The following is a 144,179-nucleotide window of genomic DNA, read 5'->3' as shown; positions in this document are numbered from 1 at the left end:
ATATATATATATATACATATATCTTATATCCTTTATCAAAAACACGATTTGGAGATGCGGAATTTTCCCCCCCTTTTAGATTCCAGAAGCTTTGAGAAGACCGATCTGACAGACTTTCCCCACTCTTTTCCAATGGGGATATAACCGGAAAATTCCCCCTCCTTTCCCTTTAACCTGACTATCTATTATACTGCTATTAAAACTGCTATTAATTACATGGAATGTTCTTCCCTGTTTTTTCCTTTTATATACCTCTTGTTTGCAAATTATAATGCACTTATGCCTTGTACTGAATCCTTGCTTGAAAAATCTCCACATACTTTTAGCACACCCGGCACGGTAAGCCCCTGGGGGGATCTCTCACTGTTTTCCTTCCCAGGGGCTTTTTTCAGGCACAACGTAACAGCCAGCGACATCGGCGCCTCAGACTCTGCCAGTCTGTAACCTGTGTCCTCTCCGTGTCGGCGGCCGCGCCAGTGAGCAACAGCGGTGGAAACTGGAAGCGCACTCGTCCATAGGACGCAGGCGCACCAGAGACACACACCAGCTGTATGTGATCTGGTTTCAGACGTGCGGCGCTCACAGCGCATGCGCGAGTCTGATAAAAGGCCGGGGAACCACTGCCTCTCTCATTCCACAACCGAATGGGGATGAGAGAGGACTAAGAGCGGCGCACAGGAAAATGTAAGTTTTGAAACACCACCCTTACCACTTACTCCACCCTGAAAAGGAGATACATTACTGAAGGAGTCTTTTCTCCCTCTCTTTAAGTGTGACCCAGCTGGAAACCGCATGGGACCACATTTGTTGCAAAGTGATAATGAAGGTAAAAACAAACCCAAAATGTTATATACTGCATATACTGCATTATCGCATTACAGATAAAAATCTTCCTATACATGTACCTGTCTCATATAGAACTGCACCATTTAAAGGCACAAGGATATCCTTGCCCAGAACCGGTTTCATACGCACCGGAATCAAAACTAACCACCAGGGGAGATTCACATGATCTACCCCAGATATGAGACACGGCCCATGTAAGTTCAACAACATACCTGTAGAACCACTATCAACTTTGTAGCTGAATCTCATAAATATATATATACATATAATTTTTCAGGAAACCGCATGGTTCTCGCTGTGCTAAAGAGGGAGCCATTTCAACACAAAAAGGATTCAAAGAAAACAACATGTATGTACTACTTTTGAAAAATTCACCACTATTATTTAATTCAAAAAAAGTGGTGATACTTAAAAATATTTAATAAAAACCTGTATTTTATCAACAGAAATAGTGACAATCAACCTTGAAAAAGGCCCAATTAAAGGCCGAAACGCGTAGGATATAGGAGACACCTCTGATCTGAACCACCCAAGCTTAACAGCAGGAACAGACAGAGATATACCCTTAAAAGTCACTATTTCTCACATGTCACTAACCCTCCTCCTATTACACAACTTCACAAGGGTCTATAACCCTTTCACGCAACTGTACTTCACTGTACATATGTTTTAAGAATTAAACATTTATTATTATTATTATTATCATTATTATCATTTAGTTACTATTAGCAATTTTTGCTTGTACTTTCTCTTATACCCCATACCTGCCTTAAAAGTCCCACTTCTTATTGGCCTGAGGTACCAACAAACCGATACAACATCCAAGGCGTGTAACGCAAACTCCCGAGGATGACTGGGCTTAGGACACAGGGAAGGTAACACAATATCCTCATTCATGTGAAAGTCGGAAACCACCTTAGGAAGGATGGATTCGGATGAAGAACCACCTTATCCCTATGAACCACCAGATAGGGGGAACGACAGGACAACGCAGCCAGTTCCGACACCCTGCGTGCAGAAGTGATAGCCACCAAAAAGGCCACCTTCTGGGATAAGGTAAGCAAGGGAATCTCCCTAATATTTTCAAAGGGAGGTTTCTGGAGAACCGACAACACCAAATTAAGATCCCAGGGCGGCAAGGGCGCGCGCACCGGAGGAACCAGGTTCTCACGCCCTGGATGAAGTTCCGCACCAAAGAATGAGTAGCCAGTGGCCTCTGGAAGAAGATTGCCAATGGTGAAACCTGACCCTTCATAGTGCTCAAGGCCAGCTTCTGCTCAACCCCCCGTTGCAGGAAGGCCAATATCCGAGCCACCGAGTAAGAACGTGGAGGAACCCTGAGGGACTCACACCACGCGATATAAGACTTCCATGTGCGATGATAGATCTTTCTGCAAGTCGCTTTCCTCGCTTTAATCAGAGTAGGAATAACTGAAACAGACAAATCCCTGTCCTTCAGCACCTGGCTCTCAACAGCCAAGCCGTCAAAGCCAGCGATCGTAAGGCAGGATGGAAGATCGGTCCCTGAGACAGCAGATCTTCCCTGAGAGGAAGTCGCCAAGGAGCGTCCGCGACCAGCCTGACCAAGTCGGCGTACCAGGCCCGACGAGGCCAGTCCGGAGCCACAAGGATGACTGGAATTCGCTCCGCCTCTATCCTGTGAAGAAGTTTCGGCAGCAACTTGAGAGGAGGAAAGGCATACAGCAGCTGATACTGCCCCCACGGAGCAACCAGCGCGTCTGCGGCGTCCGCCCGAGGATCGCAGGAGCGGGCTGCAAACCTCTGCACCTTCCTGTTGAGCCGAGATGCCAACAGATCCACGTCCGGGGTGCCCCAATGAAGGCACAACTGGCGAAACACCTCTGGATGAAGAGACCATTCCCCTTGATCCAAGGTCTGATGGCTGAGAAAGTCCGCCTGCCAATTTTCCATGCCCGGAATGTGAACTGCGGAAAGAGCCGGAGAAAACCGTTCCGCCCAATGAAGAATGCCGGCCACTTCTACGGCCACCAGAACACTCTTGGTGCCCCCCTGGTGATGGACATAAGCCACGGCCGTGGCATTGTCCGACTGAATCCGAATCGGGTAGCCCCGAAGATGCTCGATCCAGTGAACTAGGCAAAACCTGATCGCTCTCAGTTCCAACACATTTATCGGCCACCTGGATTCTTCCAGGGACCAGAGCCCCTGAGCAGCCAGAGACTCCCTGGTCCGCTCGCTCAGCCGGATCCGATTGTCCAGGGAATCGGGATTCCGGTTCCATTTGAGAAGAATCTCCTTTTGGAGAGTCAGCGTATGAAACTGAGCCTGTGGAGACTCCGTACCAAGGAGGAGGTCGTCCAGGTAGCCCAGGACTGATATGCCCCGCAGCCGCAACAGCACTAGAACTGGGGCCAAAACCTTTGTGAAAACCCAGGAAAGAAGCGAGCCCAAAGGGTAACGCCACAAACTGATAATGGTCCTCTCCCACAGCAAAGCGCAGAAACCGCTGGTGTCCTGCGTAAATGGGAACATGAAGATAGGCATCCTTGATGTCTATGGACGCCAGAAAATCCCCCTGATGCAGGGAGGCCACCACTGTGCGAATGGACTCCACTCCTTGTTGCATCAAGTCCTGCACTGCCCCCAACAGAGCTGCTAGGCGATTCGGGGACAGTCGCATATTGGAAGGGAAGAACTGCACCGGTGGAAGCGATCGAAACTCGATCTTGTATCCCGACCGCATGACCTTGTGAACCCATTTGTCTTGAATCCTGGAGAGCCACGGGTCCGGGAACCGGCGAAGACCCCCCCCCACCCCTGATATGGGTGGGGGCGCACCTTCAGGCTGAAGCGGTCTTATCCTCAGGTCTGGAAGGACCGTATTTTTGCTCACCAGGCCAGGGTCTCTTGAAACCCCCCGGGGGGGCTTTGGAGGGCTTCGCCTTGTCGCCCGCCCCGGAAGAGCGGAAAAACTTCTTGTGAGCTGAAAAGGAAGGTCCCTGTCTGCGACGAGGTTCCTTACCCTTATTAGCCTGTGGTAGAAAGGTGCTCTTGCCCCCAGTGAGATCCTTGATAATCTCATCCAAGGTAGCACCAAACAGGCGATCTCCCTGAAAAGGGAGATCAGTCAAGGCCTTTTTGGAAGCCTGATCCTCCGACCAGCACTTCAACCATAGCATGCGCCGGAGGACCACCGTCGAGATCGATACATGCCCTAGCAATGGAGCAGCATCCAGTGCGGCGTCACAAACAAACTGTAGCCCCTGCACCATTTGCTCCAGCAACTCCGCCACAGCAGGGGGGAGACTTCTCCCCTCCAGATCATAGCGTAACAGCTTGGCCCATTCCATCAACGTCTGTGAAACCAGAGCAATGGTAAACACTGGCCTCAAGGCCGACCCTGCCAGGGAAAATATGGAACGGGACACAGATTCTGCCCTACGATCAACTGGATCCCGAAAGGACGGGGAATCCTCCAACGGGATAACAGTAGCCTTATTTAGTCTGGAAACCGGCTGATCCACCGAAGGTGGCACCGTCCATTTTTTAAGGAGGGACTCTTCAAACGGGTAGCGCCTAGCAATCCGTTTGGGCATCCCTGGGGGTCGTTTTGGACGGACCCACTCCTTCTTAATGATATCGTCAAAGCATTTGGGAAAGGGAAACACCTTCGCCACCCTGGAGGGCTTGCGAGTGCCAAAGGCAACTTCCGTATGAGCTGCATCCGCAGGTGCAACCTCCAGTTTTAGGGTCTCCCGGACAGACACAATCAGTGCGTCCACTAGTGCCTTGTCTTGCGCTATGGCGGAGGCAGAGTGGTCATCCTCACTATCAGAGGAGACAGGGCACGAGACAGCAGCCCCAGAGGAGGAACCCGCAGCAGCAGCGACTGGCTCAGGATCAGAATCTGAGGCATCAGACAAGACAGGGGTAGGCGGGGGTCGCTTTTTAGCCCCCCGTCCCTGACAGGCCACCTCCACCCGGGACACAAAAGACTCCAGGACCGCCGAAGCGCATCAACGGTGAGCGGAGAATCAGAGGGCCCTGCAGACACCTCGAGGGGATCAGGTGGTGACACATGTGCAGCAGGGTATATGGCAACACCAGGGGAACCCGTCAGCAATGTATGAAAAAATTGAAAAAAAATAAAAAAAACTTTTTTTTTTTTAGAAATGTCACCCAGCGAGACAGCGTGCCCTGAGACCCCCAAAAGGCTCACCACACAATGCACCAGAGTCCAACAGGACTGCTCTCAGCGTTGTCTACATGACAAGGAAGTCCTGTGGAGCGATCTTCCCAGGTCTAGGGAGGGGCTCCGCCCCCTCACATGCCCTCAGTAATTCCCACAGCTGCCCAGCTCTGCAAACAAAACGAGCTGGGTGTACCAAGATGGCCGCCCCCATGAGCCACATGAGGGACTCCAAACAAATGGAAGCCCGCGCGCTGCGGTGGGAAGGGGGGTCCCCACATCTACTAACAGACGATCGATCGGGCAGGTAGGCCCTGGGAAGCCAGGGAGGAAGCCCCCCGCACAACAGCCATCCGCACTCTGGACCCCCCGGCCCCTTAGCAGCTTGCATGAACGGCTAGCCACCCCACACACACACACAAACACCCCCGTAGGGGGGAAGGGAGGGGGGAGAGGGACACCACAGGGGGAGGGTGCACAGGGGAACAGAGGAGAACCCAGATTAGTGTGGGTCCGACCATCCAAGGGAGGGGCCCGGGTCCACCCCAGAGTCAGCCATGAGGAGCAGGGGGGAAACATTTACTCACCGTACCGGATCAGAGCGGGCGCCACTCCAGACAAAACCCCTCGCCGCCCAGTGGGGGGGGGGGGGGTGTCGGCCAAAGGAGACGCTGCGACTCGGCCGTCGACCGGTCGTATGCGACTCGGCGGGACGTTTAACCCGTGGGCCAGTCCCCGTCCAGCGGGACTATGTCGCGGCCGACCCAGCGCGGAGCTAGGGCCTGCACGCGCTCGTAGGCCGGCTGGGGTGACCACTGGATCTCAACATCCAGCCCGTCGCCCAGATCCGGCATAATTGCTTGAAGATCTCACAGGAACAACTGGAGAAAAAAGCTAACTAAAAAAAGATTTATCTAAAAAAGCTTGCCAGGACCAGAGATCCCAGCAAGGAACTTAGGTCCTTACTCCTGACTAGGCAGAAAAAAACTGGCATCCTATGCAGGGAGAGAGAGAGGATATACCCCCTGGGACTGCCCATAGGTGTGGCCAGAACTTTTTTCCTGCCTAGTGTCCTACTCCTGTAGGGGGCAGTATAACCCTACGGATATCAAGATATCAGTCCTGCGTCTGTCAATGAGCGACAGAGAAATATATATCTCTTTCCTTCATATTACCAATAAGGCCGGCCATATATAGGTCATATTTTGAAAGAAGAATTCTAAGAATTTTCATTCGAATTTAACACAATTAATGGGCCGCAGCAACATCCAATTTGCGTCCATCGAATTTGAGTGATTGGGCATGTTGGAAATTTTGGGAAAAAATGAACGATTTTCTAATTAATGATGGGAGAATCGTGTGAGAAATATAATCAAAAAAGAAATGCGCATGAGTGCAAGAAAAGAACATTCCCGGAAAGAGAAGAAAATCCCTGGCCACAAAAATTATTTTCTGTAGCAACACGAGGTGAGATTGAAGGATTGGTTGGATGAAATTCTAAACCAATGGTGGCCCCATCGATTCACAAAACGCACAACATTTCTGATTTTCAAAGGAAAATTTGTTCAGAATTCGACCCATGTATGGCCTGAGTAACTCTCTCTGATCAATAGAACAGTGCAGCTCCACAACCAACCCTCACTTAGTTGTACTAACAGTCTGCATTAAAGCGGAGTTCCAGTATGTAAAAAAAAAAATTTAAAGCTAGCTGCCACAAATACTGTAGCTACTGACTTTTAATATAAGGACATTTACCTGTCCAGAGATCCCTCAATGTCAGCTCCCCAAGCCGATCCATCCATCTGCTCCGGGTGCAGGCGCCAGCATCTTTACTAAGGGAAACAGGAAGTGAAGCCTTGCAGCTTCACACCCTGTTTCCTACTGTGCATGTGCAGGGGTCAGAAATTTTGTAGATCACTGGACAACAATTGAGGCGATCTTACCTGAAAGTGGGAGCGGTTACCTGGTTTTGACATGTATCCGCTCCCCCCCTCAAAAGGTGGCAAATGTGGCAGTGGAGGGGGGAGGAAACAAACAAGTAGAGCTTCCTCTTTTGGGTGGAGCTCTGATTTAAAGCCGAACTTCACCCAAAAGGGGAAGTTCTGCTTTTTTACATTCTCCCCCCCTGCCACATTTAGCACTTTTTGTGGTGGAGGAGAGGGCAGGAACCTGGTTTTGACAGGCGATCTGAGCAAAAGTCTGGCACCCCCCCTTTCCCCGCAGCCTTCTGGGACACATCACAGGTCCCGGAAGACTGCGGGACCATTTATAAAGCGCAGCACAGAGCGCGCATGTGCATTGGGAAACCAGCAAGGCTTCACTACCAGTTTACCTTAATCAAGGTGCCGATGCCTAGACCCAAAGGCGATTAAAGAATCGGCACGGGTGAGAAGAACGCTGGATCCTTGGACATGTAAGTGTCCTTATATTTAAAGTTAGCAGCTTTAGTATTTGTTAGCAGCTAGCAGTATTTGTAGCTGCAGACTTATTTTTTTTTAGGGGGGGGGGGGGTAAGACTGGAGCTCCTCTTTAACTTGGTTCTTCTAGATCAATCTTTCTCATCCAGGGCTCCACCCAAGGTTGCTAGGGATTCCTTGAGCAATGAGCAATTTCTAATTGTCAGATATGTTACCACTGAGGCTCGGTTCACATCGGTGCGATGCGGGAACCGTGCAAATCCACTGCGGGTTCCAGTATTGCTCCCAACTCGCAGGCAGTTCACACTGCCATATGCAAACCACTGGGAGTGTCAACACAGTTATTGACACCCCCAGATCAATTTGCATATCGCAGTGCAAACTGTCAATTCGGACAGGAATCCGATTGCATGGGTGTGAACACCCATGCGATCCGATTCTGGTGCAGTCCAAAAAAAAGGGTCCTACATGAGTTTGGTCCGAATGCGATGCAAATTTAGCCATACAATCAGTATGGCTGAACTTGCATCGCACAGCAGTGCGGTGCACATCACATGCAATGTCTGGCATCGCTACAGTGTTAACCGGCCTTAACACTAATTATCTTTTCTGCTGTCAAGTGTGGCTTTCTCATTTCCCATGAACCATTAAATTAAGGGACATTCTTCTTACTGACCACCAGCCCAAGGGGGCCATTCTCCACAGATAACTAAGATAGCACTTCAATGACCACCAATATCAGAGGACACTTTTTCACTCACCCCCAATATAAGAGAGCAGTACAATTTTTATGGTCCTCATCTTTTTTCTGGCTATTGTTATTTGTTTCAATACTCCAAGTACACCATGTTCCTTGTACTTGTATTTATTCCTATGTTCACAATATATAGTTCACTCTAATGTACTGTGAGCTGTAGATATACAGTATCTCACAAAAGTGAGTACATCCCTTACATTTTTGTAAATATTTTATTACTAGTGTTGAGCGAACACGGACTGTATTATTCGTGTTCGTACCGAATAATTGGATTTTTGTTACCCGAACACGAACACGGACACTTTACTGTATATTCGGGTAAAAATCCGTGTTCGGTCGTTTTATTTCCGGGTTTTGCATGCTTTGGCGCTCTTTTCATGGCGGGCTTTCACCAGCCAATCAACAATCGTTTAACTGGTGTGCCTTAAGCCATCCCAGCCATGCCTGCAAATGTCTCAGTAGCTGTGATTGGCCGTCTGAAGCATGTGACCAAGTCTTTATAAGTTCGAGGCAGCCGCAGCGGCGTCATTATGCTGCTTAGATCAGGGACAGAGCACACATCAACGTGCTGGCTGCTGATTAGGGAAAGCTGGCAGGAAAAAACCATTTGTGTCCGGATAGAATTGAGGGACAGGTCGGAGTGTTTAGGCAGGGCGAGTTGTAGGCATTTTAGGGATAGAGTCTGCTGAATTATAGGGTCAGTGTGTTCTACAAACTACAATCGATATTGCTGTGTGGGGTGGGGTCTGCACTTAGTTCTCCTGATCTACGATCTCTTCTCAATCCTGTTAGGGACAGAGTCTGCTGAATTTTAGGGAAAGTGTGTTCTACAAACTACAATCGATATTGCTGTGTGGTGTGGGATAGGAGATAGGCAGGTGTCAGTGATCCACATCCATTTTTCTGTGTGTGGGCTGCAGTGAACACAATCTTTTTGGGGTGCAGTGAACACAATCCTTTTGGAGTGCAGTGAACAAAATCTTTGTGGGGTGCAGTGAACAAAACCTTTGTGGGGGTACAGTGAACAAAATCTTTGTGGGGTGCAGTGAAGACAATCCTTGTGGGGTGCAGTGAAGACAATCCTTGTGGGGTGCAGTGAACAAAATCTTTGGGGGGTACAGTGAACACAATCTTTGTGGGGTGCAGAGAAGACAATCCTTGTGGGGTGCAGTGAACAAAATCTTTGGGGGGGGGTACAGTGAACACAATCTTTGTGGGGTGCAGTGAACAAAACCTTTGTGGGGTACAGTGAACACAATCTTTGTGGGGTGCAGTGAAGACAATCCTTGTGGGGTGCAGTGAAGACAATCCTTGTGGGGTGCAGTGAACAAAATCTTTGGGGGGTACAGTGAACACAATCTTTGTGGGGTGCAAAGAACAAAACCTTTGTGGGGTACAGTGAACACAATCTTTGTGGGGTGCAGTGAAGACAATCCTTTTGGAGTGCAGTGAACACAATCTTTGTGGGGTACAGTGAACACAATCTTTGTGGGGTGCAGTGAACAAAACCTTTGTGGGGTACAGTGAACACAATCTTTGTGGGGTGCAGTGAACAAAACCTTTGTGGGGTGCAGTGAACACAACCTTTGTGGGGTACAGTGAACACAATCTTTGTGGGGTGCAGTGAACAAAACCTTTGTGGGGTACAGTGAACACAATCTTTGTGGGGTACAGTGAACACAATCTTTGTGGGGTGCAGTGAACAAAACCTTTGTGGGGTACAGTGAACACAATCTTTGTGGGGTGCAGTGAACAAAACCTTTGTGGGGTACAGTGAACACAATCTTTGTGGGGTGCAGTGAAGACAATCCTTTTGGAGTGCAGTGAACAAAATCTTTGTGGGGTACAGTGAACACAATCTTTGTGGGGTGCAGTGAACAAAATCTTTGTGGGGTACAGTGAACACAATCTTTGTGGGGTGCAGTGAAGACAATCCTTGTGGGGTGCAGTGAAGACAATCCTTGTGGGGTGCAGTGAACAAAATCTTTGGGGGGTACAGTGAACACAATCTTTGTGGGGTGCAGTGAACAAAACCTTTGTGGGGTACAGTTAACACAATCTTTGTGGGGTGCAGTGAACAAAACCTTTGTGGGGTACAGTGAACACAATCTTTGTGGGGTGCAGTGAAGACAATCCTTTTGGAGTGCAGTGAACACAATCTTTGTGGGGTACAGTGAACACAATCTTTGTGGGGTGCAGTGAACAAAACCTTTGTGGGGTACAGTGAACACAATCTTTGTGGGGTGCAGTGAACACAATCTTTGTGGGGTGCAGTGAACAAAACCTTTGTGGGGTGCAGTGAACACAACCTTTGTGGGGTACAGTGAACACAATCTTTGTGGGGTGCAGTGAACAAAACCTTTGTGGGGTACAGTGAACACAATCTTTGTGGGGTACAGTGAACACAATCTTTGTGGGGTGCAGTGAACAAAACCTTTGTGGGGTACAGTGAACACAATCTTTGTGGGGTGCAGTGAACAAAACCTTTGTGGGGTACAGTGAACACAATCTTTGTGGGGTGCAGTGAAGACAATCCTTTTGGAGTGCAGTGAACAAAATCTTTGTGGGGTACAGTGAACACAATCTTTGTGGGGTGCAGTGAACAAAATCTTTGTGGGGTACAGTGAACACAATCTTTGTGGGGTGCAGTGAAGACAATCCTTGTGGGGTGCAGTGAAGACAATCCTTGTGGGGTGCAGTGAACAAAATCTTTGGGGGGTACAGTGAACACAATCTTTGTGGGGTGCAGTGAACACAATCTTTGTGGGGTGCAGTGAAGACAATCCTTTTGGAGTGCAGTGAACACAATCTTTGTGGGGTACAGTGAACACAATCTTTGTGGGGTGCAGTGAAGACAATCCTTGTGGGGTGCAGTGAAGACAATCCTTGTGGGGTGCAGTGAACAAAATCTTTGGGGGGTACAGTGAACACAATCTTTGTGGGGTGCAGTGAACAAAACCTTTGTGGGGTACAGTGAACACAATCTTTGTGGGGTGCAGTGAAGACAATCCTTTTGGAGTGCAGTGAACACAATCTTTGTGGGGTACAGTGAACACAATCTTTGTGGGGTGCAGTGAACAAAACCTTTGTGGGGTACAGTGAACACAATCTTTGTGGGGTGCAGTGAACACAACCTTTGTGGGGTACAGTGAACACAATCTTTGTGGGGTGCAGTGAACAAAACCTTTGTGGGGTACAGTGAACACAATCTTTGTGGGGTACAGTGAACACAATCTTTGTGGGGTGCAGTGAACAAAACCTTTGTGGGGTACAGTGAACACAATCTTTGTGGGGTGCAGAGAAGACAATCCTTTTGGGGTGCAGTGAACACAATCTTTGTGGGGTACAGTGAACACAATCTTTGTGGGGTGCAGTGAACACAATCTTTGTGGGGTGCAGTGAACAAAACCTTTGTGGGGTGCAGTGAACACAATCTTTGTGGGGTGCAGTGAAGACAATCCTTGTGGGGTGCAGTGAAGACAATCCTTGTGGGGTGCAGTGAACAAAATCTTTGGGGGGTACAGTGAACACAATCTTTGTGGGGTGCAGTGAACACAATCTTTGTGGGTTTGTGGGGTGCAGTGAACACAATCTTTGTGGGGTGCAGTGAACACAATCTTTGTGGGGTGCAGTGAAGACAATCCTTTTGGAGTGCAGTGAACACAATCTTTGTGGGGTACAGTGAACAAAACCTTTGTGGGGTACAGTGAACACAATCTTTGTGGGGTGCAGAGAAGACAATCCTTTTGGGGTGCAGTGAACACAATCTTTGTGGGGTACAGTGAACACAATCTTTGTGGGGTGCAGTGAACAAAACCTTTGTGGGGTACAGTGAACACAATCTTTGTGGGGTGCAGTGAACACAACCTTTGTGGGGTACAGTGAACACAATCTTTGTGGGGTACAGTGAACACAATCTTTGTGGGGTACAGTGAACACAATCTCATACTTCTGAAGCTTTGAGGGTGCTGCCTGTTCTATACTCCTCCTCCTCCTCCTCATCCATCCTTTTAGGTGTACAAACAATAGTAATTGGGGCCTAGTGTGCTTCTGTACGTGTGAAAAACATACACTTTTTTTGATCATATTTCCTATTCCGCTATTCAATAAAAACCTTTGGGGCTCAATTAAATTGCGGAATAGTCTGTGTCGGTACGTGTGAGATCCACCTTTCCAAGTTTTTGGGGTTCATCTCATACTTCTGAAGCTTTGAGGGTGCTGCCTGTTCTATACTCCTCCTCCTCCTCTTCCTCATCCATCCTTTTAGGTGTACAAACAATAGTAATTGGGGCCTAGTGTGCTTCTGTACGTGTGAAAAACATACACTTTTTTTTGATCATATTTCCTATTCCGCTATTCAATAAAAACCTTTGGGGCTCAATTAAATTGCGGAATAGTCTGTGTCGGTACGTGTGAGATCCACCTTTCCAAGTTTTTGGGGTTCATCTCATACTTCTGAAGCTTTGAGGGTGCTGCCTGTTCTATACTCCTCCTCCTCCTCATCCATCCTTTTAGGTGTACAAACAATAGTAATTGGGGCCTAGTGTGTTTCTGTACGTGTGAAAAACATACACTTTTTTTGATCATATTTCCTATTCCGTTATTCAATAAAAACCTTTGGGGCTCAATTAAATTGCGGAATAGTCTGTGTCGGTACGTGTGAGATCCACCTTTCCAAGTTTTTGGGGTTCATCTCATACTTCTGAAGCTTTGAGGGTGCTGCCTGTTCTATACTCCTCCTCCTCCTCCTCCTCATCCATCCTTTTAGGTGTACAAACAATAGTAATTGGGGCCTAGTGTGCTTCTGTACGTGTGAAAAACATACACTTTTTTTGATCATATTTCCTATTCCGTTATTCAATAAAAACCTTTGGGGCTCAATTAAATTGCGGAATAGTCTGTGTCGGTACGTGTGAGATCCACCTTTCCAAGTTTTTGGGGTTCATCTCATACTTCTGAAGCTTTGAGGGTGCTGCCTGTTCTATACTCCTCCTCCTCCTCTTCCTCATCCATCCTTTTAGATGTACAAACAATAGTAATTGGGGCCTAGTGTGCTTCTGTACGTGTGAAAAACATACACTTTTTTTTGATCATATTTCCTATTCCGCTATTCAATAAAAACCTTTGGGGCTCAATTAAATTGCGGAATTGTCTGTGTCGGTACGTGTGAGATCCACCTTTCCAAGTTTTTGGGGTTCATCTCATACTTCTGAAGCTTTGAGGGTGCTGCCTGTTCTATACTCCTCCTCCTCCTCTTCCTCATCCATCCTTTTAGGTGTACAAACAATAGTAATTGGGGCCTAGTGTGCTTCTGTACGTGTGAAAAACATACACTTTTTTTTGATCATATTTCCTATTCCGCTATTCAATAAAAACCTTTGGGGCTCAATTAAATTGCGGAATAGTCTGTGTCGGTACGTGTGAGATCCACCTTTCCAAGTTTTTGGGGTTCACCTCATACTTCTGAAGCTTTGAGGGTGCTGCCTGTTCTATACTCCTCCTCCTCCTCCTCCTCATCCATCCTTTTAGGTGTACAAACAATAGTAATTGGGGCCTAGTGTGCTTCTGTACGTGTGAAAAACATACACTTTTTTTTGATCATATTTCCTATTCCGCTATTCAATAAAAACCTTTGGGGCTCAATTAAATTGCGGAATAGTCTGTGTCTGTACGTGTGAGATCCACCTTTCCAAGTTTTTGGGGTTCATCTCATACTTCTGAAGCTTTGAGGGTGCTGCCTGTTCTATACTCCTCCTCCTCCTCCTCCTCCTCATCCATCCTTTTAGGTGTACAAACAATAGTAATTGGGGCCTAGTGTGCTTCTGTACGTGTGAAAAACATACACTTTTTTTTGATCATATTTCCTATTCCGCTATTCAATAGAAACCTTTGTGGCTCAATTAAATTGCGGAATAGTCTGTGTCGGTACGTGTGAGATCCACCTTTCCAAGTTTTTGGGGTTCATCTCATACTTCTGAAGATTTGAGGGTGCTGCCTGTTCCATACTCCTCTTCCTCATCCTCCCTTTAGGGTAGGAAAAAATTTAATCGGGCCTAGTCTGTGTTTGTACGTGTGAGATACACAGTTTTTTATCCTATTCCGCTATTCAATACACACCCTTTTGGTGTAAAAAACATTAAATTGCGGCATAGTTTGCATATTTGACTGTGAGATACACCCGTGCGATACTGTTGTTCTTTTGTTCCGCTATTCAATAAAGACCTTTCTAGGGCAAGATCTTAAATTTCAGAAATATGAGGAGAGCGTCAAATAGGGGCCGTGGCCTGGGTCGTGGTGGTGCTGCTGCTAGAGCTCCTGTTGCAAGGAGAGGACGTGGTCGATCTGTGCCAGCTACACGCACAAGTGAAACACCTTCCTCAAGTGTGAGTAGGCGACAGAACCTGCATCAGTATTTGGTAGGGCATCATACGCCTCTAGAAGTGATGAGGCCAGAACACAGAGAGGCGATAGTAGATTGGTTTGCTGCTGACAGTGCCTCCAGTTCCTTCACATTGTCTCCCACCCAGTCTACTGCAGAAAGGTCAGAGTTGGCACCTGCAGCCAATGTCCAACCGTCTTTCACCTCACCCCCTTGCAAATCAGGCAAGCAGTCTGAGCCCCAAGCCATAGAGCAGTCTCTTATTCTTTTTGAGGACTCTGTCAGCAGGGTTTCCCAGGGCCATCCACCTAGCCCTGCCCCAGAAGTGGAAGAGATTGAGTGCAGCGATGCCCAACCACTTATTTCTCAAGATGAGTACATGGAAGGACCATCACAGCACGTCTCCGATGATGACGAAACGCAGGTGCCAACTGCTGCGGCGTTCAGCATTGTGGAGACCGACAGGGAGGGCAGGGGTGAAGACTGGGTGGAAGATGATGTGGAGGACGATGAGGTCCTCGACCCCACATGGAATGAAGGTCATGCAGGTGACCTGAGTAGTTTGGAGGAAGAGGCGGTGGTCGCACAGAGCCACCAGCACAGCAGAAGAGGGAGCAGGGTGCAGAAGCGGAGCGGCCGTGCCCTAGACACTACGCCTGCTACTGCCCAACGCAGCAAGGGAACGAGCGCACCAAAGTCAGCTCAAAAGAGTTCTCTAGCGTGGAAGTTCTTTAGAAAATGTGCTGATGACAGGACACGAGTGGTTTGCACCCTGTGCAATCAGAGCCTGAAGCGAGGCATAAACCTTCTCAACCTGAGCACAACCTGCATGATCAGGCATCTAAGTGCAAAGCACGAGCTGCAGTGGAGTACACACCTTCAAAACCAAGAAACGTCTCTGGCTCATCCTGCTTCCTCTTCTGCTGCAGTCTCGGCCGCTCCAGCCACCTCTGTAGTCATACCGGCACCTGCCACCCCGCAAACAGACGATCTGTCAGCAACACCACCACCTGGGTCACCAACAACCATCTCCACAATGTCCCGTGGAAGCGTTCAGCTTTCCATCTCCCAAACACTTGAGAGGAAGAGGAAGTACCCCCCTACCCACCCGCGATCCCTGGCCCTGAATGCCAGCATTTCACAATTATTGGCCTTTGAAATGCTGTCATTCCGTCTGGTGGAGACGCCCAGTTTTAAAAAGCTTATCTCGGTGGCTGTCCCACAGTACGTCGTGCCCAGCCGCCACTACTTTTCCAGGCAAGCCATCCCTTCCCTGCACAACCAAGTGGGGGAAAAAAATCAGGTGTGCACTGCGCAACGCCATCTGTGCCAAGGTCCACCTAACTACCGATACGTGGACCAGTAAGCAGGGTCAGGGGCGTTATATCTCCCTAACGGCACACTGGGTAAATGCAGTGGCGGATGGGCCTGAGGCGGATAGCAATTTGGCACATGTCCTTCCACCATCGAGGATTGCAGGGCGCTTCAGTTTGCCTCCTGTTCCTAACTCATCCTACTCCGCTACCTCATCCTCTACCGCCTCCTCATCCGGACAGCGTAGTACCTTCACCACCAACTTCAGCACGGCCAGGGCTAAACGACAGCAGGCAGTTTTACAACTTGCCTGTTTGGGGGACAAACCACACACCGCGCAGGAGTTGTGGAGGAGCATGGAACAGCAGACAAATGAGTGGTTGCTGCCAGCGAGCCTCAAGCCCGGCCTGGTGGTGTGCGATAACGGGCGAAATCTCATAGCAGCTCTGGGCCTAGCCGGTTTGACGCACATCCCTTGCCTGGCGCATGTGCTGAATTTGGTGGTGCAGAGGTTCCTTAAAAACTACCCCGATATGTCAGAGCTGCTGCAGAAAGTGCGGGCCGTTTGTGCGCACTTTCGGCGTTCTCACCCTGCTGCTGCTCGCCTGGCAGGGCTGCAGCGTAACTTCGGCCTTCCCGCTCACCGCCTCATATGTGACGTGCCCACAAGGTGGAACTCCACCTTGCACATGCTGCAAAGACTGTGCGAGCAGCAGCAGGCCATAGTGGAGTTTCAGCTGCAGCACGCACGCGTGAGTCGCTCTGCGGAACAGCACCACTTCACCACCAATAACTGGGCCTCCATGCGAGACCTGTGTGCCTTGTTGCGCTGTTTTGAGTACTCCACCAACATGGCCAGTGGCAATGACGCCGTTCTCAGCTTAACTATCCCACTTCTATGCCTCCTTGAAAAACCAATTCGGGCGATGATGGAAGAGGATGTGGCACAGGATGAGGAGGAGGAGGAGGAGGATGAAGAGGTAACATTTCAAAGGCTTTCAGGGCAGTCATTCGCAAGGGGCTCCGAGGGTGGGTTCCTGCACACACAAACGCCAGGGACACAATTGTCCAGCAGGGGCACAGTTCTGGAGGATGAGGAGGATGAGGAGGAGGAGGAGCTGGAGGAGGAGATGGAACCATGTTCACAGCAGGGTGGCACCCAGGCCAGCTCATGGCCATCACTGGTGCGTGGCTGGGGGGATACAGAGGACACGGACGATACACCTCCCACAGAGGACAGCCTTTCGTCGCCTCTGGGCAGCCTGGCACACATGAGCAATTACATGCTGCAGTGTCTCCACAACGACCGCCGAGTTGCCCACATTCTAACTTGTGCTGATTACTGGGTGGCCACGCAGCTGGATCCCCGTTACAAGGACAACGTACCGTCCTTAATTCACTCACTGGAGCGCGATCGCAAGATGCGCGAGTACAAGCGCACGCTGGTAGACGCGATGCTGCTGGCATTCCCATCTGACAGCGGGGCCACAGTGGAAGCACAAGGCAGAGGAGGAGGAGGAGGAGGTCGCCAACTCAACCAGGGCACCGCCAGCACCTCAGAAGGCAGGGTTAGCATGGCCGAAATGTGGAAAAGCTTTGTCAGCACGCCACAACAAACAGCAGCACCAGCAGCTCAGATGGAACGTCTTAGCAGGAGGCAGCATTTTACCAACATGGTGGAGCAGTATGGGTGCACACGCCTACATGTAGTGAATGAGGGGTCTGCCCCCTTCAACTTCTGGGTCTCCAAATTGGGCACATGGCCTGAGCTTGCTCTTTACGCCTTGGGAGGTGCTGGCGTGCCCTGCAGCCAGTGTATTATCTGAACGGGTATTTAGCACGGCTGGGGGTGTTATAACAGACAAGCGCAGCCGCCTGTCCAGAGACAATGTGGACAAGCTCACGTTCATTAAAATGAACCAGGCATGGATCCCACGGGACTTTTCCGTACCTTGTGCAGAATAGCAATGGATACCGACCTTACCCAGCCATTGTTCCATTTTTGCTCTTTCTCACTCTTTTGGGGTGTACCCTCATTTAAAATTTGTGAAAAGAAGCAGTGTTGGCTACCTCGTCCTCCTCCTCAGGGCCAGATTAACGTAGGGGCTATTGGAGCTGCAGCTCCATGCAGGCCCCTACCTTTTATATAGGCCCCGGGTTGGCCATATTCACTGTGACCGCTCTTCTGTCACTTGTAAACACAGAAGTCTGGCTTCTATGCTCGCTTCCCCAGGCAGCACCCTCAGAACCTCCCCACACAGCGCGAAGGCCAGACAAGGAGGGACAGTTGCCGATGCATGGATGTGTTTATGGGCTTCAGAGACAGCATCCCATGTTGAATTAGGCATGCATGGCTGCACCCTTCCTCCTCTGGGTGCATGCCAAGGCACGGCCCTTAAGGCCCTTCAAAATCCTCAGCACCAAGACCATGATGCTCTTAATCCGGCCCTGGTCCTCCTCCACCGCCGCTTCCACCTACACTGCCCATAGGTGTGCGCAGCCTATTGCATTAGGGTGTGCACCCCAAAGTTGAAATACACATGCATGTGTTTGCCTACATGTACATGGCCCCGATACATTACTCTCCCTGCTGGCAAAGAGAAATAGAGCAGAGCAGGTGCGAGAGAGATCTTTCCCATCTCCTCACTGGCAGAGCGATAATGCTATGTGCCCTAGGTGATTAGGGTGTGCCCAGGTACACCAGGCACACCCTGTGCGCACGCCTATGACACCGCCACATCCACCACCACCTCAACCTCCCTCCTACTCCATATGGGCCTCGTCCTTCAGAGATGAAGAACATTGTTTTATTTTTCTGTTTTTTTTTTTTGTTGTTTTAAGTTATTTCCCTATCCACATTTGTTTGCAGAGCACTTGCCATGCTCTTAACTACGTTTTTCTGCCATTTGCAGCACTCTAGCCCTTTCCATTGGTGTTTTAGAGCCATTTTAGTGCCTTAAAGTTCGGGTCCCCATTGACGTCAATGGGGTTCGGTGTCCGGGAAAAGTTCGGTAAAAGTCCGGGACCCGGACTTTTTTTTAAAGTTCGGCCGAACCCGTCGAACACGGACATCTAGGTGTCCGCTCAACCCTATTTATTACCTCTTTTCATGTGACAACACTGAAGAAATGACACTTTGCTACAATGTAAAGTAGTGAGTGTACAGCTTGTATAACAGTGTAAATTTGCTGTCCCCTCAAAATAACTCAACACACAACCATTAATGTCTAAACTGCTGGCAAAAATAGCGAGTACACCCCTAAGTGGAAATGTCCAAACTGGGCCCAAGGTGTCAATATTTTGTGTGGCCACTATTATTTTCCAGCACTGCCCTAGCCCTCTTGGGCATGGAGTTCACCAGAGCTTCACAGGTTGCCACTGGAGTCCTCTTCCTCTCCTCCATGACATCATGGAGCTGGTGGATGTTAGCGACATTGCGCTCCTCCACTTTCTGTTTGAGGAAGCCCCACAGATGCTCAATAGGGTTTAGGTCTTGAGACATGCTTGGCCAGTCCATCACCTTTACCCTCAGCTTCTTTAGCAAGGCATTGGTTGTCTCGGAGGTGTGTTTGGGACCGTTATAATGTTGGAATACTGCCCTGCGGCACAGTCTCTGAATGGAAGGGATCATGGCTTGCTTCAGTATGTCACAGTACATGTTGGCATTCGTGGTTCCCTCAATCAACTGTGGCTCCCCAGTGCCGGCAGCACTCATGCAGCCCCAGGCCATGACACTCCCGCCACCATGCTTGACTGTAGGCAAGACACACTTGTCTTTGTACTCCTCACCTGGTTGCTGCCACTCACGCTTGACACCATCTGAACCAAATAAGTTTATCTTGGTCTCTTCAGACCACAGGACATGGTTCCAGTAATCCATGTCCTTAGTCTGCTTGTCTTCAGCAAACTGTTTGCAGGCTTTCTTGTGCATCATCTTTAAAAGAGACTTCCTTCTGGGATGACAGCCATGAAAACCAATTTGGTGCAGTCTGCAGCGTATGGTCTGAGCACCGATAGGCTGACCCCCCCACCCCTTTAACCTCTGCAGCAATGCTGGCAGCACTCATACTCTATTTTCCAAAGACAACCTCTGGATATGACGCTGAACACGTGCACTCAACTGCTTTGGCTGACCATGGCGAGGGCTGTTCTGAGTGCAACCTGTCCTGTTAAACCACTGTATGGTCTTTGCCAAGACCCCGAAACTAAGCTGCAGCATGGTGGCCATCTTCTTATAGCCTAGGCCATCTTTCTGAAGAGCAACAAATCTTTTTTTCAGATCCTCAGAGAATTCATTGCCATGAGGTGCCTCATTGAACTGTTAGTGACCAGTGTGAGAGAGAGAGAGCGACAACACCAAATTTAACACACCTGCTCCCCATTCACACTTGAAACCTTTTTTGTTGCCGGCGGCTTAGACATTAATGGCTGTGTGTTGAGTTATTTTGTGGGGACAGCAAATTTACACTGTTATACACGCTGTACACTCACTACTTTACATTGTAGCAAAGTGTAATTTCTTCAGTGTTGTCACTTGAAAAGGTATAATAAAAAATTTACAAAAACGTAAGGGGTGTACTTTTGTGAGATACTGTATTAGTAATTGCAAAGGCTGCCCCAGACAAACTATAGTGGTCTAGTCTGCTTGGCACTCTCAGAGCCCTATGCACTCTTTGCCAACCAATGCCCTAAGGGGCAACCCTAAATAACATGTACATTCCATACAATGTTACCATTCCTTTCTTCACAGCTGCACTTTACAAAGCCCTTTGTATAGTATCCTCTTATAAACTTTTATGACAGCATCCTCCAAGCATATCTAGTTTTGTGAGACCACGGTATACAAGTCGATATGTCAAGGAAAGATTTCTACTTCAGGATGTGAACATCTCACCAGGTCATATATGTTATATGTGATACTCACATAAGTAAGCAGGGGGGTTGGGTAGATTTGATCAGAAGGGAAGAGTGCTAGGTGGGGTGGGCAAGTATACTTCGTCTGAAAGTGCAAATATTCTGTAAATTCTCATGTAGATCCTATAACTTACACTTGAAGCTTCTTGATGTAAAAAAAAAAACTGTACAATGTCCTGGGAAATTCAGTCTTATACGAGTCAAACCAGTGACCCACATCGACAATGGAAAAAGACAATGTTTGCATGCACAGATAACTGTTTTTACCTGCTGGTGCTGCCCACCCACCTAAACGTTAGGTATTTTCCCATTCTGGATGTGCATTGCTGGAAGTTGTTTTATAGCTCATTTTATTACTGGCTGTGTCCGCTTACCCCATAATGGTACTATACATGCACAATCTTAAGAGTATTCTATGCTAGCAAATAAGAGGTTGGCAATTTTGGAGATCGAGTAGGGACAGGCCAGAGAGGGATCACTTTGATGCAGCTGAAACCTGTATTGCAATATATGCAAACTAAGAATCTTTTTCATAATCCCCGATACACCCGATGATCATCCCCTTTTTTTTTTCATGCTAATCTCATATTGAAAATTAAGAGTTTACTAAAGTTCCGAAAATTCTCATACGACAGAATACAAATTTGGAAGTGATGTAATGTATTTTAGAGTCGGTCCACACTAGCGCGACTTGTCAGCCTGACAAGTCGCGCTCCCTCGCGGTCCATTGACCGCTACAGGACCCGTTCTAAAAGGAGCGACACAAGTGGCTCCGACTTAGAAAAAGGGTCCTGTACTACTGCGGGGCGACCTCGGAGCGACTTGCATAGACTTCCATTATGTGAAGTCCCTGCAAGTCGCTGGTGCATGGCAATGCACAAGTCGCCCCCGAAGTAGTACAGAGTCGTGTCGCCTTAGTGTGAACCGACTCTTAGTGTGTTTGTATTGTATTTTCAAAAACACTTGACTGATTAAACGAAAATCGTATGACCTGGTATGGTACAATAAAAATTTTAGTGCTTGTCCCATCTGATAATATCGGATGAACTGTCGTGATTGGCCGCGGCAAAGTGAGCCGGAAGTGGGAGCGGGTATCTGCAAAAACCAGGTACCCTCCCCCCCCCCCCTAAAAGGTGCCAAATGAGGCAGCGGATGGGGGGAGGAGGCAGATAAGCAGAGTTTCCCTTTTTGAGTGGAGCTCCACGTCAAGCAAGAGTTTGAGAGTGGTTATACCTCTTTATTGTCTCATATGTTGCATATTTGGAAACAATTTTAGGACTTGAGCACCTACAGTGCCTTGAAAAAGGATTCATACCCCCCCCCCCCCGAAAAAAAATACTAATGCTGTATTTTGATAAAAACACAATAAAATTATTAATTAGCAGGCACAAATCCAACATAACTCACATAATTCCTGCTAAATCTAAAGGATTAGTTGATAAATAAACCTCTGTGTGTGAATGAGGTGTTGGGGCTCATGCACATGGGTGCTGTGGTCTGTACAGTGTGAATCAGTGGTTCATTTATGTGGCCACCTGGAGCTGTACGAACACAGCTGAAGGTCCTAATTTGAAAGGTGTGGGCATGTAGGTGTACAGCCTGACCACAGACAGTGTGCATTTGGGGGCCACTCACCTTCACACCTGTCAAATTAGGGCCTGCTGCTGTGTTCATATAGGCGCTGCATCCCCATAGAATGACAGGTGGCTCTGGCCCAAACCCCTCCTTCACACAGCTAGAGTACTTTGTATGAATAAGCCCCTATTTATATTTTTCTAAAAACAAATTTAACAACCCTGTTGGAAAAAGGGGAGGGGGTTTAGGCGGGCTTTGGTCAAATATTATTATAACTGACCACTGAGAGGGATTCTATCTTCGTCTGGTCTTCTTTCTGGGTTCTTGGGCCTCAGAAGCTTGGCCAAACTGCGATGATGTATCACACGCTAACACACAAGCGCGTGGGAGTCATGGTCACAGCAGAGCTCTCTCAATGAATGGTATGCCGTCCATTGAGACCGCAGTGCACATGCATTGGTGCTCCTGCCAGATCAGTAAAGCCCCGTACACACGTACCGATTGTCGGCCGTAAATATTCGGCCGACGACCGATCGGCCGATTGTAGGCTTGTTAGTATGATGCTTCCGACAGCCGACAGCGCATTTTCGGCCGAACAGAATCTGTCGTGCAGACTGTAAAATTTTTGTTGTCCGTCACCAGAACGGCCGATTGTTCGCCAGTCAGTACAGATTTCGGCCGACAGACAGCAGATTAGCAAGACTGGGCATGCTCAGAAAAGAAAAAAGACAAGGAAAGTTAACCATCACATGACATCACTTCTGCAGTCGGCTGTTGTTGGCCGACAAAATTCGTGTGCAGTCTTTTGCAGTTTTCAACAGACACGACAGCCCTGGACAAAAGACGGCCGATCGTTCGGTACGTGTGTACGGGGCTTTAGTAAAGAATAGTAAATAAGGAAATAGAAGGGACTGACAGTATAGGGGAGAAGAAGCAAAGTTACATAGGTCAAGAAGCAGTCTGGGAGAGAGGGGTGGGAAGCCCAGCTACATAAAACACACTAAACTGCACTGGGACAAGATAACAGGCAGCTATGGAACCGGTGTAATAGTAAATTCTTCACCCCATGGGAATGCAGCTGATCAGCTGTAACTGTGTCAGAAAGACAGAGCAAAGGGGGAAAGAGGAAGAGCTGCAAGGAGAGAAGGTACAGAGATAAACTCGCTAGCAGTGCTACCAGAGCCAGCGCTGAGAGGGGGGGCCACACAGGGAGGGGGATTACTGACTGATGACATGTGTCTCTCTCTTCCTCTAGCAGCTGAAAGCTGGCTTTCAGCTGCTGGAAGAAGAGAGACAATTGCCCTCTGTCAGTAATCCCCCCTCCCTGTGTGGGTCCCCCGTGTGCTCGGGCCCCCTACAAGAGGACCAGCGGTCCTCCCCCAACAGCGGCCCAATGCACAGTAGTTAGTATATTACAACATTACACATTGGTATAAAAATTTCTAAACAAGCATTTAAAAACACAGCTCCAAAAAACTTCAGAGAACTACAGAACACAAAAGGAGAACAAAGTAGAGCTTAATTCAATAAAGCAAAGACATTAATACCCTCGTAATTGAGAAAAGTTATTGTAGGTCCTCAGAGGTATATGCTGAGTCTCCACAGTATTGTGACTACCCTCATACAACCCCTCTGGTGTTAGATGTTTTACGTGGATAAAACCTGGCTTCTAGGGATGCATTTTGGAGACCTGGCTGATGAAGGCGAACATCCCAGAAACGCATCCCTAGCAAACAAGTTATGTTCACGTTACATCAGAGGGGAAGGAAGCCATGTGATGCAGAGACATTCACAAGACTATGGCTTTCTGCATGTCATCCATTAGCCTGCCTGGCTTGTAAACTGGTGATCAAGAGCTACGATACTGAGGATATTGAGCATGTAACACTAAGTTCCATGCCATCATTTTTTTATGATTGTGGGTGCATTCCGGTTTTTTACTTTCTCTAATAAAGCATTACACTATGCTGGTGAATTTAATTTTCATTTTTTGTGCTGACTAGCTGGAAAGTGGTCGGAGGAATTTTTTTTTATATAGCAATGAAAACCTGACTGAGGTCATAAAGCTTTCCCATTCTACCCTAAAACAAAAAGGTTTGGGTAGCATTGTCTGTGAAAGGCCTCATTCATCCAGGTCATGGTTTAGCTGGTAAAATTTAATCACATTCAAATGGGCCTGTTTGTTAATGTTAAGGAACTTTTGCCGTTGATCCAAGAAGCTTCCTTAGCTCAAATGTTTGTCGAAATTATATATCCACATGCGCAATTCAGTCACCCAATCCAATCACCATGGAGGTTGTTCAAAAACAAGATGGGAGCTGTGAACTTTTGTGAAACCACCTTGATCTAATCAATATAAACCAATGGCCAATTTGGTTGGTGCTCCACATTCACGTCAGTAATGTCACTAAGAAGAAACCCATTGATCTGTCAAATCAGTAGAGCTGAGGAAGCTACTTACCAATGATCCCTTCCTCAGTTCTAACAATTGCCAGAAACATACCCCCAGAATTCATCCTCACATGCACATTTTAGTCACCTAATCCAATCACCATGGATTGTGTTAAGGAAGATGTTTAAAAACAAGAAAGGAGCAGTAAATGTTTGGGAAACCACCTTGACTCAATCTATATAATCCAATGACCAATATGGTTGGTGTTCCACTTTCATGACAATAATGCCACTAAGAAGAGGCCGTTGGCAATTTTAATGGCCCACTTGAGGTCCTTGTATGAAGACTGAAGACACTGAGAATGCTCCAGCTTGAGCTTGTGTCACTGTTTACTTTCTACGGTCATTACCTCTTCGGTGTGTAGCTGTGCTCACACATCTATTGCACAACAATGGAGGAACAGGTTTTTGTGCGCCCTCAAAGCACGAAGATGAAAGACGAAGTATAGTGACCTTAAAGGGCTGCTGTGTCACCCACGTAACTATGTGTACAGGAAAACAAAGCCTTGGAGCTTTTATTCAAACTTTGCACATGTTAGGGAGGGCTTTTCATTCTTCTTTACACATCAACAATAAATCACTTCAGTATAAAAGGCCAGTGCTCAGTGGCTTGTTCCTGCATACCAGTCAGCATTGCTCAGCTACAAACATTTTGTCACGGAGTATTACCTATCTATAAAGCTCATTGTCATCCTACAGCAACACAAATGCTTTGCTCCCAAGCTCTGCTTATTACCAAGCTGGTTGGGAGGCAGATATGGAGAGAACATGAGAAAAGAACCTCAGAATCTTATAACAACCTGCTTAATCTCGGCTTCAACAAGAAAATAGCAGCCGAAATTTCAATGGCTGGAACGGGCAAAAAGTTGCTCAGTTTTGAAATATGTTACCAGGCAAGGCTTGTTAATAAAAATGGTGCATACAGGAATACCTACAACGTGCTCCATTTACTTTCATAGTCAGAAATTTGCAACAATTTTGCTGGATACTAGAAATGAAAAATGTACTTATTGTAATTGTTCCTATGTGGCAGCTATCCATGGTAGAAAACTATCACATATATGCTGCAATGTTCTTGAGCAAATTGGGGGAAAGGGGAGTATGACTAAACCTTAATGAGGCTATCGGCAGGGTATTGTAGCATAATATATAAAATATGTGTGAATCGTTTCAACAACATAGTAATAATGAAGTACACAGAGCCAATGCCTAAGTCACCCTTGTGAAGTACACAGAGCCAATGCCTAAGTCACCCTTGGGTGACTTAGGCATTGGCTCTGTGTACTTCATTATTACTATGTTGTTGAAACGATTCACACATATTTTATATATTATGCTACAATACCCTGCCAATAGCCTCATTAAGGTTTAGTCATACTCCCCTTTCCCCCAATTTGCTCAAGAATAGGGATGGAGGTATTTAGCCCTAGCCAGGCGAAACCTCATTTAAAGTCCCAACTTTTTTCGTTGTTTGTGTCTGTAGTGATTTAGGGATGGAAGTGCCTACCTGGTTGGTCTCATGGCCTATATATTACCATAATACTTTTATTTTTATTCAGTGTTTCCACATCATGCGATTTAATTGATTACTATAAGTGTCATCATTTATCCTGTATCGTGGCCAATATTTTATTAACAATCTTTGGATCATTGCCTAATACCAAATTTTAAGTATTTTATACACTAGGGATTCTTCGGATTGTTCTCTGTGTGACAATTTGTTTGTTCCCCGGGAGTTGCGATGCGTGCTGCGTGTCCTCCCTCTCCTCCTCTGCTTCCTAGCGTTAGGGGACAGGGTGGGCGGTCTCATCACGCATCGGCGCCACGCCTCCCGCCGACGCATGACGTCTTTTTGGCGCCATCTCGCCGGCGAGGTTTTGTTCCACCAGTGTACATAAGCCAGCCCGCGGGACGGTAACGCCCTATGGCTGTTGCCTTTCCCGTGGTGCATTAGGCTTTCACACGATCGTGACGCTGGGCTCACCAAGGCGGCTTTTTGGGCTTACACGCAATACTCCACATGGTAATCTAGTTCTCACTGTTGCACTTCACCTCTGGTGTCATTCACTCATTCTTTTTCCAACTTTTTCCTCATCTGCCCTTCACTGGCTTATAATATCACCATTAGCTTGGCTTTTTTTCATAATTAGCTCCAAGGTTTTTTTTTCTACTCTTTACACGTGGCTTGGGACAATGGTATCACCAATTCCTCTCTCACCTATCACCTATCTATGGCATACCTGTCTGGTGTTTCTACGGTCCACTCGCTTACACCCCTGTCACATTCATTTATGGTTTCCTTCCTTTTTATCACACTCCGGCTATGAGTAATATGACGCCCTCTATCATATACAACTATCTTTATTGATGTTTACCATTATACCCATATGTATAGACAACATATATATTTCTCTCTACAGATATTGTCTACGTTCACCACTATGGGTTAGCCATATCTCATATCCTGACACGCTTTCACCATGTTCCACATATGTTCTTCCTGCCCGCCTGCCGGTGCGCCCTCAGCTCCCATGGGGGACATGCTATGTCCACATAGACTCATTACCAATCTAGTACCATTACGTAAGTGATTGGGGTAAAAATGGGGCTCATTTTCTTTCCCCCGTTCCCTCCTCCTACCTTTTTTCCTCATTCTAATTGGCATTCATTAACATGATCCTCTTTACTTATGCATATATATTATTTTTTAGAATTTCACAAAACATCTACTCCTGATGAAGTGGCAATGTGCGTCCACGAAACGCGTCGAGTCCATGATGTTTTCCATATATTCAGATACTTTACTACCTGGAATTACCACATTCTATGTTGTGTACATATGCAATACATATATTTTTTGAAATCTGCTCTGATGTCTGTCTATATTATGAATTTGGAGGTGCTATACCAAATTGTCATTACCTGTTTTACATATATTTATTGTATGTTGTTTACACTGCAATGTTCATCCAGTTCTATATGTATGTACCCATGCTCTATTGGATATTTGTATTTTATTGCTGATGACCTACATCATTAAATCAAGTTTTTCTTTTACTATGTTGTTGGATCCACTTTTACAATCATTTTTAGCCATATTACCTATCCCAACCATTGGTATGCACTTCATTTAAAGTCCCAACTGCCCCCTTCTTTTTACCCTTGCCCCTATATTTAGGGTGACTTAGGCATTGGCTCTGTGTACTTCATTATTACTATGTTGTTGAAACGATTCACACATATTTTATATATTATGCTACAATACCCTGCCGATAGCCTCATTAAGGTTTAGTCATACTCCCCTTTCCCCCAATTTGCTCAAGAATAGGGATGGAGGTATTTAGCCCTAGCCAGGCGAAACCTCATTTAAAGTCCCAACTTTTTTCGTTGTTTGTGTCTATGCTGCAATGTTGGTGCAAGAAAAATGAAAGATTGTATCAAATACTTACAGTAATTTTCCTTTTTCGGCGCGGGTTCATAGCAGCCTACTGCCACATGTATGCTACCATGTTGGCACCAGAAAAACATACATTTTATGAAATACTTACAGTAATTTTCCTTTACTGGTGCCAATTCCAGGCAGCATACACCTGGATAGTGTGCTGCCATGTTGGCACCAGGAAAACCCTTGTGAAAATGTACCGGTTTTCAATGACCACACCACCTTTCCCTCACCTGTTCTCTGAAAGTGAGAAAAGGCAACAGTATTTCTGAAACCGGTTCACTGCAGAAAGTCCTGTTCTGGGATTCCGCAATGGTCACATGACAAAAATGCCTAGGTATTTGGTCACATAATCTCTTCTAAAGGATGGGAGAGGAATTCAGATTTGGGCAATTTTCTCGAGCTCCAGAAAAAAAAACTTTTTAAAAAGTTTGATATGAAGTAGAAAATGGCTTATCAGTTTTTTTTTTCCATGGGCCCCCTGATCTTGTGTGGTTGACTAAACAGGAAAAGCAAGCAATCTCCCCAACAGGAGTTCAAACCGTTTACCCAAAAAAAAAAGAAAAGAATTTAGCTGAAGCAGTGCTTTTAACAGATACCCCAAACGTACATTAAGCCTGTAAGGTCTGCTGAAGAGGAAGATCAGAGTTCAGACTGCCCAATCCTTCCCTTAGCAGGGATCACTTGACCAAACATCTGGGCATTAGGTTATATGACTGAAAGCTGTGGTAACCTAGAGTGCTGGTTTGTGCAGCGAATAAGATAGGTTCTTTTTTAAAAGGGTTGTAAAGGCAGAATGTTTTTTTATCTTCATGCATTCTATGAATGAAGATAACAAAGCCTTCTGTGTGCAGCAGACTCCCCAGCACCCCCTAATACTTACCTGAGCCCCCTCTCTATCCAGCGATGTCTACAAATCCCTTGGCCATCTGGGACTCTCCCTCCTTATTGGCTGAGACACAGCAGCGGCGCCATTGGCTTCCCCTGCAGTCAAAGTCAGTTAGCCAAATTGGGAGAGAGAGGGGAGAATGGCAGCTCTGTGTCTGAATGGACACACGAAGCTGCAGCTCGGCTCAGGTGCCCCCATAGCAAGCTTCTTGCTGTGGGGCACTCGACAGGAGGGAGGGGCCAGGAGCAGCGAAGAGGCACCCGAGCAGAGGGCTGCTCTGTGCAAAACCACTGCACAGAGCAGATAAGTATATTGTGTTATTTAAAAAAACACAGGAGGAGACTTTACAATCACTTTAAGATAGCACAACATAAGTATGAGATGACAGACGGCCATATCTGGGCACCTCAGAAAAAGATTTCATGTCTAAAGGGGCTGGGAGATGCCTACAGGCCAGGAACTCTTGTGGAAGGAAAGTAAATCATCCATTGGACATGTTGGAAAACCTGTACTAATGGCTACTCTCCCCCTCCCAGGTAAGCAGGCCAGCTGGGTCAGTCTTCCGTGCTCTTCTGTTCCCACTGCTTCTTTAAATTAATTTAAACTTGTTTGGTCACTGGGTTAGTGAATTAGTTGCCCTGAGGGCTGTCGGACAGTGCATGCATGCCTGATCACTTTCTGCAGTGTTGTAGTTTCTCGTATGAAAATCTCCGCAGCCAACGTGCATGCCTTACAAACAACAAGGAGCTGGGGGGGGGGGGGGCACACCCTGAACATGCATTTCTAAAGCTGGTGCAGCTACTGTATGAACCAAGCAACATGCATACTTACAAAAAATAGCGCACACATGCAAAAGAAATGACTATCAAATATAAAGGCAATCAAATGAAAATGAGGATTTAGTCCCACCCTATGGCCATATCGTGCTCAAGCCCACCACTACATCAAAGTACCCCATTGTCAGTGGGTCCTACACTATCCATAAAAAGAAGGATGAATCCAGCCTCTCTAACCATTGGAGATACTTACTCCTTACTTGGAGAGATGTGCAACTGCACTATAAGGGACTCCTAACGTGCATGCCTGCTTCGTTGCCTTGGAACAGAATCAAGGGACGGGCTGCACCCAGAAGTAAAAAGGTTATCAAATATTAAAGAACAAAGGACTTTGTTATCTGGTGCACACCCAACAATGTGATCCTAATATAAATAAAGGACTGTTTCATTTACTCTCATTGTTTGGGTTGAGCTGTTTCCATGAAGTCTGAATGCTATTTTTATCAGTCCCTGCTCTGTAATTAGAAAGAATTTATAAAAAATGCAATGGGAAGGCTGCCGAGATTATAGAGCCCTGTATCAAGCCGGTTTCAAAAGAAAAGTTTAAAGTTTGCTTTAGACAAATATACATGATGGATTGGGGTGGATAGTACCATGGCCTACTCCATTCTGGATAACATTTTTAAAATATATGTGAAAAAAATTGAAATGGTTTAGGTTTCACATTTTTCCATGACTTCATAAAACTGTTAAAATGTGAATGTTAAATGTGCGCTACCAAAAAGCAAGGCAAGTCTGTCACCAGAAAACGTGAGTGAAACCTTTGTGTTAACCACTTGCCGACTGCCCCAAGTACATATACTGCGGCGGTCAGCCCCTCACAGGCAGAGTGACGTATCGGTACGTCACTAGCCTGTGAGGCTCTGGGGAGCGAGCGCGCGGTCATGGACCCCCCCCCCGCGCGTGTGACCGGCGGACCCGATGTCCGCCGGTCACTCAGCGATCGTCGGGGGGGAGAGGGAGAAAGTCAGGCGGCTAGTGTAAACAAGCCGCCTGTCATTCTCCCCTGTGTAGAAACAATGATCATACAGTTCTACTATGTAGGACCGTTGATCATTGTTCCTACAGCTCAAGCCACAGCCAATCACAGTTAGAATCACGCCCCTAGGGACACACACAGCCCCTCCCTCTCAAATAAAGTTAACCCCTTCACTGCCAGTGTAATTTTACAGTAACAGTGCATATATATAGCACTGATTATTGTAGAAATGTCACTGGTAACCCCAAAAGTGTCAAAAATGTTAGTCAAGGGTCCGATTTGTCCGCCCCAATGTCGCAGTACCGACCGCAAAAAAAAAAAAAAAATCGCAGATCGCCGCCATTACGCGTTAAAAAAAAACAACAAAAATGACAAAAATCTTTCCCTTTGTTAGTAAACGCAATAACTTTTGCGCAAACCAATCAAAATACGCTTTTTGCGATTTTTTTTTACCAAACATATGTAGCATAAAACAAATTGGCCGAAAATTTAAAAACATTTTGATTTTTAAATTTTTTTTGGGGGGAATTTCATATAAAAAAAAAATGTGAAAAATATTGTTATTTTTGCAAAATTGACGCTCTTTGTTTATAGCGCATGATCAAAAAAAAAAAAAAATCGCTCAGGTGATCAAATACCACCAAAAGAAAGCTCTGTTTGTGGGAAAAAAAGGACGTCCAATTCGTTTAGGTAGTGTCGCACGACCACGCAATTGTCCGTTAAAGTCACGCAGTGCCGAATCGCAAAATACCCCCTGGTCTTTTAGCAGCCAAATCCTCCAGGGCTTAAGTGGTTAAAGTGCAAGGTCAAAATCAAAATTAGATCTGTGTTGCAGTATTCCATTTAAAGGCCATTAAATTAGGATTTTTTTTTTTCAAATAGTGTCCACCTAGTCCCCCCAAAATTACTTCTGGTAATGCCAAAGTACTGCAAATTCCTGGCTGTACTGTAGCATGCTTTCTGAATGTTATCCAGAGGAATTTTTCATAGAAAATAAATTGATTTTAAATACACAACACAGCATCTTGTTAGATTGACAGACATTCTCTTTTTATATTAAAAACTATAGATCTACTTTAAAAGGGAGGTTAAAATGTTAGCAGTTGTATCTAAATACTGCAAAACAGTAAATTTAGTTCTCATCATGAAGGGAGTAATCTGTATTTCTGGCCAAATCCTTTGTTTTGAACAGAAAAGAAAACTAACATTTTAGCAGTCTGTCACTTTGCGACAGGGACAGGAAGTGAAGAGTAATCCTCTAACAAGTACATGGGGCAAACTTTGTTTGCGGTTTGCTCAACTATCCAAAATATAAAAAAAGCACTTTAAAGTATAAACTCAATCTCAAAAATCTCTACCATGTTCATGTCATTTCAGAAGTCCTTTACGTTTTAAACTCTTGAGCTTTTATTAAAGTAATACTTAGCAATTCTGCCATAAAAGTCCTTGTTCAGGCTTTTCATGTACCAGTCTCCAATTTGAGCTTCTGCATTGTCGGCTTGTCACATTGGTTCCCAATGGCTGCTACCATAAGGTTATCAGGTTTTCAAAATTAAATCTGGAGATGCCCTACTGTACACCCCATTTCTAGCCACACTAACACACACCCCTAACTGTAGCCACATCCACAAATCATGCGGAGTTTAACTATGCCCACAAAATCACACCCACATTTTTAAAGAAAAGGAATGGTCACAGGCTTTTGGAACAAGAGGCAGAAATTCAAGGCAGAAAGACACAATGTGTTGGGCATCATGGGCACAGAAATGATCTGGTGCACTGCAATAAATTGTGGATGTGGCCAAAGTGCTGTAAATAGAGAGGCTTAAAGGACTACAGTTAAATAAATCCTGAACCTACTCTAGGTCATGAGTGTGTAATGCAAAGGGTGCAGGGATAGAGTACATGGTTTAGGAGAAAGTAATGCACAGAGTTCAGGACTCAGGAGTCCTGAACTCCTGAGCAGGGGTTAGGAGTGTGTAGGAGTGTGTAACACACAAAGTACAGGGCTCAGGAGTAGGTAACGCCAGAAAGTAGTGTATTTGCAATTTTCTAGAGTATAGCATGCCTTCTTCACCATACCGGTCTTATCCAAGCTTCCTGGCTGGCTTTCTCTCAGGTATGCACTGCCAGGTAAAGGACTGGTTTCAGCAGGGCATGGTAGAGATTGCGGGGTGAGCGTCCAACAGAGCAGGAGCATCCACTGAGAATGCAGGAGGTTCCCCAGTTCTAGCTACAAATCTGGACTAGTTTGTTGCTCAACCTGGACGTCACGCCCAGACGACGTCTTTTGATGACGAAACGTTGGTGACTCCAGACGCAACGTCCACACGCCCCTTCTACGAGCCGGCTACTATTGTATGTGCTGACTAGGATACATGTGGGACGCCGCGATCGATTCCCTAGCCACTCTTTTATTCCTGCCTGTTTGTTTGCATCCATGTGAGTAGTTCTTTTAATAAATCTTACCATTGTTTTAAACGGAATTACGCTATGGTCCTGTGTGCTGCTTTCTTTCATACTCCCATCTGATCACTATGGAGCTGCATTGAGGAACCCTATCATCCTTTGGCACTACCTATTGTCTTGTGGAGGTCCTGAGATATATGCTCTGTTTGGTGAGGCTGTCTCATTCATTTGAGTAGCCATCGCTTTCTGGTAAGCTGCTACCCTTACTAGTACACTGTGGTGTCCCCATCTTGTACATTTCCCGGGTGTCACAGGAAGAAAGGATCATTGTTACATCCATTTCCCTGGATTGGTGTATATTGGACTTTTCTGTGGGTTCACATTTATCTTTCTGGATTTGCTTTATATTGGACTTTTTTTTTGGGTCACTCCCCTTTCTCTTCTTTCATGTTTTTACAATTTTTTAATTAATTCCCTTTCATGGTTTTCATTATTTATATTTAGCGATGCACTTTTTGATTGTTGTCTGTGGATCATGTGCTAGCTGCTATATACATATCATCACAATCTACTCATTATTTTCATTTTTTAGCGCAGAAATTATTCCCAAGTTGTTCCATTTGCTCAACCTGGACACCAGATGGTTCAGGTCCAGTGTCCCCTACCTGCATCAGCGAGCTCATACCATCCAGGTGGAGAGAACATTCTCTTGAATCCAGATATTGATGATTGAGGAAGTCTACCTGCCAATTTTCCAAGCCTGAGATGCCTGTGGCAGTAAGGGCCAGAACGTGAAGGTCTGACCACTCCAGAAACAGGGCCACTTCTCTTTGAGCATAACTTCTGGCACCTCCCTGATAGTTGGAGTAAGCCACTGCTATGGTTTTTTCTGACTGAATAGTTGTCAGGTGACCTTGCAGCCGAGGGGTTCAGCTTTGAAGAGATAACTGAATTGCAGGGCTTCCTCTGACAACAAAGTCCCCTGTACAAATAAGGTGTTCAGAACATCTCCCCAGCCTGACAGTACCATCCACACCTACAGGAAGGAGGATTTCCCTGATTTTAGTGTGGGACACACCAGGTCAAGCCTGGTTTTGCTGGTTAGGCATACAGGACAACCCAGAGATTGAGACTACTTGCCCAATACTATGTCAGAATGTTGATTTGCAATAATCTGGACTGAAATTGGGCATACAAGACTATCATTAGGCCCAAAACCATTTTCTTTTGCATGAGCATGAGTGGGGTGGGGGACAGGGCTGTATCCAAGAATAGGCCCAGAGACTCCAAGCAAAGAGTCACATCCAGCACTGACTTCAGGAGCTTTAGGATCCACCTGAATCTCTGAAGAATCCACACTGCCTATCAGACATAAATGGATTTTTGTAAGATCTTACCGTAAAATCCTTTTCTCTTAAGCTCATTGACAGACGTAGTCTTCTTGATTCTCAAGAGCTGGGTTATGTTGTCTCCGCAGGAGTAGGACTAGGCAGAAAGACAAAACGTTCTGGCTCCACCTTAGGGGCAGTCCCTGAGGGTATATCCTCCCTCTCTCTGCTACAGGGAATCAGTTCTGTTCTAAAGCAGTAATAGAGAATTTAACCCAACCCAACTCAATGATAGAGGGGCGGGTACTACGTCTGTCAATGAGCTTAAGAGAAAAGGATTTTACGGTAAGATCTTACAAAAATCCATTTTTCTCTATCGCTCATTGACAGACGTAGTCTTCTTGATTCTCAAGAGCTGGGACATCCAGAAGCAGTGCCACAAATAAGGGGTGGGATTGACAAAATCAAATCCAAACTAGAAGGCCCAACCGGTGCCAAACTAGAAGTTTTAAAGGCTCATTATAAACAAAGAATGAGACTAAAGAAAAATTTTCCAACGGAAAAAACCCTCGAGGTAGACCACTGGTCTCCTCAAATTGCGGCCTGCAAAACCTTGCGGCCAAACGAGGCATCAGACGATGCCATTACATCAACTTTATAATGTTTAGTAAAGGTATGCACCGACGACCAGGTAGCCGCCTTGCACACCTGGACCACTGACGCCTGATGGCGAAAGGCCCATGACGCACTAAGTGCCCGAGTGGAGTGCGCCTTAACAGGGAACGGGGGCTCCCGACCCTTAATAGAATAAGCCTGTACTACCGTCTGTCTGATCCATCTGGAAATGGTCGCGGCAGATGCAGGCAACCCCTTTTTGGGTCCATCTGGGATCACAAAAAGTGAATCCGTCTTGCGAAACGAGTCTGTCGTTTTCAAGTATACCCTGATCGCCCGGACCACATCCAAGGAGTGTAAAGCAAACTCTCGCGGATGACTGGGCTTAGGACACAGGGAAGGTAACACAATTTCTTCATTCAGATGAAATTCTGAAACCACTTTTGGTAGGAAGGATGGATTCGGACGAAGAACCACCTTATCTCTATGAACCACCAGATATGGTGAACGACAAGATAATGCGGCCAGTTCTGACACCCTGCGTGCAGAAGTGATAGCCACCAAGAAGGCCACCTTCTGGGACAACGTAGGTAGAGGAATCTCCCTAATATCTTCAAAGGGAGGTTTCTGAAGAACCGACAACACTAAATTAAGATCCCAGGGGGGTAACGGCGCGTGCACTGGCGGAGCCAGATGTCGCACCCCCTGGATGAAATTCCGCACCAAGGAATGAGTAGCCAAAGGCTTCTGAAAGAAGATAGCTAATGCTGAGACCTGACCCTTGATAGTACTCAAGGCCAGTTTCTGCTCAACCCCTTGTTGCAGAAAAGCCAATATTCGACTAATCGAATAAGACCGAGGACGGAACCCCAAAGGTTCACACCATGCAATGTAGGACTTCCATGTGCGATGATAAATCTTTCTGGAAGTCGCTTTCCTTGCTTCAACTAGAGTAGGAATAACTGAAGCTGACAAACCTTTGTCCTTCAGCACCTGGGTCTCAATAGCCAGGCCGTTAAAGCCAGCGATCGTAAAGCAGGATGGAAGATCGGTCCCTGAGACAGTAGATCCTCCCTGAGAGGAAGTCTCCACGGGACGTCCGCCACCAGTCTGACCACGTCGGCGTACCAAGCTCGACGAGGCCAGTCCGGAGCTACCAGAATTACTGGAATTCCTTCCTCCTCTATCCTGCGAAGAAGTCTTGGCAGTAACGCGAGAGGAGGGAAGGCATACATTAGCTGGTATTGCCCCCACGGGGCGATCAGTGCGTCTGCGGTTTCTGCTAGAGGATCGCGGGAGCGAGCCACGAATCTCTGAACTTTCCTGTTGAATCGTGATGCCAACAGATCCACATCCGGGGTGCCCCACCGTAGGCACAACTGGTGGAAAACGTCTGGATGGAGGGACCATTCCCCCTGATCCAGAGTCTGACGGCTGAGATAATCTGCCTGCCAATTCTCCACCCCCGGAATGAACACCGCAGAGATTGCTGGAACAAATCGTTCCGCCCAGCGAAGAATGCAAGCCACTTCTTTGGCCGCTCGGACACTCTTGGTGCCCCCCTGGTGATTGACATAAGCCACGGCCGTGGCATTGTCCGACTGGATCCGAACCGGGCTGCCCTGGAGCTGCTCGGTCCAGTGAATCAGACAAAGTCTGATCGCTCTCAGTTCCAATACATTTATCGGTAACCTGGATTCTTCCGGGGACCAAACTCCCTGGACAGATAACTGACCGAGAATTCCTCCCCATCCGGATAGACTGGCATCCGTGGTCACTATCGTCCAATATATTGGCAGAAATGACTTTCCCTGGCTGAGCATCGGAGACCGAAGCCACCAGACCAGAGACTCTCTGGTCTGTTTGCTCAATCGGATCTGATTGTCCAGGGATTCCGGATTCCGATTCCATCTGAGAAGAATCTCTTGCTGAAGAATTCGGGTATGGGACTGGGCAAATGGGACTGCTTCGAACGAAGCCACCATCAACCCCAGAACCCTCATGCAAGTCCGAAGGGAAGACCAGCTGTTGGACAGTAACAACTGGACTGCTGATTGAATCTTTCGGAGTTTCCCTACCGGAAGAAAAACTCTTGTCCTGACTGTGTCTAGAATTAGACCCAGATATTCGAGCCTCTGGGTGGGAACCAGAAATGACTTTTGCCGGTTCACCAGCCACCCGAATTCCTGTAAAGAAATCATAGTAATTTCTATGTTTTGTAGCAAGGAGGAGACTCTGCATGAAGCAGAAGATCTTCTAGGTAACCAAGGATCGATATGCCTCTTTGGCGCAGAAGTGCCAACATTGGGGCCAACACCTTTGTGAAGACCCGCGGAGCCGTGGCGAGACCGAAAGGTAACGCCACAAACTGATAGTGGTTCTCTTCTACAGAAAAGCGTAGAAACCGCTGATGTCCTGCGAAAATGGGAATGTGAAGATAGGCGTCCTTGATGTCTATGGACGCTAGGACATCCCCTGGATGCATGAAGGCTGCTACTGTGCGAATGGACTCCATTTTGAATCTTCTTATGTTGACAAAAGAATTGAGTGCTCTTAAGTCCAGAATTGGACGCACTTTGCCCTCTTTCCTGGGTATTGTAAATAGGTTTGAATAAAACCCTTGAAACCGTTCTGTCCAAGGAACGTGGACTACCACTCCTTGTTGTAGTAAATCTGTGACTGCTCTCCGCAGATCTTCTAAACGATCTGAGGATAGTCGGATATTGGAAGGGAAGAATCGCGCCGGTGGGAGAGATCGAAACTCGATCTTGTACCCTGACCTTATGACTTCGCAAACCCATTTGTCCAGGATTCTGGAAAGCCATGGATCCGGGAACCGGCGAAGACGTCCCCCCACCCCAGTTATGGGTGGGGGCGCACCTTCAGGCTTTGGACGGTTTATCTTCAGGTCTGGAGGGGGCGGGCTTTTGCTTGCCCGACCAACGACCCCTGACGCCTCCTGCAGGAGCTTTGGAGGACTTAGTTTTTTCACCCGCGGGACGAAAAAACCTCTTGTGAGCAGAAAAAGAAGGCCCTCGTCTTTGACGAGTTCCTTTACCTTTAAAATTTTGCGGTAAAAAGGTGCTCTTTCCACCCGTGAGATCCTTAATGATCTCATCTAAGTTGGCTCCAAATAGACGCTCTCCTGAAAAGGGGATATTAGCCAATGCTTTTTTGGAACCTTGGTCGGCTAACCAACCTTTTAGCCACAGTGTACGCCTGAGAACCACTGCTGAGACTGATGCTCGCGCCAATAATGGAGTGGCGTCTAACGCCGCATCACACACAAACTGTAACCCCTGTATCATTTGTTCCAACAAATCTGATACCGCCTGAGGGACCTCTTCTAAGTCCCGGCGTAACCACTTGGTCCATTCAGTTACAGCCTGCGAAACCAGACCAATAGCTATTATAGGTCTGAAAGCTGATCCAATCAAGGAAAACATGGTGCGAGACATAGCTTCTATCTTGCGATCCACTGGATCTTTAAAAGACGGAGCGTCTTCTAGAGGAATAACCGTGGCTTTATTCAATCTAGCAATTGGTGAATCCACCACAGGTGGTTCTGTCCATTTCTTAATGAGGGTTTCCTCAAACGGATAACGCCTGTCAATGCGTTTAGAGATAGTAAAAGTGCGTTTTGGCAGACGCCATTCTTCTTCGATTGGATTGCCAAAACATTTGGGCAATGGAAAAACCTTCGCCACTTTGATGCGTTTTTTTAGTCCCAAAAGGGATCTCAGTTTCAGCTATTTCCGATGGAATACCCTGTAACCTTAAGGTTTCTTGAACAGATACAATGAGTGCGTTTACCAACACTTCCTCTCGGGCTATGGCGGATGCCTAAACATCCTCCTCACTGTCTGAAGAGACAGGACCCGAGACACCAATCCCAGATGAAGTACCTGCAACTGCAGAAATAGGCTCAGAGTCTGAATCCGAGGTTTCAGATAATAAGGGGTTAGGCGGGGGTCGCTTTCTTGCGCCCTGTCCCTGACAAGCCACTTCCACCCGGGACACAAAAGTTTCCATAATAGCTGACAATGATTCAATTGTCAGTGGGGTGCTGGAGGATCCCGCAGACCCCTCGAGGGGATCCGGAGGAGATATATGAGTGGCAGGGTCCATGTTAATTCAGGACACCTTTGCCAGCAAAACAAAAAAACTTTTTCTTTTTTTTTTTTTTGTGTGTCTCCCCCTAGCGCAATAGCGCCCCTCAGAGTACCTGCTTCTCTATCCCACAGAGAGAGAGAGGGACCCCCAAGGCTCACCAACCGATGCAGTGCAGTTTCCAACCAACTGCAGTCAGCGTCTGTCTTACACAGACTGGAAGGAGCTGTTGCTTTTTCCCGGGTAGAAGGACGTGGCTCCGCCCCCTGTGTACGCCTTCCGGCGTTCCCAGCTCTCCACGAGGTAGCTGGGCTCACAAAACATGGCCGCCCCCATAGAAGAGACATAAGACTCCAAAAACATGGCGGCCGGCGTGACCTGAGGACATACATGCACTTGGTCTACGGCAAAATGGCGGCGGACCGCCGAAATCGTTTTCCCAGCACATCCACCTGCATCTCTGCTAAGAGGCGATATATGGATCTACAGGAGATACACTACAAATAAGGTAGGATTATACCTCCTATGTCTGCTGTAATGTTACAGTCTGCTGGGTAGAGTGTTAGCTCTCCAACCAAGTCCACTTCCCACAAACACATGCTGTATTACAAGGGGGACTTGTAAGTATCAGATATATACTGACCATATATGGAGGGGCCCATAATACATACTGCCTCATGAAGAGGAGAAAAAAAAAAAGGGAACGTTTGCTCACCATACCGAACCGACAGGCACCCTCTCTTCACAATACCCTCTCCACCGGGGTGGGGGTTTGTGGACCACTCCGGACGCCTCGACTCTCTGGTTCCTGGCGTCCAAGCGAGACTTTTAACTCGCAAGGTCAGTCCCTCCACTGGGACTCCGTCGCGGCCGACCCAGCGCGGAGCTCTGGTCTGCACGCGCTCGTAGGCAGAAAACCGGGGTGACCACTGGATCTCAACATCCAGCCCGTCGCCCGGCCCCGCATACTTACTTGAATGTGTCGCGGCCGACCAAGCGCAATGCCATGGTCTGCGCGCGCTCGTAGGCCGGCTGGGGTGACCACAAGTGTCGCCCAGTCCGGCATCTTTGCTTGAAGATCTCACAGGAAAAACACTGGAGAAAAACTACCTAAAAAAATGTCTTTTTCTTAAAGAAAAAAAGTCTTGCCAGGACCAAAAGATCCCAGCAAGGAACTTAGGTCCTTACTCCTGACTAGACAGAAAAAAACTGATTCCCTGTAGCAGAGAGAGGGAGGATATACCCTCAGGGACTGCACCTAAGGTGGAGCCAGAACGTTTTGTCTTTCTGCCTAGTCCTACTCCTGCGGAGACAACATAACCCAGCTCTTGAGAATCAAGAAGACTACGTCTGTCAATGAGCGATAGAGAAATATCTTTTCACACAGGTGCAGACTAGTTTTTCAGTATTTCTCCCTCAGTTTCTTAACCTCACGCCACGCAGCTATGAGACTCCAGTGCTGACGGAGAGGGGGGAGTGGAGGGGAAACGAAGGACACTGAGCAGTTGCCCAATGTGCTCCTTATCAACCAATGACATCACGGCTTATTAGGACACCGACGGATGGCCCTCATAATGCCCTAAGTTGTAGTGCTGCAAAATAAAAACCTGAATTCTTCGTGTAATAAAAAAGGCACTCTTGATCTACCCATGCCTTGTCAGTATTTCTGCATTTTGCCACAGCACCCCTAAAGAACGCTGATGGCACCCTGGTTGAAGCTGGTTGTGCTAACCTGCCCTGTTGACTTCTATGGACAAGGGCCTGCTAGGGGCATGAAGTGATGGACCACAGACATGACATCATAACCACTTCCAGGTAAAAGACCAGCTCATGAGGCAGTCATCTCATGTCTATTGTTAGCTTTACTCTCTGCAAACAAATCTGCTGCAAGTATTAGAGAGGGAAGTCCCTGTCAGTCTAAAATCTTTTTCTAATTTGACATTTGTACTTTAGCCCCTGAAAATGACCACATTGTACCACTTTTAAGAAAACTAGGAATTTATTTATTTTAAATATTTTCCAGTGTACAAACTACCAAAACAACCACAGCAGGACATGAAGCGCATAGGAGGTTAAGAACCTATCTAGTGGCACTTTTCCACTGCAAGTGCTGGCTCGGCTCTACTCGGCCCTGCTTGGCCCGGTTTGCTTTTCCACTGCTGGTACCGCATGGTACGGTGTTGGAACGGTTCGGTACGGTATGGTTTGCTTTTCCACTAAAGTAGTACTAAAGTTAAGTGGGTGGGATAACAATGGGATGGGTGGGATTCTCTGACCAATCAGTGTCTAGTAGTGACTGCATGCAAAGGATTGTGAGATATGGTACCGGGTATGGTACCTCTTGGAACCACAATCGAGGTGGTACTGTTTTTAAGGGCCGTACCATTCGGTTCCATGCAGTGGAAAAGCGCCGCCGTACCATACCGTTCCTACACTATACCATGCGGTACCAGCAGTGGAAAAGCACAAAAGCGAGCCGAACCGTTCGGTTCCATGCAGTGGAAAAAGCGCCATAGGAGTTGTATATGGATAGAACCCGTAGCTAGAGTAGATATTACATATCTACAGTCCCCTTTCTAATGTAGAAGCCAGTCCGGTCAATTCTACAACCTACTTATATACAATTACAGCTACGTAAATAAACGCATCTATTCTTTTTAGAATATCTGCCTTGTCTATTAAGGCAATCCTTAGATACAAAAAAAAAAAAAAATAAAGCTCTAATTTACAAAATGTAACATAAAAATTGTAACATGATATAAAAAAAAAAGCACATACTGTTTTTGTACCTATCATCTACATACAGAGGAGGGAACTATTTTGTTGCTTTAGTATATCACAAATCTTAGTGGACAGACAGGCTGCATATTTCTGAGCACCGCTTCAGCATAATAAATGGCCCCCTCCGCCAAATGTAGATGACAGGCACACGTTTAATGGTCAGTCCACCCAAAAGTTATATTTATAGGCAGATGCTGGAAGGCTAAATCACTCACTAATATGTCTCCAACTGTGAAAGTTCCCCACAAAGTCTGCTGCAAAAAACATAACTGTCACAATGAAATTCTAACTTAAAGCAGAACTCCAGGCATATATGAAAGCCAGTTAAATACAGGTCTGTATTCATGAACACATCAATACATTTATTTTTTTAAATGCAACTAGTACCTATTTCAGCACTGGAAGAGGGAGAAACAACAATGGGAACCAACCAGATGTGCGGATTGCAAATATGTAGAAAAAGAATAAACGGACAGAAGAAGAGAGCAAAGTGAGCACAGGAATGGCCTCATTGATCTCCTAACCCAGTGGTCCTCAACCCTGGCCTACAGGGCCCACTATATGGCCAGATTTGCAAGATAACTGAAATACATCCCAGGTGATATCATTTGCTGCTCAGTGATTGCAGTACTCTAGTCTGCATCTCCCCAAGGTAATACCTAAAATCTGGCCTGTTAGTGGGCCCTGTAGGCCACGGTTGAGGACCACTGTCCTAACCAACCTGAATCATAGGTCCATGCATCATATCTGAAGAGCCAGGAGGCTAATTAGAGAACCATTAAATTACATAGAAAACAAAGATCAAACTCCCTGTCTAAAACCAAGCTTGTAATATTTGTTCCTCCCTGATGATCCCCCCCCCCTCCTCATGACTTTAATATTGAGATCAATAGCACAATTATTGGTCCGTTCATATATGCCAGGGTGCTGGGTGTAATCCTAGACTCTGAGCTCTCCTTCGAGCCCTTCATTCAATCACTGGCTGAATCTTGCCACCTTAACCTCCATAACATTTCCAGAATTCATCCCTTCTAAAGGACTCACCAAACAACTTCTTCACTTCTTAGTTATCTCCCGCCTTGACTACCGCAACGCTCTTTATGCTGGCCAACCTTGACATAGGCTATCCCCCCTTCAGTCTATTATGAATGCTGCGGCTACATTTATACACCGGACTAACCGATCTGTGACTGCTGCCCCTCTCTGCCAATCCCTTCACTGGTTTCCACTACCCCACCGTATAAAACTCAAAATACTAAACCACAACATACAAAACCATCCATACCATTGCCCCGAGCTACATCACAAACCTCATCTCAAGATATCGCCCAAATCTTCCTCTCCACTCCTCCCAACACATCTTGCTCTCTACCTTACTCATCACCTCCTCCCATATTTGCCTTCAGGACCTCTCCAGAAGCTCTCACATCATCTGGAACTTACTACCTCAGTATATCCGATTAGCTCCTACCTGATCCAACTTTAGGTAATGTTTGAAAATGTGTTTGTTCAGGGAAGTTTACCCCTCCTCCACCTAAAAACTGTACTTTATCAGATCACCCCCTGCAGCTATTACCTTTTGTTGCCCCTCCCCCTCTCTCACAATTGTAAGTTTAATGAGCAGGGCCTATTCCTTCTGTATTGACTTGTATTAAATTGTACTGCCTCCCCTTATATTGTGAATGTGCAAACTGTCAGTGCAATTTAAACCCTGTGTAATAATGGTACGGGGGGGGGGGGGGGGGTAAGCACCTCCTGTGTCCAGATGGCAAAACACTCCCGAACCCAGAAGAGGAACCACATTAACTGTATGTAGCACATAATACAACAGTGAATTCCGTCATCCCTCCAGATGTGACACATGGACAATTACATGTAACCAAGCTGGCTCAAAGTAAGTTTATAAAATACGTAAATTCCTGGAGTTCTGCTTTATTCGTACAGCCCAAACACTGTCACGTGTGAGGTAGGGACATGCTTTGCCATATGCAAATTAAGGCATTCTGATCTTTGGAGAGCTGCAGAAACAAATCAAAGGAGAAAGCAGGAACATCAAACCGAAAGCCATTGTGACAGGTGGGGGTTAAAGAATATGCAGCTGCAGAGATCTCTCTACTAGAGCCGTACAGAGATGCAGGAGTGTGTCTGGCCACTACACTCTATGAGCTTCCTTCCAAACCAGAAATTTTCATTTTGAGTGGACTGACCCTTTAAACTGCTCTCAGTGGTATACAACTTTGGTTATTAAGTGCAAAAAAAGGCTTTACAAAAAAGTCCTGGCTTGCCGGTAATACTACCGGCTGCAATATTATTCATAAAGAAGTCCAACAAGGTTCTTTCATGCTGTCGGTCCATTTTGGCCAAGCTCTTCTTTGAGGAGGGGCTCCGGAAGATTGGAGAGACTGGTATTCTGAGCGGAGTGAGGAGATCCTCGGTCTGGTTCAGTAAAGTCTTTTTCAATGTGTGAACTAAAAAAGGAGAAGTAGGAGAAGTAGTTATTAGACTGTAAGCTACCACAGAGCCCAGCAACCAACCCTTGGTGAAAATTTACCAAAACAGGTATCAGAAACTTAACATTTATTTAGCACACTTAAAGGTTTAAGATATTCCAAGCAGCCCAATTTAAAAAATTGGATATTGAGATTGTTCAATATAACACCTAGCAGAAAATTAGCTTGCATATAGCTCATTATATTATATATATATATATATATATATATACACACACACACACACACACACATATACACACACACATACACACACACACACACACACAGTATCTCACAAAAGTGAGTACACCCCTCACATTTGTAAATATTTTATTATATATTTTCATGTGACAACACTGAAGAAATGACACTTTGTTACAATGTAAAGTAGTGAGTGCACAGCTTGTATAACAGTGTAAATTTGCGGTCCCCTCAAAATAACTCAACACACAGCCATTAATGTCTAATATTAGGAGTGAATCATTTACTTTACTCACTCCGGGCAAAGGGACAGTTTCTGTTGACAGGGCAGAGCCTCATCCATTGACACCTTCCACATGTTTCCCCCCTACTGTATTAGTTCAGGAAATATCCAGTGTTCGGGTCTCAGTGGCCATTCGCCTGACTTTGAACACACTGACATGTGGGAGGTGGAGAAGCTCAATACCCTGTGTAAGCTCTGAAACAAAACACTGGTAAAGGGGCAGATACTTGTTAAAGAATTGCTGCCCAGCCATGAGAATTATACTTTTGAGTTTCTTTTGATTGTTCGGCTGGAAATTACACAAATGGCAATCTTGATTTGTATTTGATCAAAATAATGCTGGGACAAAGGATGTCTTCAGCGAAAGTTTTCTAGTGCTGAAAAGGACAAATATTTGCTACATTTGATTGAAACGAAGTCCATCAACATACCGCCTTAAGATGGTCAAAAATATTTTTTTTCTGCTGAAAACATGGCATGACCTCATCAGTTTCTTTGGACGGGTCAGGCAGCCTGCACAGCTTTCTGGGTTGCAGACAGGAGTACAGATAGCAGCAGGGAGAAGGAGAATGCCAGGAGGAGGTGGGGGCTGTGCTCTCTCCCTCCTGTCTGTACACAGGCGTTAACACAGGATCTCCCCAGACTGCTCCTGTCCAAGCATAAAAAATGTGGGTAGGGGGGAGGTAAAGTCTGCAAAGTCTGATCTGAGTGTGTTCTACCTAATCCAGACAGATTAGGAGAGGAGCTAAGGGGGGGGGGGGGGTTAGAGCACAGACCACAGCTCCCTAAGGCTCTCTCCTCCACCTCTTTGCCACTGTCCATACTCCTGTAGTGATGAGGATAATAGCTTGGGGATTTTGGGGGGGGGGGGGATAACAATTTGTGCTAGAAGGGAAGATTTGGGAGGGGGGGGGGCAGATGATGATCCTACAGACCATTTAACTCTGCCCTGCAAACTACATCTTCGAGCATTCTTGCACCTCGAGGGAGCAGCTAAGTGCTGAAACCGGACTCAAAATCAGATTGATTTTTATCAGACCAGTCTTAAGCTGGCTATACAGAATTCAGGGGACTGGGCAAGGGAAAACCTTCTATTCCCCCATCCACACCAACCAGCATGAATAGAGGAATGTCAGCTGAGGGCTACTGTATTCAGCAGCTGCTCCTGATTAAATACAAGTACTGTTTGGCCAAAAAATTTGCAGACAGGCTTCTTCAACAAAAGTCGATTGAAAAACTGACTTTTGTTGAGCACAGGGGCAGAGATTGCCAACAGGACCATCCACAGCTTGAATTTTGTCACATTCAGTAGGAATTGGACAAAAATTGAGCAGAGTATGGCTAGTTTTACAAACTAAAACACAAAAATATTACAGTGGGAGTCTCACGGTTTGATATTGGTCACTTAGACTTTCCCTTCCTTCAGGTTTTTTTACTAACTGGTCTAACAAGATACAAATAAACTTCAAAGCCTGGAGATAAGAAGAACACGGAGCTGTTCACATCAGCAGGGGGTAAGAACAGACGCACCAAGTCTACTCCCTGGAGGGAAGTGTGACCCAGAAATATTGTTCTGCAACATTTTTGTGTGCCTGCGCTTTATTTAATGATCATCTCCTGTATGATAATTCTTTCGTTCATTTTAAACAATGCTGTTATCGCCAAAGGGCCACATATAATATTTATTATACGGAATGCTACATAGACCGTCAGAGATTAAAGATTTACTCAAGGAAATGGTCAGAGACTGTTTTACAGGAGTGGCTGGAGACTGAAGTTATGCTGCAGGAGACAAACCAGGGATACTGTACACAAAACTGCCCCTTTACTCAGATACCATTACTGACTGTTGTGGCCACATGTGGCCCTTGGACAATAGGTTAGGCACCAGGGATTTAGAGAATCCAATTTTGTCCTAGCTTTGCACCTGCCTGCATCTAGCCCTAGACGTGCCTTGCGAAAGTATTCGGCCCCCTTGAACTTTTCAAACTTTTGCCACGTTTCAGGCTTCAAACATAAAGATATAAAACTGTAATTTTTTGTGAAGAATCAACAAGTGGGACACAATCATGAAGTGGAACGAAATTTATTGGATATTTCAAACTTTAACAAATATAAAACTGAAAAATTGGGCGTGCAAAATTATTCAGCTCCCTTAAGTTAATACTTTGTAGCGCCACCTTTTGCACATCGAGAGACTGAAATTTTTGCCCATTCCTCCTTGCAAAACAGCTCGAGCTCAGTGAGGTTGGATGGAGAGCGTTTGTGAACAGCAGTTTTCAGTTCTTTCCACAGATTCTCGATTGGATTCAGGTCTGGACTTTGACTTGGCCATTTTAACACCTGGATATGTTTATTTGTGAACCATTCCATTGTAGATTTTGCTTTATGTTTTGGATCATTGTCTTGTTGGAAGACAATCTCCATCCCAGTCTCAGGTCTTTTGCAGACTCCATCAGGTTTTCTTCCAGAATAGTCCTGTATTTGGCTCAATCCATCTTCCCATCAATTTTAACCATCTTCCCTGTCCCTGCTGAAGAAAAGTAGGCCCAAACCATGATGCTGCCACCACGTATGACAGTGGGGATGGTGTGTTCAGGGTGATGAGCTGTGTTGCTTTTACGCCAAACATAAAGCTTTGCATTGTTGCCAAAAAACTGAATTTTTGTAAAATCTTACCGTAAAATTCCTTTCTCTGAGTCCTCCGACAGTCGCCGCCCCCTTCCAAGTCCTCACCAATGGGTATTGACCTTTGCTCCGTAGGAGTAGCTAGGCAACAAGAATTGTTAATACAAAAGCTTTTAGCATAGACACACCCCTAGGGGCTGTTCCCTCAGTCAATACCTCCCTGCACCAGCATTCCCAACTCAGTTTGGTAGCATAGCAGTAAGAGTACACAAAAACCCCAAAAGAGGGGCGGGGGGCGGCGACTGTCGGAGGACTCAGAGAAAGGAATTTTACGGTAAGATTTTACAAAAATTCCGTTTTCTCTTACGTCCTCCGACAGTCACCGCCCCCTTCCAAGTCCTCACCAATGGGACGTCCCAAAGCAGTGTAGACATGAGGGGTGGGAGACGCAACCGTAGAAAGGCAACGCAGTACCCACATCAGAGAAAGGAACCTTACTACAGTAAGAGAACCAACTGGGCAACAGGAAAACTTGCTCAACAGGAGCAACAACCCAGGAAAACAAGTAACCCAGGGGTAAAACACCCCAATAACCAAGGGCCCACAAAAAAAAAAGGGTCCCTAAGAAACCGCCGCACTGAGAACTTTACGGCCAAAGGAGGCATCAGCCGATGCCTGAACATCCACCTTATAGAACTTCGAGAAGGTGTGAACGGACGACCAAGTCGCCGCCTTACACACCTGGGCCACAGAAGCCTGATGACGGTAAGCCCAAGACGTACTCAAAGATCTGGTAGAGTGCGCCTTCACGGGGAAGGGAGGAACCTTCCCCTTTAAGGCATAGGCTTGTTCAATGATCTGGCAAAAAATTTGGGGGAGCATACCCATGTATTTCCAAAGCTGCTGCAGCTATGAACCAAAAGACATGTATATTAAAAAAGAATAGCGCGCAAATGCAAAAGAAATTACTACCAAATCTGAAGAGAGTCCATAAATAAAAATGGGGGTTTGGTCCCACCATATGGCCATATCGTGCTCAAGCCCACTACTGCGTCAAAGTACCCCATTATCAGTGGGTCCTACACTATCCATGAAAAAGAGATGAATCCAGCCCTTCTAACCCTTGGAGACAACACTCCTTGCTGGGAAAAATGTGCAAATGCACTACAGGGGACTCCTCCTATATCCATTTGATGGTGGACACTGATTGAGTACAGGTGTATGTGGGGGGTGGGGAGGGCTGCTCAACCTCGATAGTCTGGTCAGACCGAATACATAATAAACAGGCAAAAAATTTGGGGGAGCATACCCATGTATTTCCAAAGCTGCTGCAGCTATGAACCAAAAGACATGTATATTAAAAAAGAATAGCGCGCAAATGCAAAAGAAATTACTACCAAATCTGAAGAGAGTCCATAAATAAAAATGGGGGTTTGGTCCCACCATATGGCCATATCGTGCTCAAGCCCACTACTGCGTCAAAGTACCCCATTATCAGTGGGTCCTACACTATCCATGAAAAAGAGATGAATCCAGCCCTTCTAACCCTTGGAGACAACACTCCTTGCTGGGAAAAATGTGCAAATGCACTACAGGGGACTCCTCCTATATCCATTTGATGGTGGACACTGATTGAGTACAGGTGTATGTGGGGGGTGGGGAGGGCTGCTCAACCTCGATAGTCTGGTCAGACCGAATACATAATAAACAGGCAAAAAATTTGGGGGAGCATACCCATGTATTTCCAAAGCTGCTGCAGCTATGAACCAAAAGACATGTATATTAAAAAAGAATAGCGCGCAAATGCAAAAGAAATTACTACCAAATCTGAAGAGAGTCCATAAATAAAAATGGGGGTTTGGTCCCACCATATGGCCATATCGTGCTCAAGCCCACTACTGCGTCAAAGTACCCCATTATCAGTGGGTCCTACACTATCCATGAAAAAGAGATGAATCCAGCCCTTCTAACCCTTGGAGACAACACTCCTTGCTGGGAAAAATGTGCAAATGCACTACAGGGGACTCCTCCTATATCCATTTGATGGTGGACACTGATTGAGTACAGGTGTATGTGGGGGGTGGGGAGGGCTGCTCAACCTCGATAGTCTGGTCAGACCGAATACATAATAAACAGGCAAAAAATTTGGGGGAGCATACCCATGTATTTCCAAAGCTGCTGCAGCTATGAACCAAAAGACATGTATATTAAAAAAGAATAGCGCGCAAATGCAAAAGAAATTACTACCAAATCTGAAGAGAGTCCATAAATAAAAATGGGGGTTTGGTCCCACCATATGGCCATATCGTGCTCAAGCCCACTACTGCGTCAAAGTACCCCATTATCAGTGGGTCCTACACTATCCATGAAAAAGAGATGAATCCAGCCCTTCTAACCCTTGGAGACAACACTCCTTGCTGGGAAAAATGTGCAAATGCACTACAGGGGACTCCTCCTATATCCATTTGATGGTGGACACTGATTGAGTACAGGTGTATGTGGGGGGTGGGGAGGGCTGCTCAACCTCGATAGTCTGGTCAGACCGAATACATAATAAACAGGCAAAAAATTTGGGGGAGCATACCCATGTATTTCCAAAGCTGCTGCAGCTATGAACCAAAAGACATGTATATTAAAAAAGAATAGCGCGCAAATGCAAAAGAAATTACTACCAAATCTGAAGAGAGTCCATAAATAAAAATGGGGGTTTGGTCCCACCATATGGCCATATCGTGCTCAAGCCCACTACTGCGTCAAAGTACCCCATTATCAGTGGGTCCTACACTATCCATGAAAAAGAGATGAATCCAGCCCTTCTAACCCTTGGAGACAACACTCCTTGCTGGGAAAAATGTGCAAATGCACTACAGGGGACTCCTCCTATATCCATTTGATGGTGGACACTGATTGAGTACAGGTGTATGTGGGGGGTGGGGAGGGCTGCTCAACCTCGATAGTCTGGTCAGACCGAATACATAATAAACAGGCAAAAAATTTGGGGGAGCATACCCATGTATTTCCAAAGCTGCTGCAGCTATGAACCAAAAGACATGTATATTAAAAAAGAATAGCGCGCAAATGCAAAAGAAATTACTACCAAATCTGAAGAGAGTCCATAAATAAAAATGGGGGTTTGGTCCCACCATATGGCCATATCGTGCTCAAGCCCACTACTGCGTCAAAGTACCCCATTATCAGTGGGTCCTACACTATCCATGAAAAAGAGATGAATCCAGCCCTTCTAACCCTTGGAGACAACACTCCTTGCTGGGAAAAATGTGCAAATGCACTACAGGGGACTCCTCCTATATCCATTTGATGGTGGACACTGATTGAGTACAGGTGTATGTGGGGGGTGGGGAGGGCTGCTCAACCTCGATAGTCTGGTCAGACCGAATACATAATAAACAGGCAAAAAATTTGGGGGAGCATACCCATGTATTTCCAAAGCTGCTGCAGCTATGAACCAAAAGACATGTATATTAAAAAAGAATAGCGCGCAAATGCAAAAGAAATTACTACCAAATCTGAAGAGAGTCCATAAATAAAAATGGGGGTTTGGTCCCACCATATGGCCATATCGTGCTCAAGCCCACTACTGCGTCAAAGTACCCCATTATCAGTGGGTCCTACACTATCCATGAAAAAGAGATGAATCCAGCCCTTCTAACCCTTGGAGACAACACTCCTTGCTGGGAAATATGTGCAAATGCACTACAGGGGACTCCTCCTATATCCATTTGATGGTGGACACTGATTGAGTACAGGTGTATGTGGGGGGTGGGGAGGGCTGCTCAACCTCGATAGTCTGGTCAGACCGAATACATAATAAACAGGCAAAAAATTTGGGGGAGCATACCCATGTATTTCCAAAGCTGCTGCAGCTATGAACCAAAAGACATGTATATTAAAAAAGAATAGCGCGCAAATGCAAAAGAAATTACTACCAAATCTGAAGAGAGTCCATAAATAAAAATGGGGGTTTGGTCCCACCATATGGCCATATCGTGCTCAAGCCCACTACTGCGTCAAAGTACCCCATTATCAGTGGGTCCTACACTATCCATGAAAAAGAGATGAATCCAGCCCTTCTAACCCTTGGAGACAACACTCCTTGCTGGGAAAAATGTGCAAATGCACTACAGGGGACTCCTCCTATATCCATTTGATGGTGGACACTGATTGAGTACAGGTGTATGTGGGGGGTGGGGAGGGCTGCTCAACCTCGATAGTCTGGTCAGACCGAATACATAATAAACAGGCAAAAAATTTGGGGGAGCATACCCATGTATTTCCAAAGCTGCTGCAGCTATGAACCAAAAGACATGTATATTAAAAAAGAATAGCGCGCAAATGCAAAAGAAATTACTACCAAATCTGAAGAGAGTCCATAAATAAAAATGGGGGTTTGGTCCCACCATATGGCCATATCGTGCTCAAGCCCACTACTGCGTCAAAGTACCCCATTATCAGTGGGTCCTACACTATCCATGAAAAAGAGATGAATCCAGCCCTTCTAACCCTTGGAGACAACACTCCTTGCTGGGAAAAATGTGCAAATGCACTACAGGGGACTCCTCCTATATCCATTTGATGGTGGACACTGATTGAGTACAGGTGTATGTGGGGGGTGGGGAGGGCTGCTCAACCTCGATAGTCTGGTCAGACGGAATACATAATAAACAGGCAAAAAATTTGGGGGAGCATACCCATGTATTTCCAAAGCTGCTGCAGCTATGAACCAAAAGACATGTATCTCCAAGGGTTAGAATGGCTGGATTCATCTCTTTTTCATGGATAGTGTAGGACCCACTGATAATGGGGTACTTTGACGCAGTAGTGGGCTTGAGCACGATATGGCCATATGGTGGGACCAAACCCCCATTTTTATTTATGGATTGTCTTCAGATTTGGTAGTTATTTCTTTTGCATTTGCGCACTATTCTTTTTTAATATACATGTCTTTTGGTTCATAGCTGCAGCAGCTTTAGAAATACATGGGTATGCTCCCCCAAATTTTTTGCCTGTTTATTATGTATTCGGTCTGACCAGACCATCGAGGTTGAGCAACCCTCCCCACCCTCCCACACACACCTGTACTCAATCAGTGTCCACCATCAATTGGATATAGGAGGAGTCCCCTGTAGTGCATTTGCACATCCTTCCCAGCAAGGAGTATTATCTCCAAGGGTTAGAATGGCTGGATTCATCTCTTTTTCATGGATAGTGTAGGACCCACTGATAATGGGGTACTTTGACGCAGTAGTGGGCTTGAGCACGATATGGCCATATGGTGGGACCAAACCCCCATTTTTATTTATGGATTGTCTTCAGATTTGGTAGTTATTTCTTTTGCATTTGCGCACTATTCTTTTTTAATATACATGTCTTTTGGTTCATAGCTGCAGCAGCTTTAGAAATACATGGGTATGCTCCCCCAAATTTTTTGCCTGTTTATTATGTATTCGGTCTGACCAGACCATCGAGGTTGAGCAACCCTCCCCACCCTCCCACACACACCTTTACTCAATCAGTGTCCACCATCAATTGGATATAGGAGGAGTCCCCTGTAGTGCATTTGCACATCCTTCCCAGCAAGGAGTATTATCTCCAAGGGTTAGAATGGCTGGATTCATCTCTTTTTCATGGATAGTGTAGGACCCACTGATAATGGGGTACTTTGACGCAGTAGTGGGCTTGAGCACGATATGGCCATATGGTGGGACCAAACCCCCATTTTTATTTATGGATTGTCTTCAGATTTGGTAGTTATTTCTTTTGCATTTGCGCACTATTCTTTTTTAATATACATGTCTTTTGGTTCATAGCTGCAGCAGCTTTAGAAATACATGGGTATGCTCCCCCAAATTTTTTGCCTGTTTATTATGTATTCGGTCTGACCAGACCATCGAGGTTGAGCAACCCTCCCCACCCTCCCACACACACCTGTACTCAATCAGTGTCCACCATCAATTGGATATAGGAGGAGTCCCCTGTAGTGCATTTGCACATCCTTCCCAGCAAGGAGTATTATCTCCAAGGGTTAGAATGGCTGGATTCATCTCTTTTTCATGGATAGTGTAGGACCCACTGATAATGGGGTACTTTGACGCAGTAGTGGGCTTGAGCACGATATGGCCATATGGTGGGACCAAACCCCCATTTTTATTTATGGATTGTCTTCAGATTTGGTAGTTATTTCTTTTGCATTTGCGCACTATTCTTTTTTAATATACATGTCTTTTGGTTCATAGCTGCAGCAGCTTTAGAAATACATGGGTATGCTCCCCCAAATTTTTTGCCTGTTTATTATGTATTCGGTCTGACCAGACCATCGAGGTTGAGCAACCCTCCCCACCCTCCCACACACACCTTTACTCAATCAGTGTCCACCATCAATTGGATATAGGAGGAGTCCCCTGTAGTGCATTTGCACATCCTTCCCAGCAAGGAGTATTATCTCCAAGGGTTAGAATGGCTGGATTCATCTCTTTTTCATGGATAGTGTAGGACCCACTGATAATGGGGTACTTTGACGCAGTAGTGGGCTTGAGCACGATATGGCCATATGGTGGGACCAAACCCCCATTTTTATTTATGGATTGTCTTCAGATTTGGTAGTTATTTCTTTTGCATTTGCGCACTATTCTTTTTTAATATACATGTCTTTTGGTTCATAGCTGCAGCAGCTTTAGAAATACATGGGTATGCTCCCCCAAATTTTTTGCCTGTTTATTATGTATTCGGTCTGACCAGACCATCGAGGTTGAGCAACCCTCCCCACCCTCCCACACACACCTGTACTCAATCAGTGTCCACCATCAATTGGATATAGGAGGAGTCCCCTGTAGTGCATTTGCACATCCTTCCCAGCAAGGAGTATTATCTCCAAGGGTTAGAATGGCTGGATTCATCTCTTTTTCATGGATAGTGTAGGACCCACTGATAATGGGGTACTTTGACGCAGTAGTGGGCTTGAGCACGATATGGCCATATGGTGGGACCAAACCCCCATTTTTATTTATGGATTGTCTTCAGATTTGGTAGTTATTTCTTTTGCATTTGCGCACTATTCTTTTTTAATATACTTGTTCAATGATCTGTCTGATCCATTTGGCGATGGTCGCAGCCGACGCCGCCATACCCTTCCGAGTTCCCTCAGGAAGGACAAAGAGGGAATCCGACTTGCGAAAAGACTTAGTGGACGACAGGTAAACCCTGATCGCCCGGACAACATCCAAGGAATGTAAGGCAACCTCCTTCGGATGCTGAGGCTTCGCGCAAAGCGAAGGCAAGACAATGTCTTCATTCAGGTGAAATTCCGAGATCCTTTTCGGAAGAAAAGATGGGTTAGGCCGCAGGACCACCTTATCCTTGTGGACCACCAGGTAGGGAGAGTTGCAGGACAAAGCCGCCAGCTCCGACACCCTGCGAGCCGAAGTGATCGCCACCAAGAAGGCAACCTTCCTGGATAACAGAGACAACGAGATCTCCCTGATCTTTTCAAAGGGAGCCTGTTGCAACACGGACAGAACCAAGTTCAAGTCCCATGGAGGTAAAGGTTCCCTCCTAGGAGGGGCCAAATGGCGCACCCCTTGAACAAAGGTGCTAACCAATGAATTTGACGCCACAGGGCGTTGAAAAAGAACGGCCAGCGCAGAAATCTGACCCTTAATCGTGGCCAACGCCAAACGCTGGTCCACTCCCGTTTGAAGGAAAGCCAACACTCTCGACACCGAGTATGAGCGAGGGGAATACCCCCTGGACTTCCCCAGAAGGCACTGCAGTAGCCTTATTCAAAACGGCCACCGCGTGATCCACCTGAGGCGCCACACACCAACGCTCGTCGGTGGAGGGCGCAAACGGATAAAGCAGTTTAAACTTATTTGGCACAGTAAAGGGCTTCTTTAAATTGCGCCATTGTTTATTAACCGTATGGTGAAATTCAGCAGGGCAGGGAAAAACCTGCGCTGATTTGCGAGTCCTCTGTGTTCCAAACGGAGACACCCTAGCAGGAGGAGTAGGCTCATCCTCCAGGTGCAAGGTATCCTTTATGGAAGCAATTAGCTCATTCATGAGTGCAAGCTCTTCAGGCGAGCCAGGGGGAGAAACATCAACCCCCTCCACTTCTGCCTCCCCCTCGGACCCCATAAGGTCCAAAGATGAGCGGGACCCCGAGAAGGGTACGCCAGCCACATCGTCCTCTGAATCAGAGGAAATGGATAACCTGGCTCTTTTTGCGGATCGTTCAGCCATCAGCATCTGCACCTGAGACACTAAGGAAGCCACTACAGTGGTCAGATCGGCCTCCTCGGGGTGTGCAGCAGCCCCCTGGTCCCCCACCAGGGCGGGGGGAAACTTGCCATCCTGAGAATCCATGCGCCAGTACAGAAAAGTAATAAAGGTACTGGCCCTTTAATACCACGGCGAGCGCAGCCCACCGCACACCGCTGTATGCACTGACCCCGCAGGGATAGACAATACTGAGCCAGGAATGACAGGACAAGAAGGTAAAAACCTGGAGAGACAAACCAGACTGCTGCCACCGATCGCTGTTCCAAGAGAAAGAGGAAGTGATGCAATGCTGGCTGACTGATATAGCCTAATGAAGCTCGGCCGGGGGATAAGGCTACAATAAAATGGCGCCGCCATGTGCATGGATGAGTACCGCCCGCCAAAATAGCGGCAAATGGCGCCAAAACACGGCCCTGCATAGGGACAGGGCCGGTCACAGTATTGCAAAGAAAAAAATGGCGGATCGCCACAGCGACCGCCGCACACACACATGCCTGCACACAAAACTGCACCCAGAGCATAGTAAACAGCACAGCAGGATGGCGCCCCCCCCCCCCCCCCCCCGGCAGCCCACAAGCAGTGCAGCCACACAGGGATCTGACAGGGAGCCCGCAGTTAAACAGACATGGAGGGTACTACACAGCCACAGACTGACACCCATACAGAAGGCCCCCACACAGAAGGTGCTTACCGTACCAGATGGCGTGGGGAGCCGTCTCCAGCGGCAAATCGCTATCAAGGCAGACAGGGAGTGCCGCAGCCAGGACGCTTGTGGACCGCAGCCATGGCGTTCAGTGAGGTAGCCACCTCACAGGGAGCATCCCTGCAGCGAACAGGGATGGGTCGTTCAATGTGCCAGGGTAAAACCTAAGCTGAACGCTCAATGGCAGGCTGGGGATCCATCTGGCTCTCAGCCCTGGGATCCAGGGCAGCCAGTCCGAGACCCAGCTCCGCATGACGATTCATCATCAGAAGATCCCTAAACTAAGGCGGACAAAATAACAGCTAGCAAGGAAAAAAGAAAAATACTTGAAATAAAATCAAATAAAGGGTAGAAGGCTGAGACTGAGCCCCAGCACAGGAAAGCCAGCTACTCCTAAGCTAGGCAAGATCAAACTGAGTTGGGAATGCTGGTGCAGGGAGGTATTGACTGAGGGAACAGCCCCTAGGGGTGTGTCTATGCTAAAAGCTTTTGTATTAACAATTCTTGTTGCCTAGCTACTCCTACAGAGCAAAGGTCAATACCCATTGGTGAGGACTTGGAAGGGGGCGGCGACTGTCGGAGGACGTAAGAGAAAGTTTGATTTTGGTTTCATCTGACCAGAGCACCTTCTTCCACATGTTTGGTGTGTCTCCCAGGTGGCTTGTGGCAAACTTTAAACGACACTTTTTATGGATATCCTTAAGAAATGGCTTTCTTCTTGCCACTCCTCCATAAAGGCCAGATTTGTGCAGTATACGACTGATTGTTGTCCTATGGACAGAGTCTCCCACCTCAGCTGTAGATCTCTGCAGTTCATCCAGAGTGATCATGGGCCTCTTGGCTGCATCTCTGATCAGTCTTCTCCTTGTATGAGCTGAAAGTTTAGAGGGACGGCCAGGTCTTCGTAGATTTGCAGTGGTCTGATACTCCTTCCATTTCAATATTTTTGCTTGCACAGTGCTTCCTTGGGATGTTTAAAGCTTGGGAAATATTTTTGTATCCAAATCCAGCTTTAAACTTCTCTACAACAGTATCTCGGACCTGCCTGGTGTGTTCCTTGTTCTTCATGATGCTCTCTGCTCTTTAAATGGACCTCTGAGACTATCACAGTGCAGGTGCATTTATACGGAGACTTGATTACACACAGGTGGATTCTATTTATCATCATCCCGTCATTTATCCTTAAAATAGATCCTTTTCCCGGCCGGATTGCCCTATTCCGTGGACTGCTTCTTCTCAGGGGATCCCCCTGAGTCCATCGACGCCTTTTGCTCCCAGATGAGTACCTGCAATCCGGAGGTCCCAGGTCGTGGGTAGAGCTCCGCTCCGCTGGCTTCCAATCCCTTGCCATCCTGCCTCTGCCTGCAATCATCGGGCTCCAGCTCGCCTCCAGGAGGCTTGGTATCATCCCTGCATAGGAATCCTGCCTTTATTTTTTGCGGAGGACTGCACTTTGTGGAGATCCGGATTGAGGCCTAGTCGCTGGTGGAAGCCGCGGCCTTTCCTACCGCGGGCGGCCGATCGCGGAGGCGCCTGGGCGGACTTGGATCCGGTAAGCGGCTGCACTCCATCCCTTGCCCGCTGCTCTCCCTGGACTGTCCCTTGTCCTAGGCTCTTCCTGACACCCTGCATGTCCAGATCGGGCGCTGCTATGACCCGTGGGAGCAAGCAGAAGGACGGCTCTGTCCCTGGCTCGGCCGGTCAAGATGGCGCCGGGGGGACTCCGCAGCACTCATCCCGCGGCCCTGACAGGCAGAAAGATACAGGTACGAAGCCCAAAACAGTGCGTGCGGGGGGAAAAGACAGCGCTGGTGACATTCTGTTGTACGCAAAAAAGTTGTGTGACATCTCGGGACCCAGTGAAGTGGACTCTGTACCCCTGACAGGAGCACAGGCACTCGAGGCCATTCAGCAGGGCCTGGGGGATGTGGAACCATCTGTGCAGCCTGAGCTCAGTGAGGAGATGGAGGGAGACACACTGGAGGGGTCTCAGCCCACCCTGGGACACATTCTTCTAGCTGTACAGAAATGCACGGCATCAGTGAACACTGTGAAGGACAGATTGGGGGGTCTCACGGAGGAAGTGGCCCTTTTGCGCCAGGATTTACAAAAAATGCGGGAACGCACTACAGCAGCCGAAAGTCGCATCTGCGATTTGGAGGACCAGATACCCACACTAATTACGGAATCCAGGGAAACGGCCAGGCAGGCTCAGGCTAACAAGAATAAGACAGATGATATCGAGAATCGCCTGCGCAGGAATAATGTCCGTATAGTGGGGCTCCCAGAGAAGGTGGAGGGCAGGGACCCCACGGACTTTGTAGAAAAATGGCTTTGTGAGATCTTCGGGCGTGAGTCCTTCTCCCCTCTGTACGCGGTGGAACGTGCACACCGTGTCCCCACTAGGGCGCTACCTGGTAATGCTCCCAGACCCATGCTCGCCAAGATTTTACACTACAGGGACAGGGAGAAGGTGCTCCGCCTTGCACGTGAAAAAGCCGATATCAAATATAATGGAGCTAGAGTGTCCTTCTACCCGGACTTTTCGGCAGATGTCCAAAAACAAAGGGCCAAATTTATTGATGTAAAGAAGAGACTCCGTCGAGTTGGCCTGGTGTATGCCATGCTGTACCCTGCCCGTTTGAGAGTTACGGCGGAAGGCAGGGCGCATTTTTTTGACACTGCTGTAGACGCGGCGAATTGGCTGGATGTTCACGAGCCGGCTCTCGGCCGTAGAAACAGGGATGAGCACGGGGAGTGACCGGGACTTCTTCAGTAACCGGACTCTTCAACATGGGAGCTACTCTACATTTTGCACGTGCGCTAGCACGCTGTCTGTTTTTGACCCGGCCGGGTCGTTTACCGTTTGGAATCTACTGCTCCGAATATGGCAAGTGTTGACGAGCGAGGATGTGTTTCTACACGGCTCTGTTCTGGAGCCTACTTTTGTGTTTGCACCATTGTGCATGTTGGCCAGGTGGGTCCCTTCTAGACGGTAGGGCCGCAGCCGGGCCCGTCTGGAGTGGACCGCCTGTGTTCAGACAGTTCGTTGTCGGGGTGCCGTTGTGCCTTGACTTCTTGAGCTCTAGTTCTTCTGACATTTATTTTGTTTTTGGGAAGATTCACACCGCATGTTTTTCTGGACATTATCACGATGCCACGTCTTCACACCGGCAGCCCTCTGGTGATTTTTTTTGTTTGGGCCTTGGCCACTTTGGGGGGGGCCCCCGGTCTCCACCCATTTCCATCTATTATTTTTTCCTATGGCGGGGGTGCCGATAGTTTCTTGGAACGTCCGCGGCTTGGGCTGCCCGCTCAAGCGGGCTATGGTGGCCCAACAGCTACGAAAGTACCACCCAGCCATTATTGCTTTACAAGAGACTCACTTGGTGGCGGACTCTGTAGGGTGTCTTCGGTACTCATGGGTGGGTTGGGGATATCACTCCACCCACTCCGCATATTCCAGGGGGGTAAGTGTGCTGATACATGGGTCGCTGGCCTTCCGAGAACTGGGGGTCCGGGTGGACTCTGAGGGGAGGTATGTGTTCATACATTGTATGCTTTTTCAAACTGTGTGTGTTTTAGCAATAGTGTACATACCGCCTCCTTTTTCTTCTGGGGTGCTCAAGGAACTCCTCCAATTTACTATGGACAAAGTTGGTCTGCCACTGTTTATTATAGGGGACTTTAATGGGGTGCTAGACCCTGCAAGGGATAGACACCCTCCACCTTCTCCCGTGGGTGCGGCAAGGGGAACTGCACTTTCCCGCTTTCTGGCGGAGGTGGATTGGTCTGAGGTATGGCGCCTTAAAAACCCTGACACGGTGCAATTTTCATGTTTCTCAAAAACACACTCTGCATTGTCTCGTATTGATCTATGTGTGGGTAACAGGGAGGCTATTGCCATGGTGGAGGACATTGAGTATGCCCGCAGGGGAATCTCGGACCACTCCCCGTTGGTGGTCAGATTGCAGGTTCGCCCTCGGGTGGACTTGCGTAGGGCTCCCTGGCGTTTGAATGCATTCTGGCTGAAACTGTTTCCACCGGATAATGACATTCCAGCAGCCATTGCCAGCTTTTTTGAGGAGAATGACCACTTTGGGGATGTGCTCCTGAGGTGGGAGGCTTTTAAGAGCTTTCTCAGAGGGGTTCTCATAGCTAATGTTAAGAAGGTCCAGACTAGGTCTAAATGCTTTGAGGAACAACTATCCCAGTGCGCGCAGCGGCTGGAGCAGGAATACTTGCACAACCCCTCTGATGATACGAGGGCGGCATGGCTCTCGGCTCAGGCGGTATGGGTTGGGGAAGTTCGCTCCAAGGCGGACAAAAAGCGCTTTTTTGCCAAAACTGCCTTTTATGAAGAGGGGGAACGGACGGGCCGCATGCTGTCGAGAATGGTGGGGGCGCGCCCCTCAGTTCCTCCTATAGGGGCTCTCCGGCTGCCTGGGGGGGCTTTGGTTAATACGCAGGATAAAATTATGACTGAATTGGTGCGATTTTACAAGGACCTGTACTCCTCACGGGCTCATTACAGCCCGGAAGAGTTGCAGGAATATTTAAGTGCCACTCCTCTACCGCAGTTGACGGAGGAACAGCGGATGCAGCTCGAAGCCCCGATTACGGAACAGGATTTGCTGGAAGCAGTGGCTCTCTTTCCGGGATCTAAAGCTCCTGGGGATGACGGCCTTCCTGCTGAAATTTATCAAAACTTCTCTGGGTTGTTAATGCCAAAATTATTAGAGGTGTTCCGGAGGGCTAGGGAGCTGGGGACTCTTCCGGAGTCTATGACCAGGGCTAGCATCATATTATTGCTTAAACCAGATAAACCCCCCACAGACCCGGGATCCTACAGACCCATCTCGTTGCTCCAGGCGGACGTCAAGCTACTGGCTAAAGTTTTGGCGCGTAGAGTTAACAAGGTTATAACTCACATCATACATGAAGACCAGGCGGGATTTATGCCCAATAGATCAACGGCCCTTAACTTGCGTCGCCTGTTCGTTGCGATTCAGACACCGGCGGATAACCCGGGGGAGAGGGCATTGCTGTCATTGGATGCCAACAAGGCATTTGACAGTGTTGAGTGGGGATACCTCTGGGCGACCATGGAATCCTTTGGTTTTGGACCAGTGTTCCTGTCTTGGGTGAAGTTACTGTATTACCAACCGACGGCTTCTATTAGGGAGGGAGGTCGGGTCTCCGCGTGTTTTTCTCTGGGACGGGGAACGAGGCAGGGGTGCCCGCTGTCTCCCCTATTGTTTGCCATAGCGATAGAGCCCCTTGCGGCACGCATCAGAGCTCAGCGATCCATCGTGGGGTTTAGATACGGTCCCTATCAGGATAAGGTCCTGCTCTACGCGGACGATATGCTCCTGACGTTGGGAGATACTGGGGCTTCCTTGAGAACGGTTATGACAGTTATTACGGAGTTCGGTCAGTTCTCCGGACTCACTATAAACTGGTCCAAATCGGCCCTTCTGCAGTTGGACGGGGACGTCGCCCCTTCCCCGGGTCTCCATTGTCCGGTCCCTGTGGTCCAGCAGTTTAAATATTTGGGGGTCGTGGTTTCGGCGGATCCGACCCAATACAGCTTGCTTAATATTAGTCCCCTTCTCACCAGATTTCGCGATAAAATCAGGACTTGGAACAAACTCTGGCTGTCACTTGCCGGTAGGGTAAACCTTATAAAGATGGTGTTGATGCCACAATTATTGTATTTCCTCCATAATTCTCCTGTTGTCATTCCACTGAAAACCTTTCGTATAGTAAACACTCTATTCCGAACCCTCATGTGGAAGGGTAAGGCAGCTAGAGTACGTATGGAGCAATTACAGAAACCTCGCGAAGGGGGGGGCCTTGCCCTCCCTAACCCGTGGTTGTATTATCTGTCCTCCCAGTTGCAGCATCTGGTGGGGGCCATGTCCGGGACGCGTACTGGCGCGGCGCTGGAGGTTATGCAGTGGTTTGCTGGCGCGCGGGGGGTGCCGGAGGGGCTTGAGGCACAACTTTTTTCTAAACCTAACAAGCGTTTCCCGACATATAGATTACTACAAAAAATATGGGACAAAACTAAACAACTTCAACGAGCCTTGGGTTACACTAATTTTAGCCCAATCTGGGACAATAAGACTTATCCTGAATTGTGTAAGATGGACCAGGCAGACAGGTGGCGTGCATACGGGGTGACTCACCTTGCCCATATTATGCAGGAAGGGACACTTCTGACTTTTGAACAGCTTAAGGAGCGTTTCTCGCTTCCGGACAGTATGCGGTTTTACTATTTTCAATTACGGCATGCGATGCGGGTGCAGGCAGCCCGGGGACAGCTTTTCCTGTCCTCGACCCCTGTTTTCTTCCTTATGCAACAATATACGGATACCAAGGGCTTCATATCTGGTTGCTATGCCTCTCTTCTGGGTTCGTTCTTGGAAAAGTACCCAAGCTCGGCGTGTGATCGTTGGAGCGCGGATGTGGGGGAGATCCCGGGGGAGCTGTGGGAGGAGGCCTTGGAGGTAGTTCGCAGCTGCTCTCTCAATGTCTCCCACCAGGTGTCGCAGCTTTATATCCTACTAAGAGTGCATCATACCCCCCTGAAGCTTCATGCAATGGGTCTTCGCGACGATGATCTCTGTGGCCGCTGCCAGAGAGAGAAGGGGGACTTGGTTCACTTGGTGTGGAGATGTCCAAAGTTGCACAGATACTGGTCAGCGGTGTTATCTGCCATTAATGGGGCCCTGGGGGTGGATATCCCTAGGGATCCCAAACACTGTATTCTGGGGTTACTGGAGTCGATAGTGGAGGATAGGTTTCTGAGAGAGGCCGCAACTCGGGCACTCTTTCAGGCCCGTTTACTTATCCTGAGACACTGGATAGCACAGGAACCACCTACGTATAGGATGTGGCTGGAACAGATGGCTTCTACTTTGCGTATGGAGAAGGTTATCTACCAGCACAGGGGGGTGCCTCAGAAATTTGCTAAGGTTTGGGGTGTATGGTTGGACAGTCCGGGCATGGCCCCTGATGATCTAGTTCTGGACCGGTTGTTATTGTAACAAATTTTTTTTTTTTTTTTTTGGGAGGTACTCCTGCTAACTCTTGGTTTGCATGGGGGAGGGGGGGGGGAGTTTCTTGCATTTGCATATGTTATGTTCTTTTTAAAGTGCATCGAACTGTACTTATATGTGATAACCTTGGGGGGGATTGTGACATGGCATGGACTTTGTACTGTATGTGGCTTGATGTTGCCATCCGACAGTTTTTTCTTGTGTTTGTTTGTTTTTTTGTCTGCATGTAATGGTGTGAATTTTTCAATAAAGTTTTTTTTCTTGATTTAAAAAAAAAAAGAAAGTAAAGGGGCTGAATAATTTTGCACGCCCAATTTTTCAGTTTTTTATTTATTTGTTAAAAAAGTTTGAAATATCCAATAAATTTCGTACCACTTCAGGATTGTGTCCCACTTGTTGTTGATTCTTCACAAAAAATTACAGTTTTATATCTTTATGTTTGAAGCCTGAAATGTGGCAAAAGGTTGCAAAGTTCAAGGGGGCCGAATACTTTCGCAAGGCACTGTATAATGTGCAAAGTAGAAGTGTAGGGAAGAATCATCCTGACCTTGATTCATCAAACTGCAATCTTACCCAATGCAGACAAGAGGAGCTTTACACCTCATTTAGAAGTGGAAATAGACAAAGGGTTTTGTGCGGTTCTTGAACACCTACCTGCCCTCGATGAGTCGGTGTACACTTCCAGTTAAGCCATTGCCTCTCACTGTGGTAGGTACATCATTGTGCTCCTCAGACTGTGTTGGGGGATCACAGTTCTCTAGCAAAGTTAGTGCTGTCTCTTCTGCCGGGTGGTCCGACTTTCCTTTTAGGATAATGCTACCTAACTCTTTGTCCTCCCTTGGTGACAGGTCCCCTGTACTCCTGACATCCAATATTGTCTCTTTGTCGAGGAAATCATGGCTAGTGATGGTCATGGCAGACACGCCATGGTTGGTTTTGGCTCCAGTGCTGGTTCCCATGGATTTGGAGAAGACTTTCAAGTTGTGGGAGCTGGACCTGTGATGTTTCTTCTTGTGCTTCTGGTTGGAGTTCTGTTTGATAAAGAATTCACAGGACTCTTGCAGGACTCTTCTGCTCTCCGCGACCGGGCTACAATACAAGAAATCTACGTTTAGAACAGAGGGAACTAGGACAATATATAAAAAAAAAAAACAGACCAAAACCTGCTCATTTACATTGGGCTGAATAAGGAACTGGTCTTTAACACAGGGGCGTAACTACAGGGGTTGCAGGGGTTGCGATTGCAACCGGGCCCAGCATTGGATAGGAGGGGAGGCGGGGGAAGCATGTAGAGAAATCACTGTCCTCCTTTTTCCTCCTGTAGCTGCAGAAAGAAAATGGAGGAGATTGGTTCCTCTGTATGCTGCCCTCGCCACTCCTCCTATCCAGTTCATTTGTGTTCTGCTGTCTCTGGGCCCCTGTGCGCTCCCCTGGTCCCCCCCGCCCCCACTGTGATCCCTCCCCTTTCCTGTCGGCTGCTGCAGGGGATGTGTAACAATAGAGAACCAGGAAGGGGTCGGTAAATATGTAATTTACCAGCTCCTTGCTTCTCTAAATGGACAGAGTCATAGTCAGTGACATTGTAAAAAAATTAAATAAAATGATAAAAAATACTACAATTAAAATACCAAAAAATAAAAACTACTGACACCAGTGGGTGAACTTCCAGGATCGCAAAGGTCACACTTGCAACCAGGTCCTGGCATTCCACCACCGTGGGGAGGCCCCAAGATGGTAGGAAGGTGGCCCACTGCAAAACTTGTGAAAGGGACCCGCTGTGGGACCATAATAAAGGGGCCCGCAAGCGGAGTAAAGGGCCCCAGGATCAGTGGGAAGAGCCCTGGGCTTGAAGGGAAGGGGTCCGGGGGGGGCCCTTCATGGTTTCTTGCACCGGGGCCCTGAAGGTTCTAGTTACACCTCTGCTTTAACAGTCTTCAAAAGGGGGGTACGAGATTTTTCTTCTTAATGAAAAAGGTAAATATTAAGGTTTAATCCATAGGTCAACTTTTTTAGGTTCACATTTATATAAAGGCAGGTGAAATATAAAAGTAAAATAATAGATACTGGGTATATCTAATACCAGCGACTGCAATACCTTCCTAGCTTCAGACATTTGTAACTGTCTCAAGGAACAGTGCAAAGAGCAACATATAAACAATATATGTAAGAATTCTGCCACCACCTCCGGGTAGGAGGATTAAGTTTCAGTAGAACATGGAGAGATGTCAGAGAAAAACCAAATATGTGCTGATTAGACAGAGCGGGTGCACACAACTACATGAGGTTTATCATTCCTGCTCTAGGCAGACATGTCCCCTGCTGACACTGCCTGGAAACCCAAGCACATACCACAGAGGAGAGGAAGTGCTGCATGTCTCCATACAAACACCCATTCAAAGCTTGCAGGTCAGCACTAACCACAGATCTGCCTGTCTGCAGCCAGGGCTGACGCAGTCTGGCCACCATGTAACCAAAAGTAAGCAGGAGCAACAAGAGAGCCTTGTCCTACCACACCACCTGGGCGCTCACTCATTTCCTCCAACATGGCCACATAATAAAACTAGCAATCGTGTGTCTGGGATGGGAAGGCAACATGAAAATCGGACACATTATCATTGTGAAGTCCATTGTGAAGGTGATCACATGACATCCACAGGAAATCTGAACTTTTAACGTTTGATTTACCTAAACTGAAGAGTGCAAAATCTCGTGGAGCTCTGCAAAGAAACCAATCAGCTTCCAAGTTTTTTGTCAAAGCTTTGTTGAGCAAGCTGAAGTTAAGCCCCGTACACACGTACCAATCGTCGGCTGTAAAGATTCGGCCGACGACCGATTGTAGGCTTGTTAGTATGATGCTTCCGACAGCCGACAGCGCATTTTCGGCCGAACAGAATCTGTCGTGCAAGCATTAAAATTTTTGTTGGCCAACACCAGAACGGCCGATTGTTCGCCAGTCAGTACAGATTTCGGCCGACAGACAGCAGATTTGCAAGACTGGGCATGCTCAGAAAAGAAAAAAAGACAAGGAAAGTTAACTATCACATGACATCACTTCTGCAGTCGGCTATTGTTGGCCGACAAAATTCGTGCGCAGTCTTTTGCACTTTTCAACAGACAAGACAGCCCTCGGACAAAAGACGGCCGATCGTTCGGCCGACGATCGGTACGTGTGTACGGGGCTTTAGAAGCTCGATTGGGTATCATGCACAGCTGCACCAGATTTTTGCACTCTCCAGTTTAAGTAAATCAACCCCTAAGGCTAGGTTCATACCTATGCGGGTTGTAGTTGATGCATTTTGCAGTTTTTCAAATCTGTTTTTGAAATTTTTTGATGTGTTTTGGGTAGGTGCCCTTTTACATGCGGGAGAAACCAGCAAAAACGCAGCGGAAATGTAAAAATTAAATAATAATAAAAAAAAAAAAAAGCATTACAAAACAACTGCGTTTTTGATGCATTTCTGCCATTTCCATTGAAGTCTAATGAACCAAAAACGCAACCTGTTGGCATGTGAAAAAGTCCCTGACCCTTTTCCAAAAAGGTACCAGTTGAAAATGCACAGGTGTGATCATGACCCCTAGGAAATCATGTTAAATGGACTGTAGCACGTTTCTGCAAAACTGAAAACACACTGCAAAACGCTAGGTGTGAACCAAGCCTAAGGCTGCATTCACACTTGAGCGTAGCATTTTACCGCGTTTTTTACCGCGATTTTCAGGTGTTTTTTGTAGGCAGGCATTGACATCTATCAAAAATGCTGGTAATCAGCCCAAAAAGAAGCTCATGTACTTTTTTCATCTACAGGCATTTTGCAAAACGCTCAGATGTGAACAGGGGCCATTTAAATGAATGCGGTTTTACTTGTTGGGCGTTTTGGAACTTTTTTTGAGCGTTTTTGGAGCTGAAAAACACTCAAAAACGCCCAGGTGTGAATGGAGCCTTAGTGTTTCCAACTGTCCCTAATTTGGAGGCATGTTACTGCTTTCTGGAACCAAAGTCTGTTTTACTGGTATGATGTACAAACCTATATATGGAAATATACTATTTACTACTATATTACACTTAATGTGGAACTATACTAATCTAGGCTCCAGCGATGGGGCGTCGCCGAGCTCTCTGTCTAACCGCTGACATTTTCATGCGGCTGGCTTCCGGGTATCGATCGCTGGCTGCGGTCATTGGCCGGTGGGGATGATCTCATTCCTGCCCACACAAGGGAGTTCAGTCACATTCAACATTACCAAAGTTGTACGGTGAGCTGTGCGTGTGCGGCTCTGTATAAGGGTAGACGGGCAGGTAAGTAACTTTATTGCAAAAGAGACGAAGCATAATAGTAAAGCCCCATTTGTTTACTTGTACCTACAGGTAAGCTTAAAATAAGGCTTACCTGTCAGTACAGTACATATTTCCTAAACGGTGCACATTTACGAGATATTTACTATAGTAGCAGCCGTTGATGTCACCAGCGCATGCACTCTTAATGGACGGCGTGCTGTCAATTGATTGAGTCGTGCTGTGGCCGTGATTCTCACGCGCATGTATGGCTTTGTTCTAAGGCAAGTCTTTCATAATGCGATGCATACTAGCACATTATGCTATTACTTTGCAGGGGATTTTTTTTTGCGGTTTACTACCGCTTGAATTCTGGCCTCAAGCTACACTTAGAGTCGGTTCACACTAAGGCGACACGACTCTGTACTACTTCGGGGGCGACTTGTGCATTGCCATGCACCACGACTTCAGAGCGACTTGCAGGGACTTCACATAATGGAAGTCTATGCAAGTCGCTCCGAGGTCACCCCGAAGAAGTTCAGGACCCTTTTTCTAAGTCGGAGCGACTTGTGTCGCTCCTATTAGAACGGGTCCTGTAGCGGTCAATGGACCGCGACTTGTCAGGCTGACAAGTCGCCTGACAAATCGCGCTAGTGTGGACCGGCTCTTAAACTAATCTCCCTGTTATTGCATTTGTTATTTATAAAAACATTAGTATAGGGCCCTTTCACACCGAACGCAGTTGGATGCAGTTTGATGCTTTTTGAATTGCACTCAAACTGAAAAAAACTGCCCAAAATCAAGGTAACCCTATGGGCATAGGTCACATCATTGCAGTGCAGCTCAGCGCAGTTAAAAAAAAAGTAGAGCATGCTGCATTTGTCTGCAGTGCAAATGCAGGGAATGCGCTACAAATGCTCTTCAAATGCGCCCCACCATGCCCCTTTAAACCAAGAAAGGCAAGCTAAAAAATGTATAGAAAAATTCTAAACGCAGTGCTAAGCGCAGCAAAAAAACTGGGATTTGTTGGCTGGAAAGCAACTTTGTAGAACTAAAGTGTATAATGCAAACTACGCCATAATGCAGTTATTGGTGGGCCTGGTGATAGGTGGGCTCTGGCAACCAACTTCCTTTGCAGCTCAGAGTTGTCATATGACCAAATGCAGACAGCTGCAAAGGAAGCGAATACTAGAACATGTGAAAAGTTGGGTCACAAAAAAAAAAAATAAAAAAATGAGGGGAATTTACTAAAGCTGAAGAGGATAGAATCTGGAGCAGCTGTGCATGGCAACCCGTCTGCTTCTAGAGTTCATTTTCAAAGCATAACTGAACAAGCTGAATACAGAAGTAAATTGGTTCCAATGCTCAGCTACTCTAGGATCGATCTTCTTCAGTTTTAGTAAATTGACCCCATTTTTTTTTTTCTGACCCACCATTTCACAGGTTTCAGTATCAGCTCCATTTGTAGCTCTCAACATTTGGTCAGATGACAACTCACAGTCACAAAGTACGTTAGTGCTGGAGGATTTCCTTCTGCAAGAGCAAAGTATGAACAAGTTACAGGCAGCTAGATAATGCCCACCATGTGTAAATGGCTGTGGATTCTGCTGAGCATCTTCACTCAGGACCACTAGCTCAAACATATCTTAGTACTGGCAAAGGGGGCAAATACACCCCTGATGGGCTTTGCGGCAACTATTAGTGTACATTGACGTGCAGATTTCCCTGCAGATAATGCATTATATTTATGTTTAGTGAAAGTAACACTGCCAGAGTTTACAGGTAACTACAGTCACGGTTATGCTGGTCCATGCCTCAAAGCATTAGTGCCGGTTCACACTGAAGCGGCACGACTTTCGGGGCGACCTGTGAAGTCGCGTGCACCACGACTTCGGCACGACTTGCACGAACTTCATAAAATGAATGTCTATGCAAGTCGCTCCAGGTCGCCCCAAAGTAGTACAGGACCCTTTTTCTAAGTGTGTCGCTCTCATTAGAACCATTCCTGTACTACACTATGGGACGCGACGGTGCGTGACTTGTCAGGCTGACCAAGTCGCCTGACAAGTCGTACTAGTGTGAATGGGATGTATAAAAAAGGGGATTCACTCCAGAAATAAAGAGATTATTCTCCCGCTCTACAAGACTCTGGTCCGGCCACATCTGGAGTATGCTGTCCAGTTCTGGGCACCGGTCCTCAGGAAGGATGTGCTGGAACTGGAGAAAGTCCAGAGGAGGGCAACAAAAATAATTAGGGGAATGGAGGCCATCAGCTATGAGGAAAGGCTACAAGCACTGAACCTATTCTCTCTGGAGAAGAGACGATTGAGGGGGGATATGATATCAATGTACAAATACTGTACTGGCGACCCTAGCATAAGGAACAAACTATTCAGAGAAAGGGAATACAATAAGACACGTGGCCACTCACTAAAACTTGAGGAAAGGCGGTTTAACCTTAAAGTGCGTAGGGGGTTCTTCACTGTAAGAGCGGTAAGGATGTGGAATTCTCTTCCACAAGCAGTCGTATCAGCGGGGAGCATAGATAGTTTCAAAAAACTATTAGATGTACACCTTAAAGACCACAACATACAGGGGTACACAATGTACGGTTAAAAGCAAACACACACACGCATCATGGGTTGAACTGGATGGACTTGTGTCTTTTTTCAACCTCACTAACTATGTAACTATGTAACTATGTAATGGACACTTACGCCCTATACAACAGTATAATAAAACAAAAACTCCGCAAAAAAAATAAATAAAATGCACAGTTGGCATGGCACTGGTTGGAATGGTGCCATTGCCGGTGTTCCGTGAAAAAACCATACCCGTGAGAAAACCATACCCTCATCACTTCCGGTTCCGCTACGGAGGGTATGGATTTCTCACGGTAGTTAAACTTGCGGCGGGTACATTAAAACACTTCGGGTGCAACATAAATCATCTCCGCTCCTATCGCTGTAACTTCCCTCATCTCCGGTAATAAATATAAAAGCGGATCACGGAGCCGCGATCGCCGTCACATTTACGTCTCATACACCCGCCGCCGCTTTTATATTTATTACCGGAGATGAGGGATGTTACAGCGATAGGAGAGGACATGATTTATGTTGCACCCGAAGTGTTTTAATGTACCCGTCGCAAGTATAACATTAGAGACAGTGCCGTGATAATTTCATGCCCACCGAGCATGCGCACTTCTCAAATTCTTTCTTCTTCAATCACGTATCCGGGGCTCTGAGCATGCGCACTACTGCGCTGCTCAGCTGTTTCAGACCGGAAGTGACGTGGGTATGGTTTCTTCACGGGGTATGGTTTTTTAACGTTACACCGGCAAAAGGCTGGGACTTGCCATGCATTACAAATCGCTCCAATGTAAACGGTTGCTTATTGTCAAAGCTTAATTGAGCAAGCTGAAACCTAGAAGCGGATTGGATACTTTATAGATAACTATGATCATCATCCAGAAGTGTGTGTGTGTGTGTGTGTGTGTGTGTGTGTGTGTGTGTGTGTGTGTGTGTGTGTGTGTGTGTGTGTGTGTATATATATATATATATATATATATATATATATATATATATATATATATATATATATATATATATATATATATATATATATATATATATATATATATATATATAAAAAAAAGGAAGAAAGAAATCAGAAAGTATAGGCCAAACAGAGGGATATCCATAATTAGATAAAATGCATGTTTTTCCTGTATCAAAAAATGTTTTTATAAAAACAATACACAGTGACAGGTAAATAATTAATTGGATACTATGATTGGTTACTATGCACAGCTGTGCCAGATTCTGTGTACACCAGGTTTAGTAAATCTCCCCCAGCATGGTCTATTAAAGCTGTATTTCAACTGCAGGGAATGCTGGTCAAATGCAGCACTTTGATGAACGCTGTGTTTTTTCATTCAAATGCAACTGCTATGTTTGAATGGAAAAATGCACCTAGTAGATTGTGCAACCATATTGTAACATATGCGGCCGGCTATACTGGGATTAGCAAAGCCTTTACTGCTATGTGAGGATGAAAGGGAATAAATCATTTTGTGGTGCAGCACTGTTGCTTGCATATGAAAATCCATAATCTGTGATAATCATATACTGTAATGATAGCTACAAAGTAAAAAATCTTCACATTTCATATTTAGAAGGCATCATCTAAAATAAATAATCTTACTCTTTTTTGTGACTCCGATTGAAAAAATTGGCCCACTCAGAGCAGGTCTTTTTACTTCCAACCCAGAAGATAGCGGAAATCCCAACAATTAACGTCATCACATACTTTGTTAGAAACAACCCCAGGTCTGGTCTGGTCACATTCTTTAGCTGTTAAAAAAGATAAATAATTTTACAGTTCTGGATGACTAGAGAAGTTACAGATCCATCTATTATCAGAAACATTTAAAGCTGATCTCCAGGCGAACCACTAAACCTACAGATGAAACGAATACATGAGGGATGTTTTTACCTGCCAAAGGATTACTGAGCTTTACCAAGCACAGCCCTGTTTGGAAAGGAAGGAGACCCAACTTTGCTCTGCTGTAATTAGGCAACACTTACAGGTCTTGTCCCTCCCCCACCCTGTGACTGGATAGTGAAATGGGAAGCAGTGGATCGATTGGCTCATCACTCTACTCTCTCCTCCCAGATAAATGAGCACATGTACTAGAACAGGAGAATATATGTCCGAAATATATTTTTCACGTCAGAACAAGATTAGCTTGGCAAAGGCTCTGGATGTACCAATTGGTTTAGTCTATAATCGGCTAGCACACCATCGGGCATGCCAGACAGTAACAGAATATACTTTAACTCTTTGTCATTACCATTTAAACCATTAATTAGAATGTATTCATTATGTAACCAAATTTTGTTCAGATAGAACTGCAGTAATTATGTAAATCGGTCTTGAGATCCTCCTGTTCTCCCCAGCACAGCAGCTTTTAGACCACATGTGTCAAACACAAGGCCCGCGGGCCGAATGCGCCCCCCCAGGCCATTGTATGTGGTCCTCGCACCTCTCCTGCAGCACCCCCTTGTCTCTGCTCCCACCTTGTCTCTGTAGTCGGCAGCAGTGAGGACAGAACTCCTCTGTGCAGCTGCAGAAAGGTTTGTCTTTGCCCACCCCCCTCCCCCCCTTTTCAGCAGTCCACAGCAGAGAGGAGGGCAGAACTCCTCCTACAGATCCTGCACCTCTCTGTGCAGCCACAACATCACCTTGCCTTTGCCTCCCCAGGTCTCAGCATTCAGCAGACTCTGGAAGCTGACTCCAGCCTTCCTTTGGTTCTCCTCCAGACCCTGCACTTCTTCCCAGATCCACCAGCATCTTCTTCCTGGCAGAAGCACAAGGTAAGGGGGTGCATTGTGTTGTAAGGAAGGGTGGGTGGCTCTTGAATTCTGATGGTGGTGGGGCTCTTGACATCTCATGTAAGGGTGTAAGGGGGCGTGGGGTGCTCTGGACATCGAATCCTACAGATATAACCGGCCCTTTTGATGCGGCCCGCGATGAATCTGAGTTTGACACCCCTGTCTTAGACTATAAGGAGTGACAAGACTATGGACAAGCAAAGCTCTTTGCCCTTTCTGAACATGATCCCAATGAGTTAAAGCATAGCAATTACCCTATTGATGTGCTGCTGCTTCTTCAAAGTCCAAAGTAGCGCTTGTGCTACCTAATTGCAGGTCACAGAATTAGGTTGTTGACCTCGCCACACAGTCTGCCAGAGGTGCCTGGATCACCTCAAGAACAACCTTCTAGTCTAGTTTATTGTGACGAACAACCAATAGATATGTCAACAAGTACAATAAACCTTTGTACATTTACCTGATATGGGCACGGAATATGAAATCGCTGGCAGTGGTCAGCTACCCACGTCAGTTCCCATGTGGACCTTGACAATTGTTCATAGACATTACACACCAGCAGTATTCCCAGGGGAACAAGATAAGTGCCGCTGAAAACTCCAATACGGATCATAAACTTTTTCAGTTTCTTTTGGTTCCTTTCATCATGCTGGATAACTTGACGGACGTTGTTTAAAGAGATAATCCCAGCCAAGAGTAAGGAAAGTCCAATAAAAACACTGAAGCACAGAGGTAACAGTACAAAATACGTAGACACATTTTGGTCATAAAGTCCAACAAAACAGACTCCACTTATATTGTCTCCTTCTACTTTGTTCATAGCTAGAAGAATGACTGTAAGTATTCCAGGAATGCCCCAAGCCACGGTATGGAACCACATAGACTTCTGCTCTATGGCTTCACAGCTCCACTTCTGACCTGCGGCCAAGTACCACGTTATGGTAAGCATGACCCACCATATGGTCCCAGCCATGGTAGAGAAATAAAGGAGCATAAAAATGACAGTACAAGCTTTGTTCTGAGAACCAAGGACCACAGTTCCTGAAAGGTTTTCACTTGCCTCATGACAGGAGACGGAGTTCCCCATGAGAAACCCAATAAAGTATATAAGTGAAACAATGCTGTAACAGACTGAATAGAAAATGATTGGCCTCTCGGGGTACCGGAACCTTTTCACATCAATCAGGAAGGTGAGGAACGTGAAGAGAGTGGCACAGAGGCAAATTATAGAAATGATGCCAATGAAGTTTTTGGCAAAATCCAAGTCTTCTTTTTTGAAGTACATGTTGGGGCAAGGTGGCGAACAGTGATCCACTCCCAAAAATTTATATCCTGCCACTTGGGAGGTTTTAAGGTGGCGCGGGCACCAAAATCCATAATCTCTTTTAACAGTGACTCCAGGCTTGCTTGTGCCTTGCGAATTCTCCTTTTCAGAAGTTTTTGATGCGGAGCAGTCTTCCAGCCTGATGAATGGAAACAATGGATTCATGATTACATATTCAGTTTAAAGAGCAATTCAAGTATGCATTTTCACAATGCGAGTTAGGAATGGACACCACAAATATACCTGCCTATGTAGGGAACTGTGCTGGGCTGTAAATGAAAAAGCTAACAAAAACAGTAGTAACACCAAGAGCAATTTATCAGAGGATTGTCCTAGTACGAAATAAGCTGTACTTAGCTTGGATGCTATATTCAATGTCATTTTTTCATGCAGAGATTTACTAAAAATAAGATACGTGACTAGATCTAACATCAACAGAACTAGCTGACGTCTGCCAGAGTGAACCTATTATTGTCTCTATGAAAGTGCATGTATAGCCCTTTTTTAGTTTGGATAGAATGTGGAAGCATTAGAGATGTCTGCATCCACCTTTCAGTGACCATGATTAAGTAGTAAAAGCTGCCATCAGCTAGAAACCAAGAGGTGCCTACAGATACCTGCAGCAGCCTGCAGTCTCTTCCACAATGGCCTTTCTGAACAGATGGGCCATTTTGATTGATCAAAGATCCAACATTTTCTGCTAGTGTCAAAAATTGACAGTCCCATTCAGCCTTCTGTGCATTTTTATTGGCCAGTGAGAAACCCTACCATAAAAATGGGCCTATAGAAAGTATGGGGCAAGTTTTGACACTACCAAGAAGTTTGGAGGGTTTGCCTTATAAAAAACAGCCTGGGATTCGGCCATTATAAAGATGATGCCTGCACTTCACATGCTTAAGGCTCCCTTCACATTTGGAGTTTTGGGATCTCAGGCAGAATTGCGCTGATCATCAAATCACACTGCAATCACAAAATGCATGTTGGGGGCGCTATGAATTTTCAAAGGCATCTAATTCAAAGGCTCTGCTGATCAGGGGTACTAATGAGCTGGGGGCTCTGCTGAACAGGGGTACTAAATGAGCTGGGGCTCTGCTGAACAGGGGCACTAAATGAGCTGGGGCTCTGCTGAACAGGGGCACTAAATGAGCTGGGGCTCTGCTGAACAGGGGCACTAAATGAGCTGGGGCTCTGCTGAACAGGGGCACTAAATGAGCTGGGGCTCTGCTGAACAGGGGTACTAAATGAGCTGGGGTTCTGCTGAACAGGGGTACTAAATGAGCTGGGGTTCTGCTGAACAGGGGTACTAAATGAGCTGGGGCTCTGCTGAACAGGGGTACTAAATGAGCTGGGGCTCTGCTGAACAGGGGCACTAAATGAGCTGGGGCTCTGCTGAACAGGGGCACTAAATGAGCTGGGGCTCTGCTGAACAGGGGCACTAAATGAGCTGGGGCTCTGCTGAACAGGGGCACTAAATGAGCTGGGGCTCTGCTGAACAGGGGCACTAAATGAGCTGGGGCTCTGCTGAACAGGGGCACTAATGAGCTGGGGCTCTGCTGAACAGGGGCACTAATGAGCTGGGGTTCTGCTGAACAGGGGTACTAAATGAGCTGGGGTTCTGCTGAACAGGGGTACTAAATGAGCTGTGGTTCTGCTGAACAGGGGTACTAAATGAGCTGGGGTTCTGCTGAACAGGGGTACTAAATGAGCTGGGGTTCTGCTGAACAGGGGTACTAAATGAGCTGGGGTTCTGCTGAACAGGGGTACTAAATGAGCTGGGGTTCTGCTGAACAGGGGTACTAAATGAGCTGGGGCTCTGCTGAACAGGGGTAATAAATGGGCAGGGGCTCTGCTGAACAGGGGTACTAATGAGCTGGGGCTCTGCTGAACAGGGATACTAATGAGCTGGCATTCTACTGGGCCCATTTAAAACAAAATAGAAAAGAAACACAGACAGGGCATTTGCCAAGCTTCATTAAACCATCAAAAACACATAAAAAAGCATGTTGAAGCGGTAGGCACTTTAATGTGTGTGAAAGTCGATGCAAGTGTAAATAAGCCCTTACAGCACCAATTTTCTTACTAAATATCACTCAAACGTCTGGCGAGCCCCGTTTTACGTGTATCCAATGAATGATTCTCTAAGCTACAGACAGCTCTCCCCCTGATTGGAACATAAAGCGCAGTTTCAATAAAAAAAAAAAAAAAAAAATCCGAACTTATACAAAGGAATGCAAGATTTGCATATATGTAACACTGAACCCACCGATCACATTCCAATTCTTCAGGCCAGGTTATGCCGAAGGTATCAATGAGAGGCTTGCACTCAGAGTAGACCGTCTTGCACATCTCCTTGCAGGGCAGCACAATGTTTCTGGGCTCGGTACAGGCTGGGAAGAAGGCTAAACACATAAAATAATGAACTTCCGAGGAACACCGAAGATTCAGCAGAGGGAAAAAGGGCTGCAGAAAGAAAAAATAAATAAATAATAATTTTATTTCTTTTGAATGACATTTTCAGATTCTGTCTTTGATAAGTAACATTTTTTAGCATTAAAAAACAAAATAATAATATGATCACCATTATTAATGCCTGTGTGCAAGACAACATTTACTTATGTTATTTACAGTGAAGCTGAATACTAACTGCAATAGGTTCGCTTCAAAAAGTAAGCAGGGTGTAGAACCAGATGGGAACTTATTTCACACATCTATTTATAGTAAAGCACTTGTGGAGCAGCCATCAGTCCCAACAGTGGCACCCTGAATGGTTGGAAACATATCGGGCGAAAATGGTTTTAACGACAATTTGCCTATGAGAAAACGGTGCCGATAATGGCGTTTAAAACGATTGCAATTTTACATCTATTTTGCTGCAATTTTACCATGCTTATGGTGTGTTTTTCATAGGCCTGGGACTCAAAAACTGCATCATAAATCGTAACAAGGTTGCATTATTGATGCATTCTTGCTGCGTTTTCAATGCATTTCAACAGGGAGGTGTATTTTGGTGTGGTTTTTGAACTGACCAAAAATGCAGCGGGATTTTTAACACCACAACTGAAGTGCAATGGACCAGTGTGTGAAGATATACATAGAATTTGAAGGGATACATTTTTCTTTAGCTTTTCTTGTGCTTAAGGTGCCAAAAATGGCCAACAAATTCATATTCACTTCAATTCATTAAAAAGTCAAATTCAATTATACATAAAATATATATAATTTTTTGAAAAACTCTTTTCCCAACTGCATCCTGAATTTTTAGTTTCGGCACTAACATTTCCATTCGGTGCACCTCTAGTGGACCGGTAGGGTTTGGCATAATAATTGAATAAAGTGCCAGGTTTTTAAGCACAGGTGGCCTAGTGAATGGTTCTGGACTAGAATTCATGACTAGGGTACTAAAAAGAGGTCTTGTCCTTCTGCTTTGACCTGTACTATACCCTCCGACCTCTTCAAGAATCACACTGACAACCAGGTGGAGGCCAAAGCAGCCTTTTATAAACCAAAGTAATAAATAACACAAACAAAAAACATAACTTAAATACCAGGTAAATGCAGTGTAACTGGAGCCTCAAGGTCCTAGTGGGCATTACTCACTCACAAGAAAAATCCCTACGACCTACTTAATAGGCCTCCAGCCGCAACACCAACGACTCGGAGACAACCAGCCGCAGATACCTCCATTAGCACAACTGGGAGCCTATTAGGTATCTATTTACTCGGCATAACATCATCATTCACATTATACAAAAAATAAAAATAAAAAATGGGCTAACAACGTTTTTTTTTTCTTTCTTATTCATGAAAAAGTATTTCTTCCAGTTCGAAGTAATTTTCTAGCAAAAAATACAGATTTTTAACTTGTAAGCAACAAAATGTCCAAAAAAGGCTTATTCATAACGGTGTTAAGGTTTAGGGGGCTTAGAATTGAATCCAGCGATATGCGCGAGAGCCTAGGCTCTCCTGGCACTCTCCCTTCTCATTGACTGAGACAGCAGCTGGAGCCTATTGTCCATCAGAGCCAGTGAGCACCATGTACTTGTGTCAAAAAAAAAAAAAGTTTTGTGTTCCTTTCGTAAGCACATCCATCCCAGTGCGATCAGTTTTCTGGCCATGGTGTGAGGACAGCTTACCGGTCTGCCAATGGTCAGACTACTGCCGTCTGCCCCCCTCCCTCCACAGCCTTTCGCTGGGAAAGCATTTGCTGCTGTTTCTCCAGCCCTAGCTCTCTAGGCCCTTTATGCAAGCCAAAAACAAAGATGTAATCACAAAAAAAAAAATATATATATTAGAATATAAAAAAACAAAATTATAATATATAAAATGTATTTATATAACATTTTTATATTATATACATATATATATACACATATATACATATATATATACACATATATACATATATATATACACATATATATATATATATATATATATATATATATATATATATATATATATATATATATATATACACACACACACACACACACAAATGTTTTGCCTTCATTTTTTTTTTTTTTTAACCAAATGGGTTTGTTTTATAAGGTAAGGGTTTCTATATACTTTAAATGTAAAAAAAAAAACACCCCTAACAGCTTTTTTTTTTCCATGTACTGTAAAAATGCTGATAAACTATGAATGCTCCTAAAATGCTACTACAAGCCGCTATTATCAGCATTTTTCATCCAGTGTTTTATTCTATCGTTTGAGCATGGAGCCTAAAGGTTTATTCAGGTCATGGTACAGTTAGTAGTTAGTCGTGTTCAACTGAACGTGTTCTGTAATGTTGAACATAACTTTTCGTTGCTCATCCAAGTAGCTTCTTACAGAACAAGTTCAGCTCAATGTAATCTCCTGCCCATACCATGATCTGAAGAAATGAGAACCTTCACAGGGATAACTAAAACCCTTTTTTCATTTCTGGATAGTGCAGACGGCTGGTTAGAACCTTTGTACAGTTTTTCCATCATCCACTTAGTTTTCAGGAGACCCAATAGGTAGCAAGAAGAAATCTCTCAGAAAAAGTAAAATGAAATCCAGCCAGACCAGGGGCGGACCCAGAGTCTAGTCTCGGGAGGGGCACTGCCCCAAAAGGTGTCGCCGCGATCATCCAGGCGAGAGCAATAATTCTAGCCCTAGACCTCTTCTGTAACTCTAAGCTGGTAACCTGTACAAATTTTTAAAGCCTATGGAGATTTTTAAGTACCAAAGTTTGCTGCCATTCCACGAGTGTGCACAATTTTGAAGCATGACGTTTGATCACTTTACTCCGCGTAACATTATCTTTCACATTAGGGAAAACAATTGGGCTAACTTTACGTTTTTTTAAATTTTTTTATTCAAATAAGTGAATTTAAAAAAAAAAAAAAAAATGGCATTTGTAAGACTGCTGCCCAGATACAGTGTGACAAAGTATTGCAACAATCTCCATTTTATTCTCTAGGGTCTCTGCTAAAAAAAAAAAAATAAGGATAATAAATATTATAATAATGATATATTTATTATTTTGGGGGTTCCAAGTAATTTTCTAGCAAAAAATACTGATTTTACCTTGTAAGAATCAAGTGTCAGAAATAGGCCTGGTCCTTAAGTGGTTAATGATCAAGTCCAGCTTCACAGAATAGCGGATAGACAAATAATAAATTGCAACGGTTTTGATTTGATTATCAGAAGTGCTTTTGTTTCATAAATTTGGGAACCATACCTGACTGTATTGTGTGATTTTAGACAATAGAGTATTAATTGTACTCACTTTTATAAGTAGGGAATAGCTCCCAATTGAGACTCTAAGGAGACAGCCAGGCTGAGCCAGCATCTGCTTGCTTCTTTCACCTCGCTGGCCTGGCCAAGCTGGAGGGAGGTGGTGTGTAGAGCCAACACTCCACTAGGTACTCCACTCTGAATGCTGGGGCCTCGCTCTCCTCCTCCTCAGGCTATTGTGATGTCACTGGTTGCTAGACGCCAGGCGGCGATAGCAACCAGTGCACTGCAGGGGATGTACAGGCCAGCGGCGCGGCAGTACTACAATAACAGAGGTTCTCGGTGCCGCCACCGCTGGCCTGGGAGAGACCCTGGGAGTCTGCACTTGGGACTGGAGTAGGTAATATTTTTTTTGGGTGGGGGGAGGGGCAATTGAACGTTGCGCAACCCCCCCCCCCCCCCCCCCCCCCCGGGATCCGCCACTGAGCCAGACAGTTGTCCCCGTTGGAAGAACTGACTTGTATATCGACCTATAAGGAGGACGTGTTAGGGAACATATGCTGTTGCGATTCTTAAAGTTGCTGTAAAGTTCAGAGTGAGTTAAAAGAACTTGCCCTGTGTATTTGAACTAGGGAACCAATATACATTTGACCTTATTCAGAATTGTATGCAATCTACTGCAGTCAGAATCCAGTAAGTACCACGGAGTCACTGAAAATGCTTCATAAAGCTAGTGCTATGTCAGTCATTCTCCTTTATTAGATGTATGTACCGCCAATTACAATCAAACGGGAAAAGCAAAAGTCCAAATGGTGAGGAAAATCATATTGGGTTTAAAAGACACAGCAAGGAATCTGTAGTAGGCGACTCTAGCTTCACAAATAGAGGTTGTTGGATTGGAAACAGAAGGTGCAAACGCCACACACCTGAACGCTTGATCTCTAGGCTTGAGACCCGTAGGTGGGGCAAAACATATCAGAGGAGCATATTCAGGAGGAGTTCAGGCTGAAGTTTTATCTTCCCCTCTCTATACAGTATAGTGGCTGGGTTCCACTGTGCAGTGTTTCCACCTTTTGTTTTCTGCTAGCCTGGATGAGCATCGGATCTGTGCTGTGGACTGCAGGGTGAAGTTTTGCAGTGCTTTGAGTGGCGCCCAAATTGTTTTGTATAGGGGTTGTTAGATTACGGTCAACAGTGGAGTAGGCTGGTGCACATGTCTAGATGAAATGCCGAATTACTGAGCAGGGATACATCTCTAGGTGCAGCCCTTTAAAAAAAATGTTACTAACAAAGCGCCAGTGCCAAAACAAAAAATCAGACAATACAACTATTGTGAGTATAGTACTAGCAATTGGCGATGTGTCCAAACATTCTGAGCTGCCCATATTTTTTTGAGCTGTAAGAAAAATATATTTTTGCCTAATAACCTTGAAATGAAACAAAATCTAGTCACTATAAGCAGCAGCTCGGTTTATGCCCAGTTTCCATTTTCAGCCCCAGAGTATAGCCCTTCAAATAGTGCGCACAGCCCTTCCCCATTACACACAGCTCTTTAATGATATGAATAGAGCCAAAGTTTTATCATGAATAAAAAAAACAACATTGATAGGGCTCATAAGGAGTCAAAACACCAAAATGTTGAAATTTCCTCCTGTGCTTTGACTCTATTAAATGTGAGGGGGGCTCAGAGGGCCACCGAGGTGGACAAAACAGTCTTTATTTGAGCTGGAAACCGTTCCAAGTGGCTGAACACACAAGTCTTTCATCGGTCACAGGCCTGTGTACTTACTGTGACTTCACCGCTGTGATTCAGAGAGTTTATAAACACACATTAAAGAACGGAGAAATAGGAAGAATACATTATGCTACTTACAGAATGAATACAGCAAAAGCGGATCCCATGTAATGAACTTTAAGAAGGCAGCAGGATCTACAGGAGAGGATCCATAGGTCTCTCTCAGACGGGCAGAAGTAAACAAGCGGCTGGTACTCGACTCCAGCTTAACTTAACCACCTGTACCCATGCTCTTCAGACTGTTGCTGGAGATGTAGAGACACCCTTGGGCAATATCCTGCAATCAGCCTCTGAGTTGAAACGAGGCGAATCTCTCAAAAACGTACGGTACCTAGATCCCGCCTGATTCCATTCCTTACTACCGCTCAGTCCTACCCCATCTATTGAACATGGTCAAAGGCTGCAAACCTGATCTGTTGAGGCAGACTTGATTCCCCCCTCCGTTGCTTTGTGACTGGCTAAGGTAGAGGAAATAAACAGAATGGAAGACCTCACCTCTACTGATCGAGGTACTATGCTTTGATCTAAACCAAAAAAGTTCAATATTGGTGTCATCTGACCAAAGCACCTTCTTCCAAATGTTTGCTGTATTCCCCACATGACTTCTTGCAAACTGCAGTGCAAACGGGACTTCTTATGGGTTTTTTTTTTTTTTTTTCTTTTTAACAATGGCCATCTTCTTGCCACTCTTCCATAAAGGCCAGATTTATGGAGTGCATAACTAATAGTTGTCCTGTGGACAGATCCTCCCATCTGAGCTGTGGATCTCAGCAGCTACTTCAGAGTTACCATGGGCTTCTTGGTTGCTTCTCTGATTAATGCTCTCCTTGCCCGATCGGTCAGTTTAGGTGGACGGCCATGTCTTGGTAGGTTTGCAGTTGTGCAAAACTCTATTTTCGGATGATGGGTAGACCAGTGCTCCATGAGATGTTCAAAGCTTGGGATATTTTTTTTTGATAACCTAACCTTCATGATGCGGTTTGTTCACTAAGGTTCTCTAACAAACCTGAGGGCTTCACAGAACAGCTCTATTTATACTGAGAATAAATTACACACAGGTGGACAGGTTTACTAATTAGGTGACTTCTGAAGGCAATTGGTTCCACTGGATTTTAGTTAGGGGTATCAGAGTAAAGGGAGCTCTGAATACAAATGTACGCCACACTTTTCAGATATTTGTAAAACATTTTGAAAACCATTTATCATTTTACTTCCACTTCACAATTACGTGCCACTTTGTGTTGGTCTAGCACATAAAATCCCAATCGAATCCCTTTACATCTTTGGTTGTAACATGACAAAATATCGAAAATGTCAAGGGGTATTAATAATTTTTCAAGGCACGGTACCTGAGCCTGATCTCAATCCAGCAATGTGCACAAAGCCCAAGGCTCTTCTGGGTCCCTCCCTCCTGATTGGCTGAGAGGCAATCACAGCCAGTGAGGTGGGAGCGGGGGCAAGGCTGAGTTGCACTCTCTGTATCCTATGGATGCAGATAGCCGGCTTGGAAGGGAGCACGAGTGCCCTAAGAGCAAGCTACTTTTTTGGGGGGGGGGGGGCACTCGGAAAGGGGAAGGGGCCAAGAGCGCTGGCGGGGGACCCTAGAAGAGGAGGTTTGGGCTTTTGCTTGCAAAACCATTGCACAGAGCAGGTAAAAAAAAAAATGTTTTATTCTAAAATAAAATACAAAAATGTTTCTTTACAATCCCTTTAATTGTTCTAATCCTAAAGTGGCAGATTTTACACAAATGTATGGTTGGATTGGGACAACCACTAAAACATTTGCATCAATTTTAAAGCAGAATGTCTTTACAGGGGTTTTGAAGAGGGGTCTTCTATGAGGATGCAGGGCAGGATCTAGCCTGTCTGATCCGAAGCGTAGTAAAAAATGTCAGGGGGGGGGGGGGCATAGTCACGCCATCCTTTAAAAGTATGCAAAATCCTGAGACTCCCCAGTCCTTTACAACATTTATTGGGCTGAAGTACACCGATATCTGTACTGGATGAGGTTACCCACTCCTTGGTGCTACATGGGGTGCTCCCCATTCACATCAGATTCCACCCATCACTTCAGTGTCAATCCCCTTCACATCACAGTCTCTCCATTAGTCCCCGCCCCCTTCATTACAACGGATTCCCCTCCATCACAACACAGTTTCAACCAATCACACTGGTGGTCTTTGGGGGGCACCACTGAAATCTGGAGGGCAAAGCCCATCCCAACAACCCCTTAGACCCTGTGAGGATATGAGAACAACCCAATTGCTGCAGTCGATTGATGGGCTTGCTCTGCGTATGCTAGGTACGTTTGATGATTTTGTCATTTAAGTCTACAGAGAAATACACTGATATATATGTAGCAAAGCCAGTAGCAGTGAAGCCAAAAATATTGAGTAGAACTTCTCGGCTTTGTCAGAATTCAATTGATTATTATTCTTACATGCTAGTAAAAAAAACGGAAGGAAGCAAATAAACCATTTATTACTTCCTTGTAAAGATTATTCAGATCATCCTATTTGTAGAAGTAATAGTACAGGGCTTACTGTGAAAGTGATATGAGCTTAGCCAGTAGGCCTACAGTGTTTACTGCTACACAACTTGTGCCACACAGCTACTTACTGCGATTAGGTTAGATACAAGTACGATCTGACTCACAAAGTTCTTTTGTGCAAAATCTCTTTCTGTAGATATGCAGGTTGACTTTGGCCGAACATGCATGTTTATGCCTATGAAGGTACTAGCTTAAAAAATACAGAATAACCTGTTTGACAAATGAGCTGCAAGGGAAGTCCAGAAACAGTGGCGTGGAGTATACAGTCATACAATTGTTGCCCATTCTGACCACAGCTAGGAAGGTTGAGTAACGACCATCAAGTCTAGGAAAGGTGGAGTAGAGAAGACAATATATTTTTAGGGTAAGGGCTCTTTCACACGGGCGGTCCGATCAGATCCGCCTGTCAGTTTTTTAGGAGGATCTGATCGGATCCTCCATGCAGCTCTATGGGGCAGCGGGTGTCAGCGGAGACACCTCCGCTGACACCCGCTGCCATCCGCATCTGATCCTGTGCTGAAATCTGGACGGATGGAAACCCTATTTTTCCATCCGTTCAGTAATCGGAGCGGAGCGGATCTGATGAGAGCGGACAAGCGGTCCGCTCTCATCCGATCCCCCATAGAGGGCAGCGGGTGCTGAGACACCTCCCTCTCTGCTCTGCAAGCGGAGACGGAGCTGTCATCTGCCCGGCTCAGCGGGGATCGCGGATCGATCCCCGCTGAGCAACACGGATCCGCCTGCGGAGGTGGACCGTGTGAAAGAGCCCTAAGGATCACCTTATGTCTGCAGGAAGAGGTGGAATAGATGACAATGGATTTGTAAGGTAAAGCCAAGTGCACATGGGCCAAAAATTGGGCGGCATAGGCTGGTTCAATAGAAACCAACCAACACTCGGCCCGTTTGTCCGGCAGCCGGTCTGACAGAAGCATGTTGAAGGGGCATGAACAATAAAGCTCTGCTGATTGGCTGAGAGTGCTGAACGGGAGTCAATCAGGGGGGTGGGGGAACACAATAGCTCAGCAGGGGAGATCTAGTATAGCGGCGCCTCCTGAGCTCTTCAGTTTTTTTTTTTCTCCATTCAGCCCACTGGGTTGAATCAAAAAAAAAAAAACACACACACACACACACACACACACACACACACACACCCTAAACTACTAGTGTGTACTAGGCTTAAAGCGGAGTTCCAGCCATTTCTGTGTTTATTAAAAGTGTAGCTGCTGACTTTTAATAAACCCACACTCTCCTCCCAGGATCCAGCGATGCGGCTGACCGAACCCTCGGTTCTCTCCCTCGGCTCTCGCCAGCATCACTAGTGTGGGCACCCAGCTGTGACAGCTTGCGGCTTCACAGTCAAGTGCGCACTGCACATGCATGGCCGGGCAATCTTCTGGGACCTGTAACGTGTCCCAGAAGATTTCAGGGAGGGAGGGGGTGTGGAGAACTTTCACTCGAGCCGCCTAGCGGAAGTGGGAGTGGATACCTGTCAAAACTAGGTACCCGCCCCCCCACCAAAAAAATGACACGCCAAATGTGTCAGGAGTCCTTAAAGCGTAACTTTCACTTTTGGGTTGAACTCCGCTTTAAGCCTCGTATAAACGGGCTGAATGCCAATTGACATCGGTCGGTTTAATAAAAACCGGCCGACATTCGACCCATGTGTACAAAAGTCGGGCTGGCTTCTGTGGGATGAGCATGCTGGAAAACCTGCAGCTGACCAGCTCCCGATCAGTGCTCTCAGCCAATGGCCGATAGCGCTGATCCCAGTGTTCTGTCAGCGCTGATCGGAGTGTTCTGTCAGAACACAATAACTCCGCAGGGGAGATCACTGTACATTGTTAGTATAGTGGCTCCTACTGAACTCTTCAGTTTTTTTTATCTTACATTCAGCGCGCAGGGTTGAATAAAAACACGACTAAACTACTAATGTGTACTAGGCTTAAGCCCTGTACACACGGGCTGAACGCCGGTTCAAAAAAAAAAAACAGCCAACATTCAGCCTGTGTGTACACCAGCTAGTCAGACTGAAGCCAGCCAAACCAGCAGCTGACTGGCCCCCGATTAGCGCTCTTAGCCAATGGCTAAAAGCGCTGATCGGAGTGTTCTGGTGGTGGTGGTGGTTTTGGAGGCGTCCCCCTGTTAGAACACAACAGCTCAGTGGGGGAGATTGCTGCACTAACGTCAGATCATTAGTACAACGGCTTCAACTGGAGCGGGCAGTTTTTTTTTTTTTAATTCAACCTGCTAGTGTGTACCACCAGGCTTTAAGGATCACATTATATCTGTAGGAGGACTTATGGAAACGGCGAATACAATGGATTTAAAGGGTAAGGATCACCTTATGTCTGTAGGAGGACATGTGAAATAGGAGAAGCCAATACATTTGTACTTGTATTTCTTTATTTTTAAGTGTTATTACAGTACATCTACAAGCCTTCATAACTGATCAGGGAGCGTTGAGACGCCAGAGTGCTTGAACATACACATTTCCGTTGAAAAATCTAAGCTAAATTGGAGTATGGGCTCACTTCTTACTGAACTTCACTACTGGTCCAAAACTGTGGTGGATAGCCCCACTAAGAAATAATGAGGTACAGAAAGTGGTAGCTTGGATTTGCAGGTTTCAGGGTTACTAGCGTATCCTAAACATTCTATGAAAATTACAAGGTCATAATTTTGTTATCTTTACATTAGCACAAGTTCACTTTGAAGGCTCTCATTTTAAAGTGGTTGTAAACCCACTCTTATAACTTTTGCCTATAGGTAAGCCTTTAATAAGGCTTACCTATAGGTACTGTAAATATCTCTTAAACTTGCACGGTTTAGGAGATATTTACATTTCATGCAGCCGATGAGGTCATTGGCGCATGCACTCAGAAGGAACGGCCGCCCGTGCCATTTCTTCAGAGCCCTGTGCCGTGAACGGCGGCTCCCGTGCCGGAGTGATGTCATCGCGCCTCCGGCTAATCAGATACAAACCAGGAAGCAGGACGGCCTAACATGTTGGCCGTGTCACTGGTGAGCGGGTGGCACTGTGGGGGGCTTTGTTCAAAGGTAAGTATACTAGCATACTAGCTCATTATGCCTGTCTTACAGGGTTTTATCTTTTTTTTGGGTTTACAACCTCTTTAAGACCCCGTTCACACTGGGGCGACCTGTCAGGCGACCTGGTCGCCTGACAGGTCGCCTGCCATAGAGAAGCTGTGGACCCGCTCTAATAGGAGCAACACAAGTCGCTCCGACTTAGAAAAAGGGTCCGGAGCTTCTTTGGGGCGACCTGGAGCGACCTGCATTGACTTCAACGTTATGAAGTCCGTGCCGGCAGCTCCAAGGTCATGGTGCGAGCTGCGCACCACGACCTGTGAGTTCTCCCCGGCAAGTCGGATCGCCCCAGTGTGAACGGGGTCTAAGCGCCGGTTCACATTACCGCGACGCTACTTCCCGGGGCGACCTCCGAGACCGCGGTGCGAGCAGCGCGCCGCGACCTCGGAGCGGCCGCCACGGACTTCATAACATTGAAGTCTATGGCGGTCGCCTCCTGGACGCCCCAAAGAAGCTCCGGACCCTTTTTCTAGGTCGGAGCGACTTGTGTCGCTCCTATTAGAACGGGTCCGCAGCTTCCCTATGGGAGGCGACCTGTGAGGCGACCAGGTCGCCGCACAGGTCGCCCTAGTGTGAACCGAGCCCAAGAGGAAACGTATGATGTGTTTATAAAACAAGAGTCAGATAGAAATAGTTATTCTCTGACTAAAATTGTCAGCTTTCATTGGGAGGCTTTCAACACAGCTTTCTGTTTTGTGACAGACTGCCCAAAAACATAATGGTAGTGCAATGTTACAGATATTCTTTGGAACTCCTTTGCATGTATGTACAGGTCACCACACCCAGCAATTCAAACATAGCGCATGAAAGACCACAATGGTCAGTACTGGGAGAGATGATACAGAAGGCTCCGTGGCACATTGAGTTGCGGTCCAATCTTTCTGCACCATTCACAAGATGTTTGTCATGAGGGGAGGGTAACACATTCTGATCACCTGTGGTGGAGGGCAAACACGAGTTACTATTATACACAGGCCCATGTCAACGTTTCCTTTGTCCATAGGGAAAATACCATTTTCAGTAGGTTAACTATTTAAAAAGAAAACCTAAATTGTAAAAGATTTTAAATTAAAGAGGAGCAACTTTCTTTTTTTTTTTTTGAAAGGATAGCTCAGCTACAATCATTTATCAAGAACAGACATATTTGAGTGCCTCAAGTGCTTTAAGCGGCTACTTCACTGAATGCTTTGATTTTCTATCCCAATCTATTAACAACCCGTCTGTCACTGCAGCTTCCCAATGCAGAGTACACACAATCAGAAAATCATACTAAATATAAAGCTTTCAAAATGGGCTTTCACACGGGCGATCCTATCCGATCCGCCCGATCAGTTTTTCAGGCGGTCCGGATCGGATGCTCCATGCATCCCTATGGAGCAGCGGATTACAGCGGTGACATGTCCACTGACACCCGCTGCTCTCCGATCCGACCCTGCTGGGAAATCCAGACAGCTGGAAACCCTATTTTCCATCCGTCTGGAGGATTGGATGAGAACGGATAGGCGGTCTGTTCTCATCCGATCTCCCCATAGAGGACAGCGGGGATCTGGCAGCTCTGTCTCCGCACACAGGGCGGAGACTGAGCTGTCATCCGCCTGCTCAGCGGGGATCGGCGGATCGATCCCCCGCTGAGCAGAATGGACTCCGTTGGGCGGTGCACCCGTGTGAAAGAGGCCAAAGTGATCGTACGATAACCTGATCGTTAGTATACCGCTTTCAAAAGCCAATTAAGACCGTTCATCCAAAATTATCAGAAGGGACAAACCCAAACATTTTTCTCGTACGATACCAGAGATTGTAGGATTTTCGTTTAATCAGTACAGTTTTTGTCGGGGGGAAAAAAAAAAAAAAAAAAAAAAATCGGAAGAGCAAGACTACACATGCTCGGAAACCAAAGAATACAATACAACACATGACATTGCTTCCGAAGCTGCATTCTGTGGAACGAGAATTTTCATAACTTGAGTAACCTCTTCATATAAGACTAGCATGCACAAAATCGTCTCATTCGTCTGATATTCTCATCATGTGTATGAGGCTTTACTCCTATGATATATCTCTGCAATACTACAACCCCAATTCCAAAAAAGTTGAGACCCTGAGTAAAATTGACACAAAAACAGAATGCAACGATTTGCAAATCTCAAACCCATTTTATTTCACAAAAGATTCCAGATTCTTGGAATCTTTTGATATTATGCACTTTAGAAGAATATATTTAAAGGCTTCTCAATTTTACAGTCAGAAACATTATTCAAAAATTGTTTGACAATCTTTAGATGCAGCTTTTCACAGATTGGTGAACATCTGCCCATCTTTACCTCGGAAACACTCTGGCATTGATTTACTAAAACTGGAGTGCAAAATCTGGAGCAACTGTGCATGGTAGCCAATCAGCTTCTAACTTCATCATTGACAAAAAAAAAAAACCTGGAAGCTGATTGATTTCTTTGAAGAGCTGCACTAGATTTTGCACACTCCACTTTTATTAAAGTTCAAAAACATTTTTTCAATGAAAATACCCCCGGGACAGTCAGGGCTAGTACATTCCACAATGGCTAGCCTCTGATCTGTCCCGGTTCGCACTTACCTGCAAGAAGAAATACTCACTTTTAAAATTTCTTCTCCAGAGTTGCCATCTCAGATGTGGGCAGCTGAAGCCAGCGTGATCCTCTTCTGCGTCCTCTTCCGTGTCTTCTTCTCCCAGAATGTGCCTGCACCGGCCCCTCTCGTCACTTCCGGTGCGGCGCCGCATTCCTCCACAGCTTCTGGGCATGCCCAGAAGCTGTTTAGCGGGGAATGCGGCGTCGCACCGGAAGTGACGAGCGGGGCCGGTGCCGTCGCATTGATTCCTGGGAGCGATGACGTTCAGCTCCCAGGAATCATTGCAAACCGGAAGTGACGGCGCGGGCTGCGGGAGGAAGTGGAAGAAAGGGGAGTATATCTTTCTACAATAACAAGGTAAGTAAAAAAAAAAAAAAAATCCTAACTATCCATTTCTGTTTCAGGTGAGGAAAAGCAAGCGGATGGTCACAAAATCGATTATGTCGATTATGTCGATTTTGTGGCCGGAACTCCGCTTTAAATCAACCCCTCGGACATTTGTTGCCAATCAACTTAACTAGTTCATTCTTAGTACCACTTTGTCGTGTTGCGGCCATCAATTTCAAAATGACATAATTTTTTCCTAAAATGGTACATTTTCTCAGTTTAAACATTTGATATATTATTTATCTTCTATTGTGAATAGCAAATGGGTATATGAGACTGATGAGATGTGCAAATCATTGCATTCTGTTTTGTCATTTAATAGCGTCCCAACTTTTTTGGAATTGGGGTTATATACCCATCATTGTACTTGTCTGTAATAGCAGATGCCTCAAACTCAAATAGGCCAGAGAACGATAAAGAGGGGCCGCTTTGGACTCCTAAAAGCTGTACGGTACCTTATACCAATAGATTACAGTATTTTGGGAATGTATATAATCATTGTGTATGGGTGGTGGCGCTACTCTGAATGTGGAGTCTCTCTCTATGGTGAGCAATACAAAAACTTGGTATACGCATATACAGAAACAATATCCTTATACAAATAAATTGATAAATAAGAAAGTGCTGGTGACCAACCGGTGTTCAGTGTCCGTGATAAATAGTCACATATAAAAGCAATATATTGTAAAATAATTAATAAACCAATATTGGTGACAACTGTTTGGTGAAATGAACCTACCATAGGTTCATAAAGGTGACTCAGTGCAGTTAAACAAATGCAACATATAAAAAATATATATTGTAAATGATAAAATATATAAAGTGCACTCGTGCAATAAGTTGAAATGGTACATCAACAAAACTCCTAATTAGTCCCAATGAAGTGCACTGTAATAAAGTGCTCAGTGCAGAGGAAGTTCCTCTAGTATGCGATCCTGCTAATCCTGATGTGATGCACCTATAGAAAGGGGCTCTGTGTAAAATAAATAAATATCTCTGGTGTGCAGTCCAGTTATTTGCGTTTCCTTTTTGTGCCACAAAGGTGAAAACCAAGGGATGTTTAAGGTGCCGGTGCTGTACTGTGCTGTTACCTTGCTGTGCTCAGTGCGGTGCTCCGTGCCCCTAATGAAAATGCACTTAACGCAATGCACAGCAAATGGGTGATCCTGGGTTTCCCTCTGGGTTCTGTTTGATGGCCTATGTGTCCTGGTCCTGGTGGATGCGCGTGCCTCCAAATGCACAAGGAGCCTGTTCCGGTGTCCCTGGGGTTCCCTCAGATCATGCCCCCATTCCCATTGGGAATGGACATAATTGTAACCTTCAATATTTTACCATTAAGAAAGGAGGTTAGAAAATGTTTTCTGTATTATTCAACGTACAGCAGTGTTCCAGACGTTTCAGTGTTTATTAAAAGCCAGCAGCTACAAAAAGTGTAGCAGCGGCCTTTCAATAAACACACACTCACCTGTATCACCATCCAGCCACCTGAAACCTCGATTCTTTCCCTAGGTTCACCCAGGCACCAGCATCAATAGTGGGTACCCAGCTGTGACAGCTTGTGGCTTCACAGCCGGGTGCGCACATGCGAGTTGTGCTGCGCCTCCTGAATGGCCGGGGCAATCCTCTGGGACCTGTGACACGTCCAAGAAGATTGCAGAGGGAGGGAGAGAGGAAAACTTCTGCTCGGGTTGCCCAAGTGGGAGCTGGGTACCTAGCAAAACTAGGTACCCGACCCCACCCCCCACAAAAAAAAAAAATGACATGCCAAATGTGGTACGTCATGGGGTCCGGAATCCTTAAAGCGGAACTTCACTTCAGGATATGCAAGTCCATTTAGATTTTAGAATCATTTTAGAAATATTAAGCAGCTTAGGTCCTGATTTATGTGCAAAGAAGGAGTTTGACTTACCTGCTCGAAAAACAAATACTCATAGCATTTTGGCTAGAAAATCCAAAAAAATAAAAAGAAGGTACCTCTGTTGGGATGAGAACCCTGCTTCTGGTTACAAAACCAGAATTTACTAGGGCCAATGGCAGCAGTGTTCATTATAATCCAGTGTATGCAATAAGCTGAAGGCAAGGTCTAAAGCAGCCTCTCATCCAGGGTTCTCCAGAGGTTGCTGGAGATTCCTTGAGCACGAAGAATTTCTGCATGTCAGATAAATAACCAATGACAGCAATCAGCAATGATCTTTTAAATATTCCCAAGGAGTCATTCTTCTAACTGACCGCCAGTGTATTGGATTTATTGGTTCATTTTACTGATTACAGGTGTGGGGGGGGGGGGGGGGGGGACACTTTACTTACCACCAACGTAAGGAACAATACAAATTTTAATGCAGATCTTTACAGACCCTTATTTTTTTAACTTTTGTTAGAAATGAAAATAAGTGATGTATAGAGTAGGTGTCAAATACATAAGGCATTCCACATGCCTTTTTATTCTTTACTGTATATTTAAAACTTACTGTTCATGCATACTGTATAAAATAACAGTCAAAGGTTTTAGCACACCCCCATTTTTCCAGTTTACTATAATTTAAACAGTTCAAGTCCAGTGAATAACCTGAAATGGGACAAAGGTAAACAGACTGTTAATACACCCTCTTAAGCAATATTTAGAATTGTACTGCAGGAAAATAGCACAGTATAGGGATGCACCGATACCTGCTTTTTAAGAGCGAGTACGAGTACCAAATACATGTGCTCCAATACTTGCCATTACCGATCTTATGCGGTGCAATTTGAGCCCATACAAAATGAATAGGCTTAAATCGCACTGCAAACAATTACATGTGATTTGGACAGGAATGTAGTGCAATTTCTATCCGAATCACATGCCGTTTCTCTCACCACTCCTGTGTGAACCCAGGCTGAAGTCACTATGACAAACCTAGGTTCACACAAGAGTGGTGCGAGAAACTGCATGTGATTCGGACAGGAATCGCACCGCATTGCTGTTCAAATCACATGCTATTCTTTGCAGTGCAATTTGAGCCCAGGTATGGGTTTTAGGTATCAGAGCATTTGCACAAGTATTTGTATCGGTATAACCCTAGTAAAGTATATAGGGAGTACAGTTTCCTACACCATCGAAAAGTACTTGGAAACTGGAAGAAACTCTGACAGGAGGTTGTCTGGTAGACCCACATCCACAACGGAATCAGAAGACAAGTTTCTGAGAGAAGCCCCGTACAGATCGTCGGTCGAACGATCGGCCGTCTTTTGTCCAGGGCTGTCGTGTCTGTTGAAAACTGCAAAAGACTGCACACGAATTTTGTCGGCCAACAACAGCCGACTGCAGAAGTGATGTCATGTGATGGTTAACTTTCCTTGTCTTTTTTCTTTTCTGAGCATGCCCAGTCTTGCAAATCTGCTGTCTGTCGGCCGAATTCTGTACTGACTGGCGAACAATCGGCCGTTCTGGTGACAGCCAACAAATATTTTAAAGTCTGCACGACAGATTCTGTTCGGCCGAAAATGCGCTGTCGGAAACATCATACTAACAAGCCTACAATCGGCCGATCGGTCGGTGGCCGAATATTTACGGACGACAATCGGTACGTGTGTACGGGGCTAGAGTCAACAACTTGTGTAACAGGTGGCTCACAAGACAACAGATTCAAGCACAGCTTAACACTGATTGAAGTAATAAGCAAGTCTCAGTTTCAACTGTGAAGAGAAGACTTCAAGCTGCAGGTTTGACAGGTTGAGTGTCTGTAAGAAAGCCATTGCTAAGATGAGAAAATTGGCTTTCCCAGGCTATGAAGCACTGCCAGTTTACTACTGAAGACTAGAAGAAGGTCATGAACCGCTGAATCTAAATTTGAGATCTTCAGTTCATCACGCAGGATTTTTGTATGCCGCCAAGTAGGTGAAAGGATGATTCCTCGATGTGATAACCGAACCAAACCAAAACTACGACCAGAGCATTTTGCTGGGTCATGCAATACCCTCTGGAAGTTGTAGTTGATCAGGGGTTCATCCTATATTGACCCCAAACATACCTCCAGGCTTTGTCAGAACTACCTTAGAAGAAAAGTCTCCAGATTTAAAACCCATCAAGCTGGTTTGGGATAATCTTGACAAAAGGGTGAAAGCAAAGCAACCTACAAGTGCAACACATTTGTGGGAACTTCTGAAACAGTGTTGGGAAGAACTTTCAGAATATTTGATTTTCATTGCTGAAAGAATGCCACAAGTGTGTTCGGCTGTTACATCTGCAAAAGGTTGCTAATTTGAGGAGTCAAAAATATAGATTACATTTTGTTAAAGAAAAGGAATCCATGATTTATTTATTTTTTGTTCAATTGTTTTCTTGTTCTAGGCTTCATTTTCAGGAGTAGATTGAGACATTAAAGTGCAGCTCCACTCAAAATTGGAAACTCTGCTTGTCTGCCTCCTCCACTGCCATATTTGGCACCTTTTGGGGGGGTAGGGGGTACCTGGTTTTGACAGGTACCTTCTTCCCCGTGGCGAAGTGAGCTGAAGTTCGGCCCCTTACTTCTCCCCGCAGCTGGCCCATTCAAGGGGCGCAGCAAGATTCCCGCATGCGCAGTAGGGAACTGGCTCTGAAGCCGCAAGGCTTCACTGTCAGTTTCCCTTAGCCGACATGGCGGCGCCAGCACCCAAGAGAAGACTCAAGAATCAGCTCAGGTGAGGACACCGCTGGATGCTGGACAGGTAAGTGCCCTAATAGTAAGAGTCAGCAGCTACAGTCTATGTATTAAGATAAAAAGCCTCCTGTGTGCAGCAGCCCCCCCATAGTTAACGGAGGCTCATTTAGATCCAGTGAAGTTGCAGGAGTGTCTCAGCTGCCTGGGACTCCTCTACTCATTTAAAAAAGAAAACTAAATGGGACCAGCGCTATGGATATTGTGGTAATCTACTATAGGATAGAAAATTCGGAGGTGTAAGCTGCCACCAACTTACCCCTTGGAGCTGGGGTACGGTATCAAAGTGTTTATATGGGATGTTGGTTTGTGGCGCTACCTTATAAATGGTGGTATGTGAAATTATATGATGAGGTTTCCAGGAAAGTGCTGTTGTGCATAAATACAATAAATCAAACTAAAAAATGCAGATAAATACAAATACTAATGTGGATATCACTTATTAATTATTGTGTGCAACGTACTTATATAAAGTGCTAGTGCTATTAGGTGCTAGAGAAAGTGCTAGAATATAAATGCAAATAATCCCCAATTGTGCATTTACATCCAAGACCAAATATGTGCTACTAGTGCAAAACAATTAAGTGACAGATTCAATCAATTAAGAAATATCTTATATTTCATCATTCAGTCCAATTTGGAAGCCACTTGTTGTAATAGTGAATGTCCCAATGTGTCCACTGTGCTGTGCCAACAAATAGTCCGTGCAGGTGTTACACCATTCAGTGTCCTCTGTTTTAACCCGTGGTCCCCACTAGGTAATACACTCACCAGACTGCCCGCCACTTTCAACAGGAGTAAAGTGTTTTTGGATACTGTCCTATCCGTATCGGGATATCCCCCCTCTGGTATCCGATTCCTAGATGGGTTCGGTAATACTCAAGAAAAAAGTATAGAATGCCGCATAGTGTAGTATTTCCAATCAATATAGCATTGGAAGAAGTAACTTATAGTTATAAAATACAGCGATCAGCATTGCTGTGGCACTTCCGCGTTCCGCAGCCGAGAACCACAGTAACTGGAAGTGACGCTAGTCTCTGCCCTACGCATTTCGTCATTACGTCGTCATCTGGAGCGGCCCTCCAATCTCTTTTTGGAAGGAAGGGACAATTAAACTCCATGATACCATTCTTTAGGGCAACATATCAATCCAGGGGATGTGGAAAAAAGGTCAAAGTATAGCAGTCTTGGCTTAATTCAACATCCACTGTGGGGTAGCAGCCAAAAACAGGAATAATATCTTAAGATGTAATAAAAGAGCTGGATAGTCCATATTTGCTGGGGACCTCGATGGGAGGAAAGTACACATCTAATGCGAAAGACAGGAAGGCTCATGATGAAACAGTACTTGCACAAGTGTTCAGGAGATCTTGTGCACTATACATCCTGAACTTTATCTATTTTTGTACTTTTCGGTTGTGGGTCGAGTTGGTTCGGTTTGAGGATGGACTAGGGAGGGAGGATAGACTAGGGAGGTATATTTTTAGGGGTTTTTTTGGGGGTATTTTTCGATTTTTCTCATCTTAGAGAGTTGTTTCATGTCTAGTTTAGATACAGGGTCACAACTTAAGGGATTTTCCCCTTAGGTGGTGTACCTTTACTTACAACTGCCTTAAAGTTGTATTGTTTTATACCTTCTTTGTTATGTATAATGCGAAAATCCTAATAAAAATAATTTAAAAAAATCTAATCACAATGAAGGTTACTGCTAAACAACTGAAAGTTTTTATGGCTCGGCAGTCGAGTGCACACAACTCTGAGTAACTTGGCTAGTACTGCTTCTAAAAGAGAGGCAACCCCAGACTCTGACATTGATAATACTTTATTTTTTAGAAGTCATGCAACCACAGCCCCCAGCAATGGATGGAGAAGGAAAAAAAAAAAGGGTAATGTTATAGGGCTCTCTGTCTTTTTTTAAAAAAGAAGAGAGTTTGAATTGTGAACAGACATGGAAAACAGCACAAAGGGGGTAGACTAATTCAGACTTCGGTAATGAAAACAGTAAAAAAGCAGAGCAGTTTCCCAAAGCAACAAGATTTATTTTATTTGAGAGCTCAAGCCTGATTGAAGGCCACTGGGAACCTACTCTTTCAGCTTTCTTCAATCTAATTTTAGAAAATTGCCCTCAGTGTTCATAAATCAGAAAGTGTGACTCCAAGAAAATAGCTGGTTGTCACATTGACATGACACATTGTTATTTCCCAGTCGCTTCCCCCTGGCTCTTCATTAACCGCATCCGGATCCAGTCAAAGCCAAAATTCACTTTTTGTCAAAACACCTGAGAGCAGAGCCCTGCATGATTGACCCTCAACTATGGTGGGAAGCCTTGGTGGCACATAAAATAGTGAAGGAGGGTCAGGGCAAGGTCGTTGCCTGGGAAGGGAAGTTGATATTTGCTTGCTGCAATATAGCTCCAAAATTGGAGAACTTCAGGCAAAAAAAAAAAAAAACTTAAAAAAAAACACGAGTTGTGAGAGCCGACTCAACTCTTGGCATTCATTTCCCAACATGCTAACGGCATAGTGGCAGGCAACAGCAAGAGAGATTTGCGTTTGTGTCCCACTCTGCTGGAGAGGATCCATATCCTTGGTGGTGCCATAGGACTGACTGGGGGGACAGATCACAATTTATATACATGTTTTAATTTTGGTTAAGTGTAACAACTGGTGGAATCAAATATAGCCGGCATATAACAAATAAAAAGGTCCTGAAAAAGAGGCGTTCCATTGATAAGAAACTGGTCGACCCGAGTATATAGAACCAAATTGGTTGGCACAATGGCAAGTATAAAAGAATAAAAATAAATCAGTCCACCAGTACCTACGATAAAGGCAAAGTTCAACTTTAAGAAAAGAAAGTGTGTACTATTTTTTTTGCAGATGAGCCTGCAGGGCATTGCACCTACTATCAGTGGATTTCGGGTGCAATGCAAGGCTCCTCTAGGTCTTCTGTACCTCCATACACTTCAGTTCATTGAGAACTACAAGCTGTCTGCCTCGGTGACAGACAGTACTTGAAGTTTATTCAAATCACACTGTGTGTGTCTATAGATGCACACAGCCCCGCTTGGGATCAAGTCCGTACAACTGCCCCCACCCATAGCAAGCAGTTACAGGGGGCATACAGAAAAGAGAAGAAAGAGTGGACAGCACTGGCAGGGGACCCAAGAAGAGGGTGTTCAGGGTCACAGAGCAGGTAGGTAGAATATACTGTAGATGGATGTATGCATGTATGTACAGTTGTGTTCAAAATTATTCAACCCCCAATGCTGTAAAGGGTTTTAGGGAATTTAGTGTACATTTGTAATTGTATTCAGAATGAAATCCTACAAGGACTTCTTAAAGAACCATATGCAACTAAAATGACATCAATTGGTTTTGTAATACAGTAGTAAAAGTTTCTTTTGTGAATTCTTCATTGACACAATTATTCAACCCCTTAAAGACTACCGCTCTGAAGAACAGAGGTTCATTGAATTGTTTTCAATTAGGTATTGAAAACACCTGTGGATGTCAGGGAGCAGCAATAAAGCCTAATAAGCACCAATTAGGCAGCTTTAAAATGACTGTGATACTCAGCTCCTTCTAGACATTTACTGGTGTGGTTACAAACATGGTGAAGTCAAGAGAATGGTCCAGGAAGACAAGAGAAGAGGTTATTACTCTTCACAGGAAGGGCAATGGCTATAAGAAAATTGCAAAGATGTTAAACATACCAAGAGACACCATAGGAAGCATCATTTGCAAATTCAAGGCAAAGGGCACTGTTGAAACGCTACCTGGTCGTGGCAGAAAGAAGATGCTGACTTCAACTGCTGTTTGCTACCTGAAGCGTAGAGTGGAGAAAAGTCCCCGTGTGACTGCTGAGGAACTGAGAAAAGATTTGTCAGATGTGGGTACTGAAGTTTCTGCTTAGACAATACGGCGCACACTGCGTAATGAAGGCCTCCATGCCAGAACTCCCAGGCGCACCCCCTTGCTGTCTCCAAAGAATAAGAAGAGTCGACTGCAGTATGCCAAAAGTCATGTGGACAAACCACAGAAGTTTTGGGATAGTGTTCTGTGGACTGATGAAACAAAATTACAACTGTTTTGGCCCATGGATCAACTCTGTTTGGAGGAGGAAGAACAAGGCCTATGAAGAAAAGAACACCTTGCCTACTGTGAATCATGGCGGGGGGTCAATCATGCTTTGGGGCTGTTTTGCTTCTGCAGGTACAGGGAAGCTTCAGCGTGTGCAAGGTACCATGAATTCTCTTCAGTACCAGGAGATATTGGATGACAATGTGATGCAGTCCGTCACAAACCTGAGGCTTGGGAGACGTTGGACCTTTCAACAGGACAATGATCCCAAGCATACCTCCAAGTCCACTAGAGCATGGTTGCAGATTAAAGGCTGGAACATTTTGGAGTGGCCATCACAGTCACCAGACTTAAATCAGATTGAGAACCTCTGGTGGGACTTAAAGAAAGCAGTTGCAGTGCACAAGCCTAAGAATGTGACTGAACTGGAGGCTTTTGCCCATGACGAATGGGCGAAGATACCCGTAGATCGCTGCAAGACACTTGTGTCAAGCTATGCTTCACGTTTAAAAGCTGTTATAACTGTAAAAGGATGTTGTACTAAGTACCAAGATTGAATGTCACTTGAATAAAACTGATAATGATGTGAGCACAGAAAATACATTTGTGGTAATTTCATTATAAATGTTATGTTATATTTGTCTGACCTACACGTGTGTCACAACCCACCTGGGGTCTTGCAGTGGAGAGGGAACCCAGTTGCAGTGGAACAGCACTCCCTTACAATCACGACCCTCAGGAGTCCCTGGAAGTGGGAACAGGGCCCCGTAGGGTCTGTGGTGGCACGGAGGCCTTTAATGAAGAGAAGGAGGTAAGGTCGACAACTCTGGAGTCAGGTCTGGCAGGCAATCAAGGAGTATCCACCTGAGGGAGAAAGGATCAGGAACCAGGAACACAGGCAATGCAATTAGCAGACACACAGGAGCAAGGAAAATAACCAAGCACTGACTGGAAGGTGTGCTTGGTTTATATAGGGAGCCAGGATCACATGACCCGCCACCTCCCACCAGTAGGTGGGGCTGCCAGGGGGTATAAAGGGAGGTCAGAGACCCAGCGCCATCTTGGTTTGCTTCATAGAACCTGATCTTACCAGATCTTCAACTCTCCTCTCTCCCTCTGTGTAAAACACTGTAACCGCATGGCGGCCGCCATCTTGCCATGACAGTGTGCCGCTGCAGACCTCAGAGGTGAGGGGAGGAGAAGGAGCCACCGCAGACCCAGAGGGGGTGTCTCTGCGACCGGCAAGCACCGAGACTCTGTTGCGAGAACGCCGCAGGCGCCCAGACGCAGGTGAGTACGCGGCAGTGCCGTGACAGAGCCCCCTTCCTAAACGCGACCTCAGGGCGCGAAATAGGGTTGGTCGGCCAGGGTGTCTTCTGTGGAAAGCTCTAACCTTGGCAGGTGCATGAACATTCTTAGCTGGCTCCCAGGATCTTTCCAGTGGAAATACCCTTTCCAGTGGATGAGATACTCCAGATTTCCCCTACGACGTCTGGAATCAAGAATCCCTTGGACTTCAAACTCTTCAGAGCCATCCACAACCACTGGAGAGGGTGGAGCCACAATACGGGAAGGAAATCTGTTGGGTTTCCAAGGTTTTAGGAGGGATACATGAAAAACCGGATGTAACCTGTAGGTGGAAGGGAGATCCAGGCGGACGGCCACAGCAGATAGGATCTCGGTTATAGTGAAAGGCCCTATGTAACGTGGTCCCAACTTCCGTGAGGGGCAAGACAAACGCATATGTTGTGTGGACAGCCAGACTTTGTCCCCTGGCACATAGGTGGGTGCTGGGGACCTTTTCTTGTCTGCATATCCTTTGTAGCGTTGTTGTGCTATTTTCAGGGTCTGGTACAACATAGGCTTAAGATGTCTAAGTTTGTTCAGTTGTGAGGCTACATCGGGCACTGTGTTTGGACAAGGTAGCTCTGGAAGGGCACATGGATGGAAACCATAGTTGGCATAAAAAGGTGTCATCTTGCTGGAGTGGTGCATGTGGTTGTTGTAGGAGAACTCTGCTGTGGGAAGCAGAGATAACCAGTCGTCTTGCAGATGTGTAGTGAAACAACGAAGATATTGTTCCAGAATCTGGTTGGTACGTTCTGTTTGGCCGTTGGTCTGAGGATGGTAAGCCGAGGATAAACATCGTTGGATCCTTAGATGACGACAAAAATGGGACCAGAAATGGGAGGTGAACTGGGACCCACGGTCAGTGATGGTTTGGGGTAATCCATGTATCCGAAAGATGTTTTGCAGGAACAAGGAGGCAGTCTTTGAAGCAGATGGAAGTCCTACAGAAGGAATGAAATGTGCCATTTTTGTGAATCTATCCACTACCACCATGATGGTGTTGTGTTTGTGTGATAAGGGTAGATCCACAATAAAGTCCATGGCTATGTCGGTCCATGGTCTTCGAGGAACTGCAGGAGGTTGGAGAAGACCCACAGGTTTTATCTTTGGGGTCTTTGATCGAGCACATATATCACAAGAAAGGACATAATCCCTGACGTCCGATTTAATAGAAGGCCACCAATAATAAACGGCTAATGTTTTCAAATGTCTGGGTAATTCCTCCGTGACCTGCTGAAAGGGTATCATGGAACTGGCCAATTACCTCAGACTGGAGTGAAGGTGGTATATACAGTTGTTCACCATGGTACCATAAGCCTTGTTTCTGGATCAGAGGAGGTATCATCACCGGTGGTTGGACCGATGAATTGCGTATACGGTCTAGGAGTGATACCTGTATTGCTAGGAATTGGTTTGGAGGTAGGATGGTGTCTTGGGTTTGACCTGTTGGGTTTGTCTTTTCATACATGCGTGATAGAGCATCTGCCTTTTGATTTTTTGACCCAGGGCGGTAGGTGATCTGCAAATTAAATCTGGAAAAGAATAAAGCCCAGCGGGCTTGACGGGGGCGCAGTCTCTTAGCAGTACGTAGGTACTCTAGATTACGGTGGTCTGTATATACAGTTACAGGTAAGGGTGCGCCTTCAAGGAGATGGCGCCATTCCTCTAGAGTGTTTTTGACAGCAAGAAGTTCCCTTTCGCCCACGTCGTAGTTTATTTCAGCGGGCAGGAGTTTTCGTGAGTAGAATGCCACGGGGTGAAGTCGATCATCCCTCTCACCTCTTTGGGACAGGATACCCCCAATGGCAATATCGGAGGCATCAACTTCAAGGAAGAAGGCCTTTGTAGAATCGGGCTGGATGAGAATAGGAGCCTGGGTAAACAGTTCTTTTAGTTTCTCAAAGGCCTCTTGAGCTTGGTTGGTCCATGTGAACAGGTTGTGGCTTTTTGTCAGGGCTGTAATGGGGGAGCATACCTGGGAAAAACCTCTGATAAAACGTCTATAGAAATTGGCAAACCCAATGAAGCGCTGTACAGACTTCTTGTCCTTAGTGATAGGCCACTCCCGGATAGCTGTGATCTTACGAGGGTCCATTTGTATTTGCCCCGGAGAGATCAAGTACCCCAGGAATTCCACAGATTCTGTATCAAAAACACATTTCTCCAACTTGGCATAGAGTCTGTGCTCACGGAGACGGAGAAGTACCCTTCTCATATGCTCATTATGTTCAGCAGAAGAAGAGGAGAAGATCAGGATGTCGTCTAGATATATTACGACAAAAGAATCCAGTATATCACGGAAGACATCATTCAGAAAGTGCTGGAAAGTGGCCGGGGCATTGCAGAGCCCGAAGGGCATGACGAGATATTCAAAATGTCCGTAGCGTGTCCTGAATGCTGTCTTCCACTCATCCCCCTTGCGTATGCGGACCAGGTTATATGCCCCTCTTAGGTCTAGTTTCGAGAAAATCTTTGCTTTCCTTAATCGATCTAGGAGCTCAGGTATCAGAGGTAAAGGATATCGATTTTTAATAGTGATGTTATTCAAGGCACGGTAGTTAATACATGGGCGAAGACCTCCATCTTTCTTACCAACAAAAAATATACCTGCTCCTGCTGGTGACGTGGAAGGTCTGATGAAACCTTTGGCGAGGCTGTCAGAAATGTACCCTTTGAGGTGCGCGAGTTCAGTTTCCGACAGAGGGAATACACGTCCATAGGGGATAGGGGCACCTGGGAGCAAATCGATTGGACAATCATATGGACGTCTTGGGGGCAACTGATCTGCATTCTGTTTGTTGAAGACATCCTGGAATTCTTTGTATTTGTCTGGCAAGATAACTGGAGGGTCAAGGTTTATCGTGAGTAGATGCGTGGGTGCCTCTTTTAAGCAAGTGGTGGTGCAAAAGGTGGAAGAGAAGGTGAGAGTACCCTTAATCCAGTCTATCGCTGGATTGTGGTCGCGAAGCCAGGGAAGGCCGAGGATGAGTGGGAATATTGGTGAGGGTACAATATCCAAATTGATAGTCTCTTTATGGTGACCAAGTAGGAGACAGATGGGACCGGTTTCATGTAGTACGGGTCCAGTTTTGATAGGAGTCCCATCTACCACGAATAGGGATAACGGCCGTGACTTAAGTTGCATAGGCAGATGATGTGATCGGACCAAGGTCTGGTCTATGAAACACCCGCTGGCTCCGGAGTCGATGATGGCCGTAATCTGGAGATCTCTACTTCCCCACTGGAGAGAAAGAGAAACAGACAAGTAAGAAGAGGTGGCTGGAACAGTAGGAGTCCAGGAATAAGGGGCTAAGGAACCCTTACCAGGTGAGGTTGTGGGTCGGACGGGGCATGACCGGAGTTGGTGATCGGCTTTCCCACAATAGAGACAAAGTCCTTGAGAACGGCGTCTCTTGCGTTCTTCTTCCGTTAGTGGACGGCGAACCATGCCTATTTGCATAGGTTCCTCGGATGAGGAAGAGGACGGAGAAGCAGAAGGCATAGGGCCTGGGGAATCCAAGGACCGGAGATTAGCTGGAGCCTGTCTCTCACTTCTTCGTTCACGGAAGCGTCGGTCTAATTGGGTGACTAGGAGGATCAGATCCTCCAAGGAAGGGGGTACCCCAACTCTGGCTAATTCATCTTTTAAGGCCTCGGATAGTCCTAGTCGGTACTGTTCTATCAGGCCAGTTTCATTATAACCAGTGTCAGACGCCAACTCCCGGAAATCCGTGGTGTAATCCTCCACAGGTCTTCTTCCTTGCCGGAGGGAACGGAGGGCTGAGCGAGCAGCGGAGGGTCTCAAAGGGTCATCATATAATGTACGCATAGCTGTGGCAAAAGAGTCCCAGGTCTCCAGTATTGGACTCTTTGAGTGCAGGAGTTGGTGTGCCCAGGTTTGTGGTTGACCTGACAGCAAGGCAATGGTTGTGCGGACCTTCACGTAATCATTGGGGTAGGTGCGTGGTTTTAGGACGAAGAGTAGTTCACAAGCTGTGATGAATGATCGCAGTTCAGACTTCTTTCCAGTAAACTTGTCAGGCATAGGAATGGCTGGTTCTGGGAATGCAGTTAGTACTGGACCAGTGGCTGGGGGTGAGTCTGGAAGGGGTACAGACTGAGCCCTTCTTTGTTCATGTTGAAGAAGCATAGCGTTACTGGCTTGTAGATCTTGGACGGCTTGAGCCAAGGCTGTCATCTGTTGGGTGAGAGCAGTAATAGCTTCGGCTGTTCCTGCGGGTTCCATTTTTGCGGCTTGGTTATTATGTCACAACCCACCTGGGGTCTTGCAGTGGAGAGGGAACCCAGTTGCAGTGGAACAGCACTCCCTTACAATCACGACCCTCAGGAGTCCCTGGAAGTGGGAACAGGGCCCCGTAGGGTCTGTGGTGGCACGGAGGCCTTTAATGAAGAGAAGGAGGTAAGGTCGACAACTCTGGAGTCAGGTCTGGCAGGCAATCAAGGAGTATCCACCTGAGGGAGAAAGGATCAGGAACCAGGAACACAGGCAATGCAATTAGCAGACACACAGGAGCAAGGAAAATAACCAAGCACTGACTGGAAGGTGTGCTTGGTTTATATAGGGAGCCAGGATCACATGACCCGCCACCTCCCACCAGTAGGTGGGGCTGCCAGGGGCTATAAAGGGAGGTCAGAGACCCAGCGCCATCTTGGTTTGCTTCATAGAACCTGATCTTACCAGATCTTCAACTCTCCTCTCTCCCTCTGTGTAAAACACTGTAACCGCATGGCGGCCCCCATCTTGCCATGACAGTGTGCCGCTGCAGACCTCAGAGGTGAGGGGAGGAGAAGGAGCCACCGCAGACCCAGAGGGGGTGTCTCTGCGACCGGCAAGCACCGAGACTCTGTTGCGAGAACGCCGCAGGCGCCCAGACGCAGGTGAGTACGCGGCAGTGCCGTGACAACGTGCCTCTTTGATTTAATTGTAAGCAGGATGACTGAATGATCAAAATCAATGTCAAACTGGCCAAAACAATCAATTTCAGTGGGGGTTGAAAAATTTTGAACACAACTGTATGTATGTTAGTAACCTCCTTCCGCCCGGCGTATAGTAAATGACAGCAGGCGGGATATCCTCTTGTTCTGCACGTGGGTGTTCCTGGGACACAGCGCGACCCTGATCTCGATAAAGAGCCAATGACGCGGCTCTTTACTCATGTGATCGGCTGTGTCCAATCACACGTAAACATGGAAGTGCCGTTTATCAGCTCTCCTCGCCTCACACTGACAGAGTGTGATGCGAGGAAAGCCAATCAGCAGCATCTCCTGCAGGGGAGACTGCACAGGTAATCAGAGCACTGATCATTAGTGCCCTGATAACAGTGCAGCCCCAGCAGTGCCCAGCAAGTGATGCCAGTCTGTGTCCATGAGTGACACCAGTGCTGCCCATCAGTGACACCCATTAGTGCCACCTAATCAGTGCCCATCAAAGCCATCTCATCAGCGCACATCAGTGAAGGAGAAAAATGTGTTATTTACAAAGTTTTGACAGAAACGAACTTTGTCTTTTTTTTTTTTACCCGTTTTATATCAGATCATGAATATAAATTTATTAATTGTATTTTTATTGATTTGTTATTTTTAGTGTTTATTGTAATGGATGACCACAGTGGTATAATAGGTGTATTCCCCCTTTTTTTTTCGTTTATGATTTTAAATATTTCAATGATTACATTTTAGGTTTGAGAATTTTTTTTATAGAATACATGTTTACGTGCATTGGTTTATGGGCAGATTATTATAACCCTGGTGGTTATTTACATTTCATGTTCTTAGTATTTTTTATCATGAAGGCCGATTATCATTCACTGCTTTATAATGGTGTATAGGCGGTAACCATCTCTTGATTCAACGGGTAGTTAATTCAGTTGCCTTGGTGTTTCTATTATACACAATTAAGCAGTGGATATTTACACGCTGGACTCGGAGCGTGTCTGGTTGCTATGGTGATGGACAGCACCAGGGGTGGACTGACAACTCATGGGGCCCCCGGGCAATCCGAGATCATGGGGCCCCCTGTGTCCACACTCAAGCCACACAAAGCCCCACCTACAAATTGCAGCTCAGCCACAGAGTGGGCATTTAAATATCACAGCATAGCCTGCATGGAAGGTCCTGGCTTCTTTCTGTAGTATGTAGCCTCTCATGGGGCCCCCTAATGACCCTGGGCCCTCGGGCAGTGCCCTAATCCCCGAATGGTCAGTCCGCCCCTGGACAGCACCCATCCCATGAGGATTGGGTCTGAGTCTATATTAAGAGGGTGTTCAATGTGCCTCTGTTTCCGCTGATGAAGTCCCCGCCCGTGGGGCGCAACGCGTACAGGAAGGGTGGAGCCACATGACAGAACCTGCGGTCATCCAGGAGTTGTACTTGTACGTGGTTCACTCGCAGATTGATTTGCTGTGGATACCGAGCACCTGGGTTACAGTGCTAGTTCTGTAAGTGTAAATTTTTTATCTTAATAAATATGAAGTTTGAAGCAGAGAGCACCATGTATATGCTTTATCTTTACATATGATACCCGCTGAGGAATCTGGGATTGGATCCTATTGAAAGACAGATCGGTCCTTTCCAGTATCACATGGTCTCTGGATCTTCCTCTATTGTGGTGGATGTGTGCAGGAATTACCCAAGTTTATTGAGTACCCCGAGGGGATAAGTGTTTTTAGACCTACCTCTTGACTCAGGGGGTCTACTACTGAGGTGAGCTGAGCGGCTTGCGTTATCTGTGGTGGAGGATTTTTGCACCGTCACCAGCAAGTTGTCTACTCAGAAGCAAGACTCACTTTTTTGGGGATTGTTGTGCGTTTTCCTTGCACTATCCTCTACATTCATCTATATTTAGTTAATGCTTTATTAGGCTTAGTGGTTGTCTTGCTACACCACATGGTCCCTGTTGGTTCAGGGTCCATTTTAATGTGGTCGAAAGAAAATTATGGAATTTTAGATACACCTTTTTCCTTTCTTTGATATATTTTCACATTCATATTTTATTTATTTTTTTTGTGGTATCGCAAAGTCAAAAATTTTTGCCTTTTTCCCCACGGTTATGGGTTAGGTTTCAAAATCTGTATACATTACATTCTTGTTTTAGGCTTTAGTTACGCTTTAATATTTTAAAAATGGTAAGAAAAAAAATGAAATAAAACAGCAATAAAAAGTTAATAGGTGCATGTGCAACAACAAACAAAAAACTGGATTTTTGTCTTACTGTAAAATCATTTTCGGAGGTTCACTGACGGACACAGCTTCAAGTCTTCAGACCACTGGGCTTTATTCTCTCTCTCTCTCTCTAGAAGTAGGACTAGGCAGAAACCTTTTTGGTTACGCCCCTTGGGCAGTCCCAGGAGGAGGTATACCATCACTTCCTGCTGTAGGACTCCAGTTTGTAACAAGCATTTATAACAAGGATTTTCCCAGACATAGGGCTGGGGAGCGGAGCCACCATAGGAGAGACTACCTTGAACCCAGACTCAACAGGATCGGATTGTCCAATCACAACAGATCCTTGTTCCATTTGCTCAGAAACTCCCTTTATAAGAGTCTGGTGTGGAACTGCGCAAAACGGACCTGCCTCGAAGGTGGAGACCATTAGACCCAGCACCTGCATGCAAGTCCTGAGTGATGATCGAAGGTTGGACAACAGGAGCCAAACAGCATCCTGTAGCTTCAGAAGTTTTGTCTGGGGAAGAAACACACCGGCTGGCACTGAGTCCAGCGTCAGACCCAAGAAGTCCAGCTTTGTGGATGGAAACCCTGACGATTTCTAAAAATTCAATGGTCTACCCAAATCCTGCAGAGTTCCCACCATAACGTCCAAGTCGACTTCTAGAGCCGAGGAAGACTGCACACAGAAGCAGATCGTCCAGGTAACCTAGTACCGCATTCCCCTTCTGCTGTAACAAAGCCAACACTGGGGCCAAAACCTTTGTGAACAACCGAGGAGCGGAGGTGAAACCAAAGGGTAACGCCACGAATTGAAAGTGCTCCTCGCCTACTGAAAAAATGAAGAAAATGCCCAACATTTATTGGAATATGAAGGTAAATGTCCTTGAGATCAATAGAAGCCAGCAGATCTCCTTGATGAAGGAAAGCTACTACAGTGCGGATGGATGCCATCCGAAATTTCTGAACCCACACAAAGTGGTTCAGAGCCTTGAGATCCAAAATCTTGGATTTGTAAAAACAGATTTGAATAAAAACCTTGGAAACGTTCCAACTCTGGAACCGGTACAATAACTCCTTATGCTAACAGGTCCTAAACTGCTCCGTAGAGGCCCTGCAGCAGCTCTGGAGACAGGCGTAAGTTGGAAGGAAAGAACCTTGCTGGAGGCAAGAACCAAAACTCGATATTGTAACCAAACCAAATCAGTTTGGTGGCCAATTTGTCCTGAATAAGCAAGGTCCACGGAGCCGGAAAGAAGCGAAGATGTCCCCTCACCCCAGACGCAGGTGAGGGCATCCCTTCAGGTTCGGGAAGGCTTGTGCGTAGAACCAGAAGTGCCGCTTTGGACTTACCATCCCAGGGTCTCTTGGAGCCTCCCGCAAAGATATGGGTGGCTCTCGAGCCCTTTTCCTGCGATCCAGATGGATAAAAGGGCCACTTGGTTCCTTGCCCTTAGCAGCCTGTGGCAGCAATGTAGTCTTACCTCCCGTTAGACCCTTAATAATCTCTTCTACAGAGGCACCGAACAAACGGTCACTGACAAAAGGAAAATCAATCAGCACCTTTTTAGAAGCCTGGTCAGCCGACTAGTACTTTGACCAGATCATGCAGCGAAGGATCACTGCCGTCCTCGAAACCCTGCCAGCCAAATGGGTCACATCCAGGGATGCATCACAAATATACTGTAACCCCTGGATCAACTGATCCACCAGGTCTGCCAGCTCATAAGGGTGTGGACTCCCCTCCAGATCCTGGCGCAAAATCATAGCCCATTCCGTTAAAGTCTGGGATACCAAGGTGATAGCAAACACCGGTCTCAAAATTGAACCAGCCAAGGTGAAGAGGTACCGGACCAGAGACTAAGCTCTTTTGTCCACGGGGTCCAAAAAGGACAAAGAATCCTCCAGCGGCAAAAGTGTGGCCTTATTTAGCCTGGAAACCTGAGAATCCACCGACGGTGGAACCGTTAGTTTCTTTAGAAGAGACTCCTCAAAAGGGATATCTTCTAGCAAAACGCTTAGGTATTACAACCATGCATTTTGGGGAACCCCACTGACTAGTGACAATCTAGTCAAAATAGGCAGGAAAGGGAAACGCCTTAGTCCTCTTGGAAGATGTACGGGTGCCAAACTCAGCTGCAGCTGAATCCTCCAACTTTACAGTTTCCTGCACTGACACAATCAGGGCCTCAACAAGCGCTTTTTCATGCGCCGCTTGAGAGGGGGGGGGGGGGACTCATCCTCACTATTAGAGCACTCTGTGTGTGCGTGGACGCAGACCCAGTTGGCTGACTCTCGTCTGTGGCGGCCAAATCCACCTCAGAGTCTGAAGAAGCAGAAGAAACAGGTAAAAGGCGTGGGGGGGGGGGCGCCTCTTGCTAGGCCTCCTTTGTAGAGCCATATCTACTTTGGCTACTAGTGACTGCAGGGCTGCTGTCATGGCAGCCAGGGCAAACAGACCCAGAGGATCCCGCAGCTTTCAGGAGTGGATCGGGTTGTGAAACGTGCTCCATAGGCTCCATGACCATAAAGGGGTTAAACTGAACCGCGCTGCTCACAAAAAAAAGGAGGCCCCTCCCCCCCTGTGCACCAATGGAACACCACAAGAATCAGAGCACCCGTGGCACTGTATACAACAGAGGAAGGATAGAATACCGCCAGAGACTCACCATCCGAGCTGGAGAGCGCCAAAACAATCTGCCACACTGCTGGGAAGAGGAAGAGGAAAACGCTGACTTGACACTAGAGGCCCCTGCAGCCTCAGCACTGTATCAAACTACAGGAAAATGCCGCCATTAAAGCTATGAGGAAACCAAAAACATGGCCACTCTACTACACAAACATGGCCGGGAATACAGAATCCACTGAAAAATGACGGCACCACATGGCGCTGCACGGGACCCTGGACCCCACTAGACCCCAGGGAGGCACAGCAACACCCACTACTTCCCTGGCACAGCACCTTACAAGCCCCCTCAGCCAGAAAACACCCATGCCCCCTTGAAGGGGCCAGGGGAGGGGATAGGGGGCAGATGAGGGCACCTGCACAGGGGAAATACCGCTACGGAGAAGGGGGAAAAGTATGAGGGGGAGAGGAGGACACAGGAGGGGGCCTACCATCCCAACAATTCCGTAGTAAAGGGGGGGCACTACTCCCCATACTACGGTCACCAGGTGGGCGCTACTCCCAGCAGTCCACCGCAACATCTTGAAATGGGGGTGCTACGGCTTAAGGTACGCTGCGACTCTGATCGGGATTGTGGTCGTGACCAGGGCAATGCGACCTCGCAAGGGGTTTCACTCACCGGCCAGCCCCCATCCAGTGGGGCTATGTCGCGGCCAACCTAGCCCGGAGCTCATAGTTGGGTCGCGCTCGCAGGCCAGACTGGGAAGACCATAAGGATTTACAATATCCAGTGCGTTGCCCAGTTTGGCTGTTGATTGTAGTCCACACCGTAACTAAAATAAAAAGTAAAAAATGTATTTTAAATAGGAAAAAATGCCAGGACCGCAGATCCAAGCAGAGAGCAAGGTCCTTACTTCTGACTAGGCAGAAAAAACTGGGAGTTCTACAGCAGAAAGTGGAATACCCTCTGGGACTGCCCCAGGGGCCTAACCAAAAAGGTTTCCGCCTAGTCCTACTCCTAGAGAGCATAAAGCCCAATGGTCTGAAGACTTGAAGCTGTGTCCGTCAGTGAACAAAAGAGAAAATTGGGTTTTGCATTTACAAACACTTTAGGAAAATCTGTTTTTGGCAACTGATGCCCCATGCCTATACATACGGGGGATATACTGTACTTTGCACCTACTACTTCTACTTCTATGTAGGTAGAAGTTTTACTATTTATTCTAGTGCTGAAATGAAACTCATCAGGACTCAAACATATTGTATAGTAGTGAAATTTGTTAAGTCTCTGACAGCTTTCCTCTTGTGTTTGTGCTAAGCAACTAGAGCAGAAGATGTGAATTTTATAGCAACCTCTAAGCTCCCCTAATACTCTATCCACACACGTCTGACAGGTTCTGCCAGTAACAGAATAGCACAGTGATTATTTTTTCCATGAACACTGTTGCTGCAGGTAGCGTTCTGGTGTGAATTACACCATGTAGCTTCAGTTTTTGAAATCGATCTCTTTTATATCCAGTGATTTTCGCATGAAGGCGTCGTAGATGCGACTCCTGGGATTGTGAGAACTTGCAAATATTTGGTCTTGCCCCCGGCGGTTATCATTTGATCTGGTCTATATTGTAGGGGCAGGTTTGTAAAATGTCATTTTTCTCATTTTATGAGTCAAATATGATACGACACATGATTTATACATACTGTTAAAACTTGCCCAGCATAATATGAACCCTTTTTAATTTGTTTTGTAAGGCCATAGCTTTGTGATAAGTTTCAGACCTGTGCGTGCCTGCTTTATGTCCGCCGTCTTCTGCTGCTCGGCCTAAATGCCTATAATTTGTTTTTCATTCTCTTTCATGCACCTGGCTTTTAGTTTGCAATTTAATTTAAAAATAATATTTTTATATACATCTTTTTGGTTTATGGTCTAGCTTTGGTTTTCCTCTGTTTTTACTGCCTGCTTCCTTGGTCTTATGTCCTTTCCTTTTTTCCACATTTAGTTTTTAATCTGTCTTTTTGTTTAAACCTCCTGCGGCATGCTGGAAAAGCTGAAAGAAAATTAGTGTGCCACACCTAGCAATTACAGCAACTGATATGACAGTTCTATGCTCTTCTGGGTTACAAAGCTTACACTTTGTAATTTAGGTGAACTCGCAGCCAAGGCTTTGAAGGCAAAAGTGAAAAAAAGATAAAAGTATTTAACATAGGTTTTAAAAGTGGTGTACAAACAAATGCCAGCTTACCCATCTCAATAAAACCTCAGTCAAATCAACACCACAACTTAAAACCTCTCGTTTTCTCGCCACTACATCCTTAAAGCGGAGTTCCGGGCACAAAAACGATTTTTTTTTGTGCCCCTCCGCTAGGTAGAGCTCACCTGAAAAGGAATTGGATAGTTATTTTTTTTATTTTTTTTTTGTTTACTCACCTTTTTATTGAAGATCGTAAATACTCACCTCTGACTGCTTCCTCCCTCGGAGCCGCGGCTCACCCCGTCACTTCCTGCCTCGCGATGATTCCTGGGAGCTAAACGTCATAGCTCCCAGGAATCAATGCGACGGCAGCGGCCCCGCTCTTCATTTCCGGGCGACGCCGCATTCCCCTGCTAAACAGCTTCTGGGCATGCCCAGAAGCTGTTTAGGAATGCGGCGCCGCACCGGAAGGGACGAGAGGGGCCGGTGCAGGCGCATTCTGGGACACGAAGACGCGGAAGAAGACAGAGAAGAGGACCGCGCCGGCTTCAGCTGCCCACAACAGAGATGGAAACGCTGTGGAAGAAATTTTCTAAGTAAGTATTTCTTCTAAAAGGTAAGTGTGAACCGGGACAGATCAGAGGCTAGCCATTGTGGAATGTGCTAGCCCTGACTGTCCCGGGGGTATGTTCAGCAAAAAAATAATTTCTGTGCCCGGAACTCCACTTTAAAGAGTAATGCCCCGTACACACGTGCAGATTATCTGAAGACTTTTGTCTGCAGACTTACCAAAACCATATAATATGAGGTCAAACCTTAACACTTTCAATTTGTATGCAATCCGGCAGGCCCTTGCACTACATAGAAAAGGTAAATCTGAAGACAAAAGTCTTCAGATAATCTGCACGTGTGTACGGGGCATAAGGGTCATCAGGTAGTCAAGCTAAAATTCTACATAGAAAATAGTAAATATTGACCACAATACTTAGCATGATCGGGAACAGGGGAACTCCTGGAAGCTAGTGAATATCGTTTTTTTATGTAATAAATGCTGCATATTTACCATTAGCAGCCAGCAGGTGGCCAGCTCCATTCACATTTTTTTTGTAAAATATACAACTGTTGGGCTAAAAATAGAAAGTTGCAGGACTCGGAGGAGCATCACTCCTCTTCCCTGCTCTAGCAGAGAGGAATACCCAGTCCATCGCTCTGCCAAAAAAAAAATAAAAAATAAAAAATAAATCTATTAAATCAATTAAATCAATCAGGCAGGGCTAGGCCACACACATTTTACGAACTCAATACCACAAATGCAACTTGAAAACCTATTTTTTTAAAAAAATATGAAACAGCTCACACTTTGCTATTTTTTTTTTTAACTTCTAATATAATAATAAATAATAATAATAAAAACAAAAAACAAAACAAAAAACATACAAACAGAGCACGAACTGTAGACCTACATCAAGCTGGTAAAGCCTGTTGTCTTGTTCTTGCTGCCATGCATCAAATAATGACCAAGTAGACATAACAATGTGCATACTTTTTTTACGACAATTTATAAATATAAAACCAAAACTAAATGTTTAGTTACATGCCATAATTCCTGAGCCCTCCCCTTTTTTTTTTAACACGTGCGAGATATAGAATACCTAGAATATGAGGCAGTTTCTGAACCGATAAACTGATGTTTTGAATGGCCATGTTAAAGAAAACCTCAAAAGACCAGAGCCGGCACCAGACACGGATCACAGCAAAATAAAACAGGAAAAAAAAAAAAAAAAACACACCCCTTATCCAGAATAAGACAATCCAAGTATCTAATTCAATGCAAAGTGGCACATTAAAATATTTATTATGTTAATAATAATCATAGCAAACAATAATATTAAAAGGGATTCAAGTATGTTTAGGCACAAAAACAAAAATATTATATTGCCCGGGCCCATGAGGTGGCTGCATTAGTTTATGTTTTTCTGGATTTTTCCTTTATTTTTACCTGCCAGTAACACACGATCCTACATATTTTTCCACTCCCAATTGCACTACACATCTCCAACAGGTTTCCTTTAATTGGACTCGGGTTCAGACCATCTGCTATTGGGTCCATCTAGATTTTCCTTACAGTAGACTGCCTTAGATAGTCTTAATACAGTCGTGACTAAAAGTACTGATAAACTTCGACCTTTTCCCAAAGAATCCCAATTCACTGTGAAATAAGTTGAGTTATCATTCTTAAAGACTAACTCCACTTTTGAGGGAAAAAAATAGAATATGAAAAAAATAAAATATAGGATATTCAATTGCAACTCAAGTCATATTGTAATTGAAGGTTATTAAAAAATGACCTTTCCTTTTCAATCTGCAGCTTTGTAATGGTCTGTAAAATGTAATGCAATGTACAGGACGCCCCCCCAGAAACATAATTTCCTGCTTGTGTGATTGGCTCACCAATTTTCCCAGAAATCTGCACTAAGATACAAGTCAGATTTCTGGCATCCCCTGCAACAAAAACGTCATTTCTGGTGAGATACTACCAATAGGAACACGTCTAAAGGGATGCAGGTCCAGCAACTGATTAAGAATTATGAAACCACTCCATTAGATATAATATAAATATATAAAAAATTTGTTAAAATCCGTGTAATGTACAGAGATCACCCAGAGTGGGATGTTTTTTTTTTTTGTGGGAAAAGAGGAGTAACTCTTTAAAATTTCACGGGCCGCAGAGCACTCTTGGCTTTAGCTTTTTTTCTTGTAAAATGATAAAACAAATAAAAAACAGCATAGTGAATTAGTAATTTAGTCATTAGTGAATGTGGTGTGATGCTTCACTTTGTAAAGGAAACCCAAATCCGGTGCAAAGTGATGGAAATCAGCAGAACTTTACCGCACTCACTAAGCTCTGGGGAAAGGGAGCGTTATTGCACAATCTGTTTACCTTTAGTAAAAAAAAAAAAAAAAAAAAAAACACCCTATGCATTTTAAGAAGTATAGCGAGGATCCTAAACCCTCAAAACCAGTCACCTAGCCTGTTTGAAAGAATAGTACTCAATCAGGTATTTCTGTGTCATTTGTGTGCATCACAGTAAGGAGAAGCAAAATAAAAGCAGACGGATGTCTGAGTAGTAAGTGCCGGTACACACTGAAGCGGCACGACTTTAGGGGCGACCTGTGAAGTCGCGTGCACCGCGACTTCGGCGCAACTTGCACGGACTTCATAAAATGAATGTCTATGCAAGTCGCTCCAGGTCGCCCCGAAGTAGTACAAGACATCTTTTCTAAGTCGGAGCGACTTGTGTCGCTCCTATTAGAACCGTTCCTGTACCGCGACGGTGCACGACTTGTCAGGCTGACCATACCCTGTTATTTGTTACATGTTGTTTGTCTTGTTTCTCGTTTTACTGGTAATGTTTACACTGTTGACACCCCATGATTTTTGTATCTGCACGGTAGTGAAATTTCACACCTAAAATTATCAATAAACTGCTATGTTTTACACTTTACATTGTGTCCCTACTCCTAAATTCGCCGACCATTTGACCTCCTTTCATTCTGACCCCTGAGCAGAATAACTTTTTATATGACCAAGTCGCCTGACAAGTCGTACTAGTGTGAACCGGCACTAAAGGAAGAAAGTACTAGCCTTTACTATGCTTGTCTACCAAAGAGCTACGTTACTTTGACTACAGTTGATAACCGTTTACAGGGCCGGCCCTACCATGGGTCCCACTGGGTCCTTTGGACACAGGCAGCACTTTAAGAGGGGCAGCAAATTGATGCCCAAGAATTTTTTTCCCAGCAGTTTTGTGTATCATCAGTTTGCGGTGCATTACGGGCAGCATTTCCCCATCTCATACTGCCATCCATAGTGCCATCTGATGAGTATGAGGAGGCGGAGGATCTCCTTCGCAGAACGTTCTTATGTGATTGTGGTGTGCGTAAGGACGTCAGACATTCAGACATACAAAATAATACTGGAGTTTGTGGTTTGGAATTGAACATAATTGGTATGTCATATAATTGTGCATGTAGACAAGGCGTTGTTGCATATAAAGCTGACTTCCTGACACACTTTATTTTAGTTTTAATTATCATGATATAAAATAAAATTGTTTGGGCCTTTTGGTGGGCGTGATTTTTTTTATTTTTTTTTTATTTTTTTTTGGGGGGGGGGGGGGGGGGCAGCATTAATTTTGGACCCAGGCAGCATAATGTCTTGGGCCAGCCCTGACCGTTTAAAGAGGAACTGCAGGCTGCTAGTTAATCAGTTTCAGCTGCTTTGGTGTTAATGAAATTACCAACAGGTGCACTAGATGGGCAACAATGAGACGACATACAAAAACAGAAATGGTTGTACAGGTGGAGGCCACTGACATTTTTTTTCCCTCCTCGTCTTTTCTGACTGTTTTTCGCTAGTTTTACATTTGGTCAGGGTCAGTGTCACTACTGATAGCATGAGGCGATACCTGGACCCTACAGAGGCTGCAGAGGCAGGCCAACTCCTCCAGGATGGCACATCAATACGTGCCATTGCCAAAAGGTTTGCTGTGTCTCCCAGCAAAGTCTCAAGAGCATGGAGGAGATTCCAGGAGACAGGCAGTCACTCTAGGAGAGCTGGACAGGGCCATAGAAGATCCTTAACTCATCAGCAGAACCATTGTCTGCTTTTTGTGCAAGGAGGAACAGGATGAGCACTGCCAGAACCCTACAAAAAGACCTCCAGCAGGCCACTGGTGTGAATGTCCTTGACCAAAGGATCAGAAACAGATTTCATAAGGGTGGCCTGAGGGCCCAATGTCCTCTAGTGAGCCCTATGCTCACTTCCCATCATCATGGAGCTGGTTTGGCATTTTCCATTGAACACCAGAATTGGCGGGTCCACCACTGGCACCCTGTGCTTCTTACAGACGAGAGCAGGTTCACCCTGTAATGCTGCCTGTAACATTGTTCAGCATGACCGGTTTGCTGGTGGGTCTGTGATGGTCTGGGGAGGCATATCTATGGGGGGGACGCACAGATCTCTACAGGCTAAACAATGGCACCCTGACTGCAATTGGGTCGCGGGTGAGATCCTTGGACCCACTGTCAGAGCCTACGCTGGTGAAGGGAGTCCTGGTTTCCTCCTGATGCACAATGCCCGCCCTCATGTGGCGAGAGTTTGCAGCCAGTTCCTGGAAGATGAAGGAATTGATACCATTGACTGGCCCCCACACTCGCCTGACCTAAATCCGATAAAACACCTCTGGGACATGTGTCGGATAGACCGAAACCACCAGGTTTCACCTAAGTCTGTTCAGGAGCTCAGTGATGACCTGGTCCAGACCTGGGAGGAAATACCCCAGGAAACCATCTGTCGTCTCATTAGGAGCATGCCCTGACATGGTTAGGCATGCATATAAGCACATGGGGGACCATACAAACTACTGAGTACCATTTTGAGTCGCTGCAACGAAATTTCAGCAAAATAGACTAGCCTGCTGCATAATCTTTTCCACTTTGATTTTCGGGGTGTCTTTGAATTCAGCCCTCTGTAGGTTGATCATTTTAATTTCCATCAAACTATGTGGCATCCTTTCATTCCCAACGCATTACCCAGTCCTTATCAGTATAGTTATCCAGCATTTTTCCCCATTAAGATCTGATGTGTTTTCAAAGTGTTCCTTTAATTCTTCTTGAGCTGTGTGCATGTATATATATATATATATATATATATATATATATATATATATACACACACACACATACACACATCTATCACCCTACAAGGTAGGTGCTAGGTAAAAGCATAATGGGCCTTGGCTGCCTAGCAGGGCCATGATTTTCATGTCTCCCTGGTGTGGCTGCTGAGAGGGGAGTCTTCCCCCCCCCCCCTCCCAATGGCTCCATGAGAGGATTCTCATTGGGTAGTGGAGGAAACCCAATCAGAGGCACATTCAGGCCTGTATGTACCCCAGAGGATTCTGGGAGTGGGTATAAGTTTGAAGAGAGCGCATGACGCAGCATCTTGGGAGAGGGAGAGGTTCAGTTCCAGGAAAGCATTCCAAGTTCGTGAGTACTGTGAACTACCCCTAGGGGTCTGCCCAACTTAAAGGGGATCACTCCAGTGAAGGTCCCTGGGAACCAGGAGCTAGCTAGCGGTAAAGGGGGTGACTAGTGAGAGGACCATGAAGTGTCAGAGGGGGCCCCAGCGGTTGGGCCCTGAAGAGTTAACTGTACAGTGTGCAGTGTTTGAGAGTTGCAGCAGCACAAGCAGTTACAAGGAGCTACCTCAGTCAGTGAAGGGCTGGAGGGAGCTGTTCATCGGACTTTTGAGCTAACCAGAGTGTCAAGAGTCAAGTGTCACTAGAGTCCTGAATCATCTAAGTTAACCAGAGTGTTAAAGTCAACGTTCTAGCACAGTTCAGCAAACACAGTATCTCCAAGCGCCAGGAAGCGTTGGTCGGCATTTAGCTGGCGTCAAAACAGTGCCAACAGGCATTTTTCAATCAAGTGTCCCAGTTAAACCTAGTTGAGCCAGAGGAGTATCCCACTCATTCCCTTCTACCATCCCCATTACAAAATAAACAATACAAACCAAAGATGCTGAAAAGGTCATGGTCTCCAATCTCACACTTGGGTATTCAACTTAAATGTGTTGGAAGTGTTACCGGTAACAATGGCAGACCCATATCAGGCTCAATGCTATATCTATCGATCTATCTATCTATATCTCTCACAAAAGTGAGTACACCCCTCACATTTTTGTAAATCTTTTATTATATCTTTTCATGTGACAACACTGAAGAAATTACACTTTGCTACAATGTAAAGCAGTATGTACACAGCTTGTATAAACAGTGTAAATTTGCTGTCCCCTCCAAATAACACAACACACAGCCATTAATGTCTAAACTGCTGGCAACAATAGTGGGTACAGCCCTAAGTGAAAATTTCTAAATTGGGACCAAAGGTGTCAATATTTTGTGTAGCAACCATTAATTTTCCAGCACTGCCTTAACCCTCTTGGACATGGAGTTCACCAGAGCTTCACAGGCTGCCACTGGAGTCCTCTTCCACTCCTCAATGACGGCATCACAGAGCTGATGAATGTTAGAGACCTTGCGCTCCTCCACCTTCCGTTTAGGGATGCCCCACAGATGCTCAATAGGGTTTAGGTCTGGAGACATGCTTGGTCAATCCATCACCTTTACCCTCAGCTTCTTTAGCAAGGCAGTGGTCATCTTGGAGGTGTGTTTGGGGGGGGGGGGGGTCGTTCTGTTGGAATACTGCCCCTGTGACCCAGTTTCTGAAGGGAGAGGATCATGCTCTGCTTCAGTATGTCACAGTACATGTTGGCATTTATGGTTCCCTCAATGAACTGTAGCTCCCCAGTGGCGGCAGCGCTCGCCCCCAGACCATGACACTCCAACCACCATGCTTGACTGTACTCCTCACCTGGTTACCGCCACACATGCTTGACACCATCTGAACAAAAAAGTTTATCTTGGTCTCATCAGACCACATGACATGGTTCCATGTCCTTAGTCTGCTTGCCTTTAGCAAACTGTTTGCAGGCTCTCTTGTGCATCATCTTTAGAAGAGGCTTCTGGGACGACAGCCATGCAGACCAATTTGATGGAGTGTGCGGCGTATGGTCCTGCACTGACAGACTGACCCCCCACCCCTTCAACCTCTGCAGCAATGCTGGCAGCACTCATACGTCTATTTCCCAAAGACAACCTCTGGATATGACGCTGAGCATGTGCACTCAACTTCTTTGGTCGACCATGGCGAGGGCTGTTCTGAGTGGAACCTGTCCTGTTAAAGCGCTGTATGGTCTTGGCCACCGTGCAAATTTAATCAACCACGTGTACCCAGCTTTCCTGTGCTTTCTAACAGAAAAGCTAGAAAGACTCATGGAAGAAGCAGACAACTAAAGCGACCAGATCAATGCCTGGCTGGATAAAATTAAGCACAACACACACTTCTACATTCCTAACAATCCACTGAAATCACACTGTATGTATGCAAGAGCTTCCCAGATTCTTCTATTCTTATGTACAAATTGAAGAAAGAGTTGTTGACTTTTAACTAAGCCCTGTGGTATTCAACAAGGCAAAATCAGATATCTGCCCTGCTATGTAAACATACCCTAAACTAAATAATAGAGGCTTACATTTTCTACAATCATTTAAAAAATGAATAACTAAGAATGTGTTTGTGTACAGAACAGACTAGGGAAACACGAATATTCTACTGGATTGACCAGGCCAGGCTAAACACTAAGGGCTCTTTCACACTTGTAGTCCGTCAAACGGACTCCGCTTTTCTCAGCGGGGGATCAATCCGCCGATCCCCCGCTGAGCAGGAGGATGACAGCTGTGACTCCGTGCTGTGTGCGGAGACACAGCTGTCAGTTCCCCATACATCTCTATGGGGGAAATCGGATGGGTACGGACCATCGGTCTGTTCTTATCCAATCCGATCCCCTGGACGGATGGAAAATAGGGTTTCCATCCGTGATCAGCGGACATGTCTCCGCTGACATCCGATGCCCCATAGGAATGCATGGGGGGACCGTTCAGATCCGCCAAAAAAAAACGAACAGGTGGATCTGAACGGTCCGCCTGTGTGAAAGGGGCCTTACTGGTAAAAACATTTAACTTGACGAGTCAGGTTTGATTCGCCATGATCAGGCCATGTGGGAGCGAGGACAAGCATTAATACAGCAGTGATCTGGAGGTCAGCAGGAAGAACCAGTATAAGCTGCATGGGACCCAGAACATTGACACCACATCGCAGAGACGCTTTCACTTTGCACTGCATGGGTAAGGTCAGGTGACAACACCTCTGAAGGTTTGCTTTAAAAGCAAGTTGGTTTGCTGGAGTTGTTGGAGAGCATTTTTCGAGACAGGAAAGTGTTTAAATAGGGAAGGGTAAATATTACAGGGTTGCATGATTGTAGGAGATACTGTGCCTTCCACACTATGTACACATTAGTTCTCGAAAAAATTTCACATGTTTGACTCTTGGCACAGACAAATGTATTGTTTGTGCCAAGAGATAAAATGTCCCCCCAAATTTTTTTTTTTTTTTTTTTTTTTTAAACACATTTCGAATTGACCAAGACTGGAGCAGCTGTGTCTGGAAACCAATCAGTTAAAGCTTTAATTTTCAAAGTTTAACTAAACAAGCAGAAGCTAGAAGCGGATTGGTTACCATGCACAGCTACCCCAAATTTTGTCCGCCCCAGTTTTAGCAAAAAAAAAAAACCCTATTGTGCTTTGCATGGCCTTCAATAAGCCAACGAAAAATGAAAACGTACATAATATTATATTAATGATGAAAGTTTTGACACCAACTAGTCACAGTGCAGTCACTGCGGCTGCAAGCACAAATGTTTTATGGAATCATTTATCCTGACAACGGATCCCCTATCTCTGAGAGTTCCTGAGCCTGATGAAACCTGTGAGCTTTGTGCTGGAAATGTCATTGTTTTCTGTGGCTCAGTGCCAGATCTGGAGTGCTGTTTCATCTTGCAAGCGACAGAACAAAGCGCCAATCCACCGAGCCAAACATTCCAAAACAAGACAAGCATTATAGGAGGAGGGAAAAGAAAACTGCACTGAGAGATGGGAATAAAATTACTTCCAACAGCTCGGTGACACACAGGTCAAAATATTGACTCAAAGAAAATGGGAAGAGTAAATTTCCTCTCATTTATCACTCAATGGGGGACTAGACTATTTTGCCGAGGAATGTTGTCATCCAAGAGCCTTTGTGATCCTTAATCATTGCTCATTACTGCTGCAAGATAAAATGAAAGGCGCGTAATATTTCTACTAAAATGCTGAAGTGTGGGTGACTGACATTTTACGCTCATCTTCTCCAGCAAAAAACAAGGATTGACATGTTATCTTCATTTTCTCTAGCAGAAAACAAGCTTGATATGTCATCTTCCACAGAAAACCAAGGCAGATATATGACCCCCGTCTTTTCCAAAAAAAATGGCATGTGACCCTCACTTTCTCCAGGAAAAAAACCCCCCAAAAAGATTGACGTGTAACTTTCATCTTCTCCAGTAAAAAACCAAGACGAACATGCCACCATCTTCTATAGGAAAATCAAGGTGGATATTTTGGACATAGGACCCTCATCTCCTCCAGAAGAAAAAAAGTGGGAGATTGATATGTGACTCACATCCTCTACCAAAAGCCAAAAACCGATATATGACCCTCATCTTCCCCAAAAAATAAGACTGAGCCCCCACTTTCACCAGGAAAAAAAAAAAAAAAAAAAACAAACACCACAACACACAGATTGACACACTGCCAAGCGGTCATAGTCCTCTCCAAAAAAAAAACTAGACTAAGGCCAGCCATACATGGTTAGAATCCCAGCTTGTTCAGCAGAAAACGGGACAAGATTTGAACCATTATTGGGCAGGCTGAATGTGCAACCAGACTGCTGGATTCTCTTGCGAATATCGCTAGCAACTGCTATAGCCACCAGCAATAATCACTCCCTTCTCCCGACGGGTGCAGCTTCCCCCACCTGCCCCCTGCCCCCTGCCAGGGGAAGACCATTGCCGATTTCCCTGTCAAAACAGTTTGTGTTGTTGGGGGAATCATGCACATTTCTTTCCTGCAACCAGTAGTGTATGGCCAGTCTAACACAGGATAATCTTCTACAGAAAACCAAGACTGGCACGCGACCCTCACCTTCTACAGAAAACCAAGACTGGCACGCGACCCTCACCTTCTACAGAAAACCAAGACTGCCACGTGACCCCCATCTTCTACAGAAAACCAAGACTGGCACTTTACCCTCACTTCCTACAGAAAACCAAGACTGGCACGTGACCCCCATCTTCTACAGAAAACCAAGACTGGCACGCAGAGATATATAGTAACCAAGTAGAACTACTTCACTACTGTACTTCAGTACCAAAAGGCGGTATCTGTACTTTCCTAGAGTAGAATTTTTTTCTCCTACTTCCACTTTTACTTCACTACATTTTTTCAATGATTTCAATACTTCTACTCCAATATATTTTTGTTGTGCTGCATAGTTACTCGTTACAAATTATAAAAATTACCACTGCCAGAACAGTAGATGGCAGGTTTCATGAAGCTCAAAACATGTGTATTATCAGCGCATACGAAAATAAATGCTACTGTATGTATAAATAAAAGCTGCATTTGAAATGATAAACAATATGATGTTCAAACTTTTGACTTCTTTCTTTAATAACTACATAACACAGTACTTGTACTTTTACTTTCAGTACTTGAATAGCAATTTTATTTTAAAAACTACTGGTACTTTTACTTTCAGTACTTGAGTAGCAACATTTTTAAAAAAACTACTTGCAATACAGTACAAAAAAATGTTGAATACTTAAGTACTTCTACTTTAAGTCACTTTTTGATCAAGGACTTCCACTTCTACTCAAGTCACTTTTTGATCGAGCACTTGTACTTTTACTCAAGTATGGGTTTCGAGTACTTTATACAACTCTGCTGGCACGTGACCCCCATATTCTACAGAAAACCAAGACTGGCATGTGACCCCCCCCCCCCCCATCTTCTACAGAAAAACAAGACTAACATGCGAATCTCACCTTCTCCATGCCATTAAACCATCATCTTCTACAGAAAAAACAGGCCTGGCATGTGACCCTCATGTTTCCTTGAAAAATCTAAAACTGACATGAGATCCTTATATTTTTTCCAAGAAAGCCAAGACTGACATGCAATCTTCATTTTCTCCAGAAAAGCCAACCTTCCCTCTATAGAGAGACACTTAAGTATCTTAACCCAAGAACAAAAAAACAAATCTAATATAACCCCCATTTAATGGAGACGAGGAAGGAGGAGGTGTTTGTAGCTCTAATCAGGAGCAAGCAGCCTAGGGTGACAACGCTGCTCCTCTAAACATAAGCACAGGGAGTGAGCATTGTCAACCAGGGATAAGCAGTGAATTGTCTCTTGGTGATCCAGCCAGTACCAAAAAGGTAAAAAAAAAATGCAGCTGCATAATCCTAGGACTGGTAACCTGCAATATATTACATCTTTAAATTTTAGATACCCTAGTCTTGAGATGGATGACACAAAAATGGAAAGAAAACTCCAGGAATAAATCAAGTGCAAAATGATAAGATTTATGTGCATTTACATGCAGTTGAAGCATGTTCTTTTTATCTACATTTGTCCTGTGAGGTCACTTCCCTCTGCTTGGTTTTCCTGGGCTTCTATGTGCATGGTGATGTGTTGCCGTGCGGAAAAATGCAGCATGCTGTACTTTTTTTTTACTGCATTGCAATAAAGTGAACTAGGTCCATAGGATTACCTTGATTTAGGACTGTCTATGCAGTTGGAGTGCAGACAAAAAAATGCATCCAACTACATCCCACTGCATTAAGTGTGAATAGGCCCTAAAACAGGTGAGGAGACGTATATCCCCAGAGGCCTCCGTCAAATGCCTCAAAACGTGACCCTTCCAAGTGCACAGGACCATATTACAACAGTGAGTAATGCACGCGGTTGCATAGCAGTGCTCCTGGCTTTCACCAATTAAAACAAGTGACATATCTCCCCGAGACCACCATCAAATGCCTCCAAAAATCGATCAGTGGTGAACACTGCCACACATGTAAACAAGGTCTTACAAATGTCCCCAATCTTCTCATACAGGGAATATTATTGGCACTGGTAAAGGCCACTCTACTCCAATGAACCTCTACAAAACATAACAATAAATGGAAGCAGTATAATAAAATAAACCTGCCACAGGAGAAACAAATCACTAGCTATTGGTATCCTCCCTCTGGCAATGCTAGTTGCCTGGCTTTTATGAAGACTCCCTTTCTTTAAAGGGCAAGTTCACCTTTACAGAAAATCTGTAAGGTGAACCCAGAATGGACCCCTCCTCATCCCCTGGTCTCGCTATACCGGAGTCCCGCGATCACCCGCTGGGAGACACTGGGACGTGGCTTTACCGGTCCAGGGATTTAAAATCCTCCTAGCTTTCTCTCCTCTCCTCCGGACTGGTAGCAGGGGAAGGAGGAGGGGGCTGAACTGCGGATATAGCTGACCATGGCGAGGTCCAATGGAATTAGGTATAGGTACCGGTCAAACAGGAATCAGATAAGCGCACGTTCCACTTTTGAGTGGAACTCAGATTTAAGCCGCAGGGATTTCAAATCCCCAGGCCAGTGAAGGGGTGACCCGGTGTCTCATAGCGGGGGATTGCGGGACTCCAGTATAGCGGGACCGGGAGGGGGAGAATGGGAAGGGGGGTCCAATGTAAGTTCATCTTACAGATTTTCTGTAAAGGTGAACTAATGCCTCGTACACACGCAACGGTTATCGGCCGACCGATCGTCCAATTTTTGTCCAAGTTGTGTTTTGCTGGTTGGAATGTGCCTAGACTGCACACGAATTTTCTCAGCCAACAAAAATCTACTTCAGAAGTGATGTCATGTGCTGGTTTACTTTCCGTGTGTTTTTTCTTCTGAGCATGCCCAGTCTTGCTCATCAGATTTTTGTCTACCGAAATCTGTACTGACTGACGGAAAATCGGCCGTTGTGTTGACGACCAACAAAAATTTTATAGCATGCACACCAGATTTTTTTCGGCCGAAAAGTCTGAGCCGGTTGTCGGAAGCATCATACTAACAAGCCGACAATCTGCCGATCGGACGTTGGCCGAAAATTCCCGGCGAATAATCGATGCGTGTGTACGGGGCTTTACACTTTAACAGTTTTATAGCTACTAGCCACCAGAACATCTACAAAGATCAAGAAAAATCAGGAGAGTCATGGAAAACCAGAACTAGTTATCCATGTACTTGTTCTGGCGCAGGGACCCAAGGTATTGAAGCCAGGCAACTAGCTTTTTTCTTAAAATGAATGCTCAATAATGGAAGCATCCATTCTCTCATGATAGGTTTCCTAAAGGAAAATCCTGCTAAAGTCTTTTCAATCTCACGAATAGACCAGCTGTTTGTCCTGAGCACCAGCTGTGTACACTAAATAAAACCGGATACTGATCGGTCAGTGCGGCACGGCACACACAATCCTATTTCCAGCACTAATCTGGCCCAGTGCCATAAATAGGGTTTGGTTTATGGTGGACAGGGAGAACTGCGACTAGGAGGGTGTTAAATCTAGGTTTACAGGATAAGGAAACTCTCAGGGGAAGGTCTATGTAAAAATCAAAAGCTTCAGGACAGACACGGAAATATTTGAAACCCATTGTCATACATTCGGAGCATAAGCTATGTATGGAGTTACGCTACATCCCTGATAGATCCATTTAACACAATGAGAAAACCAAAAATATTAATAATCTCATTAAATATTAACCACTTAAGGACCGAGCCCATTTTTGATACATTTTGTTCACAAGTTAAAAAATCAGTATTTTTTTTTGCCAGAAAACTACTTAGAACCCCCAAACATGTTTTTCAGCAAAGACTCTGGAGAATAAAATGGCGGTCATTGCAATAGTTTTTGTCACGCGGTATTTGCGCAGTGGTCTTTCAAACACCATTTTTTGGAAAAATTACATTTCACTGCATTTAAAAAAAAACTAAACAGTAAAGTTAGCCCATGTTTTTGTATATTGAGAAAGACGATGTCAGGTCGAGTAAATAGATACCCAACATGTTATGGTTTAAAATTGAGCACACTCACGGAATGGCGACAAACTACAGTCAATAAAAATCTCCATTCAATTTTTTTAACGGTTACTAGTTCAGAGTTAGAGTAGCTTTTTTTTTAAACTATTGCTCTTGCGATCGCAGCGATACCTCACATGTGTGGTTTGAACAGCAATTTAATTTGCGGCGCGACTTCCATATACGTTTTCTTTCGTGCGCGAGCTCACGGCGACGGCTAACATTTTTTTCTCCTATTATATTTTTTTAATTTTAACACCGGTTTTAATAAAAAAAAAAAAAAAAAAAAAAAAAAAAATCGGATCACTTTTATTGCTGTCACAAGCAATGTAAACATCCCTTGTGACAGAAATATGCAGTGACAGGTACTCTTTATGGAGGGATCGGGGTCTAGAAGACCCTAGACCCCTCCACTACACTTCCATGTATTCAAAACGCCGAAAACGGCATTTTTGAGTACAGTCACTTTTTGAATCTGCCGCCTTTAGCAGCCGAGTAACCCGGATGTGACGTCATGGACGTCGCCGTTACGTCTACCAGCTTAGATCGGGACTTCAACCAGCCAGCTGGTTGCTCGGGTCTCCCGGTTTGGACGGGAGACCGGGGCAGAGCCACGGAAGGTAGCGGGACGTCCCTCCCGCTCGCCAGGGTAATGATCGAGCGGCTCCCAAGCCGCATCGGTCGTTACCGCCGGCTCTAAACAATGGTATCGGGATGATACCTCTAGCTAGAGGCATCATCCCGGTACAACAACTTAAAGTCAGCCGACGTAGGTCTACGTCAGTTTGCGTTAAGTGGTTAAAATTGCCATTCTTCAGATTAGGTTAGACTGCGTGCCATGAACATATTGCCACTACTGGGGTTTACTAGAAGAGCCAAGCATGCTTAGCAAACTGTGTTCTGGATGTGTATTCTATATTAAATGTTTATTTGAAAAATCAAGTTTTTATAGGTATCATGATTGTGCGTTTTGTGATCCAATGGTGCCACAATTGATTTTGAATTTCGACCAAGCCTTTAATGGTGAAACGTCTCTTGATATACAGAGAATATGAGGAATATTACATACTATTACATTCAATATAAAGGCTCCAGGCTTTTTAGAGGATAAGTAAACTCAAGGTCTACTCACCAACACCAACCGGTATAAAGAGATGGGGGTACATTGGTCTTCACCCCTATGAAAATAACTCTAATATATAATATGGGTGCACTCATCCCTGTGGACACAAACTGCCACTAATGGACGAGCCCCATATATCAAAGCCACAAATAAAAAAAAAAAAAGCTTCTCTTCTTGCGATTTTCGACACACGTTTTTAATATGTTTTGCATTTTTGGGAGGTGTATGTTGTCATGCAGGAGAAACCAGCAAAAAGGCAGTGGAAATGCATCAAAAATACAAGCACTGTGTGTCTTTATGCATTTCTGCTGCGTTTCCAAAAGGTCCCCAACCCTTTCCAAAGAATGCACCAGTTGAAAATGCACAGATGTGAACGTGACCCATAGAAAATCATGATAAATGGACTGTAGACTGTTTCTGAAAAATGCATAGGTATAAACCTAGCCTGAAGCTGGATACACACCATACAACTTTTGTTAAGATTTCCTTTAGATTTACCTTCAACTATGTAGTGCAAGGGCCAGCCTGATTGCATACAAATTAGAGAGCGTTTAGGTTTGACCTCATTATTTGGTTTGGGGGGTTTTGTTAAATCTAAAAAGGAAAAAATCTGACAGTTGTATTCAGCTTTAGAGTCTTTTTTCTCAGGGTGCTTTCCCTTTATTTTCATCTGGTGATCCTGCCTTTAACACACTTTCTGTCCTAGGGTGACAACGCTTACTTACTGTACCGTATCTATGGAGGAGCAGTGTTGTCACCCTGGATTAGAAAGTGTGTTAAGAATACAGGACATCTGTCCTTCTTAACAAGGGGGTGAAGCTGACAACACCGTTTGACATAATAGTGAAGAATGTACAGTTTGGCAGGATTCAACACATGGGATCAAACATTTTTATAGGTATATTTAAAAGACCAAAAGAGTACAAAAGACAAGTTTGTGTGTGCTGGAGGAAAATGGCTGATGTGTCGATCCCAGTCCATCGCATGTTCTACTTTTTTTGTTAGGACTTTATTGAAATGTCCGTGAAATTCTATTCAGTTTGGCACTCTACAGCGTTGCAACACACAAAGCTGAAAAAAAAAAGTTCTGCAATGCAGTGGTGTAAATAGACTTTATAAAAAACAAGGCAAATGGTGGGAGGGTGCCCTTGGACCCCTCTCCAATGGGGCGGATTCAGTTCCGATTAGCAGGGGATCAGCTGACAGATCCCCTGCTGATCAAGTAACAGCGGGTGGATGACACATCCGTGTCCGCTCAGCTTCTGGGGAGCAGGCATGTACAGAGACCGCTCTGCTCTATGGGTGGCCAGGAGGAAACGGACTGTCCTCTGTTTGAATCCAACTACCCTCCAATCTGATCTGCCTAAATGGAAGAGGACGGATGGCCTTTTGTTTTTTTGTGGACCAGATCAGACTTCGAGGAAGGTGGGTGTAAAACAGACACAAGTCAATTTTCACCCACATGTCCATAGGAATGCATGGTCCTTTCTATCACGCCTACCTAGAAAAACTGAAAGGCCAACCTGCTTGGATGGCCCATGTGAAAGGTTTTTATATACAGCGAAGATTTCAGGATTGCCCACTATAAAAGGAAAAATAGAAGTCATTGGTGAAAAGTCCTGCTTACCTCCATTTGAGCAGCAGCTATCCTTTGGTCATAGTGGCCCAGAAAGTTTGGGAAAAAAGTCATATTGTAGCTCATTCCAATACATCTGGGCACTGTGATGGGTTCACAGGTGAATGCACTGTGCCCATATATAACAGGCAGCAGTAAAGTGCTTAGAATAATGATCCCACAACGCCACATCTTTGCACTGTCGTCTTCAGATATTGTGGAAGGAGAAGTCCAGGCTGGTTACAGCTTCATTGGTATTGTGAATGGAGCAGAGTTAGGAGCGGAGAAACGACCATTTACTTCGCCATCCAGCATTCCCAGGCGGCAATTCAATACCAGGCAGTGGAGTTATACAGGAATTATTTTCCATGGGCATCCTGTTAGAAAAAAAAAAAAAACACAAAGCACATCAGCTAAATGGCAAGTATGATAATAAACACATTCAAGGCCTTTATAACAAAGACGTGTCATTTTGACATAATAGGGACTCTAACAAACAGGAAACACAAGTGTATCTTTGCATCAAGTAACATTTTCAAGTATCCGGGATACACAAAGTTACATACAACCCAAGTGAGTTCCGGTGTAGAGTAGCGGTGGCACAGACAGCAACAGAAGCAGAGGAGGATTACTACCGTATGTGTCAGTCCGGTAGGAAAAGATCATGAGACAATTGGTACTTTCCTCCACTGGTTAAAGAAAGCCCATACCAAAATGATTTTGAAACTTTTGGGGCACTGACTTTGTGTGCTTGTGCAAGCACCATAGCTTAAAGCAGGGGTCTCCAAACTGCGGCCTGTTGGCCAGACGTGGCCCTTTGCTTGCCTTTATCCAGCCCTTGGGGGCACCATTCCTTCCACTGATACAAGGCACTATTCATCTTACTGTCACCAATAATGGGGCACTATTCCTCCAACTGAAACCCATTATGTATTTTTTTTTTTACCCCACGCTGACGATTAGGCCTAAATTTTATACTCCCACTGGCCACAGTCCAGCCCCCCTAATGTCTGAAGGGCAGTAAACTGGTCCTTCATTTAGAAAGTATGGAGACCTCTGGCTTAAAGAATCAAAGCCAGGGACAGGCAAGTACAATAAGTAGTGTTCTAAGAGGAGTGGAAAGAAAAAAACAAAACCCCTTTTGCTGCTATATTTACCTTTAATCCAAAGACTTCCCCCGTTCCCCCACAGTTTTCTGCCACAAGATGTCCTCAATCTGATGGCCAGCATTATACAACCTACTTCCTCTCAGCCCAAGTCATCTTGGACAAACCCCTAACCTGTAACTGGACGGTGAAAGGAGAAGCAGTGAAAAGCTCATCTCTGTTAAGCTCCGTACACACCATGAGAAAATGGGGCGAATGAGCCGCAGGGTTTCCTCAATGTTTTACAGCGAGGATTGAAATAATGTACGAAAATTTTCATACGACATAGGCTTTTTTTGTTGTTTGTGATCATGCGCAGTACTTCATATCTGATATTTCTTGCCGGAAAATCGTACAAAAAATTTGGAGTTTGTCCCTTCGGAAATTTTCATTCGGAAGGTCGGAATCGGCTGTCGAAAGTTGTGTACACACTATCAGAAAATCGTACGATAGTTCCTCGGATGAAAAGCTTTGCCCGATTTTCCTATATGGAGGCATTACTCTGCTCCTGTCAGCATGCTTCTCATTAGCACATTAACCAATTGGCTCCTTGTGCAGCTTCCTCTCATAATTCAGCTCTGTTGTACAGGTTTTGCAAGAGGCCAATACCAGGTCATATTCAGGTACTTAACTTCAGGCGCTGCTTGCATTTACATATATATTCACTGATGTACTAAATTGTGTCCTTTAGACATACATACATACACATATATATATATATATATATATATAAATAGTAAAAAAAAAATAAAAAAATATTCAAAATCTTACAATTCATTTTCTTTAGAACACAGCCACAGCCCGAGTAGAAAGCCTGACCCCTGCCAACATGCTGCAGAGTGGGACCCCTGCTCTCTGAAGAAGCAGTGGTTTCTCTGCAGGGGTCAGACATACTACCTGCTGGGCTTTCTAATAAGCAAAACTCAAAGTACTGAAATTAGAAGATCAGAAGGATAGCCTGGCAAATGGCATTTTAAGAAGGGTGGATCAGCAATGGCTGACTTTATACTTCCTTGATTTTTGTTTGCTTTAAAAGGATGCACTTCCTAATATACATAGGAATCACCATACCGAAAGAAGCATTTAAGAATATTGAATTAATGTCACAAATTCATTTTCAAGCACGCTACAACAATTATTTACATTTCTGGTAAGCACTATACTCATCAAAATCCACCTGGGATTACCCAACAGCAGAGAATGCTGAAAAAGTGAAGAAAAGGACTACCTAATGATTAAACTGTCACAACACGGGGTGTCTAATCCTCCCACTGCCTGAGGTGCAAATAAAGAGATGTCCCTCCGTCATCTTCAGGAATCTCTGCAAATGGCGAAATGGAGAAAATATGCTGGTAAAACAAAAATCCACAATGAGAAGTATTAGGTTTTCTTGTTGGGTTTGAAATCTCGATGGCAACGTGTGCATTGTCCAGACTAACATGAACCTGCATGTTTGTCCCCCTTTTACATTTTTACATTACCATTCTGTTCCATTTTTTAACTACAGTTCAATGAATCAAAGGAACAGACCTAGGGAGGGCTGGATTTAAGCGGATATACATTTACAGTCAGGTTAGTTAAAGTAGTGCTCAGCCTGTACATTTTTAAATAGTTAAAGCAGTGCTCCAGCCTGTAAATTTGAGGGGGGATTTTTTCGGTCCTCCTCCCCACCTGCAGCCTCCTTGGACAGGTCATGTGTCCTAGGAGGCTGCAGGACAAGTCTCAACAGGAAGTCACAGCCGGTTCCCAAATCTAAGATGGAAGCGCATGGACCCGCAGAGAGAATTGGCTGTGGGAAGACAGAGCTGTAAACCAGGAACAGGTCCCTTTTTCCACTACAAGACTGAAGAAAAAAATGGAACGGACGTGGAAGTCACATATGAGACATCGGTTTCTGTTCTGACCAGGATCCCCTCTGAGGACAGAACAGAGGGTGCCCATAAGAAAGGGGCCTAAGTGGGCATTCACACCTTGGCATTTAAAAACATGCCTGGTTTAATGCCTCACAGTGTGCTTGTAATGGGGTTTGCAATTTGTTATAGCTGGGCTTTTCAGTTAAAAAAAAAAAAAAAAATAACTGTACAAACATTCATAAAAAACAATGGCTGTCCATGCCTGTTCGAGGGTATACTCCAGCACATTTAAGTGCACATTTTTGCCAATGTACATACCTAGACACGGACAGTCTGCATTAAGGATTGTAGGTCCATACACATTTACCAAGTTCCTGCATACAACAAATGATTTCTATAAGCAGCAGGTCATAGCACTTGTGGCTCCCTGGTGGGGAAATACATCCGCATTTTGCACCATATGGCCCCAGGTGCTTGTGGTCATCAGGCCTAAAATATGAAGAGGAGAATGCTTCCAGAACAGGAAGTAATGGGTAAAGACTTGGGGGCAAAAACTGCAAAACTTTTTTTCAGTAAAAACGGGGAAGGGTTTGAACTCTTGTCAGGGTACTGGCCCAATGGGTATTCCTATACCAAGGAAAGGGGAAGGGTTTGAACTCTTGTCAGGGTACTGGATGGGTCTTTCTATACCATGGACAACCACCTCCCTCCTATCTGAAGGACAGAAAGTCAGGTGAAAACTATCCACTGGGGTCAATGGCAGCAATAAAATGTTGGCAAAAGCATTTACACCTCTCAAGGCGTACCTGAAGATAAAAAATAAAAAATAAATGTTGGCTGGGGTTGAGTATTCAGGCCCTAGGGCAAATTAATCAGTAAAACTGAATGTCAGATTGGTTCCTTAGGGCAACATATAAACTTTCTTTTGAAGGAAAATGACTCAGGAGGCTTTGTCATTAAGCAGGCCATGATAGGTTATTCCCAGCATGCACGGTGGAGGAGACCATGGCCTCCACTGTGGCAGCATTGATAGAAGATAACTACAGACATCTAGAAAGTTATGCCCCCGGGGTAAGGCGGTGGGTAAACACCCTCCTGTCCTGCTGTACTAGTTTTTATACTTTATCAATGGTTTTTTTAATATGTAAAACTTTAGATTGTTAATTATACACAGAGGTAAGAGAAAGATCCAAAATAGCCCCAGGAACCATGATAAACATCTGCTAAGCTTCCAGAAAATAACCAAGTAGCAGCGAATATTAACACTTCAGTGTGACCTTCTCTACTAGGCTGAACCTGAAGACATAAAATGCAGCATGTTCACTCTAACGCTCCATTCACACCAATGCGTCTTTTCATGCTTTTAGCAAAAACACAGGACATCGTTTTTGACACGAGTTTCTATGGAACACATTCACATCGCATTGTTGTGCCTCTGCGTTTTTGGAAAGGGTCAGGGGCTTTTGAATATGCAAAACAGTGCTTTTCTTGATTCAATAGGTTTCAATGAGGAAGCTGCAGAAAAGCATGTAGTGCGTTTAGTGTAGTGCATTTTTTAATCTGCCCAACAATAAATTTGCCCAAAATAAATAAAATAAGAAAGCACAAAAAAATGCAATAAAATCGGTAAAATACAGCAAAAAGCACTGCAGAAATGTTTAAAAGCAAACTGCATAGGTGTGAATGGAGCCTAAACCTCAAGAATTGATACTACACACAATCCAGTTGCTGGTGACAAGTCACCAAAAACTGTGGAGAAAGATCTCAATAGCTTCCATGTGTCACTCCCTCGCTGTTCACATGAGGTGCTGCTCGCCAGCAAGACCGTGACATCTCGCTCATCCAGCCAGTGAGGGAGCGCACCATTGGAAAAAAAGACTATTACTCTATACCATTTTGCCTTCTATAGAGATCCTGTTCACACAAGCCGCTATCCTTTCCATGCCCTATAAACTTATTCCTTACCTTAGACCAGACCACCCTGGGGTGCTTTCTGGGTTCTTCAGGGGTGCCTTGGCAAAATGTCTTAAAAAAGGCCAACAAGCTGGCAGGTGTGTCATTCCCGTGATTTTTTGTTACACAAAGCCTCAGGTTTTTATTGTGCAATATTATAACCTTGGACACCGTGTGGGCCAGTGGCTAACAACCAATGCCATCACAGGTTGATAAGGAGGATGTCAGGCACCTGAGGAAGTCCTTGTTTGCCCCTCCCCTCTCTGTCATCACTGGGGTCATGTTGGCTGAATAAAGGAGAGAAATGCAGGAATACTAGTCAGTACTAGAGTGCAAAGGTATATTGCTTTGTAAAAATCACGTCTAATATTAGATGTCCTATGTGTATAGAGGCACTACATTATGTAAAACTATTAGTTTCATTTTTTATATTTTAGAATGGGGTGCCTTGAGATTGTGCATAATTTTAAAGGGTGTCTTGACTGGAAAAAAGGTTGAGAAACACTACCAGAGGTCTCCAAACTGTGGCCTGTGGGCCAACTGCTGCCCTTTAGGCACTAATCTTCCCACTGACACCAACGAGGAGGCACCATTCCTTCCAATGACACCAAGAGTGGAGCAACCATTCTTCTCACCGACACCAACAATGGAACATCTTTTCTTTCACTGACACCAAAGATAGGGCACTATTCCCCCCACTATTACCAATATCCCCCCCACTATTACCAATGATAAGCCACCGTTCCTCCTTTTACTGACTACAGGCAATATGTAATCTTTTTACTCCCGCTGATGCTGGGGCATATTTTACTCTCACTGGCCACTCTGCCCCCCCCTCCTAAAGTCTGAAGTACAATAAATGGGCCCATTGTTTAGAAAGTTTGGAGACCCCTGCCTTAGACCAATGTATAACAATTGGTTCACAAACTGTACAGCCTTCCTGAAAAACCCCAAAGAGGTATTCCAGAACCTGAAACCCACACTCACAAATTTCACCTCGCATTTCTTTTCACTGCATCTAGACAGGTTCTTGCCAAGGCATGGTGGCCCACCACCACCCAGGCCTTGCAGGTGAAATACAAAAGTTTGTTAAGGTTTCTATTGAATAAAAAAAAAAAAAAAATGCCCACAATCCTCAATTATTCAATGCACACATTTGAACAGATTTCGACCCCCTGGATCGAATAATAGCCAACAATTTTGACTGCTTACTGCTACTCTTACCAAAAGGACTCCTTTTCTCCCACCCAGACCTCTCTCACGTTCTTACCTCCTCTTTAGGCCTCTCTTGTTCATCTTACCTACTGTTCTGTGTTACCTGTGCAATTCTAGAGCCCCTTCTCTACCCATCTTACCGCAGTCAGACATCTGGTTCAGAGGCGTAACTAGAACCTTCAGGGCCCTGATGCAAGAAACCATGAAGGGTCCCCCAGACCCCTGGCCGGGGCCCTTACCTTCAAGCCCAGGGCTCTTCCCACTAATCCTGGGGCTCTTTACACTCGTTGCATGGCCTTTTATTTCAGTCCCGCAGCAGGATTCTTTCACAAGTTCTGCAGTGGGCCCCCTTTCTACAATCTTGGGGCCTCCCCACAGTGGTGCAATGCCAGGGTCCGGTCGCAAGTGTGACCTTTACGATCCTGAAAGTTCACCCACTGGTTTGCTACCGGGCCCCCTGGAGCATGGGGCCCGGTAGCGATTGCAACCCCTGCAACCCCTGTAGTTACGCCCCTGATCTGGTTCATGAGATATGCGCGATACATGCCGCGTCACCTAAATCTACCTCCATTCCTAAGGTTACATACACAATAGCAATTAGGGCAGTGTAAAATAGTAGTGTCAGGAATGAATGATTCCTGCTGCAGCTTTGAGTGACTAGATGTGGCCGGCAGCCCCGTTCACTATAATGACAGGTCATCGACAGCTGGAGATACTCTTGGCTCTCTCTACAGTCAGCTATCACCTGCAGTGATCACTTTTTGATGCACACAAAGTGCATCCCAGCAGCAATCACTGCAGGTAATCACTGGCTGAGCAGACAACAGTGAATAGCTGCAGCCACCTGCGACCTGTCATAGTGAACGGGGGCCAGTTGTCACACTTAGGTAGCTCAGAGCTGCAGCAGGAACTGGATTCCTGCCACTACTATTCGCACAGGCCCTAATCACCGGAATTAATGTAGCCTTAGTCCCCGTTCACACTAAGGCGACCTGGTCGCCTCACAGGTCGCAGTAGGTCGCCTTCCATAGGGAAGCTGCGGACCTGTTCTAATAGGAGCGACACAAGTCGCTCCGACTTAGAAAAAGGGTCCGGAGCTTCTTTGGGGCGACCCGGAGGCGACCGCCATAGACTTCAATGTTATGAAGTCCGTGGCGGCCGCTCCAAGGTCGCGGCGTGCTGCTCGCACCGCGACCTCGGAGGTTGCCCCCCGAAGTCGGATCGCCCCTGTGTGAACGGGGCCTAAGTCCTGCTTGTCCAGTGGGCGGCGCGACTCAAATACAACCATTCTCAGCTACAAGAGACTTAAAGCGATACTAAAGTCTCTATTTTTTCCATTTAAAAATAACAAAAAACATGTCATACTTACCTGCTCTGTGTAAGGCTGCATTCACACTTGAGCTTAGCGTTTTCGCACGTTTTTTTTTACCGCGATTGTCAGGCGTTTTTGGAGGCAGGCATTGACATCTATCAAAAACGCTGGTAATCAGCCCAAAAAGAAGCTCATGTACTTTTTTCAGCTACAGGAGTTTTGCAAAACGCTCAGATGTGAACAGGGGCCATTTAAATGAATGGGGTTTTACTTGTTGGGCGTTTTGGAACATTTTTTTATTTTGGAGCTGAAAAATGCTCAAAAAACACCCAGGTGTGAATGGAGCCTAATGGTTATGCAGAGAGCAGCTTGGGTCCTCTTCTCGGGTCCCCCGTCAGTGCTCTTGGCCCCTTCCTTTTGCCAAGTGCCCCCACAGCAAGCAGCCTGCTATGGGGGCACCCGAGCCGAGCCACAGCTCTGTGTCTCCATTCAGACACGGAGACGCAGTTCTACCCCCCCTCCTCCTCATTGGCTCACTGACTTTAATTGACAGCAGTTGGAGCAAATTTCGCCACGCTGCTGTCTCGGCCAATAATTAGGGAGGGTCCCGGGCAGCGGAGTCTCTCTTGCTGGACCTAGATGGGGCTCAGGTAGGTATTAGGGGGAGCTGGGGGGGGGGGGGGGCTGCTGCACATAGGTTTTTTTTTTATCTTAATGCATTCTATGCATTAAGATGAAAAAAAAAAAAAAAACTTCTGACTGTACAACCACTTAAAAAAGAAAAAAAAAAAGTTTAGGGTGTGTAAAAAAAAAAAAAAAAAAAAAAAAAATTCCCTCTATTCAGTGTTATGCTGCAGCTGTCCCACATTGGCTCTAAGGCAAGCCATACACAGAGCCCATTTCTTTCCTGAAACCATGGGATCATGGGATAGCCATCCCCGCCAGAAGAAGACTGATTATCGCTAGTGGCTGCTATAGTCGCAAAAGAATCCAGCAGGCTGGTTGTACCCAAGTTGAACGATCGATCAATCAACTTGGTAAAATCAGCCTGCCCATTACCGGTTCAAATCCGGAACCGGTCGAGATTTAAACCATGTATGGCTGACCGAAGACTGAAAACTGAGTGATTACATGACCACTGATCCCTTAGTTCTCAGTCTGCTTGGAGTGGAGAGCAGTGACCGTTGGTTATCATTCTCCGCTCTCTGCCCTTCCAGCGCTCACTGGAGAGCCAGGCTGGAGAGGGGGTGGGCGCAGCTGGTGTTGGCTCTCAGCTGCCCGCTGACAGCTAGGGCAAATTATCAGACAACTGAGTGAAGCCTAACAATATGGTTGAGATCGTTCCAGAGCCTGGAACAGCTCTTTGACATCACCTGATAGTGGGACTGATCGTTTAGGCCATGGGTGTCCAACCTTTTGGCTTCCCTGGGCCACATTGAGTGTAGAGAAATTTTCTCGGGCCGCATATAAAATATATACTATAATTAAGGTATACATGTAAAAAAATGCCGCCGCGCCCTTCCCACGCCACCGCGGCCCCCCGCACTAATTTACCACAACTAGAGGATGATCAAATGAAATGGAATCAGTATACAGAGGTTTTCTTCTTCTAAATGATAATAAAGGAACACTCTAACCCCCATGACCACCTCAGTGACTTCAAGTGGTCATGGTGGTAGGAGTCAGAAACGCTGCACATGCTTCCCCCCCCCCCCGAGGCAGCCTTTGCCTTCCGTTATTTGGAAGCTGCTGTGGCCGTGCCCCCGACCTGACTTCCTTTCTCCCCAGCAAAAATTTTCAGGGGGCAGTGGGCCGCATTGCCTGAGGTTCTGGGCCGCAGGTTGGACATGCCTGGTTTAGGCTATACTTCTCTTTAATACTACAAGGACGTTGAGCTGCCCTCTGCAGGTACACCCCCATTAAGGTAGCATTATTTCTGCTGTAGGTTGGGTCTCCCAGTCACATTGCTCTGTAGGGCTTCTGGTAATACTCTTGGATTACCATATCTTCGCAAATGTGGCGATTTTACTGTAAAACGTATTCAATAGAAATGTATTTAACCGAAAAATAGCCATTGCCTTAGGCAACAGTTTCCTTTCTACTTTTCTCTTTGTTAGAGAAACACGATTTGTCAGTTTTAAGTGTTTTTTCTGCCCACAGCAACACATTAAGTTTCAGAATCCAAACAAGCACCGGATTTTGTAGATTTTTCTTGAAAATTTATGTATATGGGAAAGGCTCTGGTTCTAGGTTAGTAGAAGCTACACTTGTCATTAGAATGTGACATATTTTACCTTTTACATACTATATCGGGCTGTTTATTATGACACAGGAATGTCTCTAGTGATTTATATTTCCTGCTTGTCTAGGCCAAGTATTTTGTGCCACCCCTCCTACCCCAATCCTCTGGTTAGCCCTAAGCCTAATGCACACGATAATATTGGGTACATTTTTTTTAATGCATGCTAGTTTTTATAACTAAACCAATAGGTTACAATAGTTACGTAAATCCTCGTATGACGGAGTGCAGCTTCCGAAGTGATATAATGTATTCTATTGTATCCTTTCATTTCCGACAATGTGTGGTCTTGGTCACACAATTTTTTTTCCGTACAAATACTAATTACGCGAAAATTGTTTATTCTGTTATTATACGAGAAGGTTTTCGGGCTTGTTCCTTTGGATATTTTCGCATGAACCTGTCATGATCGGCTCTTGAAAGCTTTGTACTAAGGATCAGATTATTGGACGATTGTGCAGTATTTTTCATACAATTTTCCCATCGTATGTACTAGGCATTATGCTAGCCATTATATTCATGTTAGAAAATAGAAAAAAACAAAAAAACAAACAGAGGACTAAATTTGAAACATTTGTTCACTTTTCTAAGAGTTGATGGGATAAGAGCCCATTCACACTAGCGCGACTTGTGAGGCTTGAAATAACAAAAGCAATGTTAATCAATCAGTGCCGTCTTAATTGGCACTACTGAAGTCGCTCCGACTTCAGAAAAGGGTCCTATACTACTTTGAGGCGACTTGTGATCTGACTTGTCCCATATACTTCAATGGGAGTCGCCTCCTTATCTTAATTGAAGCGACTTGTTATCAGACTTTCCAGGAAGAAGAAAGAGATTAGCCAGGCATTCCCCACATTGCAGCCATGCCTATATGGTATATATATATATATATATATATATATATATATATATATATATATATATAAATAAATAAATAAATAAAGGTATATATATTCCATTATCTCTGCTTGGTCTGTGCGAGTGGCACTGGTGGACACTGATTCGTGGCACTGATATGTGGCACTGGTGGACACATACGTGGCACTGGTGGGCAGTGGCACTGGTGGACACATACGTGGCACTGGTGGGCAGTGGCACTGGTGGACACTGATACGTGGTACTGGTGGGCAGTGGCACTGGTGGACACTGATACGTGGCACTGGTGGGCAGTGGCACTGGTGGACACTGATACGTGGTACTGGTGGGCAGTGGCACTGGTGGACACTGATACGTGGCACTGGTGGGCAGTGGCACTGGTGGGCAATGAGGAAACGAGTAAAAAAAAAAAAAAAAAAAAAACAGAAAAGGGGAATTAGGTCACAACACATCATATTCTGATTGGCCAAATACAAAGTCGTCTGTCATATAAGTCGCGCAAAATAATTCACAAGTCGCGGTAAAGTTGCGGTTAAGTCGCGGTAAAAAGTCGCTCCGACATGGGGAGACTTATGGTCGCGGCAGTGTGAACCAGCTCTAAATAAGTGATATTTTCAACCATAACAAACTAAAAAAAAATAAAATAAATCAAAGCAAATTCAATTCTAGCAGTGATTGTGGCTCTCAGTCCAGGAAAAATTAAAATTATTGTAATGTGCATATGTTAGTTTCATGGTTATGAATGATTGCTTGTTTAAACAAATATACGGTATATAGAATGTATGAAAGGATAATGCAAAGAAAAGAAGGATGTCTAAATTTATATTGTAAATGCATAATTTGATTAATAAATACAGTATCTCACAAAAGTGAGTACATCCCTCATATTTTTGTAAATATTATATTCTCTCTTTTTATGTGACAACACTGAAGAAATTACACTTTGCTACAATGTAAAGTAGTGAGTGTACAGCTTGTATAACAGTGTACATTTGCTGTCCCCTCAAAATAACTCAACACACAGCCATTAATGTCTTAACCGCTGGCAACAAAAAAGTGAGTACACCCCTAAGTGAAAATGTCCAAATTGGGCCCAATTAGCCACTTTCCCTCCCCGGTGTCATGTGACTCGTTAGTATTACAAGGTCTCAGGTGTGAATAGGGAGCAGGTGTGTAAATTTGGTGTTATCGCTCTCACTCTCTCATACTGGTCATTGGAAGTTTAACATGGCACTTCATGGCAAAGAACTCTGAGGATCTGAAAAAAAGAATTGTTGCTCTACATAACGATGGCCTAGGCTATAAGAAGATTGCCAAGAGCCTGAAACTCAGCTGCAGCACGGTGGACAAGACTATACAGCGGTTTAACAGGACAGGTTCCACTCAGAACAGGCCTCGCCATGGTCGACCAAAGATGTTGAGTGCACGTGCTCAGCGTCATATCCAGAGGTTGTCTTTAGGAAATAGACGTATGCCAGCATTGCTGTGAGGCTTGAAGGGGTGGGGGGTCAGCCTGTCAGTGCTCAGACCATGTGCCACACACTGCATCAAATTGGTCTGCTTGGCTGTCGTCCCAGAAGGAAGCCTCTTCTAAAGATGATGCACAAGAAAGCCCACAAACAATTTGCTAAAGACAATCAGACTAAGAACACGGATTACTGGATCTATGTCCTGTGGTTTGATGAGATCAAGATAAACTTATTTGGTTCAGAATGGTGTCAAGTGTGTGTGGCAGCAACCAGGTGAGGAGTACAAAGACAAGTGTGTCTTGCCTACAGTCAAGCATGGTGGGAGGAGTGTCATGGTCTGGGGCTGCATGAGTGCTGTCGCCAATGGGGAACTAAAGTTCATTGAGGGGACCATGAATGCCAACATGTACTGTGACATACTGAAGCAGAGCATGATCCCCTCCCTTTGGAGACTGGACAACGGGGCAGTATTCCAACATGATAATGACCCAAAACACACCAACACGACCACTGCCTTGCTAAAGAAGCTGAGGATAAAGTTGATGGACTGGCCAAGCATGTCTCCAGACCTAAATCCTATTGAGCATCTGTGGGGCATCCTTAAACGAAGGTGGAGAAGCGCAAAGTCTCTAACATCCACCAGCTCCGTGATGTCATCATGGAGGAGTGAAAGAGGATTCCAGTGGCAACCTGTGAAGCTCTGGTGAACTCCATGCCCAAGAGGGTTAAGGCAGTGCTGGAAAATAATGGTGGCCACACAAAATATTGACACTTTGGGCCCAATTTGAACATTTTCACTATGTATGGACATTTTCACCAGTATGAGAGCGATAACACCAAATTTAAAACACACCCGCTCCCCATTCACACCTGAGAACTTGTAACACTAACGAGTAACATGACACAGAGGAGGGAAAATGGCTAATTGGGCCAATTTGGACATTTTTACTTAGGGGTTGGCAGCAGTTTAGACATTAATGGCTGTGTGTTGAGTTATTTTGAGGGGACAGCAAATTTACACTGTTATACAAGCTGTACACTCACTACTTTACATTGTAGCAAAGTGTCATTTCTTCAGTGTTGTCATATGAAAAGATATAATCAATTATTTCCAAAAATGTGAGGGGTGTACTCACTTTTGTGAGATACTTTAATATTCTAGTATCTAGCAATATATCCAGTATAGCCACTATAATCCAAGGGTCCCATTGCATTATCGAATGCTTGAAGTAACCATTTTTCAGGAATATGAACAAATGTTAGATAATTAACAATGCATCACTGGTTTTATTAATTATACCAAGAATCGCAAAAGGCACACCAAAGCCTAGAGGCAGAGAATCTGAAAAAAACAATTCACCCACCCAGACAGACAGACAGACAGACAGTACTCCTAGAGCCATAATGTCCTCTTATTCTGATATCGCTTTGGTTCTATGTACTGACCTAGAGTGGGTAAACAATACAATATTCTACCAATACAAACACACAAAAGGAAAAAGCAACAATAAGGCCCGAACCGGATCGCACTGACAAGC

At 45.5% G+C, this 144,179-nt stretch overlaps 1 protein-coding gene across 1 annotated transcript; it reads right to left on the bottom strand.

The window, feature by feature from the left end:
* Window positions 1–43,981: 43,981 nt before the first annotated feature.
* On the bottom strand, window positions 43,982–130,894 carry FZD6 (frizzled class receptor 6). Its single transcript, XM_082259889.1, has 6 exons — window positions 130,532–130,894; window positions 77,130–77,326; window positions 74,003–75,005; window positions 72,356–72,504; window positions 64,534–64,968; window positions 43,982–44,681 (listed from the first exon to the last, which is right to left on the bottom strand). The coding sequence occupies exons 1-6, from the start codon at window positions 130,709–130,711 to the stop codon at window positions 44,552–44,554; spliced, it is 2,094 nt and encodes a 697-aa protein (XP_082116015.1). The 5' UTR covers window positions 130,712–130,894; the 3' UTR covers window positions 43,982–44,551.
* Between the last annotated feature and the right edge of the window lie 13,285 nt (window positions 130,895–144,179).

This window comes from Pelophylax lessonae (assembly GCF_965119305.1).
Source record: "Pelophylax lessonae genome assembly, chromosome: 5".
In the NCBI taxonomy this organism is placed as follows: domain Eukaryota; kingdom Metazoa; phylum Chordata; class Amphibia; order Anura; family Ranidae; genus Pelophylax; species Pelophylax lessonae.
The sequence above is the reverse complement of the archived record's forward strand: the minus strand, read 5'-3'. Positions and strand labels throughout refer to the sequence as shown.

Excerpts from the sequence above, each read along its gene's own strand:
- FZD6 (XM_082259889.1), bottom strand. The coding sequence starts at position 130,711 with ATGTGGCGTTGTGGGATCATTATTCTAAGCACTTTACTGCTGCCTGTT. Across the intron at positions 72,505-74,002 it reads ATATTCCGTGCCCATATCAG|CTAAAGAATGTGACCAGACC; the intron begins GTAAATGTACAA and ends CTTTTTTAACAG. Across the intron at positions 64,969-72,355 it reads AATCGGAGTCACAAAAAAGA|CCCGGTCGCGGAGAGCAGAA; the intron begins GTAAGATTATTT and ends CTTGTATTGTAG.